Genomic DNA, 117,506 nt, shown 5'->3' on the forward strand with positions numbered 1-117,506 from the left:
ATGTCAGCACACGGGCGTGCCCTCTCACCTTTCATTGTCCTGGCGGTAGTATGTTTGCGGGCCAATCTCGACACGGGCGATGTTGGTGTTCTGGTCCAGCACGTGAATGTAGTGGTGAGGCGGGATCCGGATGATGGACGCGTCCACCTGGACGTCCGGCTCGCATGGGCGATTTGCGGTCTTCTTGGACATCTTGGCAACAATAGCCCGCACTCAGAACCTGAACAAAAGGCATGAGTATGCCATCGGTCATGAGGACCCTGGAAAGTTGCTAGGCAATTCTGTTACGCAATCAGTCGTGATGTCATTAGTCCTGAGGCCATGCACGTGGTTTCAGAAAGTTTTCAGTCAAGACATTGACCAGGCTGGCTCTGTATTCATTACAAATGCCTTTGGTGTATGTCTTGGGCGTAAACAGGAATGTGGCGAGGTTGGTGCACACAGACACACAGGACAACTCTGGTGAAGATGAAGGAGTGGCCCAATGACTTTGGCACTTGAACTTTCAACAGACACGCCAGATAAAAAAACAGTAATGTACAGGTAAAGGAAATCAGAAGACTAAAGTTGATTCCAAATATATCAAATGTGAAGACCACTCCAAGTTCAGACGACAGACAAACACAAATCAAACCGATCAAATCAATTAATCAATAACGTCTATGAAGCAGTAAAGGGGCGGAGCCTATCTGACTATTCAGTGCAGCTAATGTGGCAACGTTCGCACTGTCTGTCACGTAATGACAAAAACATTCCTCCTGCTGCAAACCACTCCGATTAATAGTGACCTTACAAATATTCACGTCTGAATTCACTTAAACTTTTCCAACATGACACTAAAGCTTTCACACCCGTTCACGCGCGCACTCACCCACGCACAAACCTGACCAGCGTGTTTGTGCCATCTTCCGGGTTGGCAACTTCACGAAAGGATTCGATTCATTTGAATTATTCTGATTTCACAGACAGAACCCAGGAAGCGGAAGTATCACTTATATAAAAAGTCGATTTAGAATCCGGTTGACAGATAGATCAATTAGACCGACTGGAAAAGTCCGAGTCATACCATGACGTCAGCGACAACATTGGCCAACCCCATCCAGGCTAAAATCAAACACAAACTGTACATAAAGTTGACTTTTTGCTAGTCAAACTTCAGCTAAATTACACTTTCGCATCAATTTCCCTCCGTTACCATGTTAATATTTTAGCGCGTCGAGGGTGAACAAGCAGGCCGAACAAAGTTGAAATATCGTCATTTGTAACCTCTGAGGTTCCTCACCTGTTTCTTTTTCGGAGTCCGAGCGGGCCAAAGACGCACGATGGAGGCACGATGGAGGCACGACGGTGAAGAGTGCGACGATGTTTTTTTTGGACGCCTCTGGTGGGCGGTTTTACCATACCGGAAGCAAGCAGGCTGGCGCTCACGTGACTTCCCACAGTGCGTATTTTATTTGCCTGCTGTTTGAAGCTATGTAGGACAAATCATTAACGACGTCATCTGGCTTCCGTGGTAAAGTTCCACGGCTGAGCATGCACTAAAGTCAGCTGTGAGATGCGACCAGAATGAGGAAAAACACTATAGAAAGAAGGCGACTGTTGTGGCTTTATGCTCTGATAAACTATTGTAGTGTTTTCACTTATAGTGGGTTGCTTATTGATTGCTCTAACAATAACACACGGAGACAAGGATGCATATAATCAACATCTGCCCCTTATATGGACCACCCACGGAAGCCAGCCTCTTCGACCTAGGACCGGAGATGCGGGCATGGCTACGCGACACCGAGTTGGACATCTGACGTTACACGAAAGAAGAAGAAGGATGCAGTACGAGCCGATCTTTACTGGGTGCTCCGTCACGACTACAGACAGACCTCCAATACAGACAAGACCAACACAGTCGAGCACTGAGTGCTCGATCCAATCTACCACAGGTGTACTCATGGAATTTCATGATCTTCTTCATGTCATGAAACAACAAAAGTGAGGAAAGTCATGGCAAATACAAACACACATCCTCCTCATCACGTCTTTAGTCATACAGAAGGTCAAAATGAAACCACACTGAAGTCAGTCCGACCATTCATTGTCATCCAGCTCTGAATCCTCGTCAGAATCGGTGTACTCCACCGCAATACGTCGTGACAGGATGGTGGCCACGTCGTTCCCGACTGGGTCATGCTTGTTTTGCAGCTCTTGCTGTTCTTGCACTTTTTTCAACTGGATGCCTATTGACCAGAAGCAAATGTTACAATCACATAACCAAACATACATTTCCTGACCATGGAGACAGATCAGTACCCACCCATGCGGATTGCAGATAACAGATCACTCCTCACATCTCTCAGTGGTTTTATTTCAGTTCTGATGCTTCCACTGAGGTGTGATGAGGCAGCTGGGGGAAGGAGAGGTGGTGGCGGGGGACCTGGGGGAGGTCCTGGAGGAGGTACAGGTGGAAGTGGGTAACCTGGACCACCATGCGTAGTGGCTCCATTGTGAACTGCTGGGGGGCTGAAACCAAAGGCTGTCTGGGCTGATGGGATGGGTGGGCCTTGGGTAAGTGGAGGGTGGGCGCAGCTGATTGACAATGAAAAGCAAAATTGATTATGTATCATTAAAACAACAACAACATTAAATTCTAGCTTTAATTACATAAGTGGTTATCTTCCAATCATACTTATAATCTGCCGGCAGGCGTATTGAAGTGTTCATCTTCTCTGCGGCTTGAGTTTCTAATGTTGTTTTCTTATAGTTGACGTCAATGCTGTGGTATTCGTGCTCTGGCGGTGGGGAGGGCTGCACGTTCCCATGCGACTTGATGAAGTTAGAAGCGCCGTGTGATGGCACAGGTGGGCTAGGATAGTCAGGAACGTCGGGCCTTAGAAGAACAAAATGAAAGACATGATTTCCGGTTCGAATAAGTGCTGGTGACAGAAAGTGAATTGTGTTGCGATGTTAATTTCGAGAGACTAAATGAGGATTTGAAGGTCCTTGATCACATTTTCATGGCACAAACCTGCCCTCTGGGGAGAGTGAGCCTTCGGAAGATGCCCCACGCCGCAGAGTTTGGGGGTGGCGGTGATCCGGTCGGAGCTCTTTGTCGAAAGCCATCATGTTCCATTCTTGTCTGCGGTTTCGAGCCTTCCTCACCTTCTTCACCTGGCGCTGGATGGTGCTACTCTCCACGCATCGCTTCTGCTCCTGAATGGAAGGTAAAGTCATGAGCATGCATGTAAAACATGGGCATTGACAACTGCTCAGTAAGTTGTGGCAATATTAGTTGTCGCTGAGGATAAAGAATATATGCCAATTAAATGATGTGTGCATCCTCTCACCCTTTGCCTCCTCCTTTCTTTCCTCTTGTCCTCTGTGTCTTGCAGCATTTTCTCCTTCCACAAGTCAAAAAAGTAGGACGGGTCGGAGTAGAACTTCATGGCATCAGTGCCGTCCTCTCTAATAAAAAAAAAAAAAGTTTGTGTTCATCTTGATTGTAAACAAGTTAACTAGATCAGTGTTTCCCAACCAACTTTGATGACGTATACCTAAAAGCAGTGAGGTCTCGAAGAGGAGGTGGCTGGTCGCTTTTGTCGTACATATCGGTCACCGAGCTCGGTGTGCTGCCTTTGGACAACACCTGCTGGTCCTGATTGGTCGAGCTTTTAAAAGCCTTCCTCAGGTTTATGGCCTGCAGAGAAACTGCAAAACAGGAGGATGCATGTTTAAGATATTATGAAGGGCTGTGAAGGTGGTGAACATATTGGAAAACCTTTTTTTTTTTAAACGTATTTGTCGTTGGTACAACTGACCTTCTTCCACACTGGAGTCTAGCTGAGTGACCTTGATAGCCAAGCGGTCAATGCGATCTTGGAGTGAGTTTGCACGTACATAAAATGTGTTGGCTTCATTGAAAAGATCACCAAATACATTTTCTGCATGTGTACCTGCAAGCAAAATTTTTCAGAATATCTGTTAGTTGATGATAATATGGCTAGGATACTAGCATTAATTTTAGATCATACAGTATCCATCAATTTTATAATCTCCACTCACTGGGCACTTCAGCGACTGTTAGTGTGCTTTTCTAAATCCAATTAATTTGTCTGGATTACGGGTGTGCCACGTGATACGTTCTCAAGCAAATGTTAAGAATGGCAGAGTATTATAATTAGACTGGCTTTGTGTTCCCATCTATTCTTCATCTTAGCTCGCCGGTAAGCTCTCTAACCCTTCATAATGTGACTAAATCGCATCACACACACATTGAGCATGCGGATGGTGTGTGTCAGCGACAACAAGCCAGATGTCCGAGAGTAAATTTGTTTCCAAAAATAGCCTGTTCATGTTTCTCTTTGCATGTCACATTGCAGCATTTGTCTTTGAGTATGACATTGTCAAGTGTAGTATGCATAATTCAGTTCATGAACATCAGAGTATCTTACTCAGACTACTGAGCTGACGGATGATGGCAGACAAGGTGTTGTTGTTGACACATTCCAGCTCGCTATCAATCCTGTCGGGCACTGCACCTTGGCATAGGTGCCGAGGCTCAATGGTTCTCCTGACCAAAGGCATCGCTCTTCCTCACACCTCGCCCACGGCACCTGCTGGAAGACAAGACCAAATTGGTGTTAATTGAGCACCATACAACACAAAAACTTACCTTTCACAGATAAAACTACTTCATCTGACCTTGCATATTATTGTTCTTGAATATTGTGTGCTTCTTCAAATGGATTAGCTCTATGATGCAGGTTAAGTCATAATTGCATGCCAATTTTGAATCCATATTTACAGTATATTCACTGCTTGAATTTATTTAATGTCCATATTGTTGCATGTCTATTCAGGGTAAGAATTTAATTTGGATGCGTTTGGGCCATGCTTGGCAACATTTTTTAAAGGACTAAATAATAATAATAATAATAATAATAAAATAACTACTGCATACGCAATTCAGAAATGTACGTGACCTAGCAAATACGTTTCTTTCTTTTTCCCCTTATTTTATTCCCACTTGCAATTTTTATTTTTAGCGTAACCCATAATTCATTGCGCGCTGTGCTGTGCTGGCATATCAATCAATTTGCGTTCAGGTGCGCAAAAACGATTCGAAAATGAACGTGCAGCTACCAAATACCACAGGTAACCATTTCCAATACTCTTTACAAAACATTCATGTGCGACAATGTAACAGCGGGAGCGCAAAACACATTTCTTTAAATGTGCAAAATAAATAAATAAAAACGTACCTGTGCTGTTGTCACAATTGAGTATATTCGTTTTTTACGCGTCAGGCGGAGCAGTGGACACCAATTGTTTTCATTCAAATAAAGTTTAAAAAAAAATCTATATATACTTATTTTAGATTCCTCAATGCAGTCGTGTGCCAGCTCTGTTGGAGAAATTCGTGCACAGCGGAATGCAGTGTGACAACATGACCTCCCAGTCTAAATCACAACATGAGAGGATTTAGTCAGCAGATTTACTGGATCGACCAATCCCTTAGTAGACCTCTGACATCCTGTGTGCTTTTTTTTCCTTCTTTCCCCCAGGCCCAAGACCTCACCTTGGACCAAGTATGAGGGAAGTCATAACGTTGAATCAACAAGATCTTCATGTTCAGGTGAGCATTTAACTCTGCCTCTCAAACTACGCATTCATTTGTACTTGTCATGCACCAGCAAATTGATGCCTAGGTTCAAGGCCATGTCAATATTGCACAAAGCATCTTCACAGTTAAGCCCCCCCCCCCCCCCAAAAAAAAAGATTAGATCTCGCATCTTTTCAAGAGGTGGAATTCACCTGTTGCTAGTATCACAATGCTCCAGTCCCTCAAGTTGGTCTCTTATATCTTATACCCAATGTTCAAAATAAACAGAAGTTTACAATTCAGTTAATAGCTCCCCTGGATTAACAGTGAAAGGAGACACTCGCTATTTGATTTGAAAGCATTACACACAAACACAGATGCACACACAAACACGTGCATCGCTCCTTTATCACAGATGGCATCATCTGGATTGTGGGAGGGAGCAGTGTAACCTAGATATGGAGGCTTAAATCTTTATAAGTAGCACACCGTCAGACTCTTAAACCTCCAAAGAGGAATCTGCTTATTCCATCAATACATCATTTAATCCAACATTAAAGATGTTGTTCTGATTTTGTCTTGTTTTTAATTTCTGTGTATGTTGATATTTGCAGAACTCCTCTGTTGTTTAATAATGAAATTAGGCAGGAAATCTTGCATAACCATCAATGGAATATTAGAAGTGTCCTCGATAATCCTTTAATTTACAAAAGCGTCATTGTGTTAAAGTGATTTGAATACGAACATCGAGGAATTGTTTCCCTAAATGAAAGTGTTAAGCCTCACATGCCTCAATAACATCTTCACGTAAAAAAATGTAGCCTCACTTCGCATGCTCTGCCTAAAGGTCAACATGCGTTAACGGAATTTACACTGCTAAATTAGTGATGATGAGAAATCCAAGTATAAGGACTGTATTTGTATTTTATTTTCACCTTATTATAATTCTGTTAAGTTATGTTTACACTTGTATGATAAGTGTAACTTATTACTGCATATTATTTCCATTTGTTTTACACAGCGTCCCAGAAAGGAGTTTCTGTGTTTGAAGTCTCACTGTATCTCATAACAGCAGCATATCCACAATTTTTTTTTCTTAGGAATTATTTTCATGATGTTGTCATGATATGAGAAGGTCGCATGTCACTTATGGGTCATCTGTGTTTTCGATGGTGCAATAATCTCCAGCTCAGTGGTTTTAACCCCAATACAATGCGTACACCCCGTTATCATCTTTGGCAATTCAATTTTCCTTTCCAATAGTGCTACCTGCTGGCTATTGTTAGTATGACATGTAAATGAGCTGTTAAGCGTTTTCCTGCATGTATCTAAGAAAAAAAAAAAGCCAAATACTTCTCATATGAATTGTGTTTTATGGGCAATTTAGTTACCATGTTTTGAAGTATGATATATATATTTGTAGATTAATATACACTGAAATATTTCTTTGGATAGGCTTTTATATTTGGTAGGAAATTGCAAGTTTCATAAAAGTACTGGAAATAAACATTATATAATGACCAGTCAAACCATTATGAACACTTTGACAATAGTTATGATTTTATCAAGATAATAATGTTCAGTTTTGCTTGCCCTGCCATAGAGGTAATCATTCTAAAAGACCTTTTAAAAAAAGCCTCAAGGCTTATTTCAAAATGTTTTATTTCAAATACAAAACTGTACTCCTTATGGTGCTTTCCTAATGTAATTAAGCTCCAGTTGTCTTCTTGTCTTATTTACAATGGGCCTCAACAAAAGACAAAACGTTGAATTTTTCCCAGAGTGGCGCACCGCACATCACACGACAGCGGGAAAAATAATCAGGCGCAGCTTAATACTGCATGAAAAGCCTTCACAGTTCCTGAGCCGCCTTAAGTGGGGGTGACTCTAAGAATGCCTTGGCTTGTTTGTCTCATGGTTTAAGTGGTGCGCATAGCCATGGAAAGATCATTAAATCACTGTTTTACCACTCTGTTTAATCCCCATAACAAAAGGGGCCGATGCGAAAAATGGGGAGAAAGAGAAAAAAAAATGGCGAGTGAGATTAAGAAGAAACTTGATGGATCCAAAGTGACGGCTCGGGTTCCCAGCCTTGCCAAAAGGGAGTTAGGAATCTTGATTCCGTATCTCCCGAGCTGAAGAGTGGCGGCTGATCGGACATTCCCCGTTCACCCCTGCAGTGGCCATCCGCGCTTGTCGTGTCCACCGCTGTGGCCATCTGCCGGATTACTCAGCAGGATATATTTTTATAGAGAGCATCCTATTCATATCCTGCCTGCAAAGGTTTACATTAAGGTTGAACTCGGGTGCACTTACAATGGCGGATGAAGTAAGCCCTGTCCTTCTTACAGCACCCCCCCTCCCCATCTTCTCACTGTTCGGGGTGCCGGTGGCACAGACTTGAAAGGGGCTGCTTTTGCCGTGCCATGAAAGAGGATCTCATGCCACTGTCTGCCGCCGATTGTTTTGTTTTTTGTTTTCCCTCCAAGCACGGACAATAAAGTGGTGCCCAGCATGAAGGGAGAAAAAAAACATTTGGATGTGCCAAGTGCAATTGTTTCAGCTAATAGGCATCAACAGGCCAACTTCTCCCAGTTACCATACAGGTGAACTCATTCCTGGGAAAATGTTTTTCTCTTTCTCAGCCTTGTAGGCGCGATGGCGTCCCCCTTTTTCCTCGCTCTAACGGGATTAGTCGTGCCAGTGCTACCCCGGCTGTCACGGTACTGTCTACTTCCCATCTCTCTTCTGGGCCTCTAATGTGATTAACCCATTCCCTGTGGTCCAAATGGTTCTGGAGCGGGGGGCAGCAGGGTTGGGGAGGGGGGCACCTCCTTGGCATGTTTACCATGATGCCCGACTTGCAGTCACTGGCACCTTTTGTCAGGAAGGAAGGACCGAGGTCAACGTAGTGCTAAGTCACATGGACGAGGAATTCTTTCTCTCTTCTAACACTGATCATTTTAAACAAATACCTCACCGCTCACTCATTTGATTATGATTGCCGACGGGCATCATCTTGTCAAACGTCAGTGTCGCGGGGGCTTCGCCTGTTTAACACGCGTCACGCTCATTTTCGTCGTTTTAAGGGCACTGTTGTTTGCGGAGGACCACATGCCCTTTGCCACCGCTCACAGGGAGCTCTTTCGTCGCCCTAAGACTACATCCAGAAATCATCTTGACATTGAGAAACACTTGTCATGTCACTTAATGTTACTTTTTTTATGGAGTGAGGTGTAATTCCATCTAATCTGTGAAATATGGTAATATAAATATTGTTCAATGAAATATGTCTTGGCGGGAAACAGGTAACTTTTAAACCTCTCTACAAAGTGCGAGCAATTAACTTCTTATAAATAATAAAATACTCCTACTTGATTTTGTCAGACATACAAGTTTTTTGTAAACATCCTAAAAAATGTCAACACCAGAATGCCAAAGACAGCTTTTCACGTGAGCACACAGCTCGGCTCAGGCGACAGCATGGAGAATTAGGAGTCTTAATTAAGATTTTTAACAACGCTGCGTGCGCTGTTCATATGCGAGACGGCGGGCTTGAATAGGGTGGGGCGGGGTGTGGCGGCTCCTTAAACAGCTGCCCGCTCCCAAACAAGCCGCAAAGTTAACATCAAGATCCCCACTATGAAGGAATGTGTCACATCATTAGACAGTGCTCTTGCTTCTGTGATAGCGTTTTCCCTCTATGAGCATTTTTTGACACCTTTAGTTTTATATATGGATTTATATTTGAAGCATTAGTAAAGGCGCAAGCAAGAACAATTCAACATTGTGGCCGAAAGACAATACTGAGCATGAGATTGCCGCTCCCCTTGTGTGGAGATTTGGTGGCTTTCCAATCCTGATATCTTTGCCAACACCATGTAATGGAAGGTGACACTTATTGTATTAGCAAGAGCTAATGAGTGTCTAAAAGCTGTGTGACTGTGTGTGCCCAGAAATCTCATCGTGTGCGTTGGTTGCTTAGAAAAAAAAAAAGGACAATGTCTTTTTGCAAAAGAGGTGCACCCCCCCCCCTCCTAAAAACAAACAGCCGTACCGCCATCAATGTGACTCTCATGAGGCACGCGAGTGCAATTATTCCACTTCGAATAGAAATATGAAGGAGCAAAAATTTGTTTGCAACTTCAGTTGACCTTTGGTCAGCTAACTTGAATCTATTACTGAGACCATTCAAACTTGCGCATTTTAGCATAAAAAAAGTTTCGATTTTCCATTAGACTTCATACTCATTAAATTAATATGCTGTTAAAATGCATATTGGTCAAACTTCATATTTGTGACTGAGCGTAATATGTTTGTCTTGGTTGAACTATTAAAGCGTCATACTGTTTTCTTAACATTGCAGGGGACTAAAATAATTGATTCCTACATTAACACTTTCCTAAATCTAACTTTCCTGTTGCTTAATTCAGTTTTGAAGCAATTCACCATGAACATCAGTAAATTGGATCAGTAGTAGTACACAACTTTCTCCACAAGGGGGATATCATGCTATTAAAATGTTTCTATGCAACCGCTTGAGCTCGAGGCACAGCTATTCAATTAATAAAACATTAGATTTATTTGCTAGTGTGTTGAAAGGACAAGCATGCAATGTATTGGGGATAAACTACATTGTAAAATGCACATTGGGACTTTTACTTTGCCCTTAGAATAAATTGTTGCTTTTGGGTTTGGGAAGAAAAAAAAAAAAATCACCTTAAGCTCACTCACCAGCGTGACACAAACTGCAGAAATTCTCGTCATTGTTCCAAATTTATGAATAGCCTAATTTGTCACCGGATCGCACATGTGCCCTTTCACAGACGTGGACATTTTATGGACGCTTTCACTGATAGGCAGCTTTGAGGAAAAATAATGTCGTCAAAGCAGGAGGCTGTCAACTATCGGCACATGGCCCACTGGAGATAGAATGACATCAAGGAACTCGAATGCCATCGGGCTTTTTCAAAACGCCCGCGTGGACCTACACTCGCTCCACAGGTCAAGCACAGTGCAGTCATCTGCACGTAACTCAGCCTGACACAATTTGACCTCACGCCATCGCCTTCTCCGCTTGCCCTTTTGTTTTCCTGCGCTCTCCTGGGAACGGCACTTAATACTATCCGTACACAGTCTATCAAATGTGTTAGTCTTCTAAGCTCTCATTTCTCAACATTTGCTTTTCTATTATTTGCCACAACTGCAGATCTTTTCACCAATGGCCCTTTGTCGGCCTTCACCGAGGAGAACGGGGGTCTGATGGAATTGTTTGGCTCAGGCTGCCATCAAAGGCAAAGCTCCTTTGGAGGCTTGGAGGATGAGGCTATTGTTACCTCATTTTAGATGTTTTAAAATAATGTTTTTTTTTGTGTTCCTTGTTTTGTGCGCTTTTTTAAAGCCAATATTATAAGCTATAAAAAGCCTTTTCCTTAAGGCAGTTTAAAAACAAATGCCAACGGAAAAGGTCTACTTAGTGGTCTTTAGAATAAGCGTTTCCAAAGATTTCACAGTCAGATGATCAGCAAAAGATAAATATGGTTAATGCCATGCAACACTGAGAAGGTCTAATCTTTACTTTCTTCTGCAGACTTAAGTGTGACATTTTTAAGCAGCGCATCACCTGCTCTTCGCAGAGGTCACTCATTCTCAAATCAATCGTTTGCTTTGCCTGCCTTTTAATCAATTAAAGTCAAATGTTACGATTTTTCAGTTTCAATTACCTATGTTGTTAGATTTTGGATATTATTATTTTTTTCTGGTATAGGACGGGGAACTCATAATGTTGGAACGCAAATAGTCCAGAAGTCCAAAATGTTGTCGGTGCTTTTCACCATTCTGCATTATTGAAAGCCTATTAAAAGTTTTTAGGAGACATCTAAGAAAAAAAAAAAAGAATTTAATTCAGTAGTAGCAGGTGGATGACTGCACGCTTGACTGATCATCTCCAAATGGGCATTCAATAGAGGCGATGTTTCTCATCTACTAATTGGACGTTGCTTCCTTGTCACAACACCCCCCCCAAAAAGTTGAGTCAAACCACACAAACTTGTGTCTTTTCACAGCAAACAGTTCTTTGTCTGGTAGGGCCGGCTTGATTTAGTAACATTGAATAAATTGAGGTTTGAGGTGTGAAGGTCAGCTCCTCTGTGATGCTGTAAATACCGACTCAGCTTGTCTGGAATAAGGGAGGCCACAGTCCAGCTTGCTATTCAGCCTTTTGAACCAAACAAACGAAACTGTGTTGTCGCCTCGCAATTATACTCCTAAAGACGAAACTGTACATTCTTCGCCTATTTGTTTTCATTTAATCTTTTTTTCAAAGGGATTTAGAATAATTAAAAGGCTTCGAGAAATTAAGTTAAAATCTTGATCGTCTTCTCTTATATTAGATGTTTATTGTACCATTAATAGCACATAAAAAGTAGTTCAATTTGGGAACGGAATGGCCACACTTGAATCAGCTCATGTTGATCAATTAGTGACATTAGCAATAATTTCCTATTCAATCTCGGTTCCTCCGTGACATTGCAAGGAGGAGAATACTGATGATTAAAAGATTGTGCCATTAAGTCAATGCTGTTCTGGGCTTGCAGGATCTTGTGTGATGGAGTGATGAGTTTCAAATGAACTGATAAATGACAGGGCCCCTGCGGTGCTCGGCAGGACGGATGCTAAATGAACCGTGAGTAGCATTCTTTATGTATAATTACCAATGACACAGCTTGACATGTATATGGATTAGAGAACAAAGTTGTAGATATTCCATATTGGAAAATAATTTGGGAAAACTATTGATATGTGACTGCATAGCTCAGGTGAAGGTCTCAGAAAACAGTTGGTCATGCAAGCAAGCTTGTAAGCCTTGTTTAAAAAATTTAAAAAAAAGCTAAATAAATGCTAAATAATTTTAGACTGCACACCCCACGTCTACTTCGTGTTTTACTCCCTTTTGTAGTCCAAAACAGACTAATCTGACTTCGGAGTAGTGCTGCAGTTGCATTTTTGGCCAGAGGGTGTCAGTAGAAAGACAAATTCGTACCTCATCTACTACTTTGATGACAAAGATTGTTGAAAGCAAAGTTGCAACAACATTAAATTCAGTGGTCTCTTTAGCTAGCTGTGACCAATGAATGGCGTTCATGCAACATGTATCATTTATCATGAAGGTAAGTAATGAAAAAAATGTTTTTCTTTACTATTTAATTTCCTACTAGAGGGCTGATTTTGTTTTGCAAGCACAAAAAAACAAAAACAACACGATGATGAATTATTACCATTTCTTTCACTGGCCTCCCACTGTCTAATACTAAGTGACCTTTGAGGAGTGTCAATAAAAGTCACAATAAAAACAAAATTATCTTTGTAAAGTTTATTTATTTATTTATTTTAATATTTCACAAACTCTTTTGTTGCTTATCCATAAGTCACGTTTTCACTGAGCTACAATAAACAATCTCACTTTGGAACCTTAAATACCTGTAGCTAGCTGTTTTTAATCTGCATAGAATCAGGGCTAATGCTTCATTACAGGGATTTTTACATAATGACCGTCATGTTGCTGCTGTTAATTTTTTTTATTAGCGCAATTACCTGGCTCTTATTGGACTGGGTCAGAGGTCTAATTACCCTGCGTGGTGCCGGTAAATAGTTGGTGCCGGCGAGCAGGTGGCCCTGGAGGTAAGAGGGAGACATGGGGCATGCCGAGGCGGGCAATTACTGGATGAATTTCACTTTAATAAATGTTGAGCTACATTTGGAAATTCAGATAACAGAGCTTTCTGCCTAATGGGTGCTGCACTGAGGCCACTTGTGCAAGGAAATGATCCCAAAGAGGGTTTAATTAACAACCGCTACATGATCCAGGGAGCGCGTGACAGAATGTTAAAGTGAGGGGGAGAGCATACGGCACAGGGATAATATGAAAATTGCTGAGGGGGAGGGGTGTGGTTGAAAAGTGGGTGCCAACTTTTATATGCATATGCTGCTTCTGTTTTTGAAAACAGTGGTGAACAAAACAATTATAAAAATGTTTTATATGGCCCAGCAAAATACAATTGTATATCAGTCTTGCTATTTAGTGCACTGGATGTAATTGCATTGAAATAAAAAAAAATATGTTTAATTTTTGACTCATCAGGTGATGGGGCAGTGAAAAAAAGAACATGGGAATAGTCTTCGACTTTGTAATGCACTTTACTGCCACCTACAGGACTGGAGTGAAAAGGTTGTGACTTGGCCCATGCTATTCTAAGAGCCATTGTTGTTTTTACATTTTGTTTCCCTCTATTCTTGGCTGCTCTTCTCTCAGTCTGTTTGGTTGTTGGCTGCTTAAAAAAATGAATGTTGAATCATGCAGGTTTCTACTAAAACTTCAAACCACTTAAACATGTAAAAGTGAACAATGATTATCAGCAGTGGCCATTTATAGGTGCCAGTAGCTCGATTTGTTGTTTCAAGCTGTTGGAATGCACAGTGATATGAATAGGCAGTGGTGTAATGGCATGTTTGCATCAACACACCTAATTCATTGTCGCGCATTTGACGCAGCGAGTTTGTTTTGTCCTGTGGCTGCTGCCACGTTTTTAGTGCCTCGCACACGCTGCTCCCAAGCGCCACCATCTCGGGCGGCGGTGGTTTTGTTTTGTGTGGTTTTGTGCATGCAAGGTCCTCATGGTTTTACGCACCGCGGTCTCCCTCCACTCTCCAGCGGTGCTAAAAGCCCAGAAACAGACCGGTAATTGGCCAATTAGGGCCCTCGCTTCGTGGGCCGCAGAGCACTATGCGCCTCCACATGCTCACAGAGTCCGATAATTGAGATGAAAGCAAATGAACGGATTGCAGACAAACAAGCTACTAGAAAATAATTACTTGGAGTGTTTCTTTTCAGTACCTCTACAGCGAATTTCATTATTGTCAATAGCCTCTAAAGCTGCTCGAAACGCCGGTATTTGTCATATTCATAGAGACTTGATAATGACATTAATTTGTCTTAATGGCTTGGTTCTATTGTTAAAAATAGTGAAATGAGCAGAAATGGTCTTTCCTCAGCAGGTAGAGAGGACTTAAGCACACTCCTGGTCAGCACCAGAAGATAATTTGGTGTGCTTGTCAAAGTTCCAATAATTTGTTTCATGGAACATGAGTAATCTTAATACCATTAATGACCATTTTCCTTGAAATTTATTACTGCCCTTTTTCTCGTCCGCTGTAATGCCTTTGCCATTGTCCTGGGCTTCAGGATATTTCAGCAAGAGTGGTTAAAACATGTACACGTTTATCTTGTACAGTTTTGTGTTTGGAGAGGTTCGGGTTATTGTTGCTTAACACAGAAACTGGTGATTCATTTGACTCCTGTTTGGCGCTTCTTATATAACGTGATGAATAATACATTTTAAATCGTTTCCCTACTTTACACCTTGATCCGGTTGTTTTCCTTGAAAATCACGGGGGAGGAGTCGTGACACATATTTTACAAACATTCAAGATGCTATGTAATAATGACTTAATGTTGTGGAAGTAAAGTTTTTTTTTTGGGAGGGCTCCTTTACTTTTATATTCCTTTAAATAAAAAAAAAAACCAGTTATCCACCATCATCATGCAAAAATCACCATAAACGTCTCTGACGCTTATCAAGCCAATATTTAAATGAAATTTAAAGCACTACATAGAAGAGTGTCTCATTTGAATAATTCATTGATGGTGTATCTCCACCTGCTTCAGCCTCTTTGCCAGTGTTTGAATTTGTGTGACTGAGGTCCTGAATGGTGATGTGTGACACACTCCCGATGAAAAATAACAGCCGCCCTCAGATCTGCACAACGGCCGATGAAGAATCGCTGACTTTTATTGGCGGCGAATAAAAGGATGCGATGAAAGAGTCAAAGGCTGGGGGAGAGTGAGGGATTCGGAGGGAGGGGCGGAGGAGTGCAAAACAAGGCCCCATCCATCACATGAGTTGAGGAGACACATTCCAGTGCCCTTAGCAAGAGGATACATTCACTCAAAATCACAATAGAGGAGGAATCTGGGAGAAGCTGGGAGGGGCGCCCATCAATACACAACCTCACCCTTGGGCTCTCTGTGCGCACAAACTCAATGCGCCTTCCAGCCCAATTCACTTCCCTCTATGGCCATGACAAATGTACATTTTGCCGCCCGTGAATGTGTTGATACTCAAAACAACAAAACAGACAAAACAAAATCACGGCGTGGATGCGAATAGTTAACCAACATTTCAACTGGCCTTCCCTCGCTCCGTCCCTTGCCCTCCCTCTTCCTGTCCGTCTCTTTTTCTCCACTTGGTCCAACTCAGAAATTTGGAACTGGGGTGCTAGCATATCTGTGTCTGGTCGAGTCGGTGGGGATTTGAGGGTGGAGGGAGCAGGTGATGGCTTTCTGGAGTGCACTCATTTACACTCCTCCCTTTCTCTCGCTGAGCAGCGTGAAGAGGTGGGAGAGACGAGGGGGCCGCTTCCCCTCACTCCTGTGAGCTGCACCTGCCAGGGGTGAGAGGATCAATGGTGAACTCTGACCTTTCACAATGCTCAGTTATCACTCATAACATGTACCTAATGTTTACATAAGTTGTTGAGGATGCACCACAACTGTACCATTCTGGGCCGTCTGCATCACAGCGAGATTGACATTTTTTGTATTTAACGTTACGTCATCACTTTGAATATCCGCGAGCTTAATGCCGACACACAATTCAGATTTCCACTGAGTAATAGCCTTAATAAGCAATGGGTATTTGGACACAAATAGAGAAGCAACATATGTAGACAGACAATTTAAAAAATACTCACAGGCATATATTTTGTACCCTATGTAACTACAGCATACTGTCTGAGTTAGTTGTAAAACTCTTCTGTATTTTACACACAGTCAAGGGATGACAATGAAGGGAAGGAAAAGTCTCTATCCTGAATTTTTGATAGCCAAATCGAGTGTGAATCAACTGTGCTGGTTGCAGCCAATTGCATCCACTTTGCCTCATTATTTAAGATATGATTAATCATCCTCTAAATTTTTAACGGTCAATTAATTATGCCCATTCTTAATGTAAACAACACATTGTGCGGCCCGCATCACATGACTGAATTGTCTTTTTTTCATCATAAATAGGAGTCCTCTGTTTTTTGTTTTTTTTTGTCTGGCAGCTCATTTTGCCCTTGAACCAAGCATAAATGCTGATTATTCAGAGTGCTGAGATCCATTTTGGATTCTGCCGTAGCGTTAGAGTAGTGTGAAAGTCGGCGGACCCCTGGCCTTGACCAGCTGAGAGCCAGTGTGTCGGTTTCTATGGTAATGATGAAAAAGTAACTACCTCCCAGCAGCGCCCCGCCGCGTGTCGCCTCCCCAATAGAACGCATCTGCAGAAAACAGGAGGGACCCGGCAAGATGGGCAGTGACCCGTCATCACACCGACTCTCACGCATGTGCTCGGTTATAGACGCTGAATTAGCCTAAATCTCTTTTTCACACCGCTTGTGTCATAACTCTTGAGAGAGAGAGAGAGAGAGAGAGAGAGTGGGAGCCATATATTCCCAGTTCTGTCAAAAGCGGAGAGTGAACAGAGTTAAAAAAAAAAAACTGTCACAGGGGTCATAAAGGGGAATACAACAACACAGTGGGGGAGAGAAAAAAATCTTACAAAAGCAGATTCCAAATCACAATGGATTAAGTATCTGAAAAATCATACTAAGACTGGTTTGCTCATGTCTGAATTTATTATTCATTGCAGTTAATTCAAAATAAAAATGGTAGCCCATGAAGGTCGTTTTTTTTATTATTATTATTTTATTATGTTTGGTTGAAGCGACACATCCCAAACAGTCAACGCATTTAGTAGCGGCCTCGGAATGCCTTTTAAACTTTCTGACGGAATGTTTTGAAAACCTTTTGTCCGCATTTCAGAAGTCAAAGTTTGGCTTGGCAGTCAAGCAGCTTCACCCTGACAAAAAATGAAGACCGCTCCAAAACAAAGGCGACCCCTGAAAAGAAACTAATGTGAGATGAATGGGGAGGAAATAGTGCAAACCGCAGGAGGTCATTAATGAGAAAACCATAAACTTTCTTCAAGGCAGACAGTTTGTTTGTTTCCCTGAAGGCTCACAGCTTATAAACTTGAATCGCTTATGTGTGTTTTGTTGTTTTAAACTCCGCCAAAGTAAATCTCAATCATAGACAGAGCTGAAAATGTCTAAATTGTGTTTTCATGCGTTCTTCCTTGTACTTTTCCGGCATTGCTCTTCCTGCTCTCTGACCTCTCTCCTCCCGGACTCTTACCCCCCTCTGTGGTTTCCCATGAGCCTCCAATTGACTCAATTAAGTGAACACACAACTACCATATGCTTAAAGATGTTTGTTCTCACAAAACGGCCTCGCAGCTGCATCCAGCGAGCTCACGGTAGTGGGAATTTGGGCCCTAGATGAAATGTCCTCCCATCCTGTGTTCCTGTGATCTTTTGTCATTTGAAAGAGTGTTCCGTGGAAGCGTCAGAGAGTCCAAATTGGAAAGAGCGAGAAACGCGACAATGAAGGAAAGTAGGAAAGTGAATGAGGGGAGGGATGGAGGGGAGGATCAGGAAAGTCAAGTGAAAAGGAGGGAGGAGCGGCGAGTCGCCATCAAAAGTTGTTCGGCGCCATCATCCCTCTTTGTTTTGCCCACAATAACGTCTCCGGCGTGTCGGCCTGCCGCATGACATTCGGCGGAGAGAAATAAGGCAAACAGAACATCGCAAAAGGCGCTTTGCCGCCTCGGGCTTTTGTACTCCGGGGACGGTTGATGGTGCAGCAAAGGACACAAAACGTGGGACAAAAGGGGGCAGTGTGGATGAAGGCGCTATCACTGACAACGCCAGCACTTTGAACAACTTGTCAACGTGGACACTCAAGCGCCTCACATTTGTGTACAGAGTCTTTGAAAGGCCTTGCTGAACTGCCCATATCCCTTTGCCGGGGTTCAAATGGCAAGAAACCTTCATTGTGTCTGGGAGAGTTCATTAAATTCATTGGTTTGACCTGTTATTTTGAGGCCAAAAGTCTGCTGATTTGGAAAAATGTGAGGCAGCCATACGTAATCGCCTCGTGACCTTCGCGGGGTAACAAACCCCTTTGAAGACTTTTTCAAGGCTTTTATATGAATGGGGTCAAAGGGAACGTTTGAGACATATCTATGGCAGAACAAATGGATTGACATCAAAAGGGAATTTGAAATAATCCAAAGATATTTACACCTCTCATGGCTCTGCCGACGACCCCCCCACTAGACTGAAATTCATTTATCAGTTTCTTATTTTTCATTCATGGCTCACCACTCAAAGTGTTGGAAAATCAAATGAAGCACAAACGTTATGAAAAGTTAGTCATATTAGTTGGCGAGCTGTCTAAACGTGTCACGGAAAACTTGAGCCTCTTAGTTCCCATAACGTCGTCACATTTAGATGTAAATTGGCTCATTAGGATGGCGAGACGTTCAAGTTTGCATTTATCTCCCATTTATTATTGTCATACAGACTCCATGACAACTCTGTGCTGAGGAATTTATTTCAAAGAATTCAAACAAGCAAACTTTATTGAAATAGGCACTGTGGTAAAATAAATGATCTGTGCTGCCAATTTTCAATCAACCCTCCCCAAAACCTAGGGCAGTATATTTAAAAAAAAAAAAAAAGAAGTTCCTATTTTATTTTATTTTCAAATCCAAAAAACCCACAATTCCATCGTCACAATTCCTGAATTTGCTCATTTTGAGTGCAGCAGCCTCACCTGATATTACTAGATCAAATTCTCATTTCAAATCAGATTGAAATAATGTGATCGTTTTGATTCCTCCTATTTATCAAACCTTTTTGGGGTTCCAACCACCAAGTTCCCAGCATAGCACATTCACCTGTAGAGCCCCCGCCCCAGCCTCGCCCCCCCGGCCCGCCTCGCAACACAAGCCCTCTCGTTTAAAGATTCATTGGTCCCTATAGACTCGGGCAACCCAAACATATTGCGCCATTCAGCCGGTACTTGTGTGTCATCTGTTATCTATTGGACTGGTGTTTCTGTTGAGCGTATGAATGATAATCAGGGCCTTTGTGCGTCCAGAGAGGTGCAGCCGGATCCGCACTCTGCGATGTTGCCTCAGGGGGAGATTAGGAGGGGCAGCCGGCCCTCTGTGTCACGTCGACAGTCACAGCGCCCATCGTCAGCCGGGCCCAAACCCCACTGGGACCTTAAATCCTGTTACACTGTCAGCTAAAACCATCATTTGTATTAGAGATGTGTGGGTGTTTAAGTGCGCGTACATATTAAGTGAGGGGGGACAGTGTCTTAAACTATGAATTATTCATACCAAAAGAAAAGGAGATATTGACTACATCTCCATAAACAGACTGCGCTCTTTATGTCAGCGGGCACGAGATCTTTGGGTATAATTGCATAAAAGCCCTTGAAAATGATCTCCTCCTGCAGCACAGCAGGCACTGGTCAGCCTTAGCATCAGTGAGGAATTTGAGTGATGGCAATTGTTCCAACTTAATATCTTATAAATAATTTACTCGATTGAGTGCTTATTTCTCACTCTTTTCACCAATGTGAAGATTCTCTAAACAGCTGATTTAAACTTTGTGGGATTCTTGAAGTGGACTTGCATGCCTCGTGACAGTTATTATTTGATTGGTTTATATTTTTAAACACATTACTGCGAGCAGGCTTTTTGCACGATTATTTCCGTCAGTAACAAGTGATTATTGAGACTGTTAGAATGAGAGTCTTTGCACTTCTGGCCTGCCGCCTCCAGAGGGAGGTCAGAACTATTTGTCAGTCTCCAGTTGGGATTGCAAATTGGGATGAGTCTCCCTCCGTGACGACCCGCAGAACCTCTTTTCTTATATCCACGGGGCCACTGCTGTACATCATTTGGGAATTAGTGCGTCTAATAACAATGCATCAATGACACATTTTATCTTTCCATCGTAATCTTAAAATATAATTGACCACAATATTTCGTACCGTTTTATTTTAAATATCAAAGCTAAAACGAGATCGACAGTCTCATCAGTGAGCAAAATCCCCAAAAGACTTTTTTTTTTTTGTATTCTGTGATATCAGATTTTCTCTCCGGGTTCAACTGCTCCTAATTCACTGTAACAGTGATCCCTAATTACGGGTCTAAGGTTTATTGCACATTATGTGATACTGAACACATTATATATAGGTTCTTTTTTAATGGTCATACAGACACCATTTTCCCCGATGTGTTTCAAAGTGGATGGCCCAAAAGTAACCCTATAAACCCAAACAATTATTTGAAACCATGCACGTGTAGGGGGGCTCTTCCTGCATGCTCCGTGTTTGTGACGTTAATGATTTTAAAACTGTCCAACTTTTTTAGTGCCGGGGGAACTTGCACGTCTTTGAAAGTCGTGTTCGGAGCGCCTTAAAGTGAAAGAAAATGTTTTCCTATTAGCTAATTGAATGAGAGCGCAAGGCGAGGCCGCGCTGCTCCATGACAGAGTCGCCTTTGTTGCGTCTATCCGCCGCTGTCACACACTTTAATTCGACTCTCTTTCTCCCTCATTGAAACCCTCCACAATGACATTCAATAAGGGCCGCCGAGTGAAAACCTGGTTATTTTTACATATTCTTCCAAACCACCACCCCTCCCGCCCCCGACTCGGCAGGGGCCCGAGCAAAGGAATTAATCACTGCTCTTTAACAGCACTGCCTTCAGGCAATGACTTGTCCCTTTTTGTGCCTAGAAATGACACATTAACCCTAGATTGGTTTGCATAAACCTAATATGCAGCTGTTAGGTGTGTATACAAAGTAAAAGTGAAAGTAAGGCAAATGCGTGCGTGATTGTTTTTGGCAGAGGAGCGTGCGTAATTTTTGCACTCTATTTTTTATTTTTTTTGCTTTCTATTCCTACAAGACTTACAAATTGAATCCAACTGCTGCTTTTCTAAATGTGACAATTCAAGCTGTGTTTTATGATAAAATAAGCGCGATGATAAAAGGCGGAATGGGGCAGTGCCGCCTCTCGCGGCGTGGGTGGGGCTGACAAGAATAGACTACATTATGCAGTTCATTTAGTTAACAAGTGAAATAATGGGGAAGCGTGCAGTGGGAATGCCGAGAGAAAAGCACAAAACCCTATTGAGAGCTCTCGGCCGCTTGCAGCGTAACCGTCACATGGCCGAAGCGGCTTCGCGGCGCCTATTTAAGGAGCTCCCGGCGCGCCTTCAGCACCACTTCGCTGTCCACCCTTCCGCGCGAGAGCACGCTCCCACGTCCTACGCCGCTGGCTGCAAAACTCACCCACGACTCATCTGCACGGCCGCAACCATGCCGAGGTCTTTTTTAGTGGATTCGTTGATTTTAAGAGAGGCCAACGACAAGGGGAGCGAGAACAGCTCGCCTCTCTTCCCTTACGCGGTGCACTCGCCCGGCCACCACCCGCACGGACTGCCGGGCTCCTGCCACTCCAGGAAGGCCGGGCTGCTGTGCTTCTGCCCGTTGTGCATGGCCGCCTCGCAGCTACACCCTTCTCCGCCCGCGCTGCCGCTCCTCAAAGCCTCCTTCCCGGCTTTCGGTTCGCAGTACTGCCACACGGCCCTGTCCAGGCAGCACACATCCAACATCAACCTCGGCCACGGAGCCGCCATGTACCAGGCCGCCTACACGGTCCCTGATCCGCGACAGTACCACTGCATTTCCATCGGTGAGTCCACACTTATTTAACATGTATTTATTTATTAAAGTTTTCCTCTCCTTTATTGACATTATGTACTGACGATCTCGTTTGACATTTGACAGAAAACAGCAACAGCAAACTTCAGAGCAGCAAACGCATGCGCACGGCTTTCACCAGCACGCAACTTTTGGAGCTGGAGCGGGAGTTCACCTCCAATATGTACCTGTCCAGGTTGAGGCGCATTGAGATCGCCACCTACCTCAACCTGTCCGAGAAGCAGGTCAAGATCTGGTTCCAGAACCGCAGGGTGAAGCACAAAAAAGAGGGCAAGAGCGGATCCGGAGGACCGCGGACTGCCACCAACGGCTGCAAATGCTCGTCGGCAGCCAGGTGCTCGGAGGAAGAAGAGGAAGACATGCCGGTGTCGCCTTCATCATTCTCCGAAAAGGATGATGTGGACTTGTCCGTCTCCCCCTGAGCTCCTATTTGGACGATTAAAAGAAAAAAACACATGAGCCAAAAAAAAAAAAAAAAAACCTGTATACTTATGTATATAAGAGAATATTTAACCAGGGAATTGTCCTGAATAATTGTATAATTCATGTTGTACGTTTTGTATGTAGTTTTTTCTGAAAGCAGTCAATTTGTTGTTGCTGAATATAGGCACATTTGTAAACGGGAAATGAAGGGAAAATAACATAACATTAATAGCCCATAGCATTTTCCCTTCAGTATTTGAATACTGGTTTGGGATGTATTGCAGGATGGAAGATGAGCTCGGTCTCAAATGTATTATTCAATGTCATTTGAAATTTATTTATTTATTTAAAAAATAAAATGATATTTCTGAGCCGTACGCGTTGCGTTGTCTTGGTCTTTTTGCGCGCCTCTGCGTGCGCGCGTAAATCTGGGCCGAGTGAGTCAACTGGATTTGCACTGCACAAATAGTACTAGTCTCACAAAACTTGCATCACATATTAAGAAATTAATACTATATTACAACAAAGCGCGGTGTGCAAAGACGTATTCCATCTCGCATTGTGCGTAAATCGTACAACATACAACGTGAATGGCATTGACATGTTTATGCATAACTACAAATGAAATATTGTGTCGTCTTTATTGCTGAGGTAATAAATGTATCTCTTTGGCGTTTTCTCCCGTGAGAGGGGACCTTTAAAGCAGATTTCACTGCCTCTCATTCATTCGTGGTCTTCGGATGAAACGATAAGTCTCGTGTGACTGCTTGAGTTAATAGTCACCGTGAGTGAATCAACCCACATCGTTTAGTGTGCATATGTTTAAGATATCGATCTAGCATGAAATGAGATGAGGAGGCACGGCTTGGTGTCCATGATCCGCATTGTTGTGTTGTTAACGCACTCCAACCATAGTGTGGTCAAGTTTAGTGCGCTTTTGTGAGTATGCAGGTGGCTTTAAGGCTCAAGAGAATAAACACAGCAAAGCATCAACTTAGTGTTATCTTGAATAAAACATCGCTATTTATTGACGTCATCTGTTTTTAACTACGTAAAATAAAAAACGTAAAAAAAAGATAGGGATAAAATGTCCCGTTTATAGTAAAATGGTGCGTTCTCAAACGTTAATATCAGGTTTCAAATAAAGTTGTTTAAAAATATTTTATGAATATGTATTTTAATAATGATAATAAAACCATCCCTTCTCACAGTCTGTGCGCGTGGTGTTAATAGCGTGTTTTACGCACCGTTCCAACCGCTTTGTGCTTTACTGTTTGGACCTTAAACTGATCTTATTACACTGAATACACTTTAAATTATATCTGCCTCATTGTAAACATATAGTATACATTTCTAAAGAGCACAAAATAAAAGTCTCCAAAGTGCACATGCACACAGCCTGCTATTTTGCATCAATGTCCCCTTTTGGGTGTTACGTTTCGCTTTTAAACTTCCCTTTAATGGTTCACTTAAGCATTTTAACAAAACAGCAATATTTGCATTTGTTAAGATATGGGATTAGACTATTTTGTTAATTGCACTATATAGCCCCCATTTTGCTCCAAAAGTGCTCTGTAAAGCTGCCTTTCTGCATTCAATAGCCCGAGGGTATGCGCCCTGGGGGAGCTTATACGCCCGGTGCTCCAAATGCTTAATTTATTTATTCTTAATTTTGTGCCGATCAATTCATTGAAGCAAAAAGGACCACGGTGTCTTTTAAAAGGGAATAAAAGGGGATTGTGGACGTAACCTCGACGGGGCTGACGAGAGGGCTCCCCTGACGCTGGAGAGCCGCTTGAGTCAACAGGCGCCCATCTAGCAGACTCGCCCCAGTCTTTATCCCGGCTAATTTTTTATTTACGGCTTTTCTTTGACATGTCTCTTATCTATCAGATTAAAAGAACGGCTTGTAACAAATCAGTCTGCCCGGTTTACAACAGCATTAAAAGGGGACAAAAGGAGCAGGCAGTCAGTACCTGAGAGTCTGGTAGACGGGCGCAGCGCTGCAGCTGATTCGATGGTTTGAAAATACGCACGAAACAAAATACTTGAATCCTGAAAAAGAGCCTTTGTACGTTTCTTTAGAAATCAAGCAATTCTGCATGACAAAGGACAATTAATAAGCCGTCTTTTCACGACCAGCAGCTGGTTTCCCCGTCAAGGAAAGTTGGAAAAAATTCAGGCTGAATGCGCGCAAAAGCCCTTTGCGCGCAGACAGCAACCCAAGGTGACCCATTTGGCACAGTTAAAATAACCAAGCCGAGGTAAAAGCGAGGGAACTGTCAAAAACATTTAAGCTGAAATATCTTGAAATTGCAAATCCCTTTATGTGAAGGGACGCTGCCGATGTGGGTTAGTGGTACAAAGGAGGTGGTTAAGTTGGAGAGGCTTTGCAAACGGACACGTGGCTTCTCAATGAGAGCGTGGCTTGCTTGTGCAGGCGCTGCACACTCGACTACTTTAAAACTTCTGTAGCCAAGTAAATAATCTATAGAGCACCCAGTGTGCCAACTAAACAACGTTAGCGTCCCCTTTAAAAAAATGTTTTAACTTGTTTGTTGGCCTCATTTTAAAGATAAATAGTAGCAGCTGCTCCGGGCTCTCAACCCATTTTTTTTTTTTTTTATTTCACAGCAAGAGTAATTGTTATAATCGTTGTATAGTATGATAACATTTTTGTTTATGATTAAAGAATACTTTTTCACGTATGCCTTTTATTATTGTTATTGTTCTTATTATTATTAATAACAATAGAGCAGGGATAAACAAATACAGTCGCTATATTGTGTGTAAAATGTTTATTTAAGAAAATTACACTCAAAGATTTGTCTTTTTTAACACTGGACTATTTGCTGCTCTTGTTGCCGTTTTGCATGTTTTTCACGAAGCGTGCATCTTTCCTCGCCGGTTGTCTTTTTTTTTTTTCCACGGTGCAGCTCCTGCCAACATGTCAAAAAAGGAAACTGTCGCCTTGAACTTCTCATTGCATTCTTGCTGCAACATTTGAACCCATTCAGCTGCATATAATCTGTTTAACAGCTAATCAGTAATGTAAGATGAAGGACTGGCCTGGCACGCCGCTTCACGCCCCCCCCCCCTTCTTAATTGAATATTCAACGCGCGCAACCGTGCTTTGCTTTGCCTTTTTCAGGGTTCTCAGAATGCGCCTTTTTAATTCGGCCTTCGCTTATAGAAGCGGTGTCAGAGGTCGACTAATAATGAACTGACGTGGACATGGAAGTGACCTCTGCAAGCGCCATATTATAGACTTGCCTGATGCATGTCCTTTGTAAACACTTTTTTCCCCCTGCAGTAAATCATTTAGCGCAAATACTGGAACCATATGGTGCTGATTGACTTTATTTATTTGACTCTATCCTGATAGTTCAATAAATAATTTGGATTTTCTCTCTTAAAGATGAAAAATATATCGCAGGTGCAAATCTACATGCAAGGCTGTGATGTTGGAGACAACCCGTATTGGAAATCCATTTCAAAAGATTTTTACGCACGAAAACGCTGTTGTTTAATTGTGTGTGCGCGTGTGTTTTTTAAAGATAATCAGTGAATGCATTCGACTTGCCGCCTATTTTAAGAGATCCTCATATGTCGAACTACACTTTGTGCACCTGCAGCACACACAGACTCAGCGTCGGTGTGCGTCCAGCTGGACTGCTTTTTGCAGTGGCTTGCTTTGGTCGCCTGCACTTTGGCGCGTGAGCGTCACCTGCTGGTAAAGAAAAAAACAACTTTGGTTCATTTCCACATTGAAGCTTGCAGGTCTGGCATTTAAAAAGAAAAGGCAACATGTCACTATAGATTAATGTCTCGTCAAAGCAAGAGCAGCCAACACAACACTTAATGAGCAAATGGGTTATTTTTGGGGTTGGAAATACTGTACGTACAAGGCAGGAGGGTTTTTCTAGGGTACAAACAAGCCACTCTCTCAAAGGGGCCCATGTGATTCAGGGGCCCCTCAAATACTATTTCTATAAGCACAGCCTATTATCTGGCTGCTCTCCATGCACAATACCCCTAAGGAACAGCCACCCCAGAGATAAACAATGTTAATATTAGTTAGAAATACTCAAAAACTGCCCCTTCTTTGCTGTCCTGCTTTGTTGCAGTTCAAATTTCTCCTCTAATTAGAATCTGTAATACAATCAAAGAAATCAAAAAAGCAAACAATTTCATTTGAAGTATTTATTGTCATAATCCTTGTTGTAGCAAAAGTTTCCTACTGAGGGGTCTCAATGCAACAATGGAAAAAAAAGACATAAAAATCACAATGGTTATCACATTGTGTCGAATAATGTTTCCAAGATGTGTGGACACCAACATAAAACACAGAACCCAGTTAGAACAAACAAAACTGTTCCTCGATGCTTTCAGTGGATTTTGCTCCAAAGCATCACGCAGGTTGATACGCCTTACAAAGCATCTTTGTCCCAAAAAAAAAAAGAAATATAAAGATATACAAAAAAGGTTTTTCTGTCGATTAAAAAATGATCCAAGAAAATGTATTTCCTTTTAAATATCATATTAATCACAGTCAAAAGCTTAATAGTGTATACTTTATTTCCTTATGTTTAAAGTTGACCTTATGTCACGATACATCTTCAGCAGTATAGTTCCTGCAATGCTAGCGCAGGTAAACTGTTCAACAGCGTCGTTATCAGTTTTTACACACGTCTTTTGATCCAGAAGCCTTAATGCTCAAGATTTTTTTTTTTCTTACCTGATGCGACTTTACACGAAACTGTTGCAGCATTGTATTACTGTTATTGTTGTCGCTACATTACAATACGAAGCCAAGTTTCCACCAAGTGGAAAAGTAAAATTTTTGCCATGACTTACACCAAACTGAAAACCTGCAAGACTTTTTTTTCCAGTAACTCTGCGCCATAAACTTTCTCCAGTCAAACCTTCATTGGTTTTCAAGTATAAAATCATTCTGCAATTAACCGATTGATGATCAAAAGCTTGATTGTCAGTCATCTGTTCTTTAAAGCATTTGTGATAAAGTGACGGAAGCACCGCACATGGGCTCAAAAAGACTAAGTTCATCTGAATGGCGGATGTTGCCTCACAAGGCCTCAGTCAGTGACTCTTATTTCTCTTAAATACTTCATGACTGTTGTGAGAAATCTTAATTTAATCAAAACATTCCCCCCCCCCCAAAAAAAACTGTGCTTTATATCTATTTCAGTCAGTTATTTACATTCATCCAGTCTGCACAATTACTCAATCTGTCTGTGGTTCCTGCTATCAAATATCATGGATCTCCTCTGTGGCTGGTAGAAGCAGCTGGTTGAGGTTTCTAGTCTCTGACCACTTTTTGGAATGGTCATTTTACTTTGAAGAGCAATCCCCTCTCCTGATGTCTCTTTCACCGCTGCCTCCTCATTCAGGCTCTTGATGGATGACAGAAGCTTGCCGTCGTCGCCAGATGAAGGGTAATCCATGATGGGGAAAGGGGGGCTGAACAGGATCAGACTCTGCGGTCTCTGGCGGTTCCGAAAAGACGGCCTTTGTAGAAGGTTGGTTCTGTTGGGTCTCGGACAGTCAACAAACACTTCAAGACTCGGAGCTTGTCGCCTGGCGATGACGGGTACTTCTGCCGTGTTCGTCCTCGGGTTCTCCGCTTGTTTCTCGACCTTTGGGTGTGACTGGTGCTTAGGCACGGGCTCTTTATTCTCCAGCTCCTCCTTCAGATCCGTCATCACCGGGAGAGGTGCAGCCTGGCTTTTCTCTGTACTGGTTTTAGGAGATGCCTTGTCTTGTTCCTCGATGTCACTGTCTCTCCTGGAGGGAGGGATCTGACTATACTGCACCTTTGGAGGCACAACGGGGACGGCTTTGGCCTGGCACGTCTTTATCATAAAGGCAGTGCGTACTGATGACACACTGACGGGGGCGGAATTTCGTCGCAGAGGTGCCTGCCGATCATTCAGGAACAAGTCCAACTCGGACAGCATCCCGTTGTTTACACTCCCAGACAAACTCCTCGAACAGGAGGCGAACTCGTGTGGAGGACGGCTTTGCTGATTAGAAATGTCTCGAATGCACCGAGGTCCGAAATCTAAATTCAGAGAGTATGGTCTGTGTTTGGAAATGTGTTCGTCTCTTTTCTCCGATCCTGCTGAATCATAAGACATCTGTCTGTAAAAGTGTTGCGATGATTTCTGTTTTTTTGGTCCGCACTTTCCGGTTGGAGCTTGCGTTCCATTGCTGGCCTGGGTCGAAGGCACATAGGTTATTTTAGTTTCACATTTGCTGCCGGACGTTTGGGGAATGGTTCCCGGCAAGGCGGCAGCCAGAGATGGTCTTTTCGATTGGTCGCCGCTGCATGAAGAAAATAAGGTCTGTTCCTCATCTGAGTTCAAAGTCACCGCTTGTGAGCTGAGCGACAATTGCTGTTTGAACAATTCCTCCACATCAGGTGAGTGTAGTGGACTGGTGACCCACTGCTTGTTGGAACTGAGGTCCTCCCATGATTCCGCTAGGTCCAGATCCTCAGAGTTTCCTGCACATGCTTCATCATCCTCCTGGATTGGAAGATCCAAAGAATTGGGTCTTTCTTCCAAGCATATAGAAAACCTTGAAATAAGTTCGGGAATTTTCTCCACATCACACGAGACCTTTTGGTCTCCTCTAGGACTTTGGTGTTCCTCACATTGTTTTTGGCCGTCACCTGGAGAGTCAATTGGAAGAGCTTTGACTTCACTTTCCTCTAAAGTAAGCTGGCACTGTTGGACGTCTTTGTTCGCAGGTGGACTTTTTGGGGACATCTTCTTGTTTGTTTCATCCAAAACGGCGCTGGCAGGTTTTTTGTTTTCACTGGCCCAAACATCATTTTTATAGAGCGAAAAGAGGATGTCTGACTCTGACGGCTGCTTCTTTGTCGATTCAGCCCCGGGCGGGTGAAACTGATGATTGAGCGAGGCGTTTGAACTCGGGTCTTTACAGAACACAGACAGCGATGGAGAGCTGCGACTTCTTTTGGACTTTACGTCCACGGTTAACCTTTTGTTTGCGCAAGGTAACGTGGAATCAGATCTCTTATCCAGCAGGTCAGCTTCGGTTATCTTCAGCTCTTGGCGGGCGTCGTAGCAAAGCTCTTCTGCATTTTGAAGCTCCTTATCCTGGATTGAAAAGAAAATATATTTTGCAGTCAGATACTCATTTGAAAGACGACACTAGCAAGAGATGATTTACCTGTTGCGGGGCGTTTTGAATGTCCAGTTGTTGCCCACACGAGTGCGTTGAAGCTGTGCCTTCACTTGCAACGGAAAGCTCTTCCACTGGAGTAATACTTGTGTCTTCCCTGGCTTGTGGCACACTTGAGACCAGTTCTAAGGATTTTTTCTTCTCTGTTTCATCTTTCTTGTCAGGCTCCACTTGGGAACACATGTTGCTTTTTCCACCAGCGCTCTGCTCTGAGGTTTCTCTGCTGGGTTTGAGGGTGGCCGCAGCCATTCTGTCCTTGGCGAGCCCTCTGCACGGCGTGCTGTTTGAACTGATGACGGCTGACACACGCAGCGGTACCGACACGGCGAACGGCTCTGAGATGTTGACGGCTCTACGCTGATGCCTCGGCGATGACTCCAGCGGAAAGAAGCTTCCCGGAAAGGAAGGTCGAGAGGTGTTGTTGTAGGAGGAACCCGAGTAGAGCATCCTCCTGTTTTTAGGCGATGTGGGCTTGTAGCCACTCAGCTCGTCTCCCTTGAACACCTTGAGCTGCTCTGGCAGTGTTCTTTGAGGGGTTCCCGAAGCACCTGATGACGCGCCCTTTTGGCTCAAGCCCGCGTTCCAACCGCCTGTTGCTCCGCCAGATTTTTTCCCCTTAAACTCCCAGTTTTGCTCGCGTTCACTCAAGTCATAAAGTGAATCAGATCCCAGTGTTCTTGATTTTACGTCTGGAACAAAAATGCTGCCTTGTCCCTCTGAAGGACTCTTTCCAGTTCTTTCATCATCTGGAAACAACAGAATGTGGACCAAAAATAATGTTGTTTTTAGCACACAAAGGAATCATCTTATTTGGCAAAGACTTTACCTGTTGGCAAGGAGCACAGTGACTCCATGCTTCTGGATGGTCGAAGCGATCCCTTTTCTGTGGGCAAACAGTCAAAGAGAATGACAGGAATCAAAAATAAAAAAATAACTTACTGAGCTCTTTATCAACCTGCAGTGAGCTCATTAGAATTTGATCCAATTAATGTTTGTATGATGTTGTATTTGTGTCCCCAAGGAATGAAGTTACAATAGATTTGGCATCATCCACCAGGTGGCGCAATAAACTCAAGGCCCCTTAAGTTTGACGCTGTGGATGTCTAAAACTCAAAAGACAAAAATTGTAGCTGTGGAACTAATTTGTAATCAAATCTTTTATAACTTTGTAGTGGGTGTTTTGAGACAGATTGTCATGGGACTGCTTTTTTTTTTTCTTGGTTAGGAAGATTTCTTGGAATGTCGTTTACAATATGTGCATTGTTTTGGGCTATGCTGCTGAGCTTTTTTTTTTTTTTTAAATGACAGCTTTGGGTGATGATATTGTGCCCTGCAGTGTACGTTGTGATGCGAGAAATCTTTGACGAGCTATCCATATTGCTGTTCCAGTCAAATGATACTTGCCCGTTAAGCCTGGAGCTCTAATGAACACACTTCCATTTCGGCTCAGTTTTCCTTTGGAATCCACGGAGCGTCCCAAATTGAAGATGGATTTCCATTTCTTTGACTTCCCAGAGAGCTTTCTCCTAAAAGATAAAAAGTTGTTGCTTAACCCGATTGGTTTGAATTGGCCACATATGCTGACCTTTGGTGATTGTGTGACGTACTTGCTGTCCAAGTCTATGACGGTGTGGTAGAGTGTGGTGTCAGGCAGACTGTTCTCTCGTTGGCGTTCTTTATGCACGGGATGGTTTGGACTTAAGGAACGGGCTTGGGCTTCTTCCAGGCTCATCAGTTTCATTGGCACACTTTGGCCGCTTATTGGGAGCGTGGCATACTTCTCCCCACACATCAAACTTGGGGCTGTTGGAGTACCATATGTCATGATTCTGCAAAATATTTCTAAGTCTGTTTGCAATGAATTTCATACCTTCTTTTGGTTTGATTTGCACGCATTCGCTGTTGAAGATCTGTTCCGTGTGGTTAAGAATGAACTCCACCACCGACTGTTGTATTCGCACCTCCTGGAAAGCCATGTCTCCATTTCCAGATGTGGCTTCTATTGTTTTGGATCTGTGAAAATAAAGCACACATTGGGTCTAGCAAAAAAAAAAAAAAAAGGTCAGAATCTGCTTGTGAGCCAAACTCACCTTAGTAGATTAGGAGCCCAAACCAAGGCCAGATTGCGTGTGTGCATGTTTGTCTGGGCACTCAAAGTGGCGAGGCGGGCCAAATGCTTTGTGAGGTACTCCAGAGTCCTAAAGGCAGTAGAGAAACAATCATTCTATTAAAACACGAAATGTATAAAAGGCACAAAGTGTTATAGTTCACCTGAAGTGAGGGGTCGGCAGTTGCTTGACAATCTTTTGAATGTGTACAAGTCTTTCATGATCGCCGCATACTGAGGCCACTTCCTGCATGCAAAATAAGCGTCATGTTTTTATTCCACTCACTGCTTTATTTGGAATATGAACCGAATTCCTGAGCCTGTGAGAACAAAGTAAACTCCCTCCTAGCGAGACCTGGACGCTCGCGTGAACGTAAACAAGCCTTTGCCGGAGCGGAGCGTGTGCGGCCAAAAATGATGTGACTGAAGCCTGAACACGTTTTCTGGATTTCATGTGTGACCAATATAAATTGCTTTTACGCTGTCTCATATGTGTTTGCTGGCAAGGTTCCAAGAAAAAAAAGGTCATAGTAAAGCACATGATGACAGATATATACCCTAAAAGCTTCCAGGAAGGTTAGTGTCGAAAATCCTCTTCAAATGACGAATCGCACTCATGATGCCAAATCAAACATAGACCATCAAAGTTGTGATAAAGTATTGGCACACCTGAAACTTTGGAATTGGCACCCCCATTTTGGGAATACTTTCTTCATTATTTTAAGAACAAACAATACATGGAGAAATATAAATGGCCCACAATCGCTATTGCCGTTTATCCCAGGTTAGATAGGGTCGAGGTCACGTCTCTCGAGCTCTCCCACATCAAGCTTATGTAAGCATATTTTACTTTGTGGAGCGAAAAGGGCCTTTCCCAGTGGTGTTCCCCCCCCCCAAACTGTACACAAGATTTTAGATTTTGCAAGGCCTCTAGCCCAACTCTGACCTTGTCCGTCGCGCCTAATTAAACACCCCGTTTAATGAAGCAGGCACATTTTCAGCGCTCAAAAACGTAGGTGCGTCAGCAAAAAACTTTTTAGATCGTTTCGCACATTTGACAGTGGAGACAATCGTTTGATTTTTTTTTTTTTTATGATTTGAAGCCTCATTTCATATATCCTGTATAATCTGGCAGTGTCGTTAAAAAGAACTCTTCTATGTGGTGTGTCAAATTTAGAAGACATTTTATGTACACTTTACAGGATTCAATAGTGAGCATCAATATTTCTGTTCCTATACAGTTGTTTACAAATGCATGTTAAATGTGGCGAAGAGAATATTTTACTTTGAAAGTCAATTTGTCATTCATGTGCATTTTCTACTTGCACTTTTGAAATTTGATGTTGGGGACCACTGTATTCCGAGTCGAATTTTTTTTTAGGCATCATTTGGTAATAACTAAACTGGTGTCTGAGCTCAGTGGCAAACTTACAGTGAACTTGCTGTATAGCTCATATGTGAGCAGAGGATTTGGGAGCTCCCTGAAGTACAGCTTGCATAAGGAACCCACACAGTGGATGTCCTGGAGGTACACTTCCTTTGTAAGGTCAGGGCACGCCTCAGCGCTGAATTCCTGTCTGCACTCACACACACACACACATACACACACACACAGTTGATAAATGGCTTGACATGATCAAGTCAACTGTTTGTGTTACAGTGATGTGAGAAAAACAAGAAGCGTAACCCCCCGCCCCCCCAAAGCTTGATTTTATGTGTCAAATTTAAAATGAGCTGACGACATACCTGAGCCGTTGGATGTTTGAGGTGACCCCTGATAACCTGTAGATCCCATGCACAATCCCGTGCTTCTCGATGAACTCTGCACATTTTTGTAGCACCTGAGGGACTTAAGTGGACAAATTGTTTTATGTTAGTTTTCTTTTCTGGTACATGGATAATGAGTGAATGACAATGGTGGTTCCGGTGTGCAAAGTGATGGGCAAACTAAGGGCGCACATGTTGCCTTGAATGCTACGGGCCTTGTTTTCTCTCCCCTTGGGTTACTGATTGTAGGTGGCCTTTGACAGGAAGTTAAAAATGGTTTGTTTGTTTCAGAGGAAGGTTGACACACCCAACCCTTGTAGCGGGTATTACTTACGACATTTCCTCTAATAGAAAACGGCTACCAGTGGCCCGACACAACTTTCTTCGCTTACAGTGCATCACCTTCAGCGTGTCCGCTTAAGTTGGGACTTTGAAGTCCAACGACCTTTTTTGACGTGATCCTTTGCTTTTCTAAACGGAAACATTGTTGTCGTCCATGTAATTTGTAGTCCGTCTGCCCGGCAGACTATTCCGACTTTGAACTACGCCCTCCCTTGCATGTATCTTGCTGTGAAGATAGTCTACGTTATTTTTGGATATGCTTTGTCTTCCAGTATGTTGACATGTGTTTGACTTGATTGGACTCTCGGTTGCGTGCCTGCGGTGAAAAGCTGACCAGTGTCGCCGCCTTGATTTCTGTCCTCTGTCTTTTTCCCCACCCAGACATCAACACAGGGATGCTCTTAGCTGCTACTCAGACATCCACTATATTTGCTTGAAATGGGAACATTTACTTGTCTTTAATGGAAGACCCCCAAAGAGTCTTTGGGCAATTTTATTGATGGCCAAGATACGGCTCTTCTAACTGTGTGTGTTTTGTTTACAATTTTAATATCAATATGACTCTTATGTATTAAAATAATTCTAGTGTTGAAGACTTTTGCACAGTACTGTACTGGCACGTTTTTAGAGTAGCTCTAGATTTCGGATTTGTTCGTTGCCACAATATTTGTTGTTTCCCATTATTTGTTATTAAAAATTGTACATATTTAATGAAGAGGTGTTTATTGCAAAATATATTCCAAAACTTTACAAAATGCAATCCAATGTGCTCTTCAGATAATTGTTGAGAAGATTCAAAAGACTTAAAAATTAAATCAGAAGACACAGTATAACATGTCTTGAGCTTGATTGTGGATACTTGTAGTCATTGTTACGTATTACCTGCTACAAGCAGGATTACACAACACTGCACCTCATCCAACTCTGTAGGGACGTTTTCATATAATCTCATTCTCTTTATTGAACCAGATGGAGTCATTGTGTTTTTTATCCCCCACTATTCTTTTTTTTTTAAGTGTATGTGTATCTATGACAGAGGTGGACGTCGGTGTCGGCGTACCCCCTCCCTCACTTCCTGGACTGAATGCTCCGCCTCGCATTGTGAACATGTACCCCCCCCACTCTCCCAAGTTACATTCAAACTTCACTTTTGGGTTAATATCCTTTCCTTCATTTTTTACATAATGTGTTGCTTCCTCAAACCTTAATTGATGACAAATCTTACAAATTTGAGATAATGGCAATATTATCTCAACAACAAAGATCCTATATTTAAATTATTGACCCTCTTGCTCTTTGTGCCTTTCTCTTAGTTTCCTGTCGGCAGCAGCGAGGCCCAGACGACGAGTCACAGGGACTCTCCCCGTCACTGGAAGCAATTGAGTCCAGAAAAAATGAGCCACACAGCCACACCCAAACTTTACAAATGGCCAGTGACTCCGGGCAATAGGTGAATGAATGGCAAGTAAATGTACAACACAAATCACGTTTGTCACATTTGGTGACATCAAGTTAATGTGTCTGATCACTTCTATGTTTCAAATATGTTGGACCTAATTGTTCAGGTTATTGTAAGAGAAGAATATTAATGTTACCATCCTGTCCTGAGTTGTGGAGATGTTCCGTCAGGTCACAGCCGAACGCATTTTCACTTCCTTTCGTCTTGGACTTCTGCTTGGTCCCTTTTTTCTTCATGTGGTTCCAGTTAACGGTCCAGATGATTAGCAGCTCCTTGTAAACGCAGCGTTGAATCCATATGACCCCGAGCAAGGGTGAGCTTGCTGATCAAAAAGCAGCCGCGTAGAAGTCCCCGGCAATCTTGTCCCAAATGTGCTGCATCCGCTCACATTTTGAGCGAGCGCTCGCACGACTGGAGGCTGAGAGGAGAAGTGACGTCACTTGTTTAAACTTTCCAACTCTTAGTGCAGCATTGCTTGACAGGAATGACACTGTGACAGTTTTGGTTTGCTGGGACGTGGCAACCGGCCGCTTTATCTGTGAAGGACTTGCAGAAAGTGCATTAGAATGGCTCTGTTTCCTGTTGTTGGGATTTTTTTCCCCCCTTCCACTGGCCAGTCCTCTCTGCTCCTTTCTATCTCCTCCTCTTTTCCTTCATTCCACAGCCTCCTCGTTCACTGGCTCCTCTGTAGCGAGCAGCGACCAATACAAGGGAGGCCAATCATCTCAAGAACATTCTATTTATAATTCGATTTCGCTTCCTGATTTTTGAGTTCCATGTCTGAACTTGAGGCGGCCATGTGACACACATTTGAAGAAATGTTGAGGTTCAATCAAGGAGGTGAAGGTCAAAAGGCAACTTTGATTTCTTTCCTCGTTTTATCTGTATTTTTCCCTCCACGTTGGCCAGATTTATATGGGACGGCTGCCCTCTGCCTTCCTGAATGCTCCCAGTGTATACAATTTCCTGTGCAAAGCGTCCAGGCTGGAAAACAAAAACAGAGGGGTTCTGAAGGAAGGAGGGAAGTGGGAGGTGACTCAAGTGAGGACTTGAAGGGCACAGATGGGGAAATGGGGGGTGGGGTGCACGAGGTGTTAGGGTTAGGAGATGGACACATGGTTCTTGTTACATGCATTTTTCATCTTGGACCAACTGGACTCCAACTAAATGCTGAACGCTTTCCTTCACTCTTCCAGCCATCTTAAGTGGATGTCATCACTGCATTGTGGTGGTTGTCGTGATTGACTCCTTGTATCTCCAGACTAAGTGGTTTTACAGGGAAAATGACACACCCGCAACCCCATATTTCATATTCTGAGGTTTGAAGTCTCTCTACTGGATGCTTAAAAATGTCCAAAAAGTCATATGTTAAGACCAATGGCGATGCATTGGCTCAGATAGGACCACCGATCGCAATGATGATGAGAAGTGAAGCAGAAAATCTCTATCGGCACTCATTTGTGTTGCCACTTGAACCCAACGAACAGTCAAACCTCAAAGTCAAAGTAAAAAAAAAATATTTTAACAGTAATATGTTGCGTGTCTAAACACACCTTCCTGACTAATATTGCTTTTGCGGAATATGAATTTAGAAATCCGGCGTCGGCCATTTTTCCACTTACTGTCCACTGAAAATGACATCACAGTGCTTAAGGTTCAGCTAACGACCGTCACGGCAGCCCTTAACAGAATCCAAACTTCACCTGATGTGACACAGAATCATTGTTAAACTCATTAACATTTATCAAAAAAACGTCTATTTGTAACAATTATGCCCAATAACTATTATAAAGAAAAGGCAGACATTTTGATGGCTCTCTTTACTTTCTTCATGCAGCTTTCTACACATAGCACATATTGGCGTCAACAGTGCCTGTTTTAGAAAATGCACTTGAGTGTGTCACATGTGAGCTTGATGACCATGCCTGGCCTCTGCAAGACAAAGCCTCTTTCTGCACCATAGGAAGAGGACATGACATCATTCTGTCCACCATACAAAGCCTCAGATATCCCGCTCTCTCTTTGCCCTGTTAAAAAAAATAAATATTGCCAAGAGGTCACTGGCAGGGAATAACAAGCAGCTTTCATTGGTAGAGGTCACTGCACATTTTATCGCTGTAATAATTCATTTCTGATATATAGTGGAAACTATGTGAAGACATTCCATCACTTCACAGAAATAAGATTCGGAAAGTGCAAGTAGAATTTCATGCGTATTCTAAATATTGCTTGGACAGGAATGCTTGTGGTTGTCTATGTGTCAGGGATTTCTTATCTCTCCAGTGTGAGACCACTCCACTTATCTGCTTTAAGGGGGATCCAAGTGCCAATCATTATATTGTGAATGCAACTTTGTTACGTCTGCCCCCCAGTGGCCAGATTTATACACTGCATTCAGTGGAATCATTTCAAGCTAAAAAGCCATTTTCTTTATTTCAACATTTCACTTGTCTAAATTTACCATCGAATATGACAGCACAAACTATATGACATTATGAAAATAATTGTTTATTAGACATTTTTTTTCAAAAACATCTGTAGCAACAAAATCAGTCTTTCAGGGTTGCCAATGTGCCCGAAATCATCATTAAGTGCCATTCAAGTACTTTGCAACCAATCTATGAACGGAAGAAAGTTTTGATGGTCACAAAACATGCTCATTGTAACACCCAAGCCATTGCACATCACTTTAAGTCCACAATAAAATTGATATGTGCAGTTAAAGTCCCGTTACTAACCCTCATGCAGTCTACTACTTGTATCATGAGATGCTATTTTCATTGATCACATTTAGATATTGATCCCCACACCCATTGCATTTTCCTGCAAAGCAAGAAGAGAAGGCCCTTTTTAAAAAATAAAATGGAGTACTAGCATACAAAATTCCAGCTTTTCAGTCTGACAAACATTGCAGAACCACTAGGAAAATTCATTTGATAACCAAAATAGAAATGACCAAGATTATCAGGATCTGAGGACAGCCATTGCAAAACCAATATCCTAAAAGGCCACGTCACCCTTTTTCACAACTTCCAATTGCAAATGATTACAAATAAGTTGTGTGTAAATAGATACAATCATATCATTCAGCTGAATGAATTTAAAAAAAAAAAAACATCACATCTTATTGCATACTCTTGAGTACATTTGTACTACAAAACATGTTTCTTGAATAACAACAATTGGAATGATATCCAATTCACACATAATGGAGTAAGGGCACACCTCAAAGCTGTGTCGAAAGTATTCTAATTACGATATACATTATATTTCATCTTCAAATCAACTATCAATACTTTTGAGGCTACTTTTACTGAAGATGATTGAGTTTCTATTCAGTCTTGCAATCATATCAAGACCGTGTCTTTTGAGTCCATACAATTGAAGCTCAGCTAGACGTTTGGCCACAGATATGTGTGAGTAATATGTGCTTAAATGAAATGTGGAGCAGACCAATAAAGCTGTGTTGCTTCGACAACATTTGGCGATGTGTTCTATGGCTTCCCGAGGTCTACGGTCACATTGATGTAGAGCGGCAACCTCTCCACTGATAATATCTGATATTTGCAGCTGTTCAGTCCATCTTTTTTCCAAACTAGTGGCGTCCGTCTTAACAGCTTCATCCTGCATTGGAGGGGGAGGAAAAAAGAATCAATTCGGGAGAGGTTTGGGATCATGACAAATGACCAACCTGTCTTTGTTGACTTCATTACCGCTGTCTCGTTTGTGAAACACCATCGTGTAGCGTGCGATGTCAGCGGGTGGTCGCACAATCTTCATTTTTTGCAGCTCCACCCTAAGAGTGCACAAGATTTTTATTTATGTGTGGCTCTCCCCTTACCAAAAACAAAAAATCCAAATCCCTTTCTTTCTTTCACCTAATGCGTAGGTCATCGTCTTCTCCACCCCAACCCCAGTAGGTGTTTGCAAATCCATTCACTTTTCCGAACTGCTCTCTGCTCATGGCCGAGACTCCTCCAAAGTAGCCTTTGTAGTGCAGCCTGTTGGAGGGAACACATTAATTTTTAATCATCTAGGATTATGTCAGGATATTTCCAATAATCGACTAGCACCACAAATGAGTGGGCCGTTTTACACACACATACAGGAAACGAGTCTTTTCTCAGGAACTTACTTGTATCCCGTGGCATTCCGGCCAACTACAAGGTGTTTGGGTTGTGAATCACAGACGTAGAGATTGCGATCATTTTCAGGAACCAAGTCCACGTCATGGAAAATGAAACAGTCCCAAGTGTAGTCTTTCAGTGCTTCCAAGTAACCCACGTTCAGTAGTTTGGCACGATTAAAAGTGGCATCACCGGCCTTTAAAAAAAAAAAAAACAACAACATTTGAATATGATACAAGAATGCGCATACAGAGCCGAAACAATGTAATTGTTAAGTACCTGCTGGATGACATAAACAGCATAGTGGAGTTGTTGCCTTTGCAGGAAGGGGTGCAGGTGGTGCAGCAAGTAGAGGAGATGTCGCTCTCGGTTGCGATGGGGAATGAGGATGGCCACGCTCTGTCTGGCCGTGCACGACAAAGGCTGATACCGGCCTTCCACCACTCGCTTGTTCTCACCCTCTACGTCTTTCACTTTCAGAGAGGGCTCAAAGTTCAGCTTCACAGCTCCTTCTAAGGAATCAGAATTGCCATCATCCACCCAGAGACAGTGCCAAAGTTTTAGAACCTAGTTTTTAATATTTTCTATTCATACACTTCATTAGGAACATCTGTACAAAATGATGAGATTGAAAACTGTTGGGATCTGTTCTAAGAATTATACATCTTTTCTCCACTCGTTAAATCAAGCGTGGAGGTTAACTCACGTAGAAGCGGCGACTCCTTCGGACATTCTGCTCTCGGCGTCGGTGTCATTAAGCGAACCGCCACCGATGTCCCCAAGTTTGCCAGGTCCTGTGTGTTCTCTTTTTTAATGAGAGCTTGTGTTGCCGCCGAGAGAACCGTGAAAGATTTCACACTGCCACCCGAGAACAGGCAAATCCATGCCAGCACAGAAAGAGGGAGAAGCAGTAAAAAAAGGTACTTCACCCTGCGCGACAACTTGCAACAAGCAGCCAAACAAAAGCCCATGGCTGTGATGATGTTGTAGCTCTTCTAATTTAAAAGGTGCCCTTCATAGCTGGAGCAGTCAGCACATGACAATGAAGCATGCTCTTGGTTTAACAGTTTCCACCATGTGGTTCCATATTGGAGTTAACATCCGTGGTTGTAGCCTGAAGATGTAGTTTCTGGGAGGATTAATCAATGTCAACTGAAAAACAGAGAGAGACCAGATGTTAGAGCACAGAACTAGCATGTTTGTATGCAAAAAAAAAAAAAAAAACACAGCTTGATATGGTAGAACCTTGTAGAACTTCTTTCAAACAAGGAGCAGCAATTGATTCACAATTACGTGCAGCGGTTTTTAATTCGTGTTTAATAAGAGCAATATATCACCCTAATACTTATTTTTACATTACAAACATTTAATCTGCCTTGTTACTGAACCAGTTGTCCTGCATCACGAGTAGCTTCTCCTGGATTTTTTTGTGTTGAAGGCATCCTTCTTGGGTCGTGAGGATTGATTGATTGATTGATTGATTGATTGATTGATCCCCGGGAGTGGGGAAATTCAGGCCCCGACAGCATTCATACCACAGAGCGGGTATATAAAAGACAGCGGCCAACCAGCCCCCCTCAATACCGTAGAACACCCCAAAACACACAAAATAGCCTCCACGGGGTCCACAAATAGGTGTAAGGGCAGCCAAGTTCAACGGCGCCCAATGGACCGTGGTCATGAATCGGTAAAACATCACAAAACAGGCAAACGTGTGAGCAGCGTCCTGGGCACGTGCAGATGGTCACCATGGGGCAGGCACGGCGATGGAGCGGACTTCTCACAGGGGTCGCGGCTGCGAAGCCAAGGCGAGGCGAGAGACCTGGTCAGAACCAGCCTTATAGGAGCCTATTGAGTTGTGTGTCTTTTATATACCCGGTCTGTGGTATGAATGCTGCTGGGGCCTGAATTTCCCCACCCCCTGGGGATCAATAAAGTTTCAATCGAGCAATCAATAATAAACAATACATATGTATGGATAGGTCTCGTGCCACTGAACATTTGAGTGAAAGTAAAAATATATTTATAAATGACTTAGTTATGTCACGCCAAAGAGTGTCATTTGCGTTTCATGGTCAATTGTATTTCACTGCACATGGGTTAAATCGAGGAACCAACAATACAAGGGGCATTCAGTTGCTATGGTAATTAACATTGACAAGAAACTCAACAATAACAATCACAACAATCTGGTGAACATGCATAAACATAGTGCAAAATTTGTTTTCTTCCAACTACTTACTTCAAATGATCCAATGATGCTTGTTTTTCCTCGAAGTCATCTTCTTTTTGGGAAGTCCACCTAGCATTGGCTAGCTCCACGAGCATCCCAGCATAGCACATTGGCCACTACAGTACAGTGCATTGCATTTGCAATCACGCCAACAAAAAAAGCGACACAAGTACAACTAGACACCTCTCACAAAGGCGACACGTCCTCCTCCACCCGGATGCTCTGCCATGTTTGCACACAAATCAAACGTCATTATAACTGTTTGTTACCTCCTCTGTTGCGTCTTCCTACTTCGCTAGTTTGCCAACATCAGCTGAATATGCACGCAGGCTTTAATGGAAAGCCCACGGAGAATCAAAAGCATTGCTTAATGCTTAGTTTCCAGGTGTCTACGTATATTTACAAGAGTTGTTGTTGCCACTTTAACGATTCTAACACGTCGCTCCCACTTGTAAAGTTAACGTAAATCTTTGCACGTCCGAAGTGGGGCTTTCATGACAAAAGCATTTGCGGCTTTTACTTTGAAATTTCAGGATGACCATTAATGTTTTTATTTGGAAGCGTGGGCGGCATTTTCAGATAATGTAGTAACTAATAGTGTACTACTTGTAGTTTGGTTTGTGAAGTCATTTATATCAAGATGTCATAGCATATCTAGCTAATCCGTTCGTTAAACACTGCTTATATAAATTGCTAGGCCTGAGACAAACGGAAATGTTTTTCAGTCTTGTTTCACACAGCAGATCAGGTGTGAACACCATGCTGGTCTCGGCTGGACATCCATTTGTTGTTTAGTGGGTCTTTGGTTGTCCAGCTGCTTTTCAGCCTGTTTAAAGTCAACTCTGATCTTAAAAATATCAGCGTGTCATCCTCAAAAGCCCCTTGCCCTCCTTACAATTTGTTTTAAAAAATGTTAGGTTTTTAGAGAAAGCTCATGATCAAGATCATGGATCGTCAACCGGTGGTCTGCGGTCCTCTAGTGGTCCGTGGCAGTATTGCAAATGGTCCGCGAAATTGTAAATGGAAAATAATTGTAACATTTTTGAAAATAAAATGTATTTATTATTTAGACTTGATTGATTTTCCAGCTAATTTTGTGAATCATTTACCCATCCAAATTATGTCAAATGTAGCTGAGATTCCCAAAATAGACAATATTAAATAGCCTGCATATGTCTATCCGACTTTGGTGCAAAATAAAATAATAATCTGCCAAAGCAGTGGTCCCTGAGTTGCTTTTTGGTTATAATGGTGGTCCCTTGGACAAAACCAATTGGAAACCCCTGCATTAGGTGATGATAGTGGTGATGATTTCCCTTCTTTAAAGTTGCTGGTACCTAGTTAAATGCATACATTGGTATAAATTAGGCGGCTCTCTCTAGTTCGACGATTCATTTTACTGTAGTAAAAAAGCCAAGACCAAAAAAAAAAAAAAGCTTAACAAAGGTACGGAAGAGGATTAGGGCCAGTGAAGAAAAAAAAAATGAGGGGTGACAGGATTCTGACTTTTTTTTCTCAGTCGTTTTTTTTTTCTTCACTGGCCCTAATCCTCTTCCGTGTGTGAATAGCATTTACATGCGAGACATGACAGCTGCACTGTTTGCTCTTGTCACACACTTGTGATAAGCAAGCACAGAAAGTTATTTAAAACTCTTCCAAGAAATTCTCTAGGAGCCTTGACTGCAAGTTTACTGTTACTTAGATTTTTTTTTTTCGCGTGGTTCCTTTAAGTTTACGTCAAAGCTTTGTAAGTGACAAACAAATATTATCCAACAGACCAATCCGATCGAATAAAAATTGTAATCTAGCTAACATAAACAAACATATACGAGTCAAATCAATGCTGAAAGTCAACAGAACATACTGTAAATTCGTTTATTAGGCAAGCTGATGTGTTTTTAAGTTCCTTTTTAAAGTCCCCAAAAATGTAACTAAAAGGTAGGCCATCACATTAAAGAACCCCTTCTGGACTCCTCAAAGCTTAAAGACAACATGACGGTCCCGCTGCCAAAGCTCACTCTTGGCTTTTTCCTTCCAGAGGGCGTCTCACCACCGTCACCGTTAGTCTTGAGACTGACGGAGGACGATGGCGATGAGGCGGATGATCCGCCACTACTACCGGACTTTTTTCTGGACACCGTGCCTTGTTTGAGTGTGGCTTTGGCGGCCACTTTGAAGGCATGGGCTGCTGTGCTGCACCTGACTTCCTCAATGGTGTTCCTGGAAGATTTGAATAGGATGATGTAGACCTTATTGAAGAAAATACAGGCCAGCATCCCGAAGCTGGACGCCAGAATTGCGATGACTTCCACCGCTGAAACAAACTTGCCGTAAGTGCTAAAGTAGGCGGGGATGAAGGAGATCCAAACGATGAAAAAGATGAGCATGCTGAAAGTAATGAACTTGGCTTCGGTGAAGTTTTCTGGAAGTTTGCGCGATTTGAATGCAAAGAAGAAACAGATTGCCGCCAGAAGGCACGTGTAGCCAATGAGAAACGCAAGAGCCATCTCAGATCCCTCATTGCAGGTGATGAAAATAATCTCATCGATGTCATGGTTCATGTAGCTGGAAGGCGGAGCGTTGTAAAGCCACACCACGCATATCATAACTTGGACAAAGGTGAAGAGAAAGACCAAAAGAAACTGCAGGTTCAAACCCCACCATTTACGATGGAAACTGGTCGGGATCTTGGCCTCAAAGACCAAAAGCACTCTGTTGGTTTTAACGAGGATGCAAGAAATGCAAAGAACAAAACTGACACCAAAAGCCGGTTGACGCAGACGGCACATCCAATCGTGCGGCCGTCCGATGAAGATGAGTGAGCTGGAGAAACAGCAAATAAGCGAGAAGAGCAACATGTAAGACAATTCTCGGTTCGTGGCTTTCACTATTGGGGTGTTGCGGAATTTAACAAACACTCCCATTACAAAAGCTGTCAAGACGACACCCAGTACTGCACATATGGCCAAAGCTATCCCAAATGGTTCAGTCCAGGACAGAAACTCTATTTCTTTTAAAAAGCACGAGGTGTGGTTCCCACTGGACCAAGAGTTATTGGGACACTTGATGCAAATACTGGCATCTGCGTGGAAAATAAAATGAACATTAGAACCACTTTAGTACTTTTCACAAATGCAACGTACCTTTGTGGTTGCTGTACTCTCCATCTGAGCATTCACTGCATTCAAAGCAACAAGTAGGCATACTGTCGATGATGCCCTTTCTGGTGCCGGGTTCGCACTCCTCACTACAGTTGGAGAACGGCACCTGGTAGATTGGAAACAGTTGTGGAAGCATAACTGGAATACTGCAAAACCTCAACAAATTCACCCATCCGAAAGATCTGTTTTTGCTACCAGATCTGGAACCGTTCTAACTTTAATTTAACTACATTGGTGCTTACCTCCAAACTGAATCCATTCCAGAGAATCTTTGTCTTGTCAATGACTAACTTGCCTCCCCTTTTTGAATAAACATTATAGTATCCAACCTCCTCAAAAACCACAGAACCATCTTCAGCGGACCTGTGCCAGTTGATGATTGTGTAGTTTGCCCCCAAATCAAATTTCTCGTCAAAATTCATCTTTCCTCCGGCACTGTTGGTATATTTCAGATGTCTGAGTTGCTTGAGTACCTGCAGCACAAATTTGCGTTTAACTAAACGTACTTTATCTAGCATCTTTGTTTGTTGAAAAACGTTATACCTGCCATGCTTCCATTTTCTTTATATCTGCACAAGAGTTGTTTGCAAATAGTCCATGCCCAGGTGTACAGGTTAAGATGTTCTGCAGGGCCTGTGCAATGGCGTAAACTGCCACATACACATTGTATGAGATACGAAGGTGGGTGTAGTCCAGGTAGGGTGTCTCCACACTGGTGATGTCTTCCTCACCAGTACACAAAGGCCTAAAACTTGTGCTACCGTTGTCACTTTCTTGGCGTCTCGGCCTGTCTTTCAGATAGCAGTTAAAAGTTTCCTCCCAAAACTCCCTGACAAATTCATTGTGGCCATCTTTCTTTGGTTGCACTTGTTGCAGGAACTCTTTCAACTCAGGTATATGTCCCGCCTTTAAGGCAAAACCAACCGCGCCTGCCACTACGTCGAGATATTCAGGTTTAGCAATGAGAGAGGAGCTTGCCCAAGCTTCACTGGCAATCCAAATGCGATTGGTGATGTTTCTTCTCACCATCTCTTTGATGAGAGGCTCCATGTCAGGACCACTAGCAAACACCACGATGACTTTGGCGCTAGAATTTTCAATCCTGTCGGCCAGCGCTTGGATTTCGTGGTCCTCCATGTACTGAGAGATGAGTTCATTGAGATGAATGCAGATGTCCCTCTCCTCCATTTCTTTCTCAAACTTTTCTATGCTAGGTCGCCCGTAATCGTCATCTGAGGCCACGGCGATGACCCAGTTCCATTGGAAATACTCAATTACTTCCGCCATTGCCGTAGCTTGGTACTCATCCGAAGGAATAGTTCTCATGAAGGACTTGTACTGGTTCTTGTTGCTTAGAAGGCGACTGGATGAGGCATAGCTGATCTGAAACACAAGAGTTCACGCCTTGGATGGATTTATAGATTTTGATCATTTCCCACTTGATTCTGGTTCTACAGAGATCAACATTTACATGTGTTGGCTTTTACAGGACACATTCAGATTTACCTGTGGAATATAAAACAGTCCCAATAGGTTTGCCACCGCTGTGGAAACAGCAGATCCAGCGGCTCCTACGACCGCGATAGTAGATGGGATGTGGTCGGTGCAGTTGCAGAATTCATCCAAATTCAACGAGTCGATCTTATTTTGGGCCACAAAACTTAGAGTGGCTTCCAGTGCTTTTGACACAGTGTTGCACGTGTCAAAGATCCTGTAACCCAATGTGATGTTTGGTAGCAGAGTGCTGCTGTTGTTAATCTCCTCGATTGCAAAAATCATGGTCTGCAGCCAACGGAAACCACGGAAATTAAATCTGGAAGACACAACACAACATACAGTAACTCGGAGTTAGCCGTGCAGACAACCATGCACATATTGACACGTTTGAAAATTCTGTATTATCGTTGTAAAGACAGGATTCTGATAAAGCACTCCACTTGTTCAGGTGTATTGAATGTGTTTCGGTCACCTGACACATTGTGTAGACTCAGGCCGCGCCGCCAGGTCTTGGTCTTTGGACGCCACCCCAAAGTGAATGGGAAAGAGGCCTCCGAGCAAAATATCACCAGTCATCTGTGCTCGCTGATGAGGCCCGTAGGTGGACATGACACAAGTGCATCCCAGGAGCAGCAGATAACACGGAGCAAATGGCATATTTTCTGCTGGGAGGGATTATTGCTTTTTTTCAGTCAAGACACGATAGTTTTATCTCTGCTGGTCGTGTTGCCGTGTGACGTTCATGTTCACACTGGGGAGAGTAGAAAGAAAGAAGTGTTGATCTGAGAAGGGGAGTCACACTCTAATGGGCCTCCTTCCTGCAGGCTTATGCTGTGGCCAGTCAACCCAGTCCTCAAGGAGAGCAGCCAAAAGCGGCCCACCTGCATCACGCTAATAGTGCTGGAAAAATGCTGGGGCAGAGATGTGATAATGAAGTAACGGCTGCCGCACACTCTGCTTTACCTTTGAAAGCTCTTTTATTCAAATTCTAAATTCTTACCAGCAATTAATGTTGCATTAAGATGTATGGCTCAATAAGTAGTTGATATTATCCAAGATTTTCAACTCAACAGCCACATCTCAAATTTGGCTAATCACAAACATACTTATGTAAATACATCATTTATCGACATACTTTTGACTTGTATGACTAATGTTAGAGATCACAACAATCCCAATGAAAATTCACCAGTGCGCAAGAGACTCCGATTGAGAAAGAATGGATGCATTATTCATAAACACACAATGTTTACAAAAAGGATAATGTACACACAAATAAAAATGCATAGAGTGCAATATTGAATTTGTTTTCTTCCCGGCATTCTACATTCTTACGTTCCATCAAGTTTTCCATTTACTTTTTTTAAAAACATGTGAAAATATTATTATAGGTCTGAAATGACTTTGACAAATCTTTATCAAAATTCCATAGAGAGCACAGAATAACTGTACTAACATTATATTCTATAAAACCAAACAAAGACAAAAAAAATAAAAATAGCCAGACATGGAAAATATCCCCAAAATGAACTTACCCAAATCTCTTTGAGATCACTGGAACAAAATTCAGCCAAAGAATTGCAATGAGTCATTTAAAGGTGTTTAACCAGAATATCCTGAGTGTGGAATGAATTCAGTGGGCAATTACTTTTTGAGGCTACTTTGTGGTCTTGATAAATGATTAACAGAGAGAAGGTTTGTCCATTTCCTCCAGCTAATAAAGCCCCCTCACCCTCCACTCCTCCTCATCTCATCATCTCCAGCCACTTTTGAGAAGATTTCAATAATATAGTATTAAATAACAATATATTTTCCCCCCTTTTGTTATTTTGGGTTCAATTCTAATCTGCATAACACCATAGTAGTGTGAATCCCTAGAACCTGCGGATTGTACCATTAGGTTCTCCAAACAGAGTTCCTTCTGCTCTGATGATCCACTTTGTTGCTGAGCAGATGTCTCGGCTAAAAACAATTTTAGTCGACGGCTTGCAATGATTCTGTGTGCCGCGCAATTAGCCGCTGGATAGTGTGGGAGCCTGCGTATGTTCCTAGTATTTGGGGTGAACTATTAAGATGTCTGTAAGGCACAAAAATATGTATTGTTGAATGTAATAGCTCGTTGACCGTGCCAAAACTGAACATCTTTGTAAAAACATTTTTAGTTATTTTATTGGATTTCCTTAAATTATGCAAGTGTTCCTAATGAAGTGTCCACTGAGAATCTAAACAGTGCTTTCTTAGTAAACTCGCTTAAAATGTTTCCCTATGTTAGATTTTGATGTAATCTGATGAGAATATTTTCCATACTTTGCAGTCATTTAAGTCATTATAGAATTATTAAAGTATAAATGTATCCGCCAGAAATAATTTGGCAACGCCTCTAAAAAAACTCCATTTGACAATTTCTACTAGTAATCCTCGGAACACAAATACTAGGCAACCCATCCCATATGATTGGATCGTATTATGTTATGAAATGGCTGAATCTTACACATGCCAATAATTCTGATCTTCTCCCGGCTCTCAGAAATGACACATATGTCTGAAATGTAACATCATGCATCAAAAAAACATGTGCAATGAAAAGTTCACAGTCAAGGGTTTGATATATTCCCACAAGTGGTGTAGTCTGAACCACTGTGAAAGTCACTCTCATCCTGCAAAGGTAAGGGAAAATTTTTGGGGGTAAAAATATTCAGATATGCTATTATTTCTCTCCATTACTATTGTCTGCTCTTGATCGTCTAACATTGTACTATTAAGTTTTGTCGGTATACTTGACCTTGAGTTTGACCACTGCCGATTGTCATTTTTCAGATGTCTTTTTGTCCTTTTTCCCAATTGCTAAACTACCCTTATTTTGTTTTGCCCATGGTTTGATATGTGCAACGATGGATTAATGGTGCAGTCTCTCAAGAGCTCCACTATTTATGCACTAATCACAATAAATCAAGTTTAACATTTGGAATTTTACCCTTAATATACATTTGAACTAGTGTGTGTCAAAATGTGTGGACTATTTATTGTCAGGAAAAACATTCAAGGGTGTGTACATTTTTGATCAGGCCATTTGGTTGATTGATCAATTCTGATCTAAAAAATTCATCTAAATCTAATTATTTTGTCACAAATGGCTGACGATTTATTATTCAGTCTAATAATTACTAGCAGAGATGGGATTTTTTTCTCAGGAGGAGCCATATAGAGGGGCCAAGGATTTTTTTCTTAAGGGGACCACCATTTTTTTTTTTTTAACAAATCCCAAAATTTCTTGAAAAAAAAAAGGCTGGTAAAGATTCAGTATGTGTTCTGCAGGGGCAGAGGAATGTGGGAAAAAGGTTTTGCAAAAATCATAAAACATCCAAAAGTTAATTATCTGGGGGTGGCAGTGCCCCCGCGGCCCTCCCTTTAGCTCTGCCAGTGCTAACAATGTGATATTTATACACTTTTCATCACAGTCCTGGGCTGTGTCAGACTGTTTGTTCTGTATTTTAAATGTTTGTTTACTTGTTTCTCATGATCTTATACATCCTATATCATAGTGCTTCACGAGGATGTCTGGTGCAAAGATCCTGCGATTTCTCCAGAGCTTATCACGCAGGAAACCTCTGGAGCCTGAGGGTGAGGTGTCCAACTTCCGCCGCTGCCTGACGACCCTTGACCTTGTGGCTTTGGGAGTGGGCAGCACATTAGGGGCTGGCGTGTATGTGCTGTCCGGAGAGGTGGCCAGAACTGTGGCCGGGCCCAGTATCATCATCTCCTTCTTGATAGCGGCCATAGCCTCGGTATTTGCAGGACTGTGCTATGCTGAATTTGGAGCTCGGGTTCCCAAGACCGGTTCTGCCTACCTCTACACCTATGTGACAGTGGGCGAGATATGGGCCTTTATCACTGGTTGGAACCTTCTCCTGTCTTATGTCATTGGTAAGTACAGTCAGTATACGGTAAGTCAATCAACCATCCATGTACTTGGCAATGAGAAAATGAAGCTTCAAATTTGTTTCATGAACCAGTTGTGTATTTTTTATTCATCTCAATGGTACTGTTCAATCAACCATCCATATATTTGGCAATGAGAAAATGAAGCTTCAAAATTTGTTTCATGAATCAGTTTTGTATTTTCTTTACTCATCTCGATGGTACTGATGGTTTAAAGAAAGTGGTTTAAGAAATAGCAAGTCAGTGTATTTTCAGCCCAATGTTGGCCAGAGATAAAATCAAAATATACAATATTCTTAACAATGCAAGGTCATTCTAACGTTTATGAGATTATTTTTCTAAGAAACTATTTTGAAAAATATTTGTTGTATTTAGGGACATCAAGTGTGGCCAGAGCATGGAGTGGAACTTTTGATGACCTCATTGGAAATGTCATTGCCAATTCACTGGGAAAACAAGCTGCCATGGACATGCCAGGATTAGCTCCTTATCCAGACTTCTTTGCAGCTGGCCTCATTATTCTCTTGGCAGGCATGTTTTAACCGTAGTATTGATGGAAACCTCTTTAAACATTTCTCTTGACTGTGCGATTTTCCATCTAGGTATTCTTGCATTCGGTGTTAAAGAGTCTGCCATCGTGAACAAAATTTTCACAGCAGTCAATATTATAGTGTTGCTCTTTGTTATTCTCACTGGCTTCATAAAGGGAGATCTCAACAACTGGTACATTGATGAAGAATATCTACAAAGTTCACATGGGTATGCATCTTGCTTTTCAGCTTCTCTAAAATACTACATGGATGACTGGACATAATATAAAAGCAGAGACAAATCTCAGAAATCTTGGAGGAGGTCTTCCCGCTATAGTTGGACCTATTGTAGCTGCGCTTGTGTTATAATACTATATTTATTAGTTTACTTGCCTGTGTTTAATATTGTGCTGTACATGACATTCATGGCTTCCTTTCTTTATGCTACAGAAACATATCATTAAATGAAACCATGACTTTTGGAAATGGTGGATTTCTCCCTTTTGGCTTTGATGGAACATTGGCAGGAGCAGCGACTTGCTTTTACGCATTTGTTGGCTTTGACTGCATTGCCACAACAGGTAAAATGATAGTATGGTGCAAAATTTCACATTAGTGAAATTAACATTCAATGTGTTCTCTTGTTTCTTTAGGAGAGGAGGTTCAGAATCCCCAGAAATCAATCCCACTTGGAATTGTGGCCTCCCTTCTCATTTGCTTCCTGGCTTATTTTGGCGTGTCCGCTGCCCTTACTTTAATGATGCCATACTATTTGCTCAGTGTTCATAGCCCACTCCCCGCGGCTTTTACATATGTGGGCTGGGACCCTGCGAAGTATGCCGTGGCAGTGGGATCGCTCTGTGCACTGTCAACAAGGTATGAACACATCGATCGTCTGAATTTCGCTCCAGTTGGTTGTTCATATGTTTTCTTTTGTCAGTGAATATTATAATTCATCCAGGTCATTTTATCCTCAGGGCATTGAATCGATTGGAGCTGGACTGTTCTGGTTCAATCACCTGCAAATCTAAAAAGCTGGGGGGGATGTACTGGCTTGGGGCATATTTCAAGCCAGGCCAATTGATTTTTGGGTATTTCGGGGAAACAAAATCCTAGGTCTGCCTGTGGGCCTTGCTTCATGAACTGAAGAAGCCTGTTCAGATGGGGGTCGAAAACATCTTTTAAGACAGCCAGAACAGTCCAGTTCAACTCACTGTTTATGGGGCGATCATGTTTTTTATTATTATTTGATCAAAACGGTTTTAATTTACACCCCAGCCTCTTGGGATCAATGTTTCCTATGCCCCGAGTGCTTTTTGCAATGGCAAGGGATGGCCTTCTCTTCAGCCATCTCAGCAAAATGAGTGAGAGACAAAGTCCTGTCATTGCGACTCTGGCTTCGGGTGTCGTCGCGGGTAACAACAACAACAACAATAACTAAAATCGCAAGTGTGTGACCTAATATTCTAATATACTGTCTTGTACCCATGATTTTGCAGCCATCATGGCATTATTATTTGACCTGAAGGCGCTGGTTGACATGATGTCCATTGGAACCCTGTTTGCCTACACCCTTGTTGCCATTTGTATTCTCATTTTAAGGTAATTTGAGTGTTTTCAGGTTTGTTTGACTTTGCCTCACCTCTTCCCTAATCATTCCTGGAATGCATTGGGAAAAAGGAAGTGACTTTTGGGACCCCTTGCAAAAAAATTATATGACCTTTTTTAATCAGTATAGTTCAGTTGTTTGATTAATTGAATTAAATCCTATTTGTTCTTATAGTATGTCCTCACCTGTACAGATACCAAGTGGACATCACTGCTGACAACAAAGAAGAGCCATTTACAGTCAGTGGACTCTTTTTTCCTCATTCACACTGCACAGCACGGACATCAAAAAATGTGTCTGTTTTGACGGTTTGTATCAGTGAGTGCTCTATTTGTTCTGTTCTATTTATTTCTAGTTATATTCTATTATCTTACTCTGTTGTTTTTAGGATGCTTATTTTCTGTTGTCATTATTTAAGCTTACATTTTTCCCCATCCCAGTATTTTTAGCAACTACCCTGAGTCTCATCGTATCCCAAGCTACGACCTCGCTGCAGTCTTCGGAGTGGTGGAGCGTGCTCTGTGTTGTTGCAGTCACAGCGATTCTGAGCCTCGTTGTTCTCATCATCTGGAGACAACCGCAGAGCACAACACGTGCTGCTTTTATGGCACGTTATCTTCATGAATCACAATACTTCACAATACAAGTTAAGATCACAAAGACGGTGCAATAATAGTTTCAATTAGTGAGTCACAGTGAACATGAAGTTTTCAGGCCCAAATAAATTTTAGACCTCCAGATACTGCAGCTCAAATTAACATGTGAACCAACTTTTCTGTGATAGGCAAAGCTTCTCGGTACTACCGTATTTTCCGGACTATAAGACGCACTGAACTATAAGGCGCACCTTCAATGAATGGCCCATTTTAAAACTTTGTCCTTATATAAGGCGCACCAGACTATAAGGCGCACCATTAATGAATCATGTCAGATTTTTAATCCAAATCAAATCATTCTCCATTTTATCTTTTTTATTTCAACTTCAGACGCAACAAATTACTTTATAAATAATAATAAAAATAAAGATCCATAGTCTTTTTGATTCATGATTCATAGTCTTCAGCGGGCCACGTATGATTGATTTCATGACACAATGCTTCGGGCCAGTTTAAATTTAGGAATTTGGTCCATATATAAGGCGCACCGGACTATAAGGCACACTGTCGGCTTTTGAGAAAATTTTAGGTTTTTAGTTGCGCCTTATTGTCCGGAAAATACGGTACTGTGCTTTACTCTCTCACCGTTTTCTGTTCTTTTGCATACACAGGTTCCTTTTGTGCCGGTGCTTCCTATCTTGAGCACCTTGATCAATATTTACTTAATGGTTCAATTGGGATCAGACACATGGATACGCTATATGGTGTGGATGGCCATAGGTATGTGAAGATAGTGTAGCAGCACCAAACTGTCCCCACACTGATTTTTTTCATTTTTCGTCAATATCTTTTATGTCTTTTAACCACACATAGACGTTATAGTGTGGGGATGGACGGTTTGGTGCTACTACAATAGACTTAAGTCTTCATCAGAATAGATGGTCAACATAACAGATTATTTTTCTGTCAAACAGGTTTAATCATCTACTTTGCTTATGGAGTTCAGCACAGCGTGCAGAAGCAAAGGCTCCAAAATTCACACAACCAACTCACGATTCAATGAGCCACCTTTGTGGATGATGGTCCTGCACAAATTTTCTTGGTTTGTTGACTTGATACAAACAACGGATGAGCAGTAGATCGAGGCCAGTATGATTACAAATACTAAAGATGTATCAATCTAAACTGACAGTGGGTTATTTAATCGTTTTTTTTCCTCAATCTATAAACATTTATATTGTAGAATGTTTTACAATAATGCAACGTACTGTATTGTTAAAATAAAGAAATTGACTTGATCTGTAAAATAAAAAAGTTGGGATGAGTCATGTACGGGTTGTGAGAGGCTTACTACCAAAATGTTGTATATTTTTAGAATGAAACAGCTACACACCGTTGTAGTTAAGGTCCTGCTATCTCTAACACATAATACAGTACAGCATGGTTATTTTAATAATTTGTAGGTGGACCAATTTGCCACACTCAACAAACACTATTTTATAGTTTGTCTTAATTATGAACTGCGTTTCGTCTACACGTAATGTCTTGTATGGTAAACTAAAACGCAGAACGTTGTCAACATATGACTGGAACGTTTGTAACGCGTGACTTGTTTGGGAAGGAATATTTCATAGGCCCTACCTACAGAATTCGTATTAGCCAATCAGAGCAGAGCTCAATGATCAGTAGCCAATCAACGAGTGGCCACACAGTTGGTGCCTTATTCAAACTCAAATTTGCTTCATTGCCTCCTGCTTTTCTAAGGCGTTGGATGAAGATCGAACGGCAATCTTATCACTGAGTGTTTAGATTTCCCCAAAACTCGGGAGGCGATGTTCACGTTAATGTGATCTTTCATACTTGAAGATCATTTTGAATCTTGCCGGATTTAACGATTTTACAGTTGCGACTGCTTCAAATCTTCGGAGAGCAAGTGTCCGTTGAACCGTTTGCAAACGAGGTAAGTTCACAACAACAAAGACGACTTAGCTATAAGTATGCAAACTAAAACTTACTTAGGTGTGACATTGCATCACGTTATATTTTAAATCATGTTTTCCCCACCTGCATAGAATTTGACGAATTTATTTCACATATTTGTATTTTATTGTCATATACGTAGGAACTCCAGCGGAAAGTTGCTACCGAGGCAACACACAAAAACTGACATTTCAGCTAATATTTGTAATTTGGGGAAGTAACATTTTCTTTTTAATATTTATTTCTCACGACGTGGGACAGGTTGGAGAAATCCTTCCTGTTGGGCAACTCAAGCAACACCCACACTGCAAAAGAATTGTCTTTCTTGACACACCCTTACCTATACTACCTTTGTAATGAGTTGCATAATGTTCAAGTAGGTTTAATAACAATTTCAATGTACGTATATAGTTGAGCAATGTGCTCTACAATCAAAGTCAAAGTCTGCTTTATTGTCAATTTCTTCACATGCCGAGACACACAAAGAAATCGAAATAACGTTCCCACTATCCCACGGTGACAAGACATAATACACAATATACATACAAGTAAACAACACAAAAAAAAAAAGTGTGTGTCAGCAGGTAAGACAGATCCTCAATTGTTCAGGCACTATTTTTGCATCCATATAACTTGACATCCATTTTTGTCTTTGCAACAGGTCAATGGCGGGTTTTTTGTATTCGACCTGTACGTCCCCTTTTGATGATGGGGAAGATATGGCTGTGTTTGAGTCCACAGCAGCCGACTATAGAGGATCGGGCATGCCGCGTCTGCCTGAGCTCTCTCTCATATCACCGGGCCCCGTAAGGATTACGTATCTTCATAAGTCTTTAGTGTTTTCATTGTGTGGTTTGATTTCAATCTGAGTGGTTAAATGCAAAGTTTACCCCGATGCAGTTTATTAACTTGTTGAATAGGTTAACTATCAAACTGCTCGTGATGATAAATAAATCATGATATAAGTCCTGATGTATTCTTGTTTCAGGAATTGGCTTGGAAACCTGCAGTGATGAAGCAGGGAAGCGTTGACAAAGGCGACACAGAGAGGGTGAATGTTTTCCTTCGCATTCGACCCCTCACCGAGGTCGAGAGAGAAAAGGGCGAGGACCAGGTCCAATTTTTGATCCATCTAATTTCTCAGTTATGCCTGTGGTGCTTCTCTAAATGTGCCCTTCCTGCAGGAATGTGTGGAAGTACAAGATGAAGAGACTCTGCTACTCAGAGCTCCCAGCTGCTCGCAAAACATGAAGGTCGCCGAGAGGGGCATCTCCTCAAGCATGCACAAGTTCACTTTCACCAAGGTGAGAAGTAAACTGGACTAAATTGATTTATCGCTCAGACGTAGACGCTCTTGTACACGTCTAATAGGATCCAATACAAGATCTATAACATGGTCCTGTTGATCTGTTTGTATAAGATTTGTGGACCAGAGACAACGCAGCAAAACTTTTACGAGTGCACCATGAAGGAGATGGTCAAAAGTGTTCTCCAGGGAGAGAACAGACTTCTCTATACATACGGTGTCACCAATTCGGGAAAGACTTACACTATTCAAGGTGAGATGATGTTTTGCTTTGAGCTATGCTCGGCTCAAAATTCCCAACATTCATTATTTATTGAAGTGAGAATAAATCTTAAACTGTTACGGAATATGTTTACTGTTTCTTTGCAGGCAGTGGCCGCGATGCAGGGCTCCTACCCAGAGCTTTAGTGTCTCTATTTCAAAAACTGCAAGGTCGTCTGTATGGCGCTATGGACCTGAAGCCTGTCTTGTACCAGGACGTGAGACATCTGGAGCCCTCTGAGGTCAGGGTGGAAGAAATACGCAGAAACACCCTGCTCAAAGAGGTAAATACAACAGCCCGGTGCAGGAAGTACCGTAATTTTTGGACTATAAGTCGCTCCGGAGTATAAGTCGCACCAGCCACAAAATGCCCAAAAAAGTGAAAAAAAAAACATATATAAGTCGCTCCGGAGTATAAGTCGCATTTTGGGGGGCAATTTATTCGACAAAATCCAACACCAAGAACAGACATGAACGAGCAACAACAGGCTAAACGATACGGTATGCTAACGTGACAAACACAAACGAGGAGCTGAGAACGGGCCTGACGTAACATTCAGTTATTTAAAAAAAAAACTATTACATAAATAACACGTTTATAAAACCATCTGTGTCACTCCAATTCATTAAATCCATCGATCGTCCTTTGTCAACAATGCCGCGCGCCGCGCCGCAGTTCAAATTATTCCACAGGCCCATACAACGATATATAAACTATATTTTAAATAACTATCACATAAACAACAATATTATCAAACCATTTGTGTCACTCCAAATCATTAAATCCATCGATCAAATTTCTCGTCTTTTATCGATCGTCCTTTGTCAACAATGCCGCGCGCCGCAGTTCAAATTATTCCACAGGCCCATACAACGAAACTATATTTTAAATAACTATCACATAAACAACAATATTATCAAACCATTTGTGTCACTCCAAATCATTAAATCCATCGATCAAATTTCTCGTCCTTTATGTCATCCTGGTGACAGAGGACATGTCCAGAGGATATGGCGCTTTAAAGTGTTAATTACTTTATTTGATTTTTTCTCTCTCTATTTTTCATGTTTTGAATATGTTCAAGATAAAGATATCAAAGCATGTGAAGTGATCAACTATACTAAAAATAACATGTGAAGTGGTCAACTATACTTGTAAGTAAGTGATGTGTTAATGATCACGTAAAAATTTGTGGGAAAAAAACGTATATAAGTCGCTCCTGAGTATAAGTCGCCCCCCCCCACCCAAACTATGAAAAAAACCGCGACTTATAGTCCGAAAATTACGGTACAGTATGTCACTGATTAGCTGCACATATAAAATTATTCATTTTTGTGCGATACAGGATGAGAACCCGAATTCTTATGGAGGTGGCAACACGGCAACGTGGGACAGCGGCGTTGGAGGACTTTCTTCTACCAGCCACATTGCTACCCAAATGGAAGGTAAGGAAGAAATATTTTGATTATACTCAAGTGTAGTTTAAGGTAAATGCTTCAAACATTACGCGCACTCTCGTTCTGCAGACTACAAAAGTGTTTGTTTGGAGCCCGACGGCCTCTCACACAGCAGTGGAGGCGACCTTGAGAAAGGGCTGCAGTTCTCCATCTGGGTGTCCTTCTACGAGATTTACAATGAGTTCCTGTACGACTTGCTGGACGGCAGCCCCTCTCTGCAGCCGAGAAAGAGGATCACGCTGCGTCTGAGCGACGACAAACATGGCAATCCCTACGTGAAGGGTAATTGACGGCGATGCAAATAGGATGATGAGCATTATAAAGAGAGTTCTTTTTGGCTCTCATGATAGTGTGGTGCCAGTGTTGTGGTTAGGTTTGCTGTAGGATTTCCATGCTTTTTCTGATAATGTATATTAATCTTTACTATGTCCACTGTTTGTGTCAGGCCTCACGTGGGTTCAGGTCCGCAGTGCAGAGGAAGCTTGGAAGATTCTGCGAACCGGACAGCGTAACCAAAGTTTTGCCAGCACACATCTCAACCAAAACTCCAGTCGTAGGTAAGAAGCTTTCAAGTTGTTTTAAGTGTCACTGTTATCGAAGTTTTGAATTTAACCCCATCTTGCATTTTGTCAGCCATTGCATTTTCTCTATTCGAATTCTGCACATCCGCCCAGATGCAGAATCGGGTCAGAACATGCACATCAGCGAGTGAGTGGACCACTTGAGACCGTATTTGGGTGTCCTCCAATATTGCCTTTTTTAGATGTATTTTTATTGGTCTTTTTCCTCTAGTTGCTTTACTCATCTACTTTTTTTGTGGGCTCCTTATAGACTGACGGTGTGTGATCTAGCCGGGTCGGAACGCTGTAAAGAGCAGCGCAGCGGCGAACGGATGAAGGAAGCAAACAACATAAACACCTCCCTCCTTACTCTAGGGCGTTGTATTGCTGCCCTGAGGCACAACCAGACCAACAAGTATGCACTCAACTATACTCTGTATGAATCAGTTTAGTTAACATTGTTACCGGCCATCTGTCAGGGCCTTTTTTTAGTCGAATCAAAGATATCATCATTCTTTTTGCATTGAATGAATTGAAAAATATTTGCAGGTCACGACCACCTCAAGTGGTGCCCTTCCGAGACAGCAAGCTGACCCGGGTGCTTCAGGGCTTCTTCTGTGGCAGAGGAACATCCAGCATGGTGGTCAACATTAACACGTGTGCCTCCATATATGATGAGACTCTCCAAGCTCTCAAGTTCTCGGCTATTGCATCCCAAGTAACCATCTATATTTGGACCATTTTTTTGTTCATTCGACCCAAACCGACGCCCCCCCTCCCCTTTTTCTTTTTTTCTTTTCCTAGCTGCTTCATGCACCCGCCACAAGAAACAGGGTGGCCAAAATCCTATCGCTGTTGCGTGAGCAAGCCAATGAGAATGATGCAGAAGATGAGTGCGATGGTGAAGATGTCGATACCACCGTGTTTAATGCACTGGTAAGGCATTGCATGAAGTCGGGGGATGCTTTTGAATCTTTACAGTCATGCCAATCCATTAGACATTTTATGCCACGTTACCTATGGCTGTGTGTCAACAGGTAATATAAACTGAAACTATAAACTAATATAAATATAAACTATCTTGGCTAAGGTTGGCTTTTTTGGAGCATATACGTAGATTGTGTTGGTTGGCCTTTAAAACCTGAAAGTTGTCCTGCCGATGGGAATTGTTGACAATACTTAGTTTAACTTCTTCTACATAAAGTAATTATACAACTTTACAATATAGGCATCCCATTTGAACAAATGTGAATAATCATGTCTGCGCTGCAGGACACTGATGCAAAACTACGTCTAGAAGCTGAGGTGAGGGAGCAGGTTGTCACCGAGGTGATGGAGGTCATTAACACAATGCAGGCCGATCACAGGTGTGTTGAAGACCTCACCGTATTTATTTATTTATTTACTTATTTATTTAAATTAAACTTGTCTTCCTGACCCGTAGTGAGCTCTTGGAAGCACAGAAGGATCGACTTGAAAAGCGCTGCGAGGACAGAATACAAATCCTTCAGAAATATTTAAAGAGTTTCTACATTAAACAGTTACAGGTGACTGTTGTAAACCTGCGCTGGGAGGATGTCTAACCTAAAGGTGTCGAATGTGGGAATTCATTAACACCGTACTCTGACGTAGGAGCGTGATGAGCAGATTGAAGAATTGTCTGCTGCCCTGGATAGGAAGATGACTAGCGAGGCAGATCCCAGCTCTTCACCCCAGACAGAATCTGAGCGGCCTCGGCGGTCCGAGCGCATCAGCTCCAAGAGAGAAAGCTCTCGACTGCAGGAGGAGCTTCAAATGTGTCGTGCTCTGCTGCACACAAAGACGGAAGGTAGGTTCATTGTGCTCACCATAGACTAGTTGACCTAAGCAGCGTATGCTGTACAATTTTAGTGTTTGCATTTAGTTTGAGTCAGGTCACGGTGACAACAGCGGCACTGCGCATGCTTCTCTATATTTCCCAATGGTTACGTAGCAACTTAACATGAACATCGGCGAAAGCGAGTTTTGTGGCGATCTGAACTTTGAAGCGGGGACATTAAAGGCGCTCGGTCTGCGCCGTCCTGGAGCGTCGCTGGACTCGCCTGCTATTCTTCCCCCGGTTGGGCGTCCGGGCCTGGCTGGCGGCCACCCCAGCTCGCCCGGCCGTGCCTTCCGTTCTTCTGGCGGACGTTCGATCGCTGGACATCAACATGCCTGCTGAGTTCTGCGGACCGGACAGTGCGTAGCTGCTGTGCGTCTGGAGCGGATGGAGCGCTATCGGGCGGACCGGGCCATTGTACGAGGGGGAACATCGCGTGGAGGTGGACTGTGCGTCTACATCCGTGAAGAATGGTGCCGGGACTTTGTTGTGGGATGCCAGCACTGCTCGCCACTGGCGAAGTTTGTGATCTCCGGGCTGTTGGGGTCCTGAACTCTCTAGCCGTTGTTTTACTTGTGTGTTAATCGTGTGCTGTGTCTCGTCACCGTGGGATAGGGGGAACGGTATTTCGGTTTCTTTGTGTGTCCTAGCATGAAGGAATTGACAATAAAGCTGACTCTGAAGTAAGTAGCCTTGTGGGGTTCAAACAGATGGTTCTCACAAAAACTTTATTTAAACATTATTCAAGCACTAAAACAACGTTATTGCATCATGTAAACAAATGACCGTCCTCTGCTTGCTATTTCAGAGGTGTCGCGGCTGAAGAGCCAGCTCGAGACACCGGGCTCAGCGGGCACCAACGCTGCCGCCCGCAAGCTCGAAGAGGGACAAAGGGTTCGGAGCCCCGCCACATCAGCTCAATCCACCACCATTGTCGTTCTCTGCCAACATTAATTTTTGCATCTGATTTCAACAGAACCTACGTCAGCTGCGCTCAGATTTACAGAAGCTCGGCTCAGACCTGCAGTCTGGCGAACGGGCCTGCTGCCGCAACACGAGTGGCGAAAGGCTGCGGCAGGCTTTGGCCGCGGCAGATGAAACACTAATAAAACAGGTATTTTTTTCTTTTACAGTACATTATCAATCACAGTTCAGATTTTTCTGTTTTGGCATAATTTATTTTGTTTGTTTTAGTAGCTGAAAAACATGTTTCAGAAAGTCAGTCTTAAAACATGGAATGAGTTATTTTGCTCTGATTATTATGACATATTTTGAATACATTTTATGCTTTCTTATTGTATTAAAATTTATAATATTTAGAAAGATGTTCAAATGTGTTAAGTGTGTGGGAGGGAACAGTCTGGAAAACAGTACAGTTGGGCCCAGTTAAGGTTTCCTGTAAAACAAAATAAATATAAACAATTACACATTGTATATTTTAAACAAACTTATCATTGAGCTATCTTAATGCCAATTAGCATCAACATTGCAGTATTAAACGGTTTTGAGCACTGGAACACAAATCGTGCAGCAACGTATTTACAATATTAGTGCCGTATTGATGAGCTGAGAGGAGTTGACGAGTCTCTTTTTTTTTTTTTTTTTTTAAATTTTTTTTTTTTTTTAAATTGTATGTTATGCTTTCAGGAGTTCTCCAAGTAATTTCTGTTTTCTTTCCCCCCCCTCTCTCTCCTTTAATTTCACTAACATCTTCCTTGCACAACCAGCTTTAAAACTAATTGATTTAACTGAACACCATCATGGGTTGAATTTCGTGTGCTCAAGCGTGTGGAGGGTTCCCTGTCCTGACTCCTGTGGGTGACTACACTTCACTGCCCCGTGTAACCCTGTTGACTCACTTCCTCTTAGGACCAGATCCTGGTGGAACTGCAGAACGGCCTGACACTTGTCAAGGCCGACTTGAGGCGCAAGGCCGAGACCCCGGTTCAGGCGCAGGCCGAGACCCCGGTTCAGGCGCAGGCCGAGTCCCAGGTTCAGGGAGCCCAGCCTCTCCAGCTACCTCGCTTGGGCTTTGCCGCACCGACTTCTTGCAAGAAGCGAGGATGTGGCACCGTGGCAGCCACTAACTCTGAGAACAAGCCTCCCCAGAAGAAGGCCTTCTACCACTCTTTGTTCCCCACATGCACGCCGACGCGGAAATACAACACCCGCAATGCCACGGATGCTAAGTTAACCCCTTACTCTCGGATCCTGAGGTCACGCCAGCAGTCTCCGCCTCCGAGCCCCGTCCCTGCTCTTCGCAGCCTACGTGGCAAGTACTGAAGCGGTTTACTTTAATGGGAGCAAATCTTGCATGCGTGTGGTTTTGTTATTTTATTGGGTTTATGTCCAATACAATGTTCAGTCAAGTATGATACAGTTCTAATGTTCAGTCAAGTATGAAACTTTGAAAAAAGTGTATTTACCAAGGGAGGTGTGGGTTTGAACTAAAAATTTCACAAGTTTTTCATATGCTATGTAACAGCATATTGTATCAAAGTTTATTGTGTCTGTTTAAATGTTCTTGAATGTGACAGAAGTGGTTTTGTTTCTCATGTTTCAGCACATTTCCAACACAGTACGTAACATCCATTTTTTAAACAGCATCTCAGCGCTTAAACTTTTTCCCATCAATTTTTTTTAATGCAGTTTAAATAATCCTTGCAAAAAGGCCACAAATCCTAAACAGGAGCGAGTGTTAGGGTGTGAAGGAGATGACAGTGAGTGGGGACAGCCTCCTAACAGGTGTCGTGTTGTTGGAGAGCGGCGCAAACAGATCGCACGACGGAGTCTCCGCTTGATCTCTCACCTGAGAGATTTGCCTTAAGAGAGCTTTGCCTTCTTCTCGTGCCTGTAAGTATACATGGGATGCGATTAGCGCGCTCTGACATAAAATTACATTTCCAGACTGCTAAAAAAATCTGCACAATAACGCTCACATCATTGTAGTCACAGCAGCGCTGGGCACAGAGAGACGCCTCGTCGTACAGTTTGTTCTTGAAATAGTGCTGACCGAGGTATTTGAGGGCTGAGCTGACTTCAGTATGCTCCAACTGTTCCTGCGTGAATAACATTAATTTCAAAAAGAGTTATTGGAGCCCCAGCTATTTCAAAAACTCCATAAAGGTTCTTTCAACAGACCTGTGAATAGAGCATGAAGTTTACCTATATAAAAAAAAAAAAAAAAAAAAACGTACCCTACAGGAGAAGACATCTTGGGTGTAAAGCATGTAAGTCTGGGCTGCCTCATCATTTTCATTCAGCTGTTCATGGAGCCTGAATGAAACAAATGTTCACATTTTGCCTAATGTTAACAATACTGTTAGATAAAACTGCTAAGCTTCATAGCAGTGACAATAACTAATTTATTGCAGTACTACGATTCTAATATACCCGTTAATTTGAAGCCCTTCTGACCTTACATCCGCAAAGCAAATGAGTAATTTTAATCTCAAATTTAAAACATGCATATATTTACCCACCACTTCAATGGAAACATAAATGCATAGTAACTGACATTTACAGATGTAATACAAGTGCCAGTGACACCTACTTTGCCAGTTTGAGTAACGCCATCTTCTCTACATCGCCGACAGAGTACGCCCTCCAGTAACACTAAAACGAAAACATAAACATGCGTGTCTTCTCGTAAATAAGCAAGGAAAGAATACTGTACTTTATATGGTAAACTACCTTCTTGGCTTCAGCGGTCTGGGATAGTTTTTCATAGCTTTCACCCAGTGCAACCAACATGCGCGAATCATTGGGCCTGCAACCGCAACAAGTCATGGAGATAGTTCTTTTTCAACATTATACTATAGTTGGATACAAACCTGAGCTGGTGAGCCTTTCGATAGTAGTAGAGACAATAGAAGGGCATCTTGAGAATCTCATAAGTCTGACCTAAGCCGTACCAGGCTCGATAGTCCCGCTTGTTCACCTCAATGGCGTGTCTGATAGAGATGAACATATTCTCACATTCACTCGAATGTGATCACCAAAACACTTGAGGACTGACCTGTAAGCTTGAATGGCGGCCGATGTATTCTTCATCTCCATGTACTCGTGGCCCATGAGGGTCCAGGCGCTCAGGCAGCGAGGGTTTAGTTTAAGGGCTCGCTGAAAATAGAGGGCCGCCTTTTCGTGCTGTGAGCGCAAGCTGTAGTAGTTACCTACCACAACAAACCAGTTAAAAAAATAATAAAATCAGATTGACTTGAAAACAACCGAGATGTTTTCTCAATTGTGACAAATACTTACCAATGACACAGCACGTCTCCACTCTGTACTTGTCAATTTCCACCAACGTGTGGGCCAAATAACTCAATTCTGGCTTCATTATCTGTGGAAGCACACAAAAGAAATGTTTACCTTCCAAATATATAACAAACTGAAACAATGGCCTCCACTTCAGTCCTATAAAGGCCTCACTTTGACATAGAGCAGGTTGGAAAAAGTGTCCATGTTGTCAATGCGATAGGGATCGTTTTCTCTCAGCTTGTTGAACAGAGCCACCGCCTGGTCAATATCTGTAATAATGTCACAATAAAAAAAAAAAAAGCAGGCCCAAAGGAGAGCTTCAATTAGATTATTTTTCAAAATCATTCAATCCAAGAATGAATGCTCAAAAGAACTGTATCCCAACATGAGAGAGTTGTTTCAGAGATGATGGAAAGGAAAGTATTTATAACTTGAAATAACCTCGAATGTTGTGGTAGGCGACAGCCATCTGCGAGATGATGTAAGTGCTCTTGGCGAAGCCGGCGTCCATGAGGTTCTGGTACTTCTGCAGCGCTTCCTTGATCATCTGCAGTTCCGTGTGCATGTGGGCCAAGAAGAAGTCCTTCATCCAGCAGTCAGCCAGAGACAGAGACTTTAGCTACAAGAGGACGAGATGACAGATTTTTAGATGTTTAGCACTTAGCTTGTGGCAGGACGAATAGTGTAAAAGTTAGCTTTGAACCATGTCAATGTTGGTGACAAGGTTGCTGAGCTCCAACCACGCCCCCCAGTGAAGAGGAAGTGCATGAATGGCCTCCACGAAAACCTCCACCGCTTCCTTTAGAAGATCCAGTTTCCGAAGCACCACTCCATATCTGCCATTTCACAGTAAGTGGATCAACATGTTAATTACGTACCTTCTGCCATCTAGTGGAAGATATTTGTTTTCTTATGCTTGTCACCAAGTTGTTGTCGTAGATAATCAATTTTTCAAAATAATTTCACAAACTGCTTTACCCTACATCTGTCAAAAAAGTACAAGACTATTTCTTACAAGTATAAGGCAAAACCATCCAACTCTCCAGCGCTGTGCTTCTTACTCAGCTCCACCCTTAGTTCTCGCAAAGCTTCATTGCGCACTTGACCCTTCTCCAGGGGACCTAAAAACAGGTATGTTAGCCTTTAGAGTTCAACACTTGCATTCTCTCTTAGTCCTCACCTAGGCTGTCAACTGTCTCATCATCCTTCTTTTTCTCACCAGACTGCAAAAAAAAAAAAAAAAAAAGAATGCCTTCAGTTCAGATGTGTAAAAATGTCAACCGGGTGAGCATCGACGCCAGTGTTACCAGATAACGTGAATACATGTAGAGAAAGTAAGCCTTCTGGCTGGTGCACCCCTTTAAGAAGTAGGCAGCACGGTCGTACTCTTTTAAATCAAAGTAGGATTTGGCCAGCGTGAGTGCATCGAGGTCTTGTATGTCCTCCTGTAGATGCAAGACAAGCAAATTATTTTTTACTTTTCTCAATTATTATTAATAGGCCTTGGGGGTATTAAGTATTTACTGTACAAACCTCTGAGAAGGGACGTGGTAGTGGCATTGCATCTTTGGGAAGAGGATCCAGAGCAAAGGCCAACTCAGAAGCCCTAAATCATTCAGACAGAAAACATAGCATGCCACGGGGAATTATCCATTTTTACTTAATTTGTAAGGAAATTATTACTTAACAATAACGCATGATTGTATCGCTAAAGTATTTTAACGTGCGTGCGATTAGTGCACTTCACCTCACAGGCAAGCAATTCAGTCAGCACTCTGTGTAGTACGATTGATTGTACGACGTATTTTTTATGTAATGTACATAGGATGTTTAAAAAAAAAAAGAAGTAAATGCTAAAGTAGCTAACAGTCAAGTAAACAACAACACAGCAGCGTTGGGCAGGCGACAATTCGCCAGCGCCCCGACAGTCACAAAATAGCAGTCTTACCACTTGGCGCTATGTAAAAGTCCTCTTTCTTTACATAGCCATGTCACAGACAGGAGCTGCTTTTTGATTTGCACTAGGTCCCCAAACTCACTATGGAGCGCCGCCATGTTCATACTCGATAAAGAACGATCGCCATTGGTGGACGTTGTCTTGTCTTTGTTCCGCCCCGTTATGTCGTCACTTCCGCTTTCTCACACCCTTTCCTGTCGCTACTTGTCCACTATTTTTATTTCTTAAGAATATTTTACTTTTAATGAATGGTAATTTTTTTATTTTCCTACTATTATATTATGACTAAATCCCACACTGGTTGGTCCGAGATGAGATACGAACCATCACACTCAGAACGGTAATGAATGCAATGCACACACTAATCACTGCTAAACACTATAGCTTAAGCCATATATTTCATGATAACAAATGTGTGGTATGTCCACTTAAAAAAGACAAGGCAATGCTTCGTTTTCATCCGCATATGCCGGTAAAAAAAACATCAGGGCTTTTGCATTCATTTAAATTTAGTTATTTAAGAAAATAAAGAGCAAACCATTACTTCAAAGTTTGCTAAACCCTTGATTTATACCTGCACTATGTACATTAATTTGCCGTGACTTGAGATCAATAACTCAGCGCTGACTTTTGCAAGAACAGGCACATTGTGACTTTTGCTTGTACCAAGAATGTGTATTTTTTAATGACCTGTCCAGCTGCTGTCACTGGCCTCCACATAGCCTTGGTTCTCTGCAGCAGAGCTCATCATGTTGCTGTCTATCAACATGAGGAGCATCACAGGCTTTGTTTGACGTTTCCATCTTTGAATTGAGGTAAGAAAACAACTACTTTTGGAGCATGCACAATATTAAAAATAAATAAAAAGCTTCAAATCACACAGGTGCACATCGCCAGCAAATCCCCTCAGAACAGCTGCACAATGCGCTTTAGTGGGAGTCAAAGGCCACTCCTGAAATAGCTTGTAGTCATAATGTTTATGTTGAACTTCTCAGAGCAGGAAGCATACATAGCATTAGAATTAATGGATGCGTGTGTTTTAGCACAAGCCTACTTTATATTTATTTAAAAGAATAAGATTACAGCTGATGATGTAGGGTGAGAGGGTGAGTACACCAAGCAATTGCAAAATTGCAGGGCACATATAGACAAACAATTCACACTCACATTCACACTTATTCACAATTAGGAGTCTTCCGTTAACCCCATACAGGGAATGCTGTAGTCCATCCAACCCCCAACCTCAGAACGCTTATGTCTCAGATTTAATGTTTTACTGTATATGGAAAAAGTGTGTGCATCAGTATGTAAGCGTCAGTCTCATACCAAAGTTGGCCTCAGGGTGGCAATGTGTAGCTGCATTCCCATTGAGTGCAAGCACCAAAATTGAACTCCAGCTAAGAGCAGATTGCTTCACATTTACTGCGTGTTCTTTGCATTGTGCCATTTACTTGAAAGGTGAGGAGAAAACATGGAGTTGTCAAGTGACCAATTATATTCTTATCTTTCGGCCATTTTCACATTTGCTTTGGGCTAAATTGAATTGTAGCCGATCTCCGTAAAGCGGCTATTTATAAGTATTTTATTTCCAATCATTTTCCCCGTTATTTTATTCATTGTGTTGTGCTGCAGGCAAATATGCTGAAGTCGGCATTCTGCCCATGCTTGCCATGTCTGATGGTACAATTTTGTACCTCAGGGAGTAATAGTGAGTCACAGTTGCTCATTTTGGATGTGGATAGAATTTACAACAAGACTGTGAATACAAGGAATACCGATGGTGGCAAGTACATTTGCTACCTGGGCCTTCTTTGGGGTGCCGACCTTACCACCCACCATAGCATGCTGGAATAGTAAAAACAATTAGCTGACAGTGTGTCATGTCAAGACCAGTTTAGAATCAATAGTTATCTCATTACATGACAAATACATACCCATTACTCATGAATGTGTGCAGATGTGTTTTGCTAATTGAAATCTGCTGCAACAAGTTTTGCTCCGACCAAACAATCAGAGGACGGAAAAATGTTGTCATCCAGGGCCAGCACTCTGACTATCGAGGATGAATTTCAAATCTGATTGTTAAAAAATACAATTCCACTGGCCAGAGCTATTAATGCTATGATAGTGCATGGCAAAGTAATTGTTGTGTGTATATTGGTTCTATATCTTTGTAAACCCCACTTTAGCACCCTCTATAGCCAACACAGGGTGAATACAGCAAACTCTTCGTCGTTTTCGAAAAGTTTACATGGACAGCAACGCTCCATTATTCACCCGCATTTCAGAATACAATTTCCTCTCATTTCGTTTGAGCTTCTCCCCTCGCCTCACCTCACATCTTATTCTCTGTCGGGCATGTTTGCCCATTTCGCGCGGCAAGCAAAAGCCACTTACATAGAAGACTGACAAAGTAATCAAGTCAGACTGCAGTTTACAAGGCCGAGCTCACGGCTCACTGAGCAGGTTGAAAGAGGTGCAGAGACAGGCCAGAGAAACCATCCCTTTCGCTCGGCCCTTCCTCACTTACTCGTTCTCATCTTGTTCCCATTTCTTGCTCTTATTCTTGTACACAGGCGCACTTTTTGTTCTCTTTACCTCTCTCATACTGCACTTAAACATCCCACACATGTATGAGCGGTGGAATAGAAAATGCGAGAAGGTGCTGAGACTGAATTCTAGGACAGCTGCGTAATTGAATAGGAAACACACAGTATTGTTGTGTTTGGATGAAAGCGTGAGTGCACATTTTGGCGCTATACATATCATAAATCTCACGTGTAGACGATTTTTAATCTAGCTGATCTCTAAGTGTGGAATAAAGCCAAATAGACTGCTCAATTTATCTGTCAGAAATGTGACATGGAGGCGAACATATTTGCATCAAACCATTCTGCGTGAGAAAAACAACTCGGATGCTCTGCAGCTGTTTGGCAATATGGTGTGATCGTAACTTGAAAATATCCGCCGAAATGTCTGAGGCCATAAAAAGCAACACATTTGTGAGCAAAGCACTTATGTACATCTGTTGCGTTTGTGTAAGTAAGCATGAAAAAGCCGCTTCGCAGACATGCTCAGTCCCCGGGGTTTCAATCTTTAGGGCCCGGTTCGGAGTTGTGTGATTGGTCGCTGATGTTGTTAAGCTGAAGTGGAGAGGAGCCAATGGCCGCGACTCATCAGGGCCAGCCACCACCTGAGCACTAGCCTCACTCCTGCTCAAGCTTTTAGGGCATTATTTGGATGCCACTACAGCTACATGCCTCTCATTGCTGTTTAATGCAAAATATAAATGTGGGAGTTACTTTGTAAAGTGCTGCAGAATGTATTACAAGACAATGTGTTTTTGCGACTCTCAGCTTGCCCCATCAAAACATTGAAAAAATAATCTATGCCAATAATAAATAGCTGTATATAAAAAAAACTATTCTTACAAGTTATTCACAAATGAAGCTATGTAAAAGCAATGGAGGTTATATTATGGCAACAGTTATGTAATTACATTTTTACTCAGAATTCAAAAAACGGGAGGTTGGCTGGCATTGTGTTCAGCCCATTCTACTGTATTTCTGTTGGCCTACTTACAAAAGAAAAGAGGGGGGAAAAAAGCAAATACAGGTTGTCTCCTGTGGGGTAGTGTGACATTTTACTTGCATCTTTTGCCGGTAAAGAGAATATTTGATTGCGGTTAAATGGGGAGAAAGGGGGGCAACAAATAGAAACCGACAATTGGCATCCCCGGTGTCAAGGTGGCGTGTGATGTATACCGGGAAAGACGGCAGGCCGCGGGTGAGTGCACAGACAGATGTGTCTCGTCTGTACGCACTGCAGGAGGGGAGGGGGGGGGGGCTGCCATGGTTTTGCTACAGGATTAATTTGCCCTTTGAGACAGGTGTTGAGAGGAGCAGGAGCAGACACAATGAATCTAATGTTACGTGACCCCCCCACCACTCCTTCCCCGCGCTCCACTTTAAGTCCATGGGACACTGGGAGCATAAAGCCAACTAATTCATATGGAAAATGTCTGTCAGCGATACACTTTTTACACCAGCGCTATTATCTCCTGTAATGTGAGATCCCTCTCCTTTGAGTAATAAGGATTTTCTCTGCATTGCAATAAGCTGCTATAGCATTCGTGGCACCAGTTTGAAACCATCATGTTAAAACGGCAATTAAATTAAAAGATCTCTGAGGAGTACAGACTACTACGAGAAATTATAATAGCGGTATTCCGCAAGTTGATGTAGAAAAGAATATCACTCAGTGGAGGACAGGTCTGTCCTCCACTGAGTGATATTATACTGATATAATAGAGGTCTCTATTACTGTTGAAATTTGAAACATCCTTGAGCTTTATTTTTGTACATGTGCATGTTAGCAGGATACCTTTGTTTACGGCTGATGATCAGCGGATTACAGATCAGATTTTACCAAGAAAATGACATGACCAAAAAAAAGAGGACACACAATAGATGGCATAGAAGGTGGAAAACTAATTGTAGCTCTTATTGCATCAAAAGCTATATAAATATATTATTCAGTGTTTTAAAAAAAACCAAATGGTTTTCTTCTTTTTATTCAGATAATTTGTTAATTTCTATCTGGACCTCTGCTCTTTGTTCACATTTTCCATTTATGCACTAATGAATAGAAGCTATTGGCACCTTTTCAGGTCGTGTTTTAATTGAAGTATTTTTTTACGAGACCAAAATAAAGAGAGATTCTAAAAAGCAGCTCTGCAGGAACACAAGTCGAAAATGGCGGTGTAAAAAAGGAATTTAATGCATTTACTAGAAGATTAAAACTCAACTGTGGTTGAAATAATTCCAATCATAATTTTTGTAAAAGGTTTAAATCACATTGCATGGGTGGATTTCAGTATGTTGATGATGAAATAGGTGCTTAAGGTAAACAACCTCCTGTAAAAAAAAAACATTTTGCTTAAACCGATTTGTTGAATTAGATGGCATGCTGTTTTTCCATTCTGGTGTAAGGTTCCCATGTCCAGCGCTGTTATTGTTTGCTAACATGTAGCACACACACAAATTGCCCCCTGAGCGGCCTGTCAACAGGCAACAGTTGACCCGACCTCGCATGAGGTAACACGAAACTCGAGTCTCACGGCGAGCGTTGATGCTCACCGCCTGTTCCCGCCGCCTCCACGGGGACCGCGCGACCGCGTCATGGCCGCAATCCAAACTGTTCCCTCTTGCTTGAGACACTTTTGATGAACTTGCGGACACCAAGATGACACGCAATGGACGCTTGAGTGTGCGAGGATATAACGTGGAGCTGCTCTGTTTGAGATCAAGGCCCAAAAGAAGCAACACGCTGAAAATCACATAAAGGCTTGAAGAAAAGCGAAACATCGCTGAGTCCCCATTGTGCCACGTTTTATCCTTTCCATTCAGACTGCTTCACACATTATTCATGCTTGTACATGCCAAACACAAAGCTTCCAACGAGAAAGAAGCTATATTCGTTTGGAAGAATTTAAAAAAAAAACACAAAAAAACCTCTCCTTCGGTCTCTCTGATTTACTTTTAAACACAGTTGCCTTTTAAACACAGTTAATTAAAAAAGGAAAGCAGAGTAATCAAGTGGATGAAGACAAAGGAGCCGTCGGGGGCTGATGTCAAAACAGACTCAACGCTTTGTGACTTTTATCTACATTTGCAAGTTAAAAAGAGAATTTTGACTGACATTTTTAAAAACATGAGCTAAATTCTAAGTATAGCCACTAAGGTAAACTTCACACTCACAGAGGCGAGATGTCAATTTTTTGCGTGTGTATTTCCTGTCACAATCTATTGTGGTTAACCAAGCTCAAACAACAACACACGGCCTTTCTTTTAATTCCTGATTTAATTATTGTACATTAGACTTTTGCAGGCTCTGGTTATCGATGTACCGGGAGACGGTGATTAAATTAAAGAGTTGAAGGGACGTCGCCTGTCAATCAAGGAGGGCGCCACGACAAAGGAAAACTACAACACTTGGTAGGTTTAGTCAGTACGGCATATTCACAGGTGACATTTATATTCTGGTGATATATGGACAACATTCCGACATTCTCAACCATTTAAATAATAATAAATGCCACTGCGTTATTAACAAGAGTCAATAAGGCTTTATAATGAACATGGGTATTTGAAAATATTTTTTAATTTGACTCCGGCTTTTAGTCCAATTTTACATACGATGCATTTGCGTGTTAACAATAAGTATATGCAGAAACATTACATGTGTGGCGCATGATGAAGACATATGATGTCATTTTATGAGGCAACCGTGATATAATTACAATATCATTCTAATGCGCAGCAAAACACGGGACATAACCTCAAGCTATAAATACATTACTGGAGCCAAACTGAGCCGCAAGCCTCATGAAGCTGATGTAATTATCTTTCAATTATATTTTCAAGATTTAGAATAGCTCAGAGTGAGAGCTTGCAAATAAATCAACGGCAAACTTGTTAAAATGTATAATAAAGGTGAAAGGAAGAGGAAAGTGAAGTCTGTTTTGTAGTGAATGCCAAACAAGCTGCTGCCGCGGCCGAGATGCAGAGCTTGAATTTAAATGGCAAAAATGTCAATTATGAAATGAACCATCCTTTTCCTTAATGATCTCATCTCCAGTCAAAGCTATGCCAAAGGACATCTCCCGATTAAATAGATATACGATTCAAACCAATCGAGAGGACTTTGCCAAAGTTCTCTTGTCTTATTTCGAGCTTACCATCGACAAGATCTTGTCCGCCTGTGTTGAAGGAGTCCTTGACAGACTGCTGGAATAAAAGAGCAGGCAGCTGGAGTCGCCTGATTGAAATAGCAAATGACATAATCATGGTTGATATGTGAAATTATGCACAAGCCAAAGCATTATGAGCATCTCGACTGTCAAACCCGTCTTAATTGAAAAAGTCTCCCTTAATTGGGCTGCTGACTTCTTGGCTGACTCTTTAAATGTTTACTACATCATCATCAAACCTAACTGAGCTTTACATTCATACAGCAAACACAGTATATATTTGTAAACTTGACACCATAAAAAGGACGACCACGACTATCCTATGAAAGGGCAGACTTTGTTCGAAAGAATGATCTATCCGACCAGAACTCCCACTGAAAATTCATTGCTTCAAGGTTTTGGGTTAAAGGACCACGTTCCAATTGGCTCGTCACAACGCCACTGGAATGCAACACTCTAAATCGTCTTCATTGTACGCTGTGCATTTTTGTTTAGTCTGCCGGAAAGCCCAAAAAAATCGGAGTAACTTCTAAGTGAGCACGACTCGCCTTAGGCCTACTATACAACACCTTCAAAAAGATGAGTAGAACAACAAACTCAGTCTTCTTCAAAGTGTACCAACAGTCAATCAATAGAAAAGGAATATAATCTGCTGCGTACACGGAGATAAAAATACAAACCCAAATAATCTTTCCGAGGTTGTGGCTACATTTGTCACTTGCAATACGCTAATGACCGATACTCATTAGTGATACAACATGTAAATGGTAACGTTAGTAGGAACATTTACATTTATCCAACAAAACCAACAACGAGAGAAATGAGACTCAGCTCCAGAGATGACAACACGGCTCAAAAGGCAGGCAACTTTAGCGTGACTCCACCGGGACCCACGGGCCATTATTTTCCCTTTTTAATGATCTATGCACCTCCTCGCTTTCGCTCTTGTTTTGATTTACGCCGGCGCCTTGAGTGGGTTGACGACTGTGCATGTCATAGATTATGACATTTTATTGACTATTGCAATGGCACGTAATATGCAAGCTGCCTGCTTCCATTGCACTCGAGTTGGAATATACTGTCATTGATTCATATCTAAACACATGGTCAAGGCTTGATTAGTGTGTTTATGTTGTGATCACGGCATAAGCGAGGCAGGCTGGTTATTATCACTTGATAAAGCCAAACTAAATAACATGGGTGAAATAATATTATTATAGTATTTATTATTATTATTGTTAATAACTGTAAATATTATTAATATAATAATAATAATATAATATAATAATTAATATAAATAATTGTTAATAATAATAATAATAATAATATTAAAATGCTAATAAACACCTGACTCATGTAGGGTAAAAATATGAAATCCTCTCAGCAGATATCAGAAAATTGATCAGCTGAAGGTAATTGAGCTCAATCTCACCCAGCTCAATTTTTTCACATTTCATTTCCATATTTGTATTATAGAAATTATGATTGTACACACTGTGCGTTTTTCTTGTCATCCACCAAAAATATTTTTAGTGTTGCCATGCCAGTGGCCACAAACGCCACAACAATCAATCATCGTTTGGGAGCACACACACGAAGCTTTTAAACTCCATGTCGAGATATCTGGTTTTGTTTACACACAAATGTTTGGGGCCAATAATTGCTGTTTTGAGAGAGGGGAGTAGCAGTGTGAAAGAGTCACTGATGCCCAGTCTATTAACTTGTTGACATTTTGGGGTCGCCCTGACTCTGGGCTAATGCGGAGTGTGACCGAGCAGAACCATCTTCATTATCCCGGCGCAATGTTTCATTGCTCGGGGCTTGTGCGCTGATGGCCAGCCACCCACTTGGCTGTCTCCACCTCTCATCTCCTATTGCACCGTGTCTCTATCTCTATCTTCTGTGAATGCATGGTTGCCAAGCGTGCCATCAAACATTCTTTCTCTCTCGCTCCAAAACATTCCCGCCGACTTCGAGCTTATTTGGCCCTCTCCGCATCCATCACTTCCTTCTCGGTCCATCCTTTTTCTGTTGTGTCTCCGCTTTATTGCATCATCTTTCTTTGCTGTACCAGCGCTCATATTTCTTCTTCTCATTTTGGACTGCCTTGAGATGTTTGCCATCTGTCTGCGGCGACGCTGCTTGGCTCTGCTGTTTCTGTTTTTATTTTAACATCACAAATCTCAACGTCCCTTCCTGTTGCGTGTTGGAAATTTATTTTTTCCCTCCACCTATGTGGCACATTTGACGTTTTACGGCTCAGGTAACAGACCCTGAGTTTTTTTTTTTGATGAACTGCCGCCCAGGGATTATCGTTCATGTCACTCGAGGTAGTCATATGACATTGTTATGTCTTGATCCCATTGTAAATCACGGCACATCTACAGCAGATTTGGCAATTAAAGTTCAAGGAGTAAACAGCCCCACAATCACTATGCATTAGAGGACTCGCAAGCAATACCGAGCGGAGCTGTCGAGATTAATCTCCCACGGTCTCGGCGCTCCTTTCCCTGCACTGTCATCTTGTCATTCGCTCTGTCAGGAACCCTTAAATCACACACGCAAGGGTGCATGAAATAAAAAACAAATTACCTTTTCTTCACTAAGATTAATTGATGCTGATGGGAAAAGGAAGAAAGTAGACCAAACAAAGCAGGTGCAAGTGATGTGAAAAAGTGACCTTTATTACCCTCCTCACTTGCTCATCACTGTATTTGCCAACGTGGCAGAAATGCTGCAATCTGACCTTGGACTTAATGTCACTTTTAACTTCCATTTCTTTTTTGTAACTTAAAAAATGCTGTGTATTCATATACTCCTCGTGATTTTTTTTCTAATGAATAAGAATGCATAATGAATATAAATATGACGTAGTATGAGACAAGGATGCAGCAGTCCTGATATCTGATGTGCTTTATATAAAGCGTGTGTTCTAGAATGTTTTCTTTCCACTATGTGGATGCAGAAGACACTACTGCATTTCATTGTTTTATGTTTAATTCTTATTTTTTAATTTTAGACAGTTTTTTAAACGAGCATCATTTTCATTCGTAATTTGACTTTCCTGGAGTATTTATTTATTAGAATGTTTAAGGTTCCCGTAGCCAGATTTTAGAGTCTTGTATCATGATGTGACTTCTTTTTGTCTGGCCTGGAAATAAAAAAGGGGGTCAGGGCCCCGAGGCTCTGAAATAACCTACATCGTAGAATAAGGCCCTCTTCAGTTCAAGTTTACGAAAACAAAGTCTTCCGATTTTACCACATCTTTCCAGTTGGTTTATTTTTCAATTTACTTTTCTGTTGATTTCATTTTTCTTAAATCTAGTCCTCCCTTTACCTTCCTTTTTCTATCTGTGCTTTTATTTGTTTAATATTACAGTCAACTCAACAGGTTTATTACCTCTATCAAAATCATATTCATTTTTTTCTGCTCCGTTTGTTTCCACAGACCTTGACTGGCCAGTTGTGTCTCCTGACGTGTTTAACAGCTGCATTGGATATGTCGAGAAATTCCCAGACTGCTCTTCTGAGAGCATACCAAAACACACTTAAGTTGGACAACAAAGGAATCAAGGTAGTGTATTATATCTAACACAATATAAGTATTACGTTGCATACTGGATGGTTTTATTATCACAATATAATTTTTCAAAATGCCAAAAACCTTCTGTAGTTTGCTCATGCTTCGACATATGTGTGAAATGTGCACCAAACCGGCATCATCTCTTCTCTTCTTAGACTCTGTCCTTCATAAATAATTCTCCAACTCCTGCAATCTTAATGTCACAAAGTTAAAAGGTGAAGCGTATGAAAGTCAATGAGGTTTGTGGATTGTTACACTGGGGAAAAAAATGGTAAATTATCCAGTTTTTTAAAAAAAAACAACCGTTCAAATGTCCTCAACCAACAAATAGAGTATTGAGAAAAAAAGTTGAACTGAAACAGCAATAATAAACAGATGAGGAATTTTGTTGACGCCATTCCACAGTTGACACCCAATAATATAGAGCGCCAACATCCAGAGGTTGCTGTTTACATAGATAACGTGCAGGCGTCCCTTGCTAAGAATGTAAAACACACTAGAGAGCAATCACAAATAATCTGAATATTATTTAATGTCTCAGAGAGCTCCGAGTGTCATTTTGCAATCGTCAATCAAAATGTTCCCAGCATATACAAAATTGACTAAAAATAACACTGCAACAAATGGATGTCTCCTCGTAGTCTGTTGAATGCTTTCTAAAAAAAAAAAAAAAAAGGGTGGTGCAGCAACATTTCAGAAGGAAAAACAAATATAAAGTCATTAATTTTAAATGGCGAACCTAAAACATTTCTATAGAGAGTGAAAGAAAAAAATAAAACACCAAAATAGGTATAAAGTCGACACAAAACACCAACATGCATGTACAAAATACAAATGTGGGTTTAATATTGATTAATAACGCATATCTCTGCAAGAATGTGAAGCAAAACATTATTGCTGTTGGTTAGAAGGGTTTTGCTTTGGGATTGCTTTCACCTTAAAATGCATCGAGTCTCGTCAGTGAGAACGACACTTGTAAGCTTAAATATTTTTAATCCACTCGGGTTCAGGTTTGCATCTGGTCTCCGCGCTATGATTTTCACTGCATGGACCCGGCAGCTAATCAAAGCGTGCCATTCGGCTTAGCAGTCATGCACACAAATTCCCAACGGCGCATCCTTATTAGCCTCCAGTTTCAAGTCGACTGATGGGACTTCCAGCCAAGAGCTATTCTTAAACGTGTTTGCTTCTGTCTGCTCTTCTGAACATCTGAGGAGTCAGCTCCTCCTACATCAAGCTCACTTCACTTGAGGTGTAATGACCACATCGGAGGCGCATTTGACAGCAGGAGTAACTACTATCTACTAAGGCCATATTTGAACTTATCTCTGGATAAAGTTGGAAAGTTGAAATGACCCTTTTCTCAGTAAGATGAATTGACCCTGACGTGAAAAGACAACATTACTGACATGAATTTGCAAAATGACCTCAACTATCTTCACAAATATCCTCGCTTGCTCCTCATTTTACTTACAAATTCCGCACCTTGGACCTTGGAATTAGCATCCCTTTGTTGCTGTCTTTTTGTTGGAAATTGTAGAAGCCAGAACAAATATGAACGCAAGAAATATTAGCATACCTCACAAAGCATATTGTTCCCTTGCCATTCTATCTTTTTACAAACATATTAAAATAGAGCGTAAAGAATAAAGATTAACTTAAAGTCCGAATAGTTGAGCTGGGCCCAAACAATGAACAGTCTCGTGGGGTTCCTCATAGGGTCCTCATCTAGCTATGTGGGTCCGGTTCCTACTCTTGGATAGAGTGAATCCATTTCTGATGATTTTCTCACTATTTCAAAAACTGTCCTCTTGGGATCAATATTGCATTAGGTAAGATGTCCCTCAGAGGTCAGCCATTTAGTTGACGTATGATACTATGTGCCCATGTAGATGATGGGCAGTAGTGGTTTTCTGTTGTCTCATGAAATCCTCTTTAGCTAATCTGAGCTGCGAGTCAGAGGATATCATCAAGCATTCTTGACTTATGTGCCTGAAATAATGCGCTGTTTTGTAATTTTGCTCATTTATACTTTTAGCAACATATTGATTGTTGTGTGGCGAAATGAGAAGATCCTCAAGGCACATTAATATCACATCGTCAGTAAATGCTCCACTTGTCCCCAGAATCTCAAACCATGTTGGAGTGTTTTTACCACCACTAATGTTTATAGATTTTTTTCCTTACCCTGGGCTTCAGCAAACTGATGTTGCTGTCACAAGATAAACACAAAAAAGGAACACGTTTTCTTCAATGCAAAACATTCCAAACTTTGCTGCATGATGTGATTGCCGCAAGCACTGACAGGTGACTATAATGATGCTCAGTGAATATTTTATTTCAAACTTAAAAAAAGCGCCAGAGGAAAAAACAACTTTGGTCCTTAACTGTGTGAAATTGTTGGATACGAGAAGAAGCACCCAACGTTGTTTTGTAGCTACAAGGCCCTCACTTTGGCCCATCTCTCTTGACACATGTGCCTCAAAGTTCATTTTATTTTAATTTTGTCATCCAACCTTTATTTATGCAGACGATTGAGAACATATTTGAATATGTAACGCTGTCCTGGCAGCAGATATTCGCATAAAACAACGTCTCAGAGAGTTGTTAGTCTCAAAAGGAAATCTGTTTTTGTCAACTTTGATTCAGTTTCATTTCATATTTTGTTGTGTTTTCTCTTTGTCAATTTTTTAACATCCTCTTCATCAGCCCTGTTCATTGAGGCAACCAATCAACTTCCCTTGTCTTATCAATTTGGTTGTGCTATATTTAGTTCCCTGCATTTTTTCTCAGCATTAGTTTTTTTTTTAAATTTGGATTTTCTTTTTTTAAATGAAATAAATAAAATAACATTATAAAAATTCAAATACATTTTATTTGCAGTCCCTCTCAAAATCAGGCCTGTCATGTTTTTTTGTGTGACCCTTCCTGCAAACAAACTAACAAATGGTGATGAAACATTGAATGTAAACGTAACGCCGCTGCGTGTGAATTGACCTCCTAAATGAAAACGTGTGATGTGACAAGTGACTCTGACACCGCTTGGACTGTGTTTACTTTCAAGCCTCCCTACCAATCCGTCACTATAGTCTTTGTGTGTTTTGTTTACATAAAGCAAAGGTATCAAGCCCAGTGTGGGTCTTCCTCCAGCGCGCAGCCGCCCGCACACGTATTTGCATCACGGCTTACTGTGTCCCTGTGCTCTTGTGTGGCTGTGACAGATGGATTCTTCAATAGTGTAATGAATGAGGTGCCAGAAACATTCAGCTCGGCTTTTGGGCACAATGATTTCTCTCTGTCTACCTCTTCGTAGTACCATACATTGCTCATATTGATTATGATGAGGCTTTGTCCTCTTCAGTTATTACAATATTGATTTCACTGCGATACAGAAGACCTGAGCGTATATAGAGGGGCTGAATGAATTTTGGATGGAGGTAAACAAAAAGCACAATGGTTGACTGGCAGGCTGGCTTGGCACTGCTGTGACAGTTTTATCAATCGATGGCTTCATTCTTTTGGAGATTCTCATCTCTGCACACGGGAGGGAATGTTGCTTCGTTGTGTAGTTCAGTCTTGTCACTAAATTCTTATTCAATACCAAATGTCGAGGTTACACCAAGCAATTGTAGTCATTTTATTCACTCACATTTGATACTAAGTCGAACCAGATTCAATGTAAGAGCTGCATTGAACATTTTAAATGTATTTCTCCCATTCCTTGTATTTTATTGAATTATAGAAGTTCCTCTCTTGGTTTTCTTCTTGTTGTGTTGACGCCGCAGATGATAAGCATTAAAGCAGAAATAGAACATAGGGAAGGGTCTGCCGCTCAGCATATTACGAGTAATTCAATCAATGAAATAGCAATGACATTACGCGAATGAATTTCAGCCATCAGATGCTGATCTTAATACAACATCTTTATTCCAGCCACTCGTGGTCAGATTGCATTGCATATTGCATATTACCCGGCGTTTTGGAAAGGGTGAGTAGTTTTAATTCAGTTACAGTGATTACATTATTTAGATTTGTTTTAGTTTTTCATATTAGGTTTGTTTCTTCACTTGTATGTCATTAAATGTTAAAATGTTACTTAAAGACCCTGCAAAATGATTTGCATCTAAATGCGTTGTACATCATTGTACGTGCTTGATGATAATATCCGATAATGTTCAAAAAGGAAAAGCCATTGTGGACCAGGGCTGTGATCTTTAGAGTGCCTCGTTGTTGGCCGCGAGTGACCTCACTAGGAGAAGGACAAAAGAACCAGGTGGGAAAAACTGAATCTGTAGTTCTGTCTGGGAACTCCATACTCTGCTGTCCAAGAGTGCAGCAATATTCCAGTGTGAGTTTGCTCATTCTCAGTTCAGCAAAACAGAGACGGTCCAAACTCCTGCTGCCTCCCGCGGCAGACGACCTCAATTACAGAGGAGGAGATTATGGGTCAGCATTAACACGACTCTTAATCTGTATACACTCACTCCAACTCCCCTCTATCTGCTCTCACCCACCTGCCTGGCTGTCTAGATCCATTGCCTGTTTGGTTTCACGCACGCAAGATATCCCTGCTATTTATTCTTCCTTTTCTGTTTTCTGTCCTATCACCCCGCCACACTCCTCCGAGCTCTTCACCTCTCCTCGGAACCGAAGGATTTTCACCCCCAACAAAATGTCATTAATATCCGGATGCTAAATAATTTTTTTGTCCCACCGACGTTTTTAGAAGAGGTATCGGAAATTCCCTATGCAGCTGAAGTTACAGTTAACCACATTGACAGAAATGTGCATTACTTTCTCATTAAATGTATTCTTTTATTTGGCTTACAGTGTTTTTTAGTAATATTTCTAGAAAGCTGCCCTCTCCTTCAGACTAATCTTGAGCAGAGCACCAAACTATTCAGGATTTAATGCTGTTGTATGATTTAAACAAACTTTTGACCTCCAATGTTGTTAAATTAAAACACTTGGAATTATACATTAACTGTACAAGTAATGTCACACACGTGTAAAAAGCAGTAAACCCTTGCAAAATGAATCTGTTCAAACAATAAAATACACTCTATAAACTTTAATGATGAATGAGAAGGGCTTAATAAAAGTTGCATCGCAGGTGAAACCAGTGAAGCAAGAAAGTAGAATTTTTACACAATTCACTACTTTTACCCGTAGTAGCTAGCGAGTCAGTAACCAGTAATTGTAGATCCCGTCATGGACCCAAAAAACGATTGTAATTTAAAAGAAAACTGCAAATTAAGACAAAATGTCACGCATTACAAGACTTTGTAATATATACACATGCCAGATCCAAGTTTATTTCAATACTGTTGCTCTCATTTGAGTAGATTAGCAAATAGCTAACGCTGTGGCCTGTAAGTGCATGAGCTGACCTGGTTGCATTACAAATGTTGCATTGTTGAATACATTATGATTGCTATTGTGCTGGAAGGCTGTGAATCACAGACAGTAACCAAAATGAATTGAATTGTTGCTTTTCAAAAAGATTTGCCCACTGATGTCACCAACTCGAATGCACACACGTAGCTCAGCCGTGCGCCAGTGCGAGAATGGCTCCACTTTGTCAAGAAGTACAGTGTTACACTGGAGGATGTTTGGGCATTTATGTAACAGTTGAGTGTGTTTTATTTGGGGAGGTTGGAAAAGGAGGACTGTAAGAAGATGAAGGAAAAAAAAAAAAAGCGATCTTTTAAAGAAAGGAAGATTTATAGCTTTAAAGCTCGTGGCTGCATCTTAACCTTTGAGATATTCCATCTGCACTTCGCCTTCCTCTCTCCTGCGCTCTCCCTCCCATTCTTGCACTGCTTCATCCTGCCGTATTTCTCCACATTCCTGCAGATTTGGCAGTGTACTCTCCATCCTATCTGTGGCGGCAGAAGGGAGCAGAGATGAATCCATTAAGTGGAATAATTTCCCGGCCAAGCAAAAGTCTCCAAAAGCGCCTCTGCCATTGTGCGTCTTTCAATAGAGAGGACAGCTTTGTGTAAAGCACATCCCGCTTGGACTGTTTACTCTCAAACATTTGGACACTCTCCCTGTTAGAATCAAAGGGAAAAAAATCCGCCCACGGGTGGCCTCAGCTGACCCTTAAAAAGAATAAAAAGGCACAACGTAGGGACCTTGTATGTGCATACCATTTTGCTTTTAGAGGCGAGTGTGTAACAAATGGCGGTCGTGTCGATCCGACGGGAATAAAAGCACGCGGTGACATCATCCTATGACCGGCATTTATGGCACAGTAACGTTTCCACCTGTGTGCGTGTGTAATTCATGTTACGAGGACATGTAATATATCAGCACGCAGGGCTTCACCTCTCTTTCGGGACCAACAAGCAAGTGGCCGTAAAGTAAATCAGCTAACTCTCGGGTATGAAGTATTTTCCAAAGGTGAAGCAGAGGCCAGGGTAAAGGTCAGGCTAGAGATGATGACAAGGGGTCTCCAGCAAACTAATGTGACTCAAGGGAACCATGTGTGCAGTGTGAAATACTAATGTGCAAATAGAGGCACCTTAAAACTCAAGGTGGAATATAACAAAATCTCATCCAGGGAACCAGCTCAGCTCAGCTCAGTTCAGCTGTCATGCGCTTGACAGGCATGAGAATACATACAAGCCCTGAAAGTGTGCTTTCTATTCTTCTTCGAAGAGCAGCTGGATTAAAAAAAAAACAAAAAAAAAACAATGGCACCACCACACGTGCTATTTTCATCATTTAGACGAGCAATTTGATTCTTTTCTATTCTGCACTGTCGATTATTGAGAAAAAAAATAGGTTCACCTTATTGTTTGAAAAATACGGTAGATTGACTGCTCCATATGATATTTGTGACACAAGTTCAGTTTGGTTCCCACTGAAGGTCCAGGTATCAAATGCATTGACTCTCACTGAATTTGCGGCTAGCTGCTTCTGATTGAAGGCCATGAAAAAGGAATAGTGACAATTTGCCTGGGGCCAATCCATTTTGTTTTCAGTTTACGGGGAAACACCTGTGAATGAACCGCGAGCGCAACGTGAGCAGATATTTGCTGACTTTGACAAAAAAACAATCACTGAGTGCACCTTTAATTACAACTGTGTTTTATGTTCTCAACCCTCATCTGTGTCTTCGGAGCTGTTCATCGTGGCGCGTGAAGGTTTAACAGTGCAACGCTCTCACCCATCACAGTTTTATGCTTACGCTGACAGGCTCGCTATGTCCACTGCCAAACTTATTCATTGCCTGTGTTTTATCATTAAGGCCACGCTTGTTCTCAAGACATACATCAAACACTTCATCATCACCTCCTCCGTCGCTTTCCTCACACTTTCTGTCCTCCTCGTGCACCAATACAGCTATTTGGTCTGCACATTGATGCTGAAACAATAGCTGAGCAGATGACAAGACAGTTTGATGGGCACATTTAAATGCAACTTTTTTTTTTTTTTTTTTACACTGAATTAAATGGTTGCTTTCTAGCTGCAGTAAAATCCACCATCTCATTCATACAGTCGTGGCCAACAGTACCGGCGATGGTTGCCAAAGAGTGCCTGGACAAACCAGACTCCATCTGGGAAAACGTTCTGTGGACAGACAAAACCTGTGATTGGCTGGCAACCAGTCTTGTGGGCAATGCATGCCAGTGTTTTGTTTATATCAACAAAATGAAGACTATAAAAAAGCACACATCAAAGGAAAAATGAATTTACAGGATTATACAGATTAGCAATAGAATTTCTATATGGTATGCAAAAATAATCTGGGTTGCTAATAGTATGGTGGCTAGTAGTACTGACTGACAACATGTTGTCTCTGAGCTGATTTTAAAATGACATGTTGCATCATTGTTGATGTTGTTACAAGATTGCTTCTAATCATTAGGAGGCGAAAAGGCGGCCCAATCCTCTGGAATTATTTTGATGTGGGAGTTTAAGATCAGCGGATGCTTTGAGAATAATTGTCAATTTGTTTTGTATATGTGAAGCCCTTTGAGACTGCTTGTGATTTAGGGCTATATAAATAAACTTGACTTGACTTAACACGTCATTAATTCCTCTGCACAGCAGAGAGCCTTGACTTTTGACACCGGAAATAAATAGGAGTGGGAGGTGTGACCCAATACTTTTGTCCGTAGTAGGACATGTCAAAGGGAATTTGCTTTTATTTCATCTCTTTTTTTGTTTGTTCTTTTCACTCATCTCCTCCTCAATTGATGTCCTTGCCTTGCTTTGCGTCTTTTCTGGGTGTTGATCCGAATCAGGAATTTTAAAGCTTTGATCTTCACATATAACCTTTTTAGAAAATGTAATTTTAATTTCATTTAATATTTTAGGATTAAAAGGTAAACATTGGGTCTCTTTCTGTGTGATATTGCCACGATGATGTGAGCAGCAAGGGGGGTAGTTACATGAGGCAGATGATAACTGTCTGTTCACTGCATCTGACCTCGCCTGAGGAAAACTAGGTAGACACTTAACAGAAGCAGCCATCAGGTTGTATTTGATCCGTCTCCTTCCTTATTAAATTGCATCTCTCATTATACTCATTGCTTGTCCTGTCTCTTGTCTACTAAAAGGACAATCTGGAAAAAAAAAAAAAAAGGTATTGTCACCATTTGAGTCACTCCTTCATGAAACGGGAAGCAATCTGCTCAACAAATCTGAACAACAAACACAAATACGACAGTCCACAAATGTTTAGAGGTCAACGCGCCGCAAATATTCATGGCAGCATGATTCAAACAAGAAATAATTGTAACCAAAGGTTTGCGCTGCAAGTTTGATTATTAACAGGTTATTGATCTTAAATGTACGGTAAGTCTATGAATAGTTAATGTCTTGTTTGAGCACACAAACACGTCATCCAGGAAGCAGTTAAAAATCTTAGTGAGGTCAACATGCTGCTTATCTGTAGATGGACATCTGCCTCCCATAATGAGGATAACAACTGGAGGGCATCATCTAGTCTAGTTGCCTCATACAGAATCTAAGGACAGATGTACTATTATAACCCAGCGACGTGTGATAAAAGTCGATGTGTTTTCCAAACAATTAGGCAGAAAGTATGCAGCTTTTTTATTTCATCAATACTTTTGATAAGCTGGCGTGTTTGTGTTGTGAAGTGTAGCTTTGGTACAATGCTTGCTTAACCGTTTAAGCAAAAATAAATAGCTCGGTGTTTTCAGTTGATTGGATTTCTTTACGGCACGATCTTTGCAAGAGTTTTGTGTCGTCAGGGGGAATAAAGTTATTCCAGAGTAATTGAAAAATTCAAAGTTTGACACTTGGGCTCATTCAATATATACACTGTAATTTTCACTGAGTGGAAACACACAGTTGCATTCTTGCAGAGCTTTGGAAGAAGATTAAGGTGATGCTATTGCACACAATTTAGGGCACACTCTTCTTCACAACAGCAGGCTGGAAGACAGAAAAAACAGCAAAGCTTAGGAATAGCAAGTGGAGCTTCTGAGATCCAACACAATTTGATTGGGAATATTTACTGAATATATTCTATATAGCCAATGATTTTCCTGCCGTATTTTTCGCCATGTCGAGGTGCAATCTAACTGAAGGCCAGAATGGAATTTGTTGTCAGCCACGTTATGTTTTATGGCTTATATAAATCCCTTCCTGGAAAGGGTCTTTAAATTAAAGTGTTCTACATCATCACTTACTACTATCTTTTGTTGCCTCTTCCGACTAACAAAGCTGGAAGCTATCATTTTTTTTACTCCCCCTCTCCAGAGACGAAATTCAAAATTTCTCTTCGAGGAGAGCCAACTTTATTCTCAGTGAAAATCTACAACACCACTTGCTCAATGACCTGTGTCATTACAGCTCCTGCCTATATATGGTCAATAAAATCAGATTGCCTTCAGTTTAGAAATGTACTATTGTCAAACTGTCCAATTTATGGCATTATCATATAATACTTTCACGGTGAGATGAGCACAAATGTTCGCATAAATCTGTGTCCTCAAAACAAAATCTGCATTTTACCAAATGTGCAGACGTTGGCAGCAGTGTAATTCAGCCTGCCAGGCGTTGCGCACCCTCCTTCAATAGCGCATCACTCTTGTGTGAGCGGTGCCTAGGTAGCACTGCAGGGCATTGTTTATATGCACAATTGCTGCAGTGGGGGCTGCTAGTGTCCGTCTGGGGGAAATTGTGCAAATTGCCATTTTGTCAGATGCAGTCTGGCAGCCCTTTTATGACAGCTTTGCAAGACCAGTCAAATTGGAGCAAATAGGAAGCGGCGACTTTTGCCATTATCCCTAATGTTATTCATTGTGACAATCAAGCAAGCTGGGTGGAGGACAGAGAGATGTCAGAACAGGTGGAAACAAAGCTCAGTGACATTTGAACAGTGGAAAACACGCAAGTCACTGTGATATCGGTTTTAGCGATAATTACCCATTTTTACACTCGCAACCTTTTCGTCAAGTCAAATATAATCATTTGTCAACGGGGGAAAAGAAGCCCAGCAGCTGATTCAAGCCGAGTAATGACGGTCATGTCGAATTGAAGCGGTTTGCGTGCAACCTGTCAAACAAGACAAACTCACTTTGCTTTTTTTCGTCCCCTTTTATAGCTTCAAGACAAGAGAACGAAAGCAACAATTTGTCAGTGCCAAGCAACAAATAATATTAAACTGCACTCATCATCTTGAAAACCAAACCCTCTTCCAGACCAAGATTGATGACTTTGAAATTATAAAGCTGTCATAAAGGTCTGTAGAATTCAGGCCTCGGAGGCTTTATTCAAAGTGATGCTTGTGTGTATAGTCGGGAAAGTGTGGGAGTTGCATGCAGATAATAAAAGCAGAGATGGCAAAACAAAACATCTGAATGGATGAACGAGTAGAAAATATCAGCTGGGTGAAGTGCGCTGTTATGAAAAGCTCTTGAATAGTTAAAAAAATCTTTTTAAATACTGAGACAGATTTTTTTTTAAATAAATTAATAATACACATTTTAGTCAATCAGTTCATGGGGACAGAAGTGAGAAGTTTTGCTCTCTTAAGGGACCAAGCAGTGGGTGGAAGCAAACACCTCTGACGACTCGGCAATTTACCGAAATAATGACTCATGAAGAAGCCTTGATGGGAAAATGATGCCTAGCGCTAACTTTGCTTACATTTGCAGTACTGTAATGCAAATTACCCTTGAGAGTATTTTTCAAAATAATTTAGGAGAAATGAAAGTACAGCTCCAGACTGTAATGAGCTCCAAAAAGAGTCTTTGACTGACACGGTCAACAATGTATTTATTATTGCTGTGCTAATAGTGTGCTTGGAATTTGACCCTCTAACAGAAAACAAGCTGTAAAAACAAATCAAAACAGGTTCATTATCTTTTAAAGGCAGAGACGCACAGTTCGTGCGCAAGTGAAGGGAATAAAGTCTATAGTGAAGTACCTCGTGATCAAAGACAAGTCACGCATTGATCAATGTTTTAATATGAACCTGCTGCATTTTGCTTTGGAGTTGTGTTCATTCTCATTTTGTTTTGTAATTAAAACCAAAGTCAATAATAAACCCAAAAAGCTGGTGCATAAAAAGAGAAGAAATGAAAACACAAATGTGGAAGGTTTATGAGGACTAAAAAAAAAAAGAAATAAAACAGACGCAATCAGAGAGACAGATTAACAACAGCAAAAAAAAACTCATCAAAACAAAAAAGTTCAAGAGTCGAACAAAAGAAATTGTAACCACGTGTGCTGTTTTTTCACCCTAATAGGAGACGACGTTCACGTTTACGGCAAACATCATTAAAAATGTTCCTGTCGAGGGCGTCAGTGTTCCATTTCAGTGTGACAGTGAAGTTGTGTGAGGCAGCTAAACGAGATTCAAGCACCGATCATTTGACTACTTACACCTTGTTTTGGGGAACATGACACCTGTGAAGCCCCTACGAGAAATACTCATTAGCTTGCGAGCACAGGGACTCCAACAAGAAAAAGGACAGGTGGGAAATTGTAACAGGCAAAGATCATTTCACGGCTGGCTCATCGTGATACGAACTGTGCATCTGTTAGAATGAACTTTCATATGTCAGGCCAAGATAAATCGTTCAAAACTTTTTTTTCAACCATTAATGTGACCTATAACCCACAGAACTCAAATATTTTGTGATATCACAAAAACCTGGCATTGAACAGGGGTGTATAGACTTTTTTATTGATTGTGTCACGATGGTAATTATGAAGCAAAATGACTGGAGGAACTTAATACAAACAAGAAGTAGACACATACCAGATCCATAAGACAGACATTGAATTCAGACAGAGTCTAAATAATATACATTCACTTTAAAGAAACCCATAATATACTCTACATAATATTCTTTTGACATGCTTCCCTTAGTATGTGTCTGACGTCCTGTTCCTGCTGATTCTCGCTGTGCTTTCTTTGTTCTCGGTCCCAAGCTGGCAATGAAATTAGAATGTGTGCGTGCGTATCTGTGTGTGTTTTTCCATCGGGCTGCAGGGCACAAATTTTGCCTAGCAACAAGTGGCCACACGAGCATATGACATGACTAGGAAAGCAGATTACAAGCAAATCTTTTGATCAACGTTGTTACATAGATTATATGGACAGTACACTCTATAAAGATGCATGTCTGTGATCAAAGTATCTTGTAAAATAAACCAAAAAAAAGTCAGTCATATATTATAATTAACTATTTATGATTTTATTTTTGTAGTTTGAATGACTGTAGCTTACAGCCAACAAAAAGCCAAAATTGAGAATGTCAGAGGAACATTTTTAACATACAAATTAAAAAGGTATTTTGAAAATAAATTTCCTGTGTTTAATAATGAGTGTTTAGTTATAAAGAAATATATTAAAAAAAAAATTGGCAAATACACAGCAGTCATTTCATTTCCATCCAATAATGTTCTATTGGATACAGAAGCTGCCAATGTGGCTTTTATTCGTCTTTTAACAAAGTGGCACACAGTTCTGTTATGTCACAAAAAAATACACTTGTTTTGTTTTCTTTTACATAACATAGTCATTTTTTGGGGGGGCATAATCGATATGTTGTTTTTGAACACATATTTCTGAACATCATTTTGCAGGCGGATCTCGACAATACAATTTCAAAGGATTTGTGGCTATGACTATGCGATTAAAGTCATGATTACGTCAAAAAATGCAAGCTACTTTAGGGTAAAATGATTTTTTTCTTTTTTTACATAGTTTACAAATACACATGGTGAAATGTGAGGACATAAACACGCATGTTCAGTCATTAAGGCCAGCGCCACGGAACGGCAAATTAGCAGCAGAATTGCTACACCACTTAAACAATAAGTGTTTTTTTTTAAGCATATCTTTTAATTCTTAGAGTGTCTGGGCAGGTTATATATTTTAGTCTAATTTGCAATGCCACTATTCCACATACCGCTATATTGTATAGCTTTTACCCTCGATGGTCAAACTGAAGAATGGCTTCTGTAACCCATCATTAACTCTCCCAGAGGAAACAAGGGAAATAAGTGTTGGACCATGCTGCCTCCTCAAGTGATTACATACAATCATATTTACATTAAATGAGAATGTATAGCAGTGCTGCTCCGCTGACGTTTACAACAAGCAAACTCTTTTTTTTTAATGTACCTATTTTTATGATACATCTTTGGAAAAGGTCCAGCCTGTTTAAGTGCTCTGCAAAACCCGTCATTAGGATGGGAATAATAACACTTAATGCTTGGTAATAGTGTGCGCATGCCTTCCTTCCAAAGCCAATTATAGCACTTATTTGTGAAAACTCATCGTTAACTTTACTCAAAATAATGATTTTAAAAAATCCCATATGCTTGTCTTTACCTACAACCCTGCAACAGTGTAATTTCCCAAGAAAATGAGCCATCGGAAAAAAATCATTAATATCAGCAAAAGTTATTCCAGGCAGAGAGAATGGCTCAATGTGCTGCTCAATGTGCTGCTCAATGAGCGGAGCAGCCAGCAGCCTTTTTCGGCCTCCGGTGCTCATCTCCATATCTTCATCTCCATATCTTCATCTCAAACATCTGCCTGACATGACAGCAAAGTTCCACTAAAAACACATCTCCTCAGGATAAAAAAAAAGGTGAGAGGCTATGACAGCTGTAAATTGCCCGCCTTCCCCTAAGCCGTCCTCCACATTCCCCTTCCATGTTGACTGTTCTTGAATTGTCCCATAATTGCTTTAAATCGTTTTCTTCCCCTCCTCATTTCTGCCGTGGAGGTTTACCTCATTGCCGTTGCCCCCTCTCATTACTCATCCTGCTCAGAATAATTTTAAGGGACTGGAGGTGCTCGCTGCGAGAGTAGCCAAAGGTTGGACAGACGCAATATCTCTTGCGCATGGTTCCGACTTGACTAGGCTCTCCTTGCTTTTGTCACCTCCATTTCTTTTTCCTCCGCTTACGGGCCGCGCTTAATGCATTGTTGTTTTCAACACAAGCTCACCGAGGAATAAGAGTCCATTTATGACCCTTCATCTACTCTAATGTACCCCGTAGGGCTAATTATCGGACTCCGGGGTAACTTTTCTAGCGCGATAAAAGGTACATGATGTTGTAAAGATGCAAAAGTCAATTGTCAATGGTACGAAAGCAAAGACTAACTACTATATAGTGGACCCTTAGAACTAAAACAGTGTGGAATGTGGCATGGTAATGTGATTGTTTTTTTTTATCCTTTTTATCCAGTCGCCGGTGATCAGCCTAAGGCATAGGTGTCAAACTCAAGGCCCGGGGGGGGGGCAGATACGGCCCGCCATTTCATTTTCTGTGGCCCGCGAAGACAAATTTTGCATGGACTTTGTGTCATTACTAAAATTATAAATTGTCTTCACTTTTTAAAAATTGAAATATTGCTAGCAATTTTTATTACCATTCATCTTTTTAAACAATTTGAACAGTTTTGACTTGTCTCTGATTTCAAAACTAGTTATTCATCAGTTTGCTGTGTAGCTTATACTGGAAATAATATAAGGCGTTGACGGTCATAATCGCCCTTTGAGGGAAACTGTGACTACAATGCGGCCCGCGACAAAAATGAGTTTGACACCCCTGGCCTAAGGTATACCTCGCCTTTCAAAATAAGCCACACTTGCTCACGCATACAGAAGATGTTGCACTTCCAGTGTTGTGTAGAGCACCGTATTTTCGGACGATAAGGTGCACTTCGAAATCCTCAATAACTCGTTTTATAATCAGGTGCGCCTTATGAATGGATGTTGAATATAAAGTTTGACTCATTTGTTGGACTGGTTTGCTTCACTCAATGTGCAGTAACGCACCTTATAACCCAGTGCGTCTTAATAAACGCTGCACCTTTTAGTCCGAAAAAGAAGCTATTTTTGTTTCACGTGATAATATATAATTTTACTAAAGATAATTTTACTAAAGCATGTGTATATGCAGAATTTCAATCTTTTAAGATGGTGAAAATGACGCCTAGGACAGAATATTTGTAATATTCTCTCAGGAGAAATGTATTTATCGGCAATGTAAAGCAGCCTGCTGGAATGAATGTGTTCAAAAATGTGAATGTTGAAAAAAGCCAAATCAGCGCTGCAGCATATGATGAAAAAAAACAACACCGCAATATTTACATTTAATCAAACGGCAGTGCAAAAGCGAGGTTACCTTTTAGTACCGGTTGAGTTACCGGTGATTTGTTTTCAGTCAAGTCAGTGCCAAGTTTAGGTTTTTAAGCAGAGTTCCGATTGACTGATAAAGTGATCGAACTTAATGAGAGCATCGTGTGAAGAGGAAGAGCCGACAGGGGGAGCGGATAAGAAATGCGGCTGCCCTGGATGCGCTAGAGCAGGCTGCTTCTGCCATTTTGTCTTGGAGAGCACGTACATTGAGTGTGGCCTTTGGCAATGTGCTTCTTGTTAAAAGAGGGGATGTACTTTTGAGTGCGAAGCAGGCTCTGGATGGACTGTTTGCCCAAGCAGCACTTCTCAGTTCAGCCATGCACTATCTGCTCTGGAGCTAAGACACAGATCCTGCTGCACTACTGATATCTTTTAACTCTTAAAAGGAACAGGAGTTTTCTCTTTTTCAATGAAAGCTTTTGCAGTTCATTCTGGCAACTTCTCTCGGGGCGTTGGCATGGGTTTTGAATTTGGAAATGACAGAAAAATGAGAAGAAGATGCACATTTTAGATGCTCCCACAGTCCCAGTCCAGGATGAGTAGAGACAGCAACAAGAGTGGAAAGACGGGCACCACTGAATTGGCAGCTCCTCGCTGCCTCTCTGTGGCCCTTGACTCAGTGTTGGAGTCTTTCTCAGAATATGGCGGGATGATGTTAAATTCCTCACTCTTAACCTCCTCTTGCACCACTTCCTCACTGGTCTCAATCTAGAAATGGAAATAATTCAAATTAGAAAACTAATGTATCTTTGTTGAGATTCATATTCGGGAACTATAACAACCTTGGTTCATATATTGTTAAAATCTTACCTCCAGAAAAGTTGCAAAAAAAATCTTTTGTTTTCAGCTAAAATAAGAGAAATTTCAGTGGACAGCAATATCCAAACATATCAATGCTATAGGTTTGGATGAGTTTACCCTTTTCAACACTAAAATAATATCCTCCCATTAGCCAGTTAACATCCAATTTTGATGAATTCCCTAGCGTAAAAGGAATCTACAGGTAATGGCAGAAAGGCGCATTGTGCCGTCACATCGACCTTGACAGCAGAAAACAATCAGCTCATCCTTTAGCCCAAATGAACATTTGTATTAAATGTAACGAAATTGGCCCCCGGCAATACTGAGACTGCAATCATAAAAACGGAATGGATGAGTGAACAAGCTCGGAATACAATTTTTTCCATCTCTGGATGTTGCCGAGGTGGAACAACAACAGGTTGATATCTCACTTCAATTGTTAGATGTTCGGTAAGGCATTGTTGGCTGCAGCAAATAAAACATTTACGTGCGCTGTAGTTTCAAATTATTGCGTTGGCACATCACAAAAAAAACAACGTATAATTATTTTGAATTTTTCAACAAAAGATATGATTTGATGCGGGCCAAGTGCATTCCACATACATATATTTTAAGTCCCCAATTTAATGGAAATGGTGGTCTCAGTAACCACTCCACTTAAAAGGTTCTATTTGCAGCTGTAGCGGATGAAGCCGATAGTGTGTACACTGTAAACACATTTGCTGCTCTGTGATGTGAGCAGGAAACAGCTGTCACCATGGAGAGTCACTCACCCAGCTGTCGACCTATGTCAAGATGCTTTCTTGAGGCCCAAAAGTGACGATGTGCACTTTCCCCCCCCCACTAATGATTAATTAAGTGAATTGATGCATGCAAAGAGTCATATGCTTAGCACATATGGCCGTCATTGCGCCGTACTGACCCTAACAAACTACCGTCAGTCACTCCGGACATGCTCTAACACGAGATCGCACACGTTCAGCTCACCTACGTCAAATCAAAATAAAAAATAACTCAAAAGGGTTTTATTATTAATTAAACGAGGTGTATTGAATGTTGAATACAGCCCACCTGTGGCGGGTTTTGCAGCAGTGGGAGGATTATGGCAAAAGAAAGAGAATATACAGTGGAGGGGTGTGCATACATGAATATTAAATGTTGAGACGTGGCAGACATCCTTCAGCTAAGCTATGACCACAAAGCGCAGGAGTGGGTTAGAGAGGCCCCAAATCACTGTTGCAGTAGCGTTTTAGTTTTAGTTATACTCTTCCATTAAGCTTGCAGTGTGGGTTAAACATTCATGCAATGAGGCAGTGAGAGGGCTTACTTACAGTGGTAAATTCCGGCAGAGAGTTGCCGGCGTGAACCTTCTCGTCGCGGACTCTTGGGGAGGGCTCGGGAGCTGGAACAGGACTGGTCTCAGTGGGGGGTGCCACGGAAATTCCCATGGAGCTGATAGCAGCACCTGAGGCAGAGTCAGCAGGGGGTGTCTTTGCATGCTTCATTATTCATCATCACCAAATCCTTCTGACTTCTCTACTCTGTCCTATATTTGAATACGCAATGACTGCGCTGTGAGGGTTATAAAGCCGTGATTTAACTGAGGCATTGAACTTTTTCTTCTTTTCTTATTCACAAGAAACCTTACTTTTTTTTTTTATGAACAACTTTCAATGCACTAATGATAATAACTAAATAATAGATCATGTCTGTGATTGGCTGGCGATCAGTGCCGCTGTGCTGAAGGAGAAACGTAGCAAGCCAAGCTACAATAAAAGGACAAAAGTAGCTTAGCAACATAAAAGTTTTTTATTAACAAAATTTCGTAATTGTACTGCATTAGTGCGAGTGACTCTAGCCTAGCAGTGAAGTAAAAAAAAAACATTTTTTGAAGTTGTCATGAGCTTGTTAAGGCCATATTGTTAGAGAAATAAAAACACCTTTGTTACGATCTGATTTATATTGAATTGGAGCCGATGATACAGCCAGAAGGCACATTGTTGAGTCCACCAAATGACACTTACGCAGACAAATGTTGTTTTTGAACATGTGCAGGATGCGCTGACAGCCCTGCCATTCGTTGCCGCTGCCGTCACACGTGCACCACTGGGACACTTCTGTACTGCTGTTGCTCACATAGTTGGGAGTCATAATGGTGCCTGCAAAAGACAGCAAACTTCAGTTTTAAGTTTGCTAGGATATGATTAATCCTCCATGCCTCTGCTGAAGCAGACGAGCGATGATATTTGCACTCATGCAATAGGGTCAAAAATATTTTTTGAAAGATACAGTGGAGGAAAAATGGGAAAGGAAGACATTTTGATGTGTTGCCAGTAGAAATACAAATGGGATATATTTCTGACAGGAATCCCAAAGCAGCAGCAACAAAAGTGCTGGAAATGCCAAGTCTTTGTCTTTTTTTGTTGTTGCTGCATAAAGTAGATGGTATTTTATGACTCTTCTTCCTATGAGGACATTTTGCCAAAATGTTGAAAGACAATTATTGCAGACAAACAATCCAGCAAATCTAAAAGCAATAACAATTTGCGAAACGAGTAGAGACATTTTCTGTGAGGAAAAAAAAAAGATTATAAAAGCCAAATATCACTGCAAGACACCTGCTGATGAATTGTAATAATCCTTGATGCTACATTCTGCTTTTCCCGCAAAACGATTCCATCTCCCAACTTTCTCTCCGCTTTCATTGACTCACTCACCTATGAGTCCGGCGTAGGCCTTGAGGCACATAGCTCTGCTTTCTCGCATGCAGCCAGAAGCAGACAGAGGAGCTGGCTGACAGTTGTGTTGGAAATCAGCAAAGCGGGATCTGGCGCACACGCGCAAAAACACAATTTGTGAATTTTAAAGTTGCATGCCTTTGGGGTGCTGATATGTAGTCATTCTGCTTTGGTTGCAGATAATCATAAAGTATCCCATCAGATGTGGAGTAAGATGCTCAATCCAACATTGCCGTTATCGTATAAAATAAGTGCATTTTTGCATCACGACCTGAAAATGACTATTGCTGCTGCCCATTAAAAATGAAAAGCAAACACCCCAGTCCCACGGGTAGCATGTTCTAGAAAACGTATCCAGTTCCTCTTTCTTCTTTGCACCAATTGACTGACAGTAATATTCAGCTCCTTAGCTCTATAATGAACATGCAACCTTTCTCACCGACACAACTCGTCCCTGGAGCAGTAGTTCTGCAGACTGAGGCAATTGGGCTTCCCCCCTCGATCTTCCCCCTTGGTGTTCTCCTCGTAGGAACAAGATGGAACGATGGTTTTCCTGCGGCGTTCCCCGCACAGGGTATCGGAGCAAGGGCAGAAGAGCAGGGCGAAGCTGTACTCCTCCGGGACGCGCTCCAGGAAGCGCCGCAGGGCTCGGTGACATTTCTGACGGTTGCAACTGTTGTCAGAGGCTGCCGCTCGCTTGGTGCACGCCACTACGTACTCGGAGCGCAGTGAGCCGCATTTCTCAAACAGGCCGCAATCCTGGGCTGCCTTGAGACACTGATTGTGACCATCTACAAACACAGAGGAAGCTGGTGGGCCAAAGAAGAGTTGTCACTCCAAGTAAAAAAAACCTGAATGCATTCTCCTGTTTGTGGCCGTACCTGCCATGATGGAGGCCATGTGTGACATTTCAATGTTTCTCACCAGGCTGAACTCCAGTTCTTCATAAGGGGACACTTCATACTCATCATATGCTAAAAACAGAAGTGGAGTCTTCTTTTAGTTGGTTGCACATAAGATTTGCACTTAAAAGTGATTTTTTATGAACAAAATAATAATAGTTAATTTACAGTGTACTTTTTGTGACATTTTTGTTTGGGGCTGCGTGGCACGTTTTAGCTCAATGAACATCTAAGGTATCCATGAAAGTATGCACTTAATCTTTGCTCACTTGATCTTGTAAAGGCAGAATTTTTAATGCTGGATCTTGTTACATTATGCAGAAGTGCATACTGTCATGGTCAGTGAGTGTAAGTAAGCATTAAACACACGCACACAGATGGCAAATCTTAAATCCCACCTCCAAACCTCACAGTCCAGTAGATCCTGAGGCAGTGTTCCTCCCTTCGAGATCCACGCTGACATTTGCACACTTGAAGGGGGCGATAGCGCTGCAAGGAGTTTTGAGCCTCCAGGCATTCGGTGCGGGCGTCCGGGCCGAGCGGCGACACCGCCTCCTCAGCCGAGCAGTATTCCAAAACGCGGTAGAGAACATTGCAGGACTGCTCCTGGATGCAACCCTGCTCGGCCAGCAGACAGTCTAAGGACGCCGACACCGGCGTGCTACCTGATGGAGACACGGTGATACATTGTCTTTGCGAAAGAGTCTTAGCTGCCGGGTTAATTGTCCCTCTGTTTGTCGTTGGGCTAAATAGATTGTGATTAAGACAACAGATCAAATGAATGGTTCTCCGTGGACACACCGGAGAACTACTCATTATGATAACCGCAAGGAAGATTAAATTGAAAGCCCGCAAGTGTTCTTCATTCACAATATGGTCATAAAACGCTGCAGTGGGTGGGCTCATTGGATTGATTGACATTCGGGGGGCCATCTGAGCTTCTGGAACATTTCCAAAGAACAAGTCAGCTAATATCGAAGCGTTGTCTTTTGACACTTGAGCACATTCTTATCAGGTTTGAAACGCACATCTCGCACGACACGATATCCTCCAATCTCCAGCTTTTTTTTTTCTTTTCCACCTCCGCTTCGACTTCAGAGGCCTTCCTCGTGTCACTCCCTAGAGTGCATATTAGATACCTATTTGTGTGTCACTTGCCGAATAGCATCGTATTCATGCGCTAGAAACATTGGCCTGCGTCAAACAGGATGTTGTTACACAGCCAACTCTCAGATGCCGCATGCCCAATCTTTCCGTTTGCAGTTCAGCAACCTTCAAAAGTATTTTCAAAATATTTGCCCAAGTGCATATGGGAATGAACTGAATTAACTGGAAACTAACCAACGCTTCGAGAATTGTTTTACATCACTGATATCAATCTCAGACAGGTTTGATCATTAGTTTCACCGCTGAAAAAAAAAAAAATCTTCCTGAAATGCGCAGAGCAGTCAAATACTTTACTGTTTAGTCGTTTGGGTGTGTTTGGGAAACCCTGCATTAGACGGTATCCAGATATAAATTGAATGAAACCAAAGCTTATTTTTAAATAAACTGCAAAGAAAGATCTATTATTAACAGAAGTGTGGCTAGGGGTGTTTGTCCGCAGGCGCGTGCAGGCTCACTTACATTAACATATAGATTACACGCGCACACACTCAAATACACACCATTGTGTTAAGATTGGTCACACACTTTGATTAAGCTCCTGGCGACTGGTGGGGCAAAGCGCAGCTGCCATCGCATTCTGCTGCCGCGTATTTGGTAATCTCAGACGCCACATGAGGTCCACGTCTCACTCACGCATGAAATATATCATAAACAGAGGCGAGGCTTTATTGCCGCTGCAGGAAACCTGCCACGGCTCCTGCCGTGACTCCACGGGCCAAGGCGGCAAAACCATCATGGGCTCGTAAAAAGCAACGCTTATCGTATCGAAATGGTTGGATCCTTAGATCATTACGTGTACGGAGCATCCGTGTTAAATCTATAAAAACACACAGTGTATCTGATACATAGAAAGTAGTACTGAGTTGTGCTCATTGATTAAATAAAGATATAAGTCTTGAGGCAACAGTGTGCCTTTGAAGAACTGAGGATGAATTATGGTGATATGTGCGCCATAATACACTCTATTGATTTCTCACTGGAGTGATTAATACGGAGTGTGCGGGAAAAGATGATGAGGGTTCACACCATTCATGGGAGGCCACACGCCAACATTCGCTGGGAAGTGATTGGCTGTGGCCAATTCATCTTCTCGCCATTCAGAAGCGTGGGATGGATGGCCGACCATCCACGATGCCGGCCAGTAATTGGAGATGAGAGGAGAGTGTGGAGAAGGAGTGGGAAGTCTGCTGGGAGACGGGGAGTGTGACGGAAAGAAATTCCTGCATGGAAGTCACACTAGTGAGGAGGCGAGGGAAGGATGAAAGGCACTCACTGGACACGACTGCACAAGGTGCCTTTGAGGAGTATTCGTCTTACCCGTCAAAAATTGGGAAATTATTCACGGGGCATCATGATCATTGTTTTAAAACGATGCTGAGGTGCTTGTTGATCAAACTCCCACACTCTTCCCAAAATTAGTTAACCTCCCCTGAAATATGCTTGGATGCACAGGTGCAAGACCAGATAATGAACTTTTGTGTATTTTAAGATTTTTCCAGTTTTTTTTTTTTCCCACCAGTTCCCCACAGGAAAAAGCTTCATCAGGATTTTTCAACATTTTTGGGGGGGTTTGTAAAAAAAAGAAAATTGTTTTGAGGCCCCCTGAGATATCCTTGGCCACGTGCCCCCCAAAAGGAAAAAGAAAATCATAGCTCCTCTAGTGTATCTAAACTTATGTCAATGAAAGGGTGGGCAGAGGCACTATTTGCTTTTATGTCAGTCAGCATTAATTAAATAAAAACAATATAGCAGCAATAATCACATAATAAGGTGTAAAATCTAAACATAATGAAGTGAATAATAAAAGCAAGCCCACCCATAATAAATACATGTCAGAGCTCCAGTAGTTTGAGCAAATGAGACACGGCTTCATGGACCAACATACAAATTAAAACTAAGTACTCACATTACTGTACAGTTAATGGAATGTTAATGTAAGAACAGTGATTGACCTGCAAAGAAAAAAGGGCACACTGGAAAGCAGGGTACAATGTGCTACGACCGATTTCTTGCCAAAAGTGTCTTTTGGATGTCGTTCAACACAGTAAATTAAAAGACATATCCTGTTAAAAAAAAAAAAAAAAATGGGCTGAGCAGATGGCAGATAGGTCTAGTAGACGTCCAAGTTCTCTGCAATCACCGTATTACTGACTCCCATGTCATGCCAACAATTAAAATGTATTTATTCCCCAAGGTATTAAGGATTAAAACATGGCACCATCACTTTTTGGAGTGTGTGTGAAGGCTTTTCACTTTGTGTTAAGAGTCGCGGGTGAATTAATGAATGAATTAATTGTGTATTCCGGCTTGTGTGCGCTGAACTCGCCCCTGGACAGAGTTGTTTCCTTAAGAAGGACACAGTTGGTTAATCAGCCATAATTAAGGCTGCTCTTGGTCCTTGCTGATGCAGCCCTTTCTTCCCACTTTCTCCACCAATCAAGCTCATTGTCCTCCAACATCTTTTAAAATTAAACATATGCTTTGCCACGAAGACTGCGGCGACTGCCTTGGGCATCCTCACACAAGCTGAATCTAAAATTGTGTTTTTATCATAAAGGCTCATCTTATTTTCTCTATGTCATTTTCAAGTGAGTCTACATTTTCGGAATAATACCAAACAGCACTCATTATGATTCAGTGCAGTCCTACAGCACTGCAAAGTACAAACGCAATTTAATGTTAATTACGATAGTGAGGTTGTCAATCAGTCGAGAGTATTACACTTGGATAATTGGATCTTGTTAGATTGAGTGGTTGTACCGAATGACAACGCTGAAATTAAGTGAACTGAAAGTCATCATAAGAGAACAAAGTCATATTATTACGAGCAAACCTATTTGGCCTTTTCTAAGGCAAGGAACCGTATTTAGTAAGTCGGGACTTACCTTTCTCACTATAAAGGTCTTTTCGCACTGCACTTAGTGAAGCTCAGCAAGCCGTTGATATTGTGTTGTGCTGTGCTGAGAAAGGCCCGCTGAATATACAATTACAGTAATCCCTCGCTACATCGGGGTTCGTTTTTTCAAAATTAAAAAAAATTTTAAAAGTCAAAATAAAACTTCTAAATTGAGGAATTATGGCACAAAACTTGCCCACGCGCCAGCAGAAGGCAAGGAGTGCCTTTTTATAAAAAAAAATTGTTATAATAATAAGAGTTCTAAAAACATATTTACAGTGTTGTACCTTGTTATAGATTTTTTTTTATAATAATAAAAGAGTTCTAAAAACATATTTACAGTATGTACACTTGTACCTTGTTATAAAAAATGTATAATAATAAAAGTTGTTCTAAATTCATATTTACAGTATGTATTAAGAATTGTCATGAGTCATGTTCTACTTTTATATACATACATTCATGTATTCTGTACTTACTGTGTCTCGCGACAAAAGAAATTTTGAGACAGTTCAAAGTTATAAAACTGAGGAGAACGATTGCTATTCCGAATATCTAATTTAACGTATTTGAGTATTGCAAGCACTATATAATTGAAAATGTATTAGAATTGGCCTTATTGAAGAAAAAAAAATTGTCTATCACCCAGGCTGCCTTTGTAGGCTTTCTCTGATGTTTTGAGCCGTCAGCCTTGACAGAACAAAGACCCAGCGTGAGCCCAGTGTACAGAGGAGGATGTAATGAGGTTCTTAATGCTGTGGATTGCCTGACTGCCCTCTAACATAACACCTGAGAGAAGGACATTGTGGCCAAATTGATTTTGGAGACAATTAGGTCAAAGTCATAGATACTGGAATTGACCCGCCTGCCAGGAACAAGCAATCTCATCTAGGGGGGGGTCCAATCTTGTGATCGCCATCCGTCAGCTATCGTGTCCACTTTTGTCTTTCAGCCACTGACCCCATGCGGTGGGCCACCATTGCTGCCGCCCACCCCATCTCCACACCCCCAACCAGTGAGACACCATGACCCCATAAATCCTGCCGGCGAGGCCACTTAGTCTCATCTTCATGTTAATTTGCATGAGTGTCCTAATGTCTCCACATTCCAGTTTCTATTTTCTTTAGGTGCAAGGCTTTTCCTCTACCAAATATCAAATATGAATATCAGCGCTTTGAACTAGCCTTCCCTCATCCCATCTCAGCCTATTATAAAGGTACATCAACACAATACTGCTCTAGTAAATTTTGCAAGATTTTTTCATCTTTAAAAGGTTCTCATACAGATAATAATCTTGTAAAATCCCGGTTTAAATGGCCCTGTAAAACGTTCCAGTCGTTGAGACAAAATATTTTTTTTGCTTGTCATCATCCCAGGTCTATTTTGAATCCCCTCCATTGGCGTATATGTGGGTATAAAATTTTAATGATTAATGCGTCTCCGCTGGAGGGAAGGGAAGTGCTAAACACGATGCTGCAACAGAGCTTTGGTCCGCCGTTGTCGGCCATGCCTTCAAATTATTGCTGAAGACATAAAAACTAAGGTGGAGCCAAAACACTAAAATAAATATGTTGAAGATTTGTTTTAACTTGTGTTAACGTCACTAGAAGTTCACCTTCATCACAATGCATGTGTACATCATACTATCCATCCTTCCATCCATTTTCTGATGAGAGAGAATTTAGATTTTTTTTGGTTTCTCACTAGCAGCACATATTTACCAACAGATGTTCCAATCATATATTTTAGTTTCATCATCCAAATAAGATGATGATGCCCGTGGCACAACAACAGAATTGAGAGGGCTCCGCAGTCTGCAGACATCTTTTTTTCTCCCCGCCGTCGGTATCTCTGATGGAGAAATTACTTGCTATTTAGTCCTTCATTTTTGCAAGCAAAGAAAATTGTATTTCTGAGCGAGCGGGTCTTCTTTGCGAGGTAGAACGTAGTTGCACCTGCTCTAATCAGTTTTCATGCACATAGCCCACAGAGACAGCTCCAGCAGAGATGCGATGAACAGAGTGAAGGAGAGTAGAGCCGCTTCGAAAGCAGCGACGGCAGACCACTCAGAATCAACAATTGCCTCATAAGAGCACTACATGGACCGACGTCTTGTTTTGATGAACCCCGGAATGCGGCGCCACATCATCATTTCTCTGGCCTGCCTCAGGTGTCACATCAGGCACTCGTGTGTGTTTTCTCTTGCGGCTTTGTCAATATTTCAGGCTCCTTCACAGTGACAAACTGTGACGTGCCATATGGTTTCTTGGCGGTGATGGAGATTTTGAATCAATGTGTGAAACTTTGGGCCACAAAAGTCTTTTTGTTGTGTCAGATGAAGCGGAACCACTGTGAGTTGTTCAATCTGTAGAATTGACTTTTGTAGGAAACTGTGGGAATAGAAATATAGCGAACCTAGAGAAGGCTAACTGTTAGCTTCTTTGGTAACTATAGTTGTAAGTAAAGTAAAATTCTCAAATTTGTTCGTATGCGTGTACTTAACGTTTCAATTAAATAGCCCTCGTGATCCATAAAGTTGCCTTTGGCAATTTAGTTTTCTCGCTAGAAGCATTATAATCCAAATGATCTTTTTACGACATCAGACGACTGAAATGATGAGCCATTCTTTTATTTTCCCTCATCTTGGTGATGTCCAGTGGGCGGGTAGCCAGTTCAATCTTTGTGCGCAGTCGGCCAAAACACAACCGAGTTGCGGGCACGCACTTTGGAAAGAGACAAGAAGAATACAGCGACAACAGTGGGCGGCCTTGTCAGAAAGATAAAAAAAAGTCTCGTGTTAAATCCTCAAAAAATAATACGACTTGAGCAGTATATATGACTGCACAGACTGAAATGAGCTCTGGGAAATTGTTAGACCGCAATCAACATCCACTAAAACGAAGAACCAAAATAGCCACAGTCCATCTCACGCTTCAGGTCATGTGAATAATCCACAAGGGCTTTGCAGTGCAGGGGTCATCGTTAGCTTTAATGTCATTTAACAATGACTAGCTTCGAATTGATTTGCCTGACACTTGCATCCTTTCAAAAAAAAAACCATCTTTTCAATCTGGCCAAAAGAAATGCTCGCATTACACAGCGGGAGAGCTCTTTTGAGTGCATTTCCTTGCTGCCCAGCCTCGCCACAATGCTGAAATTGGAACGGCGTTTCCATAGGGTAGAAAGCAAAGGCTGCATCTGCTGTGTACAGACAGGTGCAATCCTCCTCCTCCTCCTCCGATCTTGAATAGACACTTTAATGACAACTTTGGCGAGCTTTCGCCCGTGGCTCTGTGGCTTGTCAGTGGTGACAGACATTTTGGGAAAGGCTTCCTCTAAAGCGCCACGCTGCCATTGTTAAGGTGACAGAGTTGTACACGGCCAAATGTATTCAAATCTAAAAATAACACTGCATGAAATGGGATTTCACAGCTCCTTCTCTTCCAATGTTTTTCTCTAATACCTATAGAGGAAATTTTAAATCAGGTGATTTCTTTTTAAGGTAGGTGTGAAAGTCTGTCGCTGACGATTTGGATTTACGTCGAAAGAGATCACAGTTAAATACTAAGCAAAAGAGCCTCTATGTGGCATTTTGCCCTCCAACAAATGTATTTATTAAAACAAGATTAAAATACATTAACCATAAGACTATTAGTGGAAAATTCTCAATTTCAAACATAATATCAATCCAATTTCCTGTTGGCTCACCTCGTTAACACACGTTCTAGAAAATGTTGCATATGTTATAAAACATGCTTTCTGGATAATTTTATTAGCGGCTTGACGCAACATTATCTAAAAAGTGATAAAAAAAACTCATGTCCATCAAGTTGTACCTGGTCAATAAAGTCACGTTATGAGATGTATATGTGGACCATCAGATTGTATGTGGATGCACAGCCTGAGGACAACACACATACACACACATACACAACCTCATCAAGTTAATGAGTCTGATCGCCTTGAGCAACGAAGACCCATAAAGCAAAATAACATCATTTTTTTGTATGGATTTTGCAGATCAACAAGCATTTATGCTCCACTGGAAGCCGCCAAAATTTTATCGATTTGATCATTCAGCAATGGTGCCACAGGAGAGGATCATCCAAATTTACTTCAACTCCCCCAAAAAATTGCAGTCAGTTTTTTTTAATTACATTTCATCTTGGTGTATTTTTCCAATTTAATCAAGCCAAGTGCCCCACTGATGACGTGTCATAAAGCAGTCTCTTATTTTACTGCCATTAACTGCAATTTCTGACATCATATGAAATGCTCTCCGCAATTGCCATCTAATGCACATGTTATGTACCATGTCACTGATTTACACATGAGCTAATGGGAAGAAAAGCCTCCTCTTAAAGGGGAATACCAGATAAGTGAGATGTCTCCATGATGTGGCACAGTCCAATCAATACATGCTGCCCCCTCCCACTTCGCCCCCCGCCCCAATCATCATTCCCTTTTGGAACATGTCCAAAGAAAGAAGAAAGAGTGGCAACATGATGTCATCCACATGTACACTACGCTGCCTTGGAAATTAATTGCAAATGGGCTTAATGGGATCATTTTGTCAGGCGAAAAAGGCTCCACTCCAACCTGGGCTGCTATGGTAGCGCACGTGGTAGCTGTAATACAGATAAATAGCTAGGCTAGATGTGATTAAATAGGCTTTATTTTTCTTGACCAATTGTGTTTGCATGTGTGAGACAGTCAATTTTACTCTTAACAAATGCTTCCCTTTTAACCCCCCCACCCCCACCCAACCCTCTTAAAAGCATTTTTTCACCAACCGCATTTACATGATGCATTTACAAGAATGCAGATAGCAGCAGTTCTTAATTACTCTCTTGTCATAAAAGCACTTACAATGCACAGTATTGCAATTTTAATATTAACTCCGCGGTCGCCAAATTTTCTAATGCACTTCCAATGATTTTTTTAACATGTTGCCAGATCCAAAACAGATATTGATTGCATAATGTGCCTTTGTGAACAAATATAACATTCATTCCTAGATAGATAGATAGATAGATAGATAGATAGATAGATAGATAGATAGATAGATAGATAGATAGATAGATAGATAGATAGATAGATAGATAGATTTGTCTCACTTTCACCATCTTAAACTTTATTAATGGCTTTAAACAATGACTGCAAGCTTGTCTCTGTTTTAAGTTGACGTATCGATTCATGACTTAACTTAGTTGCAATTAGATGGATCTGGATCCATCTAATAATCAATTTAAATACAGTAACATCGCACATAGTGCAAGGCAAATATTTACCAGAGATGTGAATCTCTCAAATGTGTCAAAGGTGTCCAAAAGCTGAAAGTGCTTACCGTGGGAGAAGACCTGAAGCAGGAGTCCGATGAACATCATCCTGTGCGCGGACATCGGGCACTTTTTAAGAATGGGACCGTCAACTGGCTGCTGCTCACTGAGCTTCCACATGCAAGGCTGCCGTCCTATGATGAAGATGACGATGAGGATGCGCTTTGCACGCGCACTCTCCCCGATCGGGCGGCCAGGTAAGAGATGCACAAAAGTTGGCCAACAGCAGCAACACCGCGGACGCAACCGAGCGAGTAGCGACCGTGCGCGCTACTAGTGGCGGCGCGCAAATTCTCGCGGTCTTTGCTGCTCCATCTCCGTCCCTTATGTCCACACTTTAATTGATTGAAATGTCCGAGAGAGGTCCCTCTGCTCCACTCACAAGCGCTCATATGTGTGGCTCCACAGTTGTCCTTTCGGTGAAGTGGGGCTACGCGAAGCTCGCGTCTCTTGTTGTTATAGGGGTCACGTGATTGGCCCCTGGAAAAGGAGGAATAATCCCAAGAGCTGCTGCAAATGTTTCCTCCGGGGCAACAGCTGTGCGCGCGGACGTGACATGATGGACAGAAGTGGGTGCTCAATGACAGCGAAGGAGAGAGTAGACCTGAAAAACATACCGTGTTTATCTAACCTTATGTCATATATATTGTAAAGCTTAAAATTTTCCAACTAGAAATGCATGAATGGAAATAGGCTTGCAAAGGGGTGCGAAATAAAATAAAACGTTTACTAATTAATTTCCAGTTAATTTCTTTAAAAGGTTAAAAGGTGAACATACGAATTAAAAATAATTTAATTTCGACCTTTTGTTCGTTCCAATGTGCAAATTACGAACGTAATGAGCTTTAGTCATGGTTAATTGGAATTTCATTTCAACTCACGATTTAAGGACATAACACGAACACACACAAACATCAACATTTGGAAATTGTACCAAAAACTGTCACCAGCTTTCTGCACACACACACACAAAAAAAGAAATCTGGCCAACCTCAAGTAAATAGTTGTTAGAAATACAGATTTGTCATGGTCTCTGTATTTCACAACTCTAGTGGGTGATGTTAATGGTTAAACGTTAATGAAACCTGTTCCTTGTTCTGCCTGCCTCTCTGCGAGACCAGTGTGCACCGTGCAGACGAGGTGCTTTCATATCAGCTTGCAGCAGGATTGGGACTGTGAAATCTTCACTTTTTCCACTGCTGCAGCCAGCCTGTGAATTGGTGTGCTTTCTGTCATCACGGAATGACACACGAAGAGAATTGCACTGCTGCAAATATTGACTTATTTTTCATTTTGTTCACCTAAGAAGACAATGATTGTGCAGCCAGTTGGAATATGATCAGATGAGTTAGTTAATCAAAGGTTGAACGCAGCAATAGATTGCAGCAGAAATGCTGTTTAAACATGTATCCTGTGTGGTCAAAGGAAAACAAAAGCCTGCAAAGTTCAGTCATATCTGAAGTATTTCTCGGTATTAGCCTACCTCTCATTGAAAAACTAGTGTGCTTCTATACAGTGAAAATTCACTGATTACTTTTATAAGGATGGAGAGACATTTGAACGCCAAATACCACCTAAATGAATGTTACGCCATTATGACATCTCGCGTCCACTTTTTGTTCGCACAAAACCCCCAAAATATTTACACTGCTTTTGAGACGCTCATAAGGGCTTGTCTACCTTTGACGAGTGTGATTCTATAATATCGCAAGGCTGCCCTCCTGTGGTCAAAGTTGTGCATTACACCATAAGTCTGGAGGACTCATAATAGTGTGTGGCCTCCGACCCTTTGAGATAATAATTAGCCAAAATAACTTTCTGGAGCTCAGGCCATGCAAAAAGGCGGAAAGGAAAGACGTCTGAGCATGTTTTCGATATAATTGTTATTCAACTTAAAGTGTGTGCTTTGTCTTCACAATTCAAGACACCTGAAGAAATGCCGTGTGTCGTGTTTGTGGTAATAAAATACTAAATTGTGGCTAGAATTTGTAGCCAGTAGATTTTTAACTAAAATTAGAACAGTCGCCTATAGTTGGCTGAGGAACCATATTTGGTCCATAGAAATTGACACCTCAGGCACGACAGCAGCAGGTCAAATTGACAATAGAATTGTACAGCACATGAATAATTTGCTCATTTTGTTAACGTTATACGTTCATACAAATATTCTGTCATTTTACACTGATATAAAATACACAGCGCCAGATAGAAAAAGATTACAAGATTATAAGATTAAGATAACGTCACACGTTCATACATATATTCTGTCATTTTACATTTATAAACAAAATGCAGTGTCAGATAGAAAAATAATATATGTTCAGAATTGCCAGATGTAACAACATTCAACATTGTCACGTTCTGTGGCATAATAAAAGAGCTCTGTATAATTAAATTAAAGTTAAATTAAACTAAATCCAATTCATTATCATTATTATCCATCCATCCATTTTCTATTATTACTATTATTGTTATTGCATCAATAATGAATACACTGAAATGCTGCATAAATGTCTCTTTTTTATATATAATTAAAATTACATACAAAAAAAAGGTTAGCCAGTCAAGGTGATGAGCCTTTCACAAGGACACACCCAAATATGATCAAACTGTGTTCTGGCCTGCCTTGGCTGAGATAAGCATGACAGATAAGCATGACACCTAACCTAACTTCATTCCAATTATCTCCAGGCTACTGTTCTGTTGTGGTGAATAGTTGTGATTCTGATACATTGGTTCACTTGTCTGTTAAAAAAACAAAAAAAAAAAAAACACATGCATGAACACGAAATATCCCTGACTGTGTTCCTGCAGTGTGTGCGGACATGACAGTACAGTGTTCTCAAGAACACTGAAGGTGACACCACTCTGACATTCAGTAACCTAATGCTGCCAAGAGTCACGTGCAATCACATAATGACACATACAGTACAACTTTACTGATAACTAGTTCCTTGAACTGTGTAGGCTCATAGGCTCTAAAATAAATATCAAATAAAACCAGTAGCAAACGACTTTTAAATTGGAAAAAAAACGCAAGCCACATACATGTCCGTGTTAATAAATTAACAATATATTGTGCAGTAGAGAAGGACACTGGTGCATACATATTCAGCAGCAACATAGATGCAAACATAGATTCTACCTTGAGCACTAAATTATATGTCCACATAGCTCCCATGTTGAATGTGGAAACATTTAATTTGGAGGAGAGAAATGGCTGGCTTTGAGTTTACCACCATGAATGAATAATGAATTATTATTTTTTTCTGTTGTGACTGCCAAAAAATGGTTGTTAAACCGATATAAAGCACCAGACATAAAAATAAAATGAGCTAAATGTATTTACATTAAAATCATTTATTAGCTAATTAGCTAACGAATGATCTTTACCTGCTGGATTATTTATCATCAAAATTCCGGATTATTTATCATCAACGTGTAAAAAAAACATTGGCAGTCGCAAACAATACAGTAAGTGTAAACTATTTAGCACATAGAAAATTGCTATTATTTATTTACATTCAAACTTGTAGCAAACGTCAGTGATGTCAAGTATGCTGCGATTGTAAAATTATTAGGATTTCATTTCACTTAAATTGCCTGGCCAATAACATATATGATCCTGGCATCCTCAGGTTGCTGGAAAAATAATCTTGCTCCTTTTTTATCTACTCACAGCTTCTCATTTAACAGCCAACAAAGGGGAGAAACTATATTATTATCCAAACTGTTGTTTCTTATGTTCCAGCACTTGGTCATTGTGAAATTCCCCGAGAAATTGTGTTGCGTTAACAAAACTGCCACATTAAATATGGCGAACGCTCTGAGCCATGGCGCTCATGAGACGTCTAATGTACGTATGACTTGGATGTCTAGCGTAGGATGACCTACGTAGGGCCTAGCGTGTGTGTGTGTGACGTCACACGCACTTCTCGCGTCGTATCGCGAGTTATCGCCCGAATAAATCCGCAACGCGGCTTTCCAATCGGCCATTTCGTCGGTTCAGGCCAAGCCGTAAAGGGCAACGGGGAAATCCGCAACATACTGGTTATCTGAAAGGCACATCAAGAACATCGCACCATGAATGAGACAGCTATCTCTTTTGCCAAGGACTTCTTGGCCGGTGGCATCTCCGCCGCCATCTCCAAAACAGCCGTCGCACCTATTGAAAGAGTGAAGCTTCTCCTTCAGGTAAAAACGGCTTCCGGAAAAATGCTGCTTTTTTATGCTAGCTCGTTAGCTTCTTAGCTTGCGCCAATTTGCTCAATGCTGCAGAGAGCGTTTCTCGCTGCTATACGGTTGACAACTCAGAGTTTGTCTCCAGTAAACCACTCTACTGCTGATGTGATTTGTTTTAAATGTCTGAATGGCGTGATTTGTGGTTAAAGGATGTAAGGTCATCACGGGATTGGGAATGACCTACACGAGCCGGCGGCTAATGCTAGCTCCCCTCCACGTTAACCTTAGCCGGCGTTGCTAACAAAGGACAAACAGTCTATTCGGGACATAATGTACTAATGTCACAACGAATACAACGAAATGTAAATTCACCACGTTTAGTTTATCTGTGTGTTGGTATGACATTTTGAACGTTTTTAGTCTGTATGCTCATGCGGAAGACTGCTTGCGAAATGGCTGTTAGTTCTCTGTTTAATACTCTTTCGACCAGGACAAGTTTTGCATTATTTTATTTACGTATTTTTTTACTAATCACAAACCACCAACAGCCATTTGTTCGCTTATTTAAATATAGACTCATACCGTTTTAGCCTTTTAGTACTCTAAATTCAAGTCCTTGCCAGCTTAGTTGGCCTTTGGGCTGATAGTAATTATTTGAAAGATGTTAAAAATTGAGATTTAATAGGTATCAAGGTCATAACCTTGTCATTTCAAGTGCTTCTCGCTTAATTGGCTTTACTGTTACATAACTGATGTCTTTCGCTTTCCCTCTATCCTCATTCCAGGTGCAACATGCCAGCAAGCAGATCACAGCAGATATGCAGTATAAGGGAATTATGGACTGCATCGTCCGTATCCCCAAGGAGCAGGGCTTCCTTTCCTTCTGGAGAGGTAACCTTGCCAATGTCATCAGGTATTTCCCCACCCAGGCCCTCAACTTTGCCTTCAAGGACAAGTACAAGAAGATCTTCCTGGATGGCGTAGACAAGCGCGCCCAATTCTGGAGGTATTTTGCCGGCAACCTGGCGTCGGGCGGCGCTGCCGGAGCCACCTCCCTGTGCTTCGTGTACCCCCTCGACTTCGCCCGTACCCGTCTGGCCGCTGATGTCGGAAAGGCCGGCGCTGCGAGAGAGTTCAATGGTCTGGGCGACTGCCTGGTCAAGATCTCCAAGTCCGACGGTATTCGTGGCTTGTATCAGGGCTTCAACGTGTCCGTGCAGGGTATCATCATCTACAGGGCCGCCTACTTTGGCATCTATGACACCGCTAAGGGTAAGTGTGACCTTTTTTGGAGTCATTTATCATTTTCTGTTAAACCAAAGGCTCTGTGACTTACACATGGTGTGTTGTTCACAGGCATGTTGCCTGACCCCAAGAACACTCACATCTTGGTGAGCTGGATGATTGCCCAGAGTGTGACAGCCGTCGCCGGCCTGACCTCCTACCCCTTTGACACTGTCCGTAGACGCATGATGATGCAGTCTGGACGCAAAGGAGGTGAGTTAATTAACATTCAGTGGGTCTGGAGTAGATCATCCCTGGTCTGACTTTAACGTGTACTTCCTTCTACCCACTCAGCTGACATCATGTACACCGGCACTATCGACTGCTGGCGTAAGATCGCTCGCGATGAGGGCGGCAAGGCCTTCTTCAAGGGTGCGTGGTCCAACGTGCTGCGAGGCATGGGCGGCGCCTTCGTGCTGGTGTTGTACGATGAGCTGAAGAAGGTCATCTAAAAAAATGTCATGTTGTCACCTCACTGTCCAATTTGGCTAAATGTAATAACTTTCCATTTCTTATGGACTCAGCATTCTGCCTTATTTATGGGAACAAAACTATAGTGTCCTCTCCACTTAGCTGTGGGTAATGGCTGTAAGTTGTGCATCTTGATTTTAAACGTTCCGCACCATCCTCTTTACCAGTGTCATTCCGCATCAAGTATGGTACCTCCTGTCATTCACTAGGTTTGTATGGTCCCAAATTGAATAAATCCATTCTGGGGAACAAACTACACAAATGATGTTCACTTTCTTCCTCCACTGTTGTAGCATGAGTACACTGGATCATGAAAAAGTGGATTACACCCAACTGCTATATTTACGCGTGCTTATCTCCCCTTGAGCCTTCCCTTAAGTGGTCACTGCTAGGCTTACTGCTAGATACGGTACAGTAGAACCTTGTAACTTATTTCTTTATTTTGAAACTGTTCAACAAAAACACGGTTGTAAGCAGGCAAGATTTATTCTAGCTTTTTGTTTTGGCGGAAACTTCACAAAAATCAGCAGTGTCAATTTGGTTAACTGTAGGTTCCACCAGTAAATGATTTACCTTATTTTACATTTCAATGGTTTATTGGAACATTAAAGTCAAGTTTCTCATACAAATCTGTGTATTTTCTTTTGGTTGGCATCGATAGCTTTAACTAGTTATTGAAATGCATGCTGACTGAGTAATGTGAAGACTTCTTGATTGTTGCTGTGAAGGAAACGAATGCATTAAACAGTCGTGAAACATTTTTGAAATCAGTGCGTTCCCGGAACCTAACGTTAGAGGGCGACAAAGCACAACATATGAGCCCTTGACGTTCCGAAATAACTCTTAATGCATTAAACATTTGTGAAAAGTTTCTGAAATTAGATGCCTCCCCGGAACGTAACACTAGAGGGCGACAAAGTACAACAAATAAGACTGACGTTCCAAAATAGGAATTGCTAATGCACTAAACATTCGTGAAACGTTTCTGAAATTGAATGCGTTCTCGGAACAGAACACTTGGGGGCGACAAAGCGCAAGAAATGAGCCTTTCGCAATCGTTTAATGCAGAGGAGCAAAGACAAACATCTTTGTCAAACAAACATCTCCTCGGAGGACTGAGCACTGACTTGGAAAAGATCGGAGTCCACACCTCAACCGTCTGCCCATTGTGGGCCGCTACATCTCAGCTCTGGACAAAATGTTTCATCCGGAGTAGTGATGAGCATTCCAGTTCTTTTAAGTGAACCAAATCTTTAGAATCAGTTCACTCAAAAGATTCGTTCAAACGAATCGTTCAACAAATCGCTGTGACCTTTGACCATGATATTTCCCTAATAAAGTGGCCTGTTATAAGGTACACTTGAAAATGGCGGTGTACCTAATGGAGTGTCCGTGTGATTCCCTCGTTAAGTGCACCTGCGTGAAAAGTTTTAGCTCCTTTCACGTTCTGCAGGAGCTAAAACTTTTCACGTAGGTGTGTTTAACGAGGGTCACTTGGAAAACATGTTGGAACGCAGCCCCTCAAGGACTGGAGGTCGACACCCCTGGTTTAAGTGAAAAGTGCCACAACCGCCCGCCCTCACCCCCACTTTCTGATTGGCTATTTGATCTGTGACGTCACTTGGACACTCCATTAGGTACACCGCCATTTTCAAGTGTACCTAATAACAGGCCACTTTATTAGGGAAATAGCATGGTCAAAGGTCACAGGTGTCAAGCTCTAGTCCTCGGGCTGCATTCCTAACATGTTTTCCAAGATTCCCTCGTTAAGTGCACCTGCGTGAAAGGTTTTAGCTCCTGCAGAACGTGAAAATGACCAAAATCTTTTCACGCAGGTGTGTTTAACGAGGGTAACTTGGAAAACATATTGGAACGCGGCCCCGAGGACTACAGCTTGACACCTGTGACCTGTGACCATGATATTTCCCTAATAAAGTGGCCTGTTATTAGGTACACTTGAAAATGGCGGTGTACCTAATGGAGTGTCCGTGTGATTCCCTCGTTAAGTGCACCTGCGTGAAAAGTTTTAGCTCCTTTCACGTTCTGCAGGAGCTAAAACTTTTCACGCAGGTGTGTTTAACGAGGGTAACTTGGAAAACATATTGGAACGCGGCCCCGAGGACTAGAGCTTGACACCTGTGACCTTTGACCATGATATTTCCCTAATAAAGTGGCCTGTTATTAGGTACACTTGAAAATGGCGGTGTACCTAATGGAGTGTCCTTGTGATTCCCTCGTTAAGTGCACCTGCGTGAAAAGTTTTAGCTCCTTTCACGTTCTGCAGGAGCTAAAACTTTTCACGCAGGTGTGTTTAACGAGGGTAACTTGGAAAACATATTGGAACGCGGCCCCGAGGACTAGAGCTTGACACCTGTGACCTTTGACCATGATATTTCCCTAATAAAGTGGCCTGTTATTAGGTACACTTGAAAATGGCGGTGTACCTAATGGAGTGTCCGTGTGATTCCCTCGTTAAGTGCACCTGCGTGAAAAGTTTTAGCTCCTGCAGAACGTGAAAATGACCAAAATCTTTTCACGCAGGTGTGTTTAACGAGGGTAACTTGGAAAACATATTGGAACGCGGCCCCGAGGACTAGAGCTTGACACCTGTGACCTTTGACCATGATATTTCCCTAATAAAGTGGCCTGTTATTAGGTACACTTGAAAATGGCGGTGTACCTAATGGAGTGTCCTTGTGATTCCCTCGTTAAGTGCACCTGCGTGAAAAGTTTTAGCTCCTGCAGAACGTGAAAATGACCAAAATCTTTTCACGCAGGTGCGTTTAACGAGGGTCACTTGGAAAACATGTTGGAACGCGGCCCCGAGGACTAGAGCTTGACACCTGTGACCTTTGACCATGATATTTCCCTAATAAAGTGGCCTGTTATAAGGTACACTTGAAAATGGCGGTGTACCTAATGGAGTGTCCGTGTGATTCCCTCGTTAAGTGCACCTGCGTGAAAAGTTTTAGCTCCTTTCACGTTCTGCAGGAGCTAAAACTTTTCACGCAGGTGTGTTTAACGAGGGTCACTTGGAAAACATGTTGGAACGCAGCCCCTCGAGGACTGGAGGTCGACACCCCTGGTTTAAGGGAAAAGTGCCACACCGCCCGCCCTCACCCCCACTTTCTGATTGACTATTTGATCTGTGACGTCACTTGGACACTCCATTAGGTACACCGCCATTTTCAAGTGTACCTAATAACAGGCCAGTTCATTAGGGAAAAATCATGGCCAAAGCTTAACTGAAAGTGAAAAGTGCCACACCCGCCCTCACCCCCACTTTCTGATTGGCTGTTTGATCTGTGACGTCATACAGACACTCCTTTAGGTACGCCGCCATTTTCAGGTGTACCTAATAACAGGCCACTTCATTAGGGAAACATCATGGCCAAAGCTGAACTGAAAGTGAAAAGTGCCACACCCGCCCTCACCCCCACCTCCTGATTGGCTGGTTGATCTGTGACGTCACACGGTCACTCCATTAGGTACACCACCATTACCTAATAACTTTATGCATTTTTTTGTACGTGTCAAGAATGTGTATTTGACTACTTGCTCTTTATTTTGGGGGACACCAACACATATTACACAACGTAAAACACATACATATTGTCATATAAAGCAGTTAACCAAATGTCAGATTTTTGTTTTCATGCCCAAAAAAATAAAAACATGGAATAAAACACCAGACAAGTTTTAACAGGTTTTAATTTTTATTAAAATAATAATAATAATAATAAAAGTAAATTTCAAACCAGCAATCTAATGTGAAATTGCAGTAAATATATTGGATAACAATATTTAGGCGTATATATGCATACACGTTATTTAAAAACTACTATAAGTGTTATAAAATCAAGATTACCCAAAGAGAAGCATAATCTCCCCGTTGTTGACTAACGGCGCATCCCTTCATGCAATAAAGTTAGCCGTTAGCTTGGAGAAAACGCGCATAAAAGAAGTGGTGTTTCAGTGAGTGGTTGTTTCTTTCCTTGGCAAATCGTAAATCGACATTCTGGTTTACATTGTTCACGCCAGGAGGGAGACGCAACACGTTCACTGACTGATCCGTTGATGCACGGGAAGGAAGGCAGTTGACCCATTGACTCGTTCGCGAACGGGAAAGTGAGGATTCGTTCCGTCACTGATCCGTTCTCGCGATGAACTGGAAATGCGAATCACTCACTCACTGATTCGTTCACTCACTGATTCGTTCACTCACAGATTCGTTCACTCACAGATTCGTTCGTTGGTGAACGGGATTCGTTCACTCACAGATTCGTTCGTTGGTGAACGGGAAATGCAATTCACGACTCGTTCATGAACGGGAAGTTACGTCATTTTCTTCTTCGTTTTTTTTACGGCGAGGTGGCACCAGCTTCAATGCGCATTACCGACACCTACTGGTCATATGAACTGCAGTCACTCTCGTTCACTGAAAAGAGTCCTACTTTGGAAATATGTCACTTCCAGCCAGGGCGTTCCGTTCCACTTCAGCCGAATTTTCTGTGATGCCGGTGTAGGTATCACACTTGATCCTTTGACAGTGATCTTTGAAAAAGTTTTTTTTTTTTTTTTCTTTTTCATGAGTTAAATTGAGTCATCTCCCAAAGGCCAACACGCCAAAACAGGTCCTGCCAATCCCTTTAAACCGCTCGGCCTCATCTTGCCAACAGCCCCTCCCAATGTTTCTCGTTGAACCTTCATGCTAAATACACAGTAGTGGTTTTGTGTAA

At 41.7% G+C, this 117,506-nt stretch overlaps 11 protein-coding genes and 1 long non-coding RNA gene across 19 annotated transcripts in view; 5 read left to right on the forward strand and 7 right to left on the reverse strand.

Annotated features, from left to right (window-relative positions):
- LOC119133997 (major vault protein) overlaps nucleotides 1–1,401 on the reverse strand; it is a 5,664-nt gene extending 4,263 nt beyond the window's left edge. Inside the window, exons 1-2 of the mRNA XM_037270362.1 lie at nucleotides 1,283–1,401; nucleotides 29–220 (exon numbers count right to left, since the gene is read on the reverse strand). Coding sequence (XP_037126257.1) covers nucleotides 29–192 — 164 coding nt within the window. The 5' untranslated portion in view covers nucleotides 193–220; nucleotides 1,283–1,401. The remainder of the gene's footprint in view (nucleotides 1–28; nucleotides 221–1,282) is intronic.
- A 477-nt stretch (nucleotides 1,402–1,878) lies between these two features.
- LOC119134016 (wiskott-Aldrich syndrome protein family member 3-like) lies at nucleotides 1,879–5,424 on the reverse strand. 2 transcript variants are annotated; one of them, XM_037270413.1, is made up of 9 exons: nucleotides 5,253–5,424; nucleotides 4,443–4,604; nucleotides 3,810–3,944; nucleotides 3,546–3,699; nucleotides 3,339–3,456; nucleotides 3,020–3,204; nucleotides 2,681–2,881; nucleotides 2,309–2,580; nucleotides 1,879–2,231 (listed from the first exon to the last, which is right to left on the reverse strand). In XM_037270413.1, exons 2-9 carry the CDS (start codon nucleotides 4,573–4,575, stop codon nucleotides 2,074–2,076), a joined length of 1,356 nt encoding a protein of 451 aa, XP_037126308.1. In that variant the 5' UTR covers nucleotides 4,576–4,604; nucleotides 5,253–5,424; the 3' UTR covers nucleotides 1,879–2,073. The 2 variants fall into 2 exon arrangements, with proteins under 2 accessions (XP_037126308.1, XP_037126307.1); XM_037270412.1 differs by having other exon boundaries at nucleotides 4,443–4,607.
- A 16,291-nt stretch (nucleotides 5,425–21,715) lies between these two features.
- gsx1 (GS homeobox 1) lies at nucleotides 21,716–23,136 on the forward strand. Its single transcript, XM_037270433.1, has 2 exons — nucleotides 21,716–22,311; nucleotides 22,407–23,136. The coding sequence occupies exons 1-2, from the start codon at nucleotides 21,720–21,722 to the stop codon at nucleotides 22,760–22,762; spliced, it is 948 nt and encodes a 315-aa protein (XP_037126328.1). The 5' UTR covers nucleotides 21,716–21,719; the 3' UTR covers nucleotides 22,763–23,136.
- A 3,815-nt stretch (nucleotides 23,137–26,951) lies between these two features.
- On the reverse strand, nucleotides 26,952–36,289 carry arhgap31 (Rho GTPase activating protein 31). Its single transcript, XM_037270350.1, has 11 exons — nucleotides 35,805–36,289; nucleotides 33,847–33,949; nucleotides 33,533–33,677; nucleotides 32,265–32,347; nucleotides 32,084–32,191; nucleotides 31,864–32,006; nucleotides 31,601–31,796; nucleotides 31,398–31,519; nucleotides 30,820–30,876; nucleotides 29,982–30,739; nucleotides 26,952–29,908 (listed from the first exon to the last, which is right to left on the reverse strand). Exons 1-11 carry the CDS (start codon nucleotides 35,902–35,904, stop codon nucleotides 28,004–28,006), a joined length of 3,720 nt encoding a protein of 1,239 aa, XP_037126245.1. The 5' UTR covers nucleotides 35,905–36,289; the 3' UTR covers nucleotides 26,952–28,003.
- A 1,866-nt stretch (nucleotides 36,290–38,155) lies between these two features.
- Nucleotides 38,156–42,503, reverse strand: b4galt4 (UDP-Gal:betaGlcNAc beta 1,4- galactosyltransferase, polypeptide 4). Of its 3 annotated transcripts, none has more exons than XM_037270428.1 (8): nucleotides 42,298–42,503; nucleotides 42,038–42,144; nucleotides 40,502–40,947; nucleotides 40,075–40,307; nucleotides 39,804–39,991; nucleotides 39,547–39,669; nucleotides 39,360–39,464; nucleotides 38,156–39,292 (listed from the first exon to the last, which is right to left on the reverse strand). In XM_037270428.1, the coding sequence occupies exons 3-8, from the start codon at nucleotides 40,764–40,766 to the stop codon at nucleotides 39,163–39,165; spliced, it is 1,044 nt and encodes a 347-aa protein (XP_037126323.1). In that variant the 5' UTR covers nucleotides 40,767–40,947; nucleotides 42,038–42,144; nucleotides 42,298–42,503; the 3' UTR covers nucleotides 38,156–39,162. The 3 variants fall into 3 exon arrangements, with proteins under 3 accessions (XP_037126323.1, XP_037126322.1, XP_037126321.1); XM_037270427.1 differs by having other exon boundaries at nucleotides 42,212–42,503; XM_037270426.1 differs by having other exon boundaries at nucleotides 42,038–42,503.
- A 1,412-nt stretch (nucleotides 42,504–43,915) lies between these two features.
- On the reverse strand, nucleotides 43,916–47,411 carry casr (calcium-sensing receptor). 2 transcript variants are annotated; one of them, XM_037270354.1, is made up of 6 exons: nucleotides 47,159–47,411; nucleotides 46,696–47,002; nucleotides 45,733–46,572; nucleotides 45,432–45,662; nucleotides 45,172–45,295; nucleotides 43,916–45,110 (listed from the first exon to the last, which is right to left on the reverse strand). In XM_037270354.1, exons 1-6 carry the CDS (start codon nucleotides 47,341–47,343, stop codon nucleotides 43,975–43,977), a joined length of 2,823 nt encoding a protein of 940 aa, XP_037126249.1. In that variant the 5' UTR covers nucleotides 47,344–47,411; the 3' UTR covers nucleotides 43,916–43,974. The 2 variants fall into 2 exon arrangements, with proteins under 2 accessions (XP_037126249.1, XP_037126248.1); XM_037270353.1 differs by having other exon boundaries at nucleotides 45,172–45,315; nucleotides 45,422–45,662.
- A 2,829-nt stretch (nucleotides 47,412–50,240) lies between these two features.
- On the forward strand, nucleotides 50,241–54,623 carry zgc:175280 (cationic amino acid transporter 2 family protein). Its single transcript, XM_037270403.1, has 11 exons — nucleotides 50,241–50,610; nucleotides 51,001–51,156; nucleotides 51,228–51,384; nucleotides 51,606–51,736; nucleotides 51,809–52,031; nucleotides 52,434–52,570; nucleotides 52,655–52,757; nucleotides 52,958–53,082; nucleotides 53,205–53,371; nucleotides 54,032–54,140; nucleotides 54,335–54,623. The coding sequence occupies exons 1-11, from the start codon at nucleotides 50,241–50,243 to the stop codon at nucleotides 54,421–54,423; spliced, it is 1,767 nt and encodes a 588-aa protein (XP_037126298.1). The 3' UTR covers nucleotides 54,424–54,623.
- A 459-nt stretch (nucleotides 54,624–55,082) lies between these two features.
- kif20a (kinesin family member 20A) lies at nucleotides 55,083–63,317 on the forward strand. Of its 3 annotated transcripts, XM_037270360.1 has the most exons (20): nucleotides 55,083–55,185; nucleotides 55,264–55,320; nucleotides 56,002–56,146; nucleotides 56,329–56,454; nucleotides 56,525–56,644; nucleotides 56,761–56,899; nucleotides 57,016–57,191; nucleotides 58,254–58,353; nucleotides 58,435–58,647; nucleotides 58,811–58,922; nucleotides 58,999–59,073; nucleotides 59,197–59,340; nucleotides 59,475–59,643; nucleotides 59,730–59,861; nucleotides 60,198–60,292; nucleotides 60,370–60,472; nucleotides 60,558–60,753; nucleotides 61,592–61,677; nucleotides 61,760–61,897; nucleotides 62,653–63,317. In XM_037270360.1, the coding sequence occupies exons 3-20, from the start codon at nucleotides 56,006–56,008 to the stop codon at nucleotides 63,064–63,066; spliced, it is 2,679 nt and encodes an 892-aa protein (XP_037126255.1). In that variant the 5' UTR covers nucleotides 55,083–55,185; nucleotides 55,264–55,320; nucleotides 56,002–56,005; the 3' UTR covers nucleotides 63,067–63,317. The 3 variants fall into 3 exon arrangements, with proteins under 3 accessions (XP_037126255.1, XP_037126254.1, XP_037126256.1); XM_037270359.1 differs by having other exon boundaries at nucleotides 55,084–55,320; XM_037270361.1 differs by having other exon boundaries at nucleotides 55,084–55,320; nucleotides 62,511–62,814.
- On the reverse strand, nucleotides 63,250–67,156 carry cdc23 (CDC23 (cell division cycle 23, yeast, homolog)). Its single transcript, XM_037270402.1, has 16 exons — nucleotides 66,992–67,156; nucleotides 66,577–66,649; nucleotides 66,351–66,488; nucleotides 66,224–66,266; nucleotides 66,059–66,164; nucleotides 65,747–65,879; nucleotides 65,485–65,662; nucleotides 65,215–65,312; nucleotides 65,044–65,125; nucleotides 64,802–64,955; nucleotides 64,617–64,736; nucleotides 64,477–64,552; nucleotides 64,337–64,398; nucleotides 63,981–64,059; nucleotides 63,723–63,842; nucleotides 63,250–63,634 (listed from the first exon to the last, which is right to left on the reverse strand). The coding sequence occupies exons 1-16, from the start codon at nucleotides 67,102–67,104 to the stop codon at nucleotides 63,482–63,484; spliced, it is 1,728 nt and encodes a 575-aa protein (XP_037126297.1). The 5' UTR covers nucleotides 67,105–67,156; the 3' UTR covers nucleotides 63,250–63,481.
- Nucleotides 67,157–67,217: 61 nt separating this feature from the next.
- LOC119134035 lies at nucleotides 67,218–105,495 on the forward strand. Its single transcript, XR_005100253.1, has 5 exons — nucleotides 67,218–67,340; nucleotides 67,699–67,815; nucleotides 77,200–77,325; nucleotides 102,444–102,707; nucleotides 103,475–105,495. It is a non-coding gene; the product is annotated as an uncharacterized LOC119134035 (long non-coding RNA).
- On the reverse strand, nucleotides 92,253–107,308 carry gfra3 (GDNF family receptor alpha 3). Of its 2 annotated transcripts, none has more exons than XM_037270406.1 (8): nucleotides 106,839–107,308; nucleotides 97,827–98,093; nucleotides 97,408–97,500; nucleotides 96,966–97,317; nucleotides 96,506–96,615; nucleotides 95,813–95,947; nucleotides 95,120–95,253; nucleotides 92,253–93,695 (listed from the first exon to the last, which is right to left on the reverse strand). In XM_037270406.1, exons 1-8 carry the CDS (start codon nucleotides 106,948–106,950, stop codon nucleotides 93,495–93,497), a joined length of 1,404 nt encoding a protein of 467 aa, XP_037126301.1. In that variant the 5' UTR covers nucleotides 106,951–107,308; the 3' UTR covers nucleotides 92,253–93,494. The 2 variants fall into 2 exon arrangements, with proteins under 2 accessions (XP_037126301.1, XP_037126300.1); XM_037270405.1 differs by having other exon boundaries at nucleotides 96,966–97,335; nucleotides 106,839–107,304.
- Nucleotides 107,309–110,784: 3,476 nt separating this feature from the next.
- si:dkey-251i10.1 (uncharacterized protein LOC100038774 homolog) lies at nucleotides 110,785–113,396 on the forward strand. Its single transcript, XM_037270434.1, has 4 exons — nucleotides 110,785–111,024; nucleotides 111,798–112,284; nucleotides 112,369–112,509; nucleotides 112,591–113,396. Exons 1-4 carry the CDS (start codon nucleotides 110,914–110,916, stop codon nucleotides 112,746–112,748), a joined length of 897 nt encoding a protein of 298 aa, XP_037126329.1. The 5' UTR covers nucleotides 110,785–110,913; the 3' UTR covers nucleotides 112,749–113,396.
- The last annotated feature ends 4,110 nt before the right edge of the window (nucleotides 113,397–117,506 follow it).

Source organism: Syngnathus acus, chromosome 14, assembly GCF_901709675.1.
Source record: "Syngnathus acus chromosome 14, fSynAcu1.2, whole genome shotgun sequence".
Lineage (NCBI taxonomy): Eukaryota > Metazoa > Chordata > Actinopteri > Syngnathiformes > Syngnathidae > Syngnathus > Syngnathus acus.

Excerpts from the sequence above, each read along its gene's own strand:
- si:dkey-251i10.1 (XM_037270434.1), top strand. The coding sequence starts at position 110,914 with ATGAATGAGACAGCTATCTCTTTTGCCAAGGACTTCTTGGCCGGTGGC. Across the intron at positions 111,025-111,797 it reads GAGTGAAGCTTCTCCTTCAG|GTGCAACATGCCAGCAAGCA; the intron begins GTAAAAACGGCT and ends TCCTCATTCCAG. Across the intron at positions 112,285-112,368 it reads CATCTATGACACCGCTAAGG|GCATGTTGCCTGACCCCAAG; the intron begins GTAAGTGTGACC and ends TGTTGTTCACAG.
- cdc23 (XM_037270402.1), bottom strand. The coding sequence starts at position 67,104 with ATGAACATGGCGGCGCTCCATAGTGAGTTTGGGGACCTAGTGCAAATC. Across the intron at positions 65,313-65,484 it reads CGCCTACCACAACATTCGAG|ATATTGACCAGGCGGTGGCT; the intron begins GTTATTTCAAGT and ends ACATTATTACAG. Across the intron at positions 64,060-64,336 it reads GCGTTACTCAAACTGGCAAA|GCTCCATGAACAGCTGAATG; the intron begins GTAGGTGTCACT and ends TGTTTCATTCAG.
- kif20a (XM_037270360.1), top strand. The coding sequence starts at position 56,006 with ATGGCGGGTTTTTTGTATTCGACCTGTACGTCCCCTTTTGATGATGGG. Across the intron at positions 56,147-56,328 it reads CTCTCATATCACCGGGCCCC|GAATTGGCTTGGAAACCTGC; the intron begins GTAAGGATTACG and ends TTCTTGTTTCAG. Across the intron at positions 58,923-58,998 it reads AACCAAAACTCCAGTCGTAG|CCATTGCATTTTCTCTATTC; the intron begins GTAAGAAGCTTT and ends GCATTTTGTCAG.
- arhgap31 (XM_037270350.1), bottom strand. The coding sequence starts at position 35,904 with ATGAAGAAAAAAGGGACCAAGCAGAAGTCCAAGACGAAAGGAAGTGAA. Across the intron at positions 33,950-35,804 it reads CCACAACTCAGGACAGGATG|TCCCTCAGGTGCTACAAAAA; the intron begins GTAACATTAATA and ends TGTCCACTTAAG. Across the intron at positions 32,348-33,532 it reads AGCTATACAGCAAGTTCACT|GAAGTGGCCTCAGTATGCGG; the intron begins GTAAGTTTGCCA and ends TTTTGCATGCAG.
- gsx1 (XM_037270433.1), top strand. The coding sequence starts at position 21,720 with ATGCCGAGAGAAAAGCACAAAACCCTATTGAGAGCTCTCGGCCGCTTG. Across the intron at positions 22,312-22,406 it reads GTACCACTGCATTTCCATCG|AAAACAGCAACAGCAAACTT; the intron begins GTGAGTCCACAC and ends GACATTTGACAG.
- casr (XM_037270353.1), bottom strand. The coding sequence starts at position 47,343 with ATGCCATTTGCTCCGTGTTATCTGCTGCTCCTGGGATGCACTTGTGTC. Across the intron at positions 45,316-45,421 it reads CAGTTTGGAGGTAAGCACCA|AACTGTTTCCAATCTACCAG; the intron begins ATGTAGTTAAAT and ends TTATGCTTCCAC. Across the intron at positions 45,111-45,171 it reads AGAGTACAGCAACCACAAAG|ATGCCAGTATTTGCATCAAG; the intron begins GTACGTTGCATT and ends TTTTCCACGCAG.
- LOC119134016 (XM_037270413.1), bottom strand. The coding sequence starts at position 4,575 with ATGCCTTTGGTCAGGAGAACCATTGAGCCTCGGCACCTATGCCAAGGT. Across the intron at positions 3,700-3,809 it reads AGACTCCAGTGTGGAAGAAG|TTTCTCTGCAGGCCATAAAC; the intron begins GTCAGTTGTACC and ends CCTGTTTTGCAG. Across the intron at positions 2,232-2,308 it reads GTTATCTGCAATCCGCATGG|GCATCCAGTTGAAAAAAGTG; the intron begins GTGGGTACTGAT and ends TCTGGTCAATAG.
- zgc:175280 (XM_037270403.1), top strand. The coding sequence starts at position 50,241 with ATGTCTGGTGCAAAGATCCTGCGATTTCTCCAGAGCTTATCACGCAGG. Across the intron at positions 50,611-51,000 it reads TCTCCTGTCTTATGTCATTG|GGACATCAAGTGTGGCCAGA; the intron begins GTAAGTACAGTC and ends TGTTGTATTTAG. Across the intron at positions 51,737-51,808 it reads TGACTGCATTGCCACAACAG|GAGAGGAGGTTCAGAATCCC; the intron begins GTAAAATGATAG and ends TTGTTTCTTTAG.
- gfra3 (XM_037270405.1), bottom strand. The coding sequence starts at position 106,950 with ATGTGGAAGCTCAGTGAGCAGCAGCCAGTTGACGGTCCCATTCTTAAA. Across the intron at positions 98,094-106,838 it reads GCTTCAGGTCTTCTCCCACG|GTAGCACGCCGGTGTCGGCG; the intron begins GTAAGCACTTTC and ends TGTCTCCATCAG. Across the intron at positions 97,501-97,826 it reads CTGGACTGTGAGGTTTGGAG|CATATGATGAGTATGAAGTG; the intron begins GTGGGATTTAAG and ends TTCTGTTTTTAG.
- b4galt4 (XM_037270428.1), bottom strand. The coding sequence starts at position 40,766 with ATGGGCTTTTGTTTGGCTGCTTGTTGCAAGTTGTCGCGCAGGGTGAAG. Across the intron at positions 39,992-40,074 it reads CTGTTTATGTCATCCAGCAG|GCCGGTGATGCCACTTTTAA; the intron begins GTACTTAACAAT and ends TTTTTTTTAAAG. Across the intron at positions 39,293-39,359 it reads AATGAAGTCAACAAAGACAG|GATGAAGCTGTTAAGACGGA; the intron begins GTTGGTCATTTG and ends CCTCCAATGCAG.